The sequence below is a fragment of the Oncorhynchus mykiss genome, chromosome 4, assembly GCF_057628025.1.
Source record: "Oncorhynchus mykiss isolate SJ-2025 chromosome 4, ASM5762802v1, whole genome shotgun sequence".
In the NCBI taxonomy this organism is placed as follows: domain Eukaryota; kingdom Metazoa; phylum Chordata; class Actinopteri; order Salmoniformes; family Salmonidae; genus Oncorhynchus; species Oncorhynchus mykiss.
Window position 1 is genome coordinate 75,908,021 of NC_143025.1, and position 144,179 is coordinate 76,052,199.

At 43.8% G+C, this 144,179-nt stretch overlaps 3 protein-coding genes and 1 long non-coding RNA gene across 14 annotated transcripts; 2 read left to right on the forward strand and 2 right to left on the reverse strand.

Moving 5' to 3' along the window:
• The first annotated feature begins 747 nt into the window (after positions 1-747).
• On the forward strand, positions 748-17,071 carry LOC110522366 (sialomucin core protein 24). 3 transcript variants are annotated; one of them, XM_021600709.3, is made up of 6 exons: positions 748-986; positions 1,862-1,930; positions 10,311-10,412; positions 11,122-11,226; positions 11,360-11,437; positions 11,596-17,071. In XM_021600709.3, exons 1-6 carry the CDS (start codon positions 917-919, stop codon positions 11,760-11,762), a joined length of 591 nt encoding a protein of 196 aa, XP_021456384.1. In that variant the 5' UTR covers positions 748-916; the 3' UTR covers positions 11,763-17,071. The 3 variants fall into 3 exon arrangements, with proteins under 3 accessions (XP_021456384.1, XP_021456386.1, XP_021456385.1); XM_021600711.3 differs by lacking the exon at positions 11,122-11,226 and having other exon boundaries at positions 763-986; XM_021600710.3 differs by lacking the exons at positions 748-986; positions 1,862-1,930 and adding an exon at positions 9,512-9,715.
• A 13,119-nt stretch (positions 17,072-30,190) lies between these two features.
• Positions 30,191-35,469, reverse strand: cep57l1 (centrosomal protein 57, like 1). 7 transcript variants are annotated; one of them, XM_021600708.3, is made up of 11 exons: positions 34,990-35,469; positions 33,959-34,133; positions 33,666-33,830; positions 33,079-33,200; positions 32,371-32,466; positions 32,196-32,273; positions 31,908-31,997; positions 31,739-31,816; positions 31,398-31,642; positions 31,099-31,243; positions 30,191-30,948 (listed from the first exon to the last, which is right to left on the reverse strand). In XM_021600708.3, exons 1-11 carry the CDS (start codon positions 34,990-34,992, stop codon positions 30,727-30,729), a joined length of 1,419 nt encoding a protein of 472 aa, XP_021456383.2. In that variant the 5' UTR covers positions 34,993-35,469; the 3' UTR covers positions 30,191-30,726. The 7 variants fall into 7 exon arrangements, with proteins under 7 accessions (XP_021456383.2, XP_090089171.1, XP_090089170.1 ...); XM_090233045.1 differs by having other exon boundaries at positions 32,371-32,454; positions 34,990-35,184; XM_090233044.1 differs by having other exon boundaries at positions 33,666-33,827; positions 34,990-35,113.
• Positions 35,470-36,676: 1,207 nt separating this feature from the next.
• sesn1 (sestrin 1) lies at positions 36,677-106,039 on the forward strand. Of its 3 annotated transcripts, XM_021600703.3 has the most exons (10): positions 99,026-99,294; positions 100,057-100,167; positions 100,288-100,353; positions 100,528-100,728; positions 100,901-101,083; positions 101,410-101,646; positions 101,819-102,079; positions 102,309-102,499; positions 102,679-102,823; positions 102,989-106,039. In XM_021600703.3, exons 1-10 carry the CDS (start codon positions 99,193-99,195, stop codon positions 103,073-103,075), a joined length of 1,584 nt encoding a protein of 527 aa, XP_021456378.3. In that variant the 5' UTR covers positions 99,026-99,192; the 3' UTR covers positions 103,076-106,039. The 3 variants fall into 3 exon arrangements, with proteins under 3 accessions (XP_021456377.1, XP_021456378.3, XP_021456379.1); XM_021600702.3 differs by lacking the exons at positions 99,026-99,294; positions 100,057-100,167 and adding an exon at positions 36,677-36,988; XM_021600704.3 differs by lacking the exon at positions 100,057-100,167.
• LOC110522364 (uncharacterized) lies at positions 106,027-110,058 on the reverse strand. Its single transcript, XR_016495436.1, has 3 exons — positions 109,494-110,058; positions 106,791-106,948; positions 106,027-106,573 (listed from the first exon to the last, which is right to left on the reverse strand). It is a non-coding gene; the product is annotated as an uncharacterized LOC110522364 (long non-coding RNA).
• Between the last annotated feature and the right edge of the window lie 34,121 nt (positions 110,059-144,179).

The window sequence follows — 144,179 nt, forward strand, 5'->3', positions numbered from 1 at the left end:
CTGTAAACAATTGTTAGTTGTGACATGCAGAAAGTAGATATCCTAACCGACTTACCAAAACTATAGTTTGTTAACAAGAAATTTGTGGAGTGGTTGAAAAACTACTTTTAATGACTCCAACCTAAGTGTATGTAAACTTAAGACTTCAACTGTAGCTTTTTTCGCACCAGAAATGAAAGCTAGATAGATGTAGTGTACCCTGTATATGTGAAACAATCATTCCCCCCTAAAAATGACTTGTTTGTTGATTCAATCCCTCCTCTTGAGTAAATCAAAGCAGACTAGTCAAAACAAAAGACTTGTGGCATTTCTAGTCCTCTAGATATGTGATTTTGTGGTGGTGGACTATACAGGAAATGGTATCTTGACCTAAGAGGCCACAAAAACAGTAGGCCTGCTGTCCAAATTCCTGCACTGTAGTGTACAGTCAGAACAGAATTAAATACATAAAAATAGTTATAACAAGGGGCTGTGAGTTGGTAGGCATGTATTATCTGTTTGTTTCATCAACAATTTGCAAGTGATTCTATATCAGCAGATGATACGCAATAATTAAATCTGGTTATTTCAATTGTGATTCATGACAGGTGTGAGTTTTTTTCAGAAGAAAACATGTTGCCACTTACCCGAGACAAGTTATTATAACTGTGCCACTTTGCAGTGAATATAAACAGGAGGTCCGTGTTTTTAAGAACAGTAGGCCTAGGCCATACTGTGAAATAAAGTCAGTACTGGACGTCTCACTTCACGACACATCTCTTTACCCCTCCCTGCAAGTAAGCAATAAAAAGTGCCACATGACCTGTGTAGAAGGAAGTAGCAAGTTAGCAACAAGCCCCGTATCCAGCAGATATCCAGATCTCTCGCGACTAAAATTCGGGTAGAACAAATTGAGGAAAAATAGAAATTAAACAACATGTTTTTAAAACTTGTGTACGTTACATTGGTACTCGCATTGGTGAGTGCAACAACAACTGCAGACGTAGGTAAGTTTGCGACCTACAAAGCACAGCACAACCTGTTCTTGCGCTTTCTGCATTGGAAAGCCAGCGGGCGAGCTAACGTTAGCTAGCTAACTAAGGAGAGGTAACTGCGCGAGACGTTTGAGTGCATATTTATGTCACATGTCTATCTAGTTCCCCCGAATGTGACTGCAAACAGTTTGTTTAAATTATTTGTGCGAATTCCACGTGTTGTCAAATCATGTCAAGCTAGTTGGTTTTTCTAAGGATGTGTGCGGAGTGTAGCCAGCTAGCTGCGCGCGCGCGACATATCAAGCAGTACACGTTATCGTCCTCCAACTAGCTTTTAGAATAAACAAATACTAACGCTAGCCAGCAACCCTGAACTTACAGGCAAATGTGTCGCTTTTAATTTACCCTTTCACAACAACTTTCGAAAATGGATGGTTAGTGAATCGGCCAGATATTCTCTCATTGCCCATGACCAGCTGGCTGTTATCATATGCAACAACAAGCCTGTCAGTCTTGCGTCACATTAGAGTTATGTTGCGTTATGAAGCTCTAGTTAGTTAGCTATGAAGCCACACAAGTCACACGAACAGAGGGACAATGTTAAAGTCCCTCATTGACACAGGTATTTTAAATGTAATGCACTTGATGTTGACATGACCTTTCTCATCTCGTAACGTTAGACTGATTTAATGTACAAGGAATCGTTGAGTAACTTTACCACTCCCTGTGACTAACGATTTAACGTTGCATACATTTGACGAGTAATGTTTTGCCTAGTAAATATCTCCCTGGCAGGTCCAATTAGGTCTATAGCCGTCAAAGTTGGGCAAATTACATCTAACCTTAGTTATACACTTGTAATTACTTATGTTAATTGATGTTTCCAGTTTCAGTTGACTGTGATGCACTTGATTGTGAAGCATGTGTTGGTGACTGTCAATGGATGAACTGCACATGTAAGTACCTACTTTTCCTGCTCCTGCATGCATGATATTGTGGTGAAGAGTCATACATTTTGGCATGTAAGCTTAAGCCTACAATTTCCTGAGCCATACTGAACTTTTAAGTTAGGAACATTAAACTACCAGACAGTATCGTTATCTTTCAGGTACCTTGTAAGCCAGTTGATTCTGTTTTTTGACAATGTCATTCCAAAGGATCAAGAGGTAGCCATTTTGAGATGCAAGTCAAAAAAGACTGGGACAATGGGCAGTTTGGGCAAGGCAGTTATCAGAGAAATGTGTGTCCTTAGTAAAAGTGTCTGCTTATGTAGTTTAGGAAGCTACTAGGACATTTAGCCTCATCTCTTCCACACCATCAATTTTAGAGAGTAGAGATATATCTGCTGGTCCTTGGACAAGAACACTTTGCTACACAATTATCTAATTACGGTAATGGCAATACCTGGTCAGACTCATGATAAATGTCTTGATATTGTGGTCTCAATCTCCAGTGGGGATGTTTGTTCGTTTTTAGGTGTGATATACTAAGCTCCTAGATGCCTGAGTCATACACTATAATTAAACAATAAGGCACGAGGGGGTGTGGTATATGGCCAGTATACCACGCCTAAGGATTGTTCTTAGGCACGACATCGCAGAGTGCCATATACCACAAACCCTCAAGCTGCATTATTGCTATTATTAACTGGTTATCAATGTAATTAGAGCAGTAAAAAATGTTTTGTCATACCCGTGGTTTAAGGTCTGGCTGACAGACATGGTATATCAATCAGCATTCAGGGCTCTAACCACCTAGTTTATAAGTGTTTATATAGCCAGCCTGCTGCTCTGACTGCCGCATCGTAACTCTGTTTGCCTGTAGATGTTATCAGCCCAGTGAATTGAGGTTACAGGTTGTTTTAATTGGGTTTTTAAGCCAAGCCCAGATCATTGCCCATGACACACTGCTGAGTAATAAAGCTGAACAGGTGCGTCATTCCCAGGTATGTGCGTGCCTGTATGTGTGTGTGATGCTGAGAAAAAGCAGAGCAAATCCGATTGTGTGTTTTAGGTGCCATTTAAGCTACGTAGGGTCGTAGAAGAGAGCCTGTGTGTCTGTCATCATGATTTGCATAATTTACTTCAGCAAACTATATAGACAGTATTATAGGACTATCTGAATTGTGGGTGTGGTAAGTTGGAACCTTCTATTCAGGCACATTATCCTCCATGATTATGTGGACTGAGCTGAGTGTAGGCCCTCAGTTTTGGCAGTTGCCACTAAAAAGAGGATGATCCCAGCTGCTACTGTATTTATTTCTCAGCTGCACTATAAAACCGGAGTAGCCTACCCGGCATGATTTGAAAAATTATCTGCGGGACAGCAGCTTCCATTCGCTATTTGAGTGCATATGGACATCTTTTTTTTTGGTTATCCTGCTCCTGCCCATTTGTTAATAGGCCCTTCTAAATCGAAACATGTTGCATATTAGGATGAAATATGATCACTTGAAAAGAGACCAGCGTGTGCAGCCTGAGGCAAGGAACGGAGCGTAAGCGGGCCAAATTAGGCCCGTGGGCCGCCAATTGGGCAATCTGGCCTATGGCATGGCGTATAGCCAGATAACATACTCCTATCCTGTTTTACTAAAATACAGTTGAAGTCGGAAGTTTACATACACTTAGGTCGGAGTCATTAAAACTCGTTTTTCAACCAATCAACACATTTCTTCTTAACAAACTATAGTTTTGGCAAGTCGGTTAGGGCATCTACTTTGTGCATGACAAGTCATTTTTCCAACAATTGTTTACAGACAGATATATTTTACTTATAAACTGACTGTATCACAATTCTAGTGGGTCAGAAGTTTACATAACTTCTTATGGCTAGGGGTTCCTCGACAATATTCCGCTGAAAAGGCAGAGCGCGAAATTCAAAAATATTTTTGGGAAATATGTATCTTTCATAAATTCAAGTTAAAGTGCAAGTTAAAAAAGTTATATTACAGTTCGTAGAAACATGTCAAACGATGTATAGAATCAATCTTTAGGAAGTTTTTAAGATATATCTTCAATAATGTTCCAACCGGAGAATTCCTTTGTCTTTAGAATTGCAATGGAACGCAAGCTAACTCTCACTCTCACGGAATCAGCTCATGGCACTCTGGCAGGCCTCTGGTTGATTCAGCTCTCATTCGCCCCCACTTCACAGTAGAAGCCTCAAACAAGGTTCTAAAGACTGACATCTAGTGGAAGCCGTAGGAAGTGCAATATGACCCCATAGACACTGAATATTCGATAGGCAATGAGTTGGAAAAACTACAAACCTCAGATTTCCCACTTCATGGTTGGATTTCCTGGTTGGATTTTCTCAGGTTTTCACCTGCCATATGAGTTCTGTTATACTCACAGACATCATTCAAACAGTTTTAGAAACTTCAGCCTGTTTTCTACCCAATACTACTAATAATATGCATATATTAGCTTCTGGGCCAGAGTAGCAGGAAGTTTACTCTGGGCACGCTTTTCATCCGAACGTGAAAATGCTGCCCCCTATCCCAAACAGGATAAACTAAGTTGACTGTGCCTTTAAACAGCTTGGAAAATTCCAGAAAATAGGCTTATTGACATCATTTGAGTGAATCGGAGGTGTACCTGTGGATGTATTTCAAGGCCTACCTTCAAACTCAGTGCCTCTTTGCTTGACATCATGGGAAAATCAAAAGAACTCAAAAAAAAATTGTAGACCTCCACAAGTCTGGTTCATCCTTGGGAGCAATTTCCAAATGCCTGAAGGTGCCACGTTCATCTGTACAAACAATAGTAGGCAAGTATAAACACCATGGTACCACACAGCTGTCATACCACTCAGGAATGAGACGCGGTCTTACTTCTAGAGATGAACGTACTTTGGTGCGAAAAATGCAAATCAATCCCAGAACAACAGCAAAGGACCTTATGAAGATGCTGGAGGAAATAGGTACAAAAGTATCTATATCCACAGCAAAACGAGTCCTATATCGACATAACCTGAAAGGCCGCTCAGCAAGGAAGAAGCCAGTGCTACAAACCCGCCATAAAAAAAGACTAGACTACGGTTTGCAACTGCACATGGGGACAAAAATATATAGAACTGTTTGGCCATAATGACCATCGTTATGTTTGGAGGGAAAAGGGGGATGCTTGCAAGCCGAAGGACACCATCCCAACCGTGAAGCACGGGGGTGATAGCATCATGTTGTGGGGGTGCTTTGCTGCAGGAGGGACTGGTGCACTTCACAAAATAGATGTCATCATGAGGCATGAAAGTTATGTGGATATATTGAAGCAACATCTTTAGACATCAGTCAGGAAGTTAAAGCTTGGTCTCAAATGGGTCTTCCAAATGGATAATAACCCCAAGCATACTTCCAAAGTTGTGGCAAAATGGCTTAAGGACAACAAAGTCAAGGTATTGGAGTGGCCATCATAAAGCCCTGACCTCAATCCTGTAGAAAATGAGGCAAGGAGGCCTACAAACCTGACAGTTACACCAGCTCTGTCAGGAGGATTGGGCCAAAATTCATACAAAGCTCTCCCTCACCCTCCATTTGGCAAATCTGACCATAATTCTATCCTCCTTATTCCTGCTTACAAGCAAAAATGAAGGCAGGAAGTACCAGTGACTAGATCCATTTTTTAAAAATGGTCAGATGAAGCAGATGCTAAGCTACAGGACTGTTTTGCTAGCACAGACTAGAATATGTTCCGGGATTCCTCCGATGGCATTGAGGAGTACACCACATCAGTCATTGGCTTCATCAATATGTGCATCGACGACGTCGTCTCCACAGTGACCATACGCATGCCCCAACCAGAAGGATTACAGGCAACATCCGCACTGAGGGTGCAGGGCTTGCAAACCATTGCAGACTACAAAGGGAAGCACAGTCGAGATGCCCAGTGACACAAGCCTACCAGACGAGCTAAACTACTTCTGTGCTCGCTTTGAGGCAAATGGAACTGAAACATGCATGAGAACATCAGTTGTTCTTTAAGACTGTGATCACGCTCTCCGCAGCCGACGTGAATAAGCCCTTAAAACAGGTTAACATTCACAAGGCCGCAGGGGCAGACGGATTACCAGGACAGGTACTGACCAATTTTCAAGTGTCTTCACTGACATTTTCAACCTCTCTCTGTCCGAGTCTGTAATACCTACATGTTTCAAACAGATCACCATAGTGCCTGTGCCCATGAACACTAAGGTAACCTGCCTAAATGACCACCGACCTGTAGCACTCACGTCTGTAGCCATGAAGTGCTTTGAAAGGGTGGTCATGGCTCACATCAACACCATTATCCCAGAAACCCTAGACCCACTCCAATTTTGTATACCACTCGTAACAGATCCACAGATTACGCAGTCTCTATTGCACTCCACACTGCCCTTTCCCACCTGGACGAAAGGAACACCTATCGAACACCTACGTGACTACAGCTTAGTGTTCAACACCATAGTGCCCTCAAAGCTCATCACTAAGCTAAGGACCCCGGGACTGAACACCTCCCTCTGCAACTGGATCCTGGACTTCCTGACAGGCCGCACCCAGATGGTAAGGGTAGGTAACAACACATCCACCATGCTGATCCTCAACACAGGGGCCCCCCAGTCCCCTCCTGTACTCCCTGTTCACTCATGACTGCACGGCCAAGCACGACTCCAACACCAAGTTTGCCGATGACACAATAGTGGTAGGCCTGATCACCGACAATGTTAAGACATCCTATAGAGAGGTCAGACACCTGGCCGTGTGGTGCCAGGACAACAACCTATCCCTCAACGTGATCAAGACAAAGGAGATGATTGTGGACTAGAGGAAAAGGAGGACCAAGCACGCCCCCATTCTCATCAACAGGGCTGCAGTGGAACAGATTGAGAGCTTCAAATTCCTTGGTGTCCACATCACCAACAAACTAACTTGGTCCAAGCACACCAAGACAGCCGTGAGGAGGGCACGACAAAGCCTATTCCCACACAGGAGACTGAAATTTTGACATGGGACCTCAGATCCTCAAAAGGTTCTACAGCTGCACCATCGAGAGCATCCTGACTGGTTGCATCACTGCCTGGTATGGCAACTGCTTGGCCTCCGACCGCAAGGTGCAGAGGGTAGTGCGTACGGCCCAGTACATCACTGGGGCCAAGCTTCCTGCCATCCAGGACCTCCTATACCAGGCGGTGTCAGAGGAAGGCCCTAAAAATTGTCAAAGACTCCAGCCACCCTAGTCATAGACTGTTCTCTCTGCTACCGCACGGCAAGCGGTACTGGAGCGCCATGTCTAGGTCCAAGAGACTTCTAAACAGTTTCTAGCCCCAAGACTAAAGACTCTTAAGATCTAATCAAATGGCCTCCCAGACTATTTGCATTGCCCCCCCTTTACACCACTGCTACTCTGTTATCATCTAAGCATAGTCACTTTTAATAACTCTACCTACATGTACATACTACCTCAACCGGTGCCCCCGCACATTGACTCTGTACCGGTACCCCCCTGTATATAGTCTCGCTATTGTTATATTTTACTGTTTACTTTTATTTCTTATCTGTATCTTTTTATTTATTTTTTAACTACATTGTTGGTTATGGGCTTGTAATTAAGCATTTCACTGTAAGGTCTGTTGTATTTGGCACATGTGACTAATACGATTTGATATCAATATTTGCACATAAAGGTGTTTCCACCTCCATTTTTCCCGTAATTCATTTTACAAGACAAAGATCCCACCATGTCGAACAAACTAGTTCTGTCGTGTGTGTGGGTGTGTGTGTGTGTGTGTGTATATATATATATATATATATATATATATATATAATTATTTGTACCTTAATTACTTGTTTCCATCACAGCTGTCGTGAATTATATATTTTTTAGTAAGGTATGACTTTATTCTGATAAATCTGTGGATGGAAACCTGGTTAATGACTGACAGACACAATCCTCACAGTGCTGTCACACACCAGAAATAATAACTCGGCAGTCTCTCTCTCACACCAGAACTAACCGTCTCTCACCACACAGTAGGTCGGAGGTCTGAACTAATGCTTTTCACAAGCCCTACAACAGGATCACCAATTAGATATTAACTAAATCTGGAAGTTCACACAGACTGACCGTGGAGAGGGACATTCTAAAGTTGGCTACAATACAGACCCAGCTCACTTAGACCTAGGTAATGACCCAGCTCATTGTGGTGAGTTACTGCAAGCCCCACTGTTATTACCAGATTTACCATTGGTTTAGGGATTTCATGTAAACACATAGGCGTCAGAGGGGCTCCATTTTTGTTCTGAAGGCTGTAGTTTAATCCCACTGAGCGACATGTGTCAGCTGGTTTAGCTCAAAGTGTACTGGTCTGGATGTAGGAAACAAAGTGTTATGCAGCGCTTGGCTCTTTAAGGATTTCCCCTGTGACAATCCTCTTCCCTCCGATCTCTCACTGGATGCCCCTTGCAGTGGGTTCGGCTCACACTGATGTCAAGATCCTTCTGGAATGTGTGTTAGTGAGCTCCACCTTTCATAGCTGCCTGTGAGGTAACAGCCACCTCTACCCCCTCCACCAATGGAAAAGTCTGCCTTACACACACACACTGATAGTGGGGTCACACACGGATGATCTTAATTGCATGCTCCTCGTGTCCTCTCGTCTCCTTCTCAAAACCCCACTGGATGAGAGAACCAGAGGTCCCTCCCCTCTGACCTGCTCCTCCAGTGGGGTTTTGAGAAGGAGAGAACGCGAGGAGTATGCAATTAAGATTCTCAACTTCAAGACAAGGTTAGTGGCAGTGCTCAAAGTTTCAGAACAGTACAAGCATGAGATAAATCACCTGTAGGTTTAAAACAAATAAAAAATCTACACAATACCCCATCACAAAGCGAAAATGGGTTTCATGACGTTTTTGCAAATTGATTATAAAAAACATACCTTATAAGTGTTCAGACGCTTTGCTATGAGACTGGAAATTGAGCTTAGGTGCATCCTGTTTCCATTGATCATCCTTGATGTTTCTACAACTTGATTGGAGCACAACAGTTTGCTAACTATGCTAACATAATTACAAAAGGGTTTTCTAATGATCAATTAGCCTTTTAAAGTGATACTTGGATTAGCTAACACAACGTGCCATTGGAACACAGGATGGTTGCTGATAATGGGTCTCTAGATATCACATGTAAAATCCAGTTTCCAGCAACAATAGTCATTTACAACATTAACAATGTATACACTGTATTTCTGATCAATTTGATGTTATTTTAATGGACAAAAAATGTGATTTTCTTTAAAAAACAAGGACATTTCTAAGTGACCCCAAACTTTTGAAAAGGTAGTGTATCTATCCACCCCCTTGGATTAATCAGTAATGGGAAAGATCATGCAGTGGAGGAGGGGGCTGGCTATGATTTCTGACTTTCCAGGAAGGAGAATGACTGAACTCGCACTAGACTCCTGAGCTGACAAGCCCATCCCATTTGACTGAAAACAAGATAATACTTGGCTGTGGTTCAAACTCTTAAAAGACACACCCTCGTCCACTTAACCTCGCCTTGTGCCCTTGGGGGAATCGCTGTCACCATCTTGGAGGGCTGTCCAAATGATTCGCCAAGCAAGGCGAGTTTTAAAATGTAAGCCCTTCTGCCCTCGTTTTTAGTGTACAATTATGTTCACTTTGGGGACTGAAACTCTCCATATTTCAATTTGCGACGATTGTCCCTCCGCTAAGAAACGTCTGCCAAAAGGGAAAACGTCAACATTAAAGTGTAAGTAAAAACAAATGTAAATAAGTTATAAATTGTGCTACTAATGCACATGACGGCATTGTAAATGTAATGATGTTTTTTGGAAAATTTAGAAATAAAAAATTTTCCTTCTTAAGAAGTTCCAGCTAGGCAGGCTAACCATTAGTTAGCTAATTAATTTGCTAGCTATCATAGTAGGCATATATTAATAATTTATACAGTTAATTTTAAGTAGACGTGTAATTGACTGTAGCATATGTAAAGCACCCACAAGCTACCGGTGGCTGAAAACACAATCATCGCGGGATCAATGAGTGACGAATTTCTGTGCAAAGGCAGTCCATTTTAAAAATCATTCCTTCCTTACCCTGCAAGTGTATACTCATCAGAAGTGTCCACTTAATTTGAGGGCTGAGAGGATAGGGTGTGTCTTAAGTGTTTAGAATGCAGCCCTTGTGTTCTTAAATGGCTCATGTTCCCTATGGTGTCAGGATTAATATACTTTTCCTAAAGATTCCCGATCACCTGAACACATTTTCTTGTCTTTGTGTTAGTGCTCTACTGGAAAACTGTCTTTCATTGGTGCTTGTTTGTTCCTTTTATCCCCTCTGTTCAGTTACAGCAACTCCAGATGTCTCCAATGTCTCCTGTGTCAACGTCACCTCCATAAACAGTCCGAACATGACCATAGGCGCCTGCTCCAATGAAACCTGCTCAGGTAAAGTCCAATACCATCACCTGGTTCAGTTAAAGGCTTCTCCAGAGAGATTACATGTGCTTTGTTATTCCAGTCACTGTCACTTATTTAACATGACACAGGACTGGCCTTCAACAGAAAGTGACTGATCTAGGCATATGGAGACATTCTATATCTCTGTTATGTGGTGTCAGTTGCTTTCTCTCAATAGTCTGAAATGCTTCCCTCCTTTCCTAATTGCTTTGTCGCTGCCTTCCTCCTCCCTTGTCATTCCACCAGTCCAAAAGGATTAGATGTGTGAAAGCTAATTGTATGAATTCACGCTATTACATTCACCTACCAAATCCTGTCAGATCAAAATGGAAGGCAGGAGGGGAATGCAGGAGGCATTTTGGGACTATCCAGATGTAGCCTGTCTCTTTCTTCCCTGCTTTATACTAGGCCCGGCATGATACCAGTATCGCGATACTCATTAGTATTATGGCAAGGAAACAAAACGCAAAGTGGATTTAACTTCTTTCGATTAACAGCCCTAATGTTGGAAACGAACGGTTCTCATCCAGAGTCACGTTTATTTTCCAAGCAATGGCGCACAATATTTTACGTACAGCAGGACCGTAGTGTTAGGTCTGCTTTGTGTTTTCATTTTTGCCTTGGAAAAAATATTGCAATACTGAAATCGTCACAGCCCTGCTTTATACTCTGTCTCTCTTTGTGTCGGTTTCTTCAGTGCAGCCTTTTACTTCAAGTTCAGCCAAACCTCCTACCCCCACCATGTCTGCTATCCCTACGGTCATCAATGTCACTAACAGCTCCACCACTGAGTCCACCACAGGTAACCAGCAAAAACCAGCCTATCAGCTGCTCCCTTCTAATCAGTGTGTGTCTACTGGGTGGCCGGATGGTTGTAATGTCAAACCTAAATATGGTGAAATGGTATTAAACTGATATCTTACCGCTGTGTCCAGCTAACCTGACTACTGCAGTACCAACCGCCCTGCCCACTAATGGCACCGTCCCAGTCTCTGACACAACAACTGCTTCAAGTAAGTTCCCATGCCAGCCCAGTCTGAAATCAAATAATATTACTGAATCAAAAGTCAATTCTGCCAGTGGATGATCAATATGTTTGTGGTTCTACATGGCCCTAAAGGCTAGTGGTGATACAGTGGTATGACTTGGCTCTCACTCCCACCCTGTGCAGACAGCACTGCGTCACCAGTGGGGCCCTCTCCTGCACCTCATAAGAATGCAACGTTTGACGCAGCGAGCTTCATTGGGGGCATCGTGCTTGTCCTGGGCCTGCAGGCTGTGCTCTTCTTCCTCTACAAGTTCTGCAAGTCCAAGGACCGCAACTACCACACCCTCTGAAGGACCCACACCAACAACTACTCTGGCCCCCCCACCCCTCCCGGGCCAACTGGAACCTCCTAATATCAACCCCCTAACCCCTGGCCATTGTGATTCTCTCAAACAGTGTTTCTCCCACAATCCCCACTCCTCATTGCATTGTGCTAGCAACTTGTGGTTTAGGCCTGTGGTTTAGGCCTATACACACAACAGAAGGCTGCTGAGGAGAAGACGGCTCATAGTAATGGCTGCAACGGAGCAAACGGAATGGCATCAAACACATGGGAACCATGCGTTGGATGTATTGGATACCATTCCGCTCTAGCCATTAGCACGAGCCCGTCCTCCCCAATTAAGGTGCCACCAACCTCCTGTGGTACACACCCACACTTGCGCCACATCTTTTACTGGATGTGTACACTACGCATTTTTCACACCCTGGTGCAGCCTTCAGCACAGAATTACATCACTGTGTTTCCCCTCTCCTACTCCCCTCTCTCCCCCTCTCCTCATTCAGTTAGTCATTGTGACTGGAGAAAAATCAGCCTAATTTACTGCTCCTCTCTCCTGGCCCTTCATAATGTTTTACCTGCCTGGCCTGGTAAAAACGAGCCAACGGTCATTTATGTAAAAGACTTCCTGTTCTGTTGGAATATAGTGGGGCTGCCATGGCATTAGCTTGTGGCCTTCATGCACCTTGGTAACGCTTCAGAAACACCGAGGTCCCCTCCCCTGTTATTTTTCAGAATTTGATGACTGGATGATGCAGCATAGCTTTTATTCTTGTTTGTCGTGGGACAGATCTGGGCAGAGTTTTTCACACCTATATAAAGGGGTTATAATCAAATGATGGTAGAAAGTCCAAACAAAAGGAGAACTAGAAGCAGTACTCCATTCTTTAAGTTTATATTCTGTATGAAGATGCCTCCATCTGAAGCGGAGGAAGAGTCAGACCCTTGGTGTTAAGACACAGCACACACCACACGCTGCCAAGAGAGCAGCTCAATGCAATACACCCAAATCAATCCCCCTTTCTATAACCCCCTCTGTCTTTATCGGCTTCAGCCAAACGGATCACAGTGAAGAGTCCAGTCAGTAGACTTGAGATATTCCCTTGACAGGAAGGAAATCTCAATGAGTCAAGTCTTTGGGACATGGTCGAAAGGTTATACAGATAAAATATTGTAGTAAATATATGAGAATGATTAAATAAGTCTAATTATGAATTCAAGTGTTGAACGGAAAGAGATGAAGATAAGACAGTCTGCACCTTATTGATGCGTACAGTGATAGCAGTAAAGTGCCTTTAATGTTAAATGTGACTTAAAGAGGGGATGAGTGAGAATTATGATGTTGCTCCTCTTCCTCCTAGCTGAGGCCTGAGTGTCGTTGTTGTAAAGTAAAAGCAGTCTGGTGACAGGCACGGGAACGCGGTGCTGATATTGGTTATGAGCAGAGAGAACAGAACCAGGGTGGTTCTCAATCCCATTTTAATTCACTCAAACCAAGTAGTTACCTGAAATTCCAAAATGTTCCTCATAGAAGATTGGGAATGATTTCAATTTCAGTTGACTTCCTGAACTGGCTGAATAATTGCAATGAATTGGGCCTGAACAGCAGAACCCTAGTATCCCAGCTGGACTGAATAGCCTTTTATTATTGAAGAGTAGACCGATACGTTAGTTCCTCATCTTGGTCTTTGATGGTTGAAGACCTATTACAGTATCAATTGATTATATTGGCATTGGTTGAGATGTCACCTATGCAGGCAGAAGTTTTGAATGTTCCCCACAGCGCCCTAGTGCTAGTTCCCCCTCATATTGTACAGGCACATCCTTATAGCTTGTGTTTTGAAAATTAACAGTGAAGAATCATTTTTGGCTTAGTTCTTAATAAATTAGTTTTTCCTGGAGTCATGCATACATTGAACTGATAGTTATTTGATCATTTCAAAACTAACTAATACCTGGTCCCTGAACTTAAAATGGACGCAATGTTGAGATGTCGTCCTTTTCATTTTGGGAGTTTTCTTTTCTCCCAGTGAGCTCTGTTTTTTTTTAAGTGCAGTGCCAAGGAGAGGAGTTCCTTCAGAAAGTATTGACACCCCTTGACTTTTTCCACATTGTGTTGTTACAGCCTAAAATGGATTACATTTAGATTTTGTATCACTGATCTGCACACAATACCCAGAATGTTGAAGTAGAATTATGTTTTTAGAAATGTTTACAAATTAATTAAAAATGAAAAGCTGAAATGTCTTGAGTCAATACGTATCCAACCCCTTTGTTATGGCAAGCCTAAATAAGTTCAGGGGTAAAAATGTGCTTAACGAGTCATGTAAATTACATGGACTCACTCTGTCCACAATAATAGTGTTTAACATGATTTTTAAATGACTACTCCATCTCTAAAACCCCACACGTACAATTATCTAAGGTCCCTCGGTCAAACAGTTATTTCAAGCACAGAATCAACCAGAAAGACCAGAGGTTTTCCAATGTTTTACAAAGAAGGGCACCTATTGGAAGATGGGTAAAAAATAAAAAAGCAGACATTTGAATATTCCTTTGAGCATGGTGGTTATTAATTACACTTTGGCTGGTTTGTCAGTACAGCCAGTCACTACAAAGATGCAGGCGTCTTTCCTAACTCAGTTGCTGGAGAGGAAGAAAAACCGCTCAGGGATTTCACCATGAGGCCAATGGTGACTCTCTAAAACAGTTAGAGTTTAATGATTGATGGGAGAAAACAGGATCAATCAACAACATTCTAGTTGCTCCTCAATACTAACCTAATTGACAGTGAAAATAAGGAAATCTGTACAGGAACAAAAAATATTCCAAAACATGAATCCTGTTTGCAATAAGGCACTAAAATATTGAATGTGGCAAAATAAATTTGACACTTTGTTCTGAATACAAAGCATTATGTTTGGGAAACTCCCAACACATCACTGAGTACCACTCTTCATATTTCCAAGCATGGTGGTGACTACATCATGCTATGGGTATGCTTGTCTTCGGCAAGGACTAAGGAGTTTTTTTAGGATAAGAATAAACGGAATAGAGCTAAGCACAAGTAAAATCATAGCGGGAAACCTGGTTGTCTGCTTTCAAACAGACACTGGGAGACAAATTCACCTTTCAGCAGGACAATTCCTAAAACACAATGCCAAATATACACTGGAGTTTCTACCAAGACAACTTTGAATGTTCCTGGGTGGCCTGGTTGGGCTTTTACTTAAATCTGCTCATAAATCTATGGCAAGACTTGAAAAAAATGGCTGTCTAGTAATGATCAACAACCAACTAGACAGCTTGAATAATGTGCAAGTATTGCACAATCCAGGTGTGCAAAACTCCTACAAGTTTTTGGGGGATTTTTCTTCTGCTTTGACGTTAGTATTTTGTCTAGATCGTTGGCAAAAAAAATACAATGAAATCAATTTTACACCCACTTTGTAACACAACAAATTGTAGAAAAAGTCCAGAGGTTTGAATACTTTCTCAAGGCACTGTAGGTTTCCCAAATGTAGTGCTCGTAAAGTATGTCTAGTTCTTTGATTAGCTTGCTGCTAACAGTGTGATGTCCACCTTGTACATAGAGCTGTCATGTCCTTCAGTTGATCTACTTTCAAGCTTTACACAATCGTGTAAAGGCAAGATGATGGATCTTTTTTTAGTGTTTTATCAATAGCTTTCGCTTGCAGTGGCTTGTCAATGTCAAGACTCGGTTGTGTTTTTGTTTGTCATTTTTTTGCATGTCCAATGCTTGGAATTGTAATATTTTATTTTGAATTAGGCTCTTGGGGCTTCAGACACTTAAAATAACCACTTGATGAATTTGTCAAACAGTATGCTAGTGGAGAGTATGCCTAAAACATGTGCATTTAAAGCGAAAGTCCTCAGTCTTGGCATGGAAAATGGAGCGTTGCACTGACGAAGCTTTGCTTTGTAGTTTTTGCCTTATCGTTTTTGTATTGCTTCCAAAAATGTATGAATGGTTGTGAGAACTCTTAACTCAATATTTTCCTTATGATGGAAAAAAATAATAACTTGGTTGTTTTGTATGAGCACACTCAATGTCATTTAAATGTGCGCATACGTCTTTCCTTGGCCTTCATTGTCCCTGATTTTATGTTTTTTTTCTTGATCGCTTTAAGCATGCCTTTTACAATATTAATCTACAGTCACCCAACGGCATTAGGCTACGTCCCAAAGACCCCCGAACTATGGCAAGTCAGAAGTATAAATCTAGTTTTGCCTTGACTGCATTCACGGCTTCACAGTATGCTGTGGCAACTGATAAGCATTTGTGAATCAATCCAGCATTCTGGACTGTTACTTCCCTGTTATATCTCCTTTTGCCATAGTCCTAAGGACACAATGTTTGTTTTTGAAACTGATTTAAAATGACTGCCTACCGTAGAAAGGCACCATCTTGCAGTGAGATAGTATTTTCTTTCAGTAGATGTCACAGGACATCACCAGTACCCACAGCAACTGATACAAATATTCTGATTGTTGCCAATTTTTTCCAGTGCCCGTAGACTGTCACACAGTTCCTCTCCCTGCACCTTTTCAAGAAAAGTGCCTTACTCAGTTGAACATAAATGAAGGTTTTTATTTTTGTCGTAACGCGATAGTACACCCAATAGATATCTCCGCACTTTCAGACCCCTTGTAAAGATGAAATCAAAGATGCTTTGTGTTGTAAGAGCATCTTTAAATGTTGTCTTCGTTTTCTCAATCACACTTTGCTTTGGGAGCCTAAACCAGACACAGAAGAATGGGTCAGCTGGCCAGAGCCACAGACATGCATAGTATGGCAAATTGTCCTAAATATTGTCACCAAGCATTCCATGACTTGCCTACATTCCAACCTAAAATGGAATTTACATTCTTGACCCTAGAATGCAGCGTTCTCTGGAACAACGGTGTACGTTAGTATTGTACCCAGTTGGCTGACCTTTACATGTCTCTGGCTCTGGAGGCAGCTGTCATTATTAGTGTGACGTTCTGGGGCTGTTGTTGCTTTTTAACAATGTCCACATGCCACCTTGATCTAAGTCCTGTTGAATAAAAAGTCATAGGTCTTATGGAATGATTCCTCAGATTTCCTCTCTCTCTCTCGCTCTCTTACACACACAGACACACAGGTTAATGTGTTGACAGACACTTGCTGTTGCATATAGTCAGGATGCCTACTACTCTAATGGTTTATGCTTGTTTGATGTGTCCTTTTTGCCTGTAATCTTGTTTTCTTCTTTTATAGTTTTGCCATTAGATTCAAGATGTTAAAATCAATAAAGTTTGAATATTGTTAAACAATTTCTTTGTCTTTGTATTTACTGTAAATTCTCTCACGTTTCTGAGCAGGACAGTCTTATGGCAGAATGCAGTGGAACATACAGTAAACCACAAATCAAGACCGCTACAATGGAGCTGTATATTTGTGAAACAGTTTGGAAACCAGGACTTGGATCTTTAACCTCTTGTCTATGAAACAATGTGGCAGGTTGCCTCAGCAACAGAAGGTACAGAGTTCAGAAAGAATGATCTCCAGCAGATTTAGAATTAGGACACGGGAGAGAGAAGTAAGTAGGGAAGACACTAGAATACCTGCCGTTGAAACCTCACAGAATTCGGAAGAACTAAACAGGCAAAGATGCTGGACCAAGATAAAGAAGTAGCGCTGCTGACTACATTCTAGGGCCCCTAGTGAAGGTGTGGATGTCAGCGACAGTCAAACACATCTCTGTCGGTGATCTAGCCACGTGCTGGAAGGGTCACGTTGCCCACAACGCCTGTAGAGGTGCAACCGGTTATTACAGCTTTACTCTGCAGCACCTCCTCTTAAAAACATCAATCAATCAAACGTATTTATAAAGCCCTTTTTACATCAGCCGACGTCACACAGTGCTGTACAGAAACCCAGCCTAAACCTCAAACAGCAAGCAATGCTGATGTAGAAGCACGGTGGCTTGGAAAAACTCACTAGAAGGCAGGAACCTAGGAAGAAACCTAGAGAGGAACCAGGCTCTGAGGGGTGGCCAGTCCTCTTCTGGCTGTGCCAGGTTGAGATGATAACAAAACATGACCAAGATGTTCAAACATTTATAGATGACCAGCAGGGTCAAATAATAATAGTAATCACAGTGGTTGTAGAGGGTGCAACAGGTCAGCACCTCAGGATTAAATGTCAGTTGGCTTTTCATAGCCGAGCATTCAAAGTTAGAGACAGCAGGTGCGAGAGATAGTCGAAAACAGCAGGTCCTGAACAAGGTAGTACATCCGGGGAACAGGTCAGGGTTTCATAGCCGCAGGCAGAACAGTTGAAACTGGAGCAGCAGCACGACCAGGTGGACTGGGGACAGCAAGGAGTCATCAGGCCAGGTAGTCCTGAGGCATGGTCCCGGGGCTCAGGTCCTCTGGGAGTGGAGGGAGAGAGAGAGAGAGAATTAGAGGGAGCATACTTAAATTCACACAGGACACCGGATAAGACAGGAGAAATACTCCAGACATAACAGACTGACCCTAGCACCCCGACACAAACTATTGCAGCATAAATACTGGAGGCTGCGACAGAAGGGAACCCGAGGGGGGCGCCAAACGGGAAGATAACGTCAGTGACTCAACCCACTCAAGTGACGCACCCCTCCTAGGGACGTGATGGAAGAGAACCAGTTAGCCAGTGACTCAGCCTCCGTAATAGGGTTAGAGGCAGAGAATCCCGGGGGAGAGAGGGGAACCGGCCAGGCAGAGACAGCAAGGGTGGTTCGTTGCTCCAGTGCCTTTCCGTTCACCTTCACACTCCTGGGCCAGACTACACTCAATAATAGGACCTACTGAAGAGATGAGTCTTCAATAAAGACTTAAAGGTCGAGACCGAGTCTGCGTCTCTCACATGGATAGGCAGACCATTCCATAAAAATGGAGCTCTATAGGAGAAAGCCCTGCCTCCAGCTGTTTGCTTAGAAATTCTAGGGACAATTAGGAGGCCTGTGTCTTGTGACCGTAGCGTATGTGTAGGTATGTTTTTTATTTAAAAATTTTATTTAACCTTTATTTAACTAGGCAAGTCAGTTAAGAACAAATTCTTATTTACAATGACTGTCTACCAAAAGGCAAACACACATCATGACAAGAGAGACTACACTACATAATGAGAGACCTAAGACAACAACATAGCAAGGCAGCAACACATGACAACACAGCATGGCAGCAACACATGACAACACAGCATGGCAGCAACACAACATGACAACAACATGGTAGCAACACAACGTGGTAGCAGCACAAAACATGGTACAAACATTATTGGGCAGAGACAAGAGTACAAAGGGCAAGAAGGTAGAGACAACAATACATCACGCGAAGCAGCCACAACTGTCAGTAAGAGTGTCCATGATTGAGTCTTTGAATTAAGAGATTGAGATAAAACTGTCCAGTTTGAGTGTTTGTTGCAGCTCGTTCCAGTCTCTAGCTGCAGCGAACTGAAAAGCAGAGCGACCCAGGGATGTGCGTGCTTTGGGGACCTTGAATGTGACTAGCAGAACATCTAGCTGCTCGAGAGCACCCTTACCTCCCGATATATAAATGATGTCTCCGTACTCTAGCATGAGTAGGATGGTCATCTGAATCAGGGTTAGTCTGGCAGCTGGGGTGAAAGAGGAGTGATTACGACAGAGGAAACCAAGTCTAGATTTAACTTCAGCCTGCAGCTTTGATATGTGGTGAGAGAAGGACAACATATCGTCTAGCCATACTCCCAAGTACTTTTATGAGGTGACTTCCTCAAGCTCTAAACCCTCAGAGGTAGTAATCATACCTGTGGGAAGAGGGGCAATTCTTCTTACCAAACCACATGACCTTTGCTTTGGAGTTGTTCAGAACAAGGTTACAGGCAGAGATAGCTTGTTGGACACTACAAAAGCTTTGTTGTAGAGCATTTAACACAAAATCCGCGGAGGGACCAATTGAGTATAAGACTGTATCGTCTACATATAAATGAATGAGAGAGCTTCCTAATGCCTGAGCTATTTATTTTATTTTATTTTTTTTATTTTACCTTTATTTAACCAGGCAAGTCAGTTAAGAACAAATTCTTATTTTCAATGACGGCCTGGGAACAGTGGGTTAACTGCCTGTTCAGGGGCAGAACGACAGATTTGTACCTTGTCAGCTCGGGGGTTTGAACTCACAACCTTCCGGTTACTAGTCCAACGCTCTAACCACTAGGCTACCCTGCCGCCCCTATGTTGTTGATGTAAATCCCTTGGTGACAGGCAGTGGCTGAGACAGCAGGTTTTCTGACTTTTCACACTGCACTCTTTGAGAGAGGTAGTTAGCAAACAAGGCCAAAGACCCCTCAGAGACACCAATACTCCTTAGCTGGCCCACAAGAATGGAATAGTCTACCGTATCAAAAGCTTTGGCCAAGTCAATAAAAATAGCAGCACAACGTTGCTTAGAATCAAGGGCAATGGTGACATAATTGAGGACCTTTAAGGTTACAGTGACACATCCATAACCTGAGCGGAAACCAAATAAACAGGTCAAAATAGAAACAGGCCTATAACAGTTAGGATCAGCTTGATCTCCCCCTTTAAATAAAGGATGAACCGTGGCTGCCTTCCAAGCAATGAGAACCTCCCCAGAAAGGAGACACAGGTTAAAAAAGGTCAGAGATAGGCTTGGATGATAGGGGCAGCAACCTTAAAGAAGAAAAGGTATAAACCATCTGACCCAGATGGTTTTTGGGGGTCAAGTTTCAGGAACTCCTTTAGCACCTCAGACTCAGTGACTGCCTGCAGGGAGAAACTTTGTAGCGGGGCAGGGGGAAAAGAGGGAGGAGCGTGTGGGAAAGTCGCATTAGAAGGGGTGGGAGATGAGGAAATGTTGGACGGGCAAGGAGGCATGACTGAGTCAAATAGCAATCCTGACTTAATGAAGTGGTGATTAAAGAGCTCAGCCATGTGCTGAGGGACATAGACAGCTGTAAGGTTTATTCTCCAGATCTTTAACAGTTTTCCAGAACTTCTTGTGAGAGAGAGATCTGCTCCCTAAAGTAACTAACTTTGGCCTTCCGGATAGCCTGAGTGCACGTATTTCTAATTTTTCTGAACGAGAGCGTCAGCCTGAGTATGCGTGTGCCGAGCCTTTTGCCAAATGCAATTATTGAGGTGGAGTAATTCTGCAAGATCACGGTCGAACCAGGGGCTGAACCTGTTTTTAATTCTCCTTTTCTTTATGGGGGTCGTGTTTGTTAACAACACCATTGAACACATCAAAAAAGAAGGTTCAAGCTGATTCAATCCCATTTTACATTTTTGCTCATTAAGGTTTTTTGGCAAGCGTCTATAACAATTCAGGACAGGTCGTTTCACTGAGCAGCCATTACGAACACAGGCTGTAAAACAGTGATCACTAAGGTCATTACAGAAAACACCAGACTGATCAGGATTAGTTGGGAGGATAACATTAAGAACAGTAGCCTTTTCTGGGTGTTTGGAGTCATACCTTGTGGGATTGGTAATAATCTGAGAAAGAGTTAGGGAGTCTCATTGCTTTAGGACTTGGTCCAGTGGTTTAAGCATGTCCCAGTTTTGGTCACCTAGCAGGATAAATTCAGACTTAGTGTAAGGGGCCAGGAGAGAGCTTAGGTAGGGTACAGACCGGTGCTGATGGAATACGATAACACCCAGCAACAGTCGACAAAGAGCTATTTGAAAGTTAAATGCTTAAAACCAGCAAATCAAATTGTTTGGGGACAGACTTGGTGGAGACAACCGAGCACTGAAGCTGATCCTTGGTAAAGATTGCCACTCCCCCACCTTTGGAAGATCTGTCTTGCCAAAAAAGGTTATAACCAGAAAGGTTAACATCAGTTCTCAAACACTCTTCCCTCCAGGTCTTAGTAATGACCAACACATCTGGATTGGAGCTGTGAACCCACACTTTCAATTGATCTATTTTAGGTAATAAGCTTCTATTGTTAACGTGCAGAAGACCCAGGCTTTTACGAGAGCAGAAATCAGTGCAGCAGATATCAGAGCACAAGTCAGAATTGGGGCTAGCAACAGTAGATGGGCCAGGGTGTACATGCACATTTCCAGATATCATCAACAGTAATACAATGTATGGCAGGACCAAATCGCAGAGATAGGTAGAAGCAAGCCTGTGTAGTGCTTTGTAGGTTAGCAGTAAAACCTTGAAATCAGCCCTAGCCTTTACAGGAAGCCAGTGTAGAGAGGCTAGCACTGGAGTAATATGATCACATTTTGGGGTTCTAGTCAAGATTCTAGCAGCCATGTTTAGCCCTAACTGAGGTTTATTTTGTGCTTTATCCAGGTAGCCGGAAAGTAGAGCATTGCAGTAGTCTAATCTAGAAGTGACAAAAGCATGGATTAATTTTCTGCATCATTTTTGGACAGAAAGTTTCAGATTTTTGCATTGTTACAAAGATGGAAAAAACTGTCCTTGAAATAGGCTTGATGTGTTCTTCAAAAGAGAGATCAGGGTCCAGAGTAATGCTGAGGTCCTTCACAGTTTTATTTGAAACGTCTGTACAACCATCAAGATTAATTGTCAGATCCAACAGAAGATCTCTTTGTTTCTTGGGACCTAGAACTAGCATCTCTGTTTTTATCTGAGTTTAAAAGTAAAACATTTGCTGCCATCTACTTCCTTATGTCTGAAACACAGGCTTCCAGGGATGGCAATTTCGGGGCTTCACCATGTTTCATCGAAACGTACAGCTGTGTATCGTCCGCATAGCATTGAAAGTTAACATTATGTTTCCGAATGACATCATCAAGAGGTAAACTATATAGTGAAAACAATAGTGCTCCAAAAACGGAACCTTGAGGAACACCGAAACTTACAATTGATTTGTTAAAGGACAAACTGATATCTTTCCGACAGATAAGATCTAAACCAAGCCAGAACTTTTCCGTGTAGACCAATTTGGGTTTCCAATCTCTCCAAAAGAATGGAGAGATACCTGTCTTGTGCCTAACCAGAGTGTTCTGTAGTCGGGCAAATCCTGTCCAGAAAAATTGTGTTTTCTCTCTTTTACTCTCCACCCCCTTCCCTCCCTGTCTCTCTCTATCTCTCTCTGTCTCTCACCTCTGCTTAGTGCTAACTCACACATAACAGGATATTAAAGAGGAAACTGGCACAGGAACTCTTACCCCTGGCTTCATATGCAAACAGTGACCTTGATATTACTGACTTAATTAACACCAGCAGAAGTTAAGTCCATAACCCATTAAGAAACCAAACTGATCAATTATACTGGACCAGAGTTCTCTCTCTCTCTCTCTCTCTCTCTCTCTCTCTCTCTCTCTATCTCTGTCTTTCACATACACACATTACTTTTTTTTGTCAAACACTCAGTCCAGTGTCCATTGTATCCTACTCTCTCAAACTAACAGGATGCGTGGCCAGTTCCCAGGGCCTGCTTACTTTGCAGAAAATGCCAGTGCGAGAGAAAGTGTGTGTATTTGTGAATGTGTACATATGTATTCTTCTTTGAGGGTGTATATGTGTGTTTGGAGAGCATGTTTTATGTGTGACTGGGCAAATGTTATTATTCTTCCCTCTGATCAGAAGCGGCACTCGAGGCTGCAGTTGTTTTCCTTCAACCAGAGAGCGAGGTTACGGGAAAGGCCAGGCATTTTGGACTCTGAGTACTAGGTCCTTTCCATCTTTCCATCCAAAACAATCTAACGCCCTGCACTTAGTGTGCAGTGGACATGGATGGTCGATGAGCCACATGGATGTTCTATTTCAGTCCATCTCTTATTTATGACCCCAGATGCCCTTTAAGGAAGAGGGGGAATCTCCCAGTCAGTCGATGACTAAGCTCATCCACCTGCTGAATCTCTATTCGAGCCTGGGGACGAGGTTACTTGATGACAAATCAACTCACTGTGAACACTATTTGTTGTAGACCAAGGAATCATCAACTAGATTCAGCTGCGGGCAGATTCTATCTTGAGCTGACGGTCAGGGGGCCGGAACATAATTACAAATAATTTGTGGACTGCAAACTGACCGTAAGAAGCCCAAACAGATATCATGTTTGACTGAAACATAATCATTTCAAACCTTGTTTACATTTGTATACCATCACATACATTGAGTATACAAAACATTATGAACACCTGCTCTTTCCATGACCAAGTGAATCCAAGTAAAAGGTAGGATCCCTTATTGATGTCATGTGTTAAATCCACTTCAATCACTGTAGATGAAGGGGAGGAGACAGGTTAAATAAGTATTTTTAAGCCTTGAGAAAATTGAGACATGAATTGTGTGTGTACCATTCAGAGGGTGAATGGGCAAGACAAAAGATTTAAGCGCCTTTGAGTATGGTAGTAGGTGCCAGGCGCACCGGTTCGTGTCAAGAACTGCAACGCTGCTGGACTTTTCACGCTCAACAGTTTCCTGTGTGTATCAAGAATGGTCCACCATCAAAAGGACATCCAGACAACTTGACACAACTGTCGGAAGCATTGGCGTCAGCATGAGCCAACATCCCTGTGGAACGCTTTCGACACCTTGTAGAGTCCATGCCCCAAATAATTGAGGCTGTTCTGAGGGCAAGGGTTCCTAATGGGGGGGGTCCTAATGTTTAATATACTCAGTCTATTATCTCTATATCTTGTGTGAGAATACTTTGGGAAGGATTTCCTAAATTGGAATCACTTGGAGCTGGTGTTTTTACAGTCTCTTATGTCCAACAATGGGCCGACAGTTGGGGAACACTGTTGTAGACTGACAGGGAATTTGTCTTGTGAAATCATTCAAGCTGGAGTGCTTCACATTATTTGCTCTGTAGATATTGTCAGTGATTTAAACAGACAGATATATATACAGTGAGGGAAAAAAGTATTTGATCCCCTGCTGATTTTGTACGTTTGTCCACTGACAAAGAAATGATCAGTCTATAATTTTAATGGTAGGTTTATTTGAACAGTGAGAGACAGAATAACAACAAAACAATCCAGAAAAACGCATGTCAAAAATGTTATAAATTGATTTGCATTTTAATGAGGGAAATAAGTATTTGACCCCCCCCCCCCCCAATCAGAAAGATTTCTGGCTCCCAGGTGTCTTTTATACAGGTAACGAGCTGAGATTAGGAGCACACTCTTCAAGGGAGTGCTCCTAATCTCAGTTTGTTACCTGAATAAAAGACACCTGCCCACAGAAGCAATCAATCAATCCGATTCCAAACTCTCCAACATGGCCAAGACCAAAGAGCTCTCCAAGGATGTCAGGGACAAGATTGTAGACCTACACAAGGCTGGAATGGGCTACAAGACCATCACTAAGCAGCTTGGTGAGAAGGTGACAACAGTTGGTGCGATTATTCGCAAATGGAAGAAACACAAAGGAACTGTCAATCTCCCTCGGCTTGGGACTCCATGCAAGATCTCACCTCGTGGAGTTGCAATGATCATGAGAACGGTGAGGAATCAGCCCAGAACTACACGGGAGGATCCTGTCAATGACCTCAAGGCAGCTGGGACCATAGTCACCAAGAAAACAATTGGTAACACACTACGCCGTGAAGGGCTGAAATCCCACGCCCGCAAGTTCCCCCCTGCTCAAGAAAGCACAAATACATGCCCGTCTGAAGTTTGCCAATGAACATCTGAATGAATCAGAGGACAACTGGGTGAAAGTGTTGTGGTCAGATGAGACCAAAATGGAGCTCTTTGGCATCAACTTACCTCGCCGTGTTTGGAGAAGGAGGAATGCTGCCTATGACCCCAAGAACACCATCCCCACCGTCAAACATGGAGGTGGAAAAATTATGCTTTGGGGGCATTTTTCTGCTAAGGGGACAGGACAACTTCACCGCATCAAAGGGACAATGGACAGGGCCATGTACTGTAAAATCTTGGGTGAGAACCTCCTTCCCTCAGCCAGGGCATTGAAAATGGGTCGTGGATGGGTATTCCAGCATGACAATGACCCAAAACACATGACCAAGGCAACAAAGGAGTGGCTCAAGAAGAAGCACATTAAGGTCCTGGAGTGGCCTAGCCAGTCTCCAGACCTTAATCCCATAGAACATCTGTGGAGGGAGCTGGAAGTTCGAGTTGCCAAACGTCAGCCTCGAAACCTTATTAATGACTTAGAGAACATCTGCAAAGAGGAGTGGGACAAAATCCCTCCTGAGATGTGTGCAAACCTGGTGGCCAACTACAAGAAACGTCTGACCTCTGTGATTGCCAACAAGGGTTTTGTCACCAAGTACTAAGTCATGTTTTGCAGAGGGGTCAAATACTTATTTCCCTCATTAAAATGCAAATCAATTTATAACATTTTTGACATGCGTTTTTCTGGATTGTTTGTTGTTATTCTGTCTCTCACTGTTCAAATAAACCTACGATTTAAATTATAGACTGATAATTTCTTTGTCAGTGGGCAAATGTACAAAATCAGCAGGGGATCAAATACTTTTTTCCCTCACTGTATATATACATATACTGAACAAAAATATAAACACAACATGCAACAATTTCAAAGATTGTACTGAGTTACAGTTCATATAAGGAAATCAGTCAATTGAAATAAATTCATTAGGCCCTAATCTATGGATTTCACATGACTGGGCAGGGGAGCAGCCATGAGTGGGCCTGGTAGGGCATAGGCCCACCCAACTGGGAGCCAGGCCAACCGACTGGGAAGCCAGGCCCACCCAATCAGAATGAGATTTTCCCCACAAAAGGGCTTAATTACAGACATAAATACTCCTCCAGCATTTTGCTTTTATATTCTTGTTCAGTGTATATATATTTTTACTGTCCATTTATATATATATATATATATATATATATATATATATACATATATATAAATGTTTAAGCCTTACTGTAGGTTGAAAGACGGCTGCCAACAGTCCAGCGACTGTGTTTTGGGACTTTCACACACCCACAGCAACATACCTGGCCCTGGCAGAATACAGACATTACTCTGGCCTCCCACTCTGGCTGCTACCGACACCACTCTGCTTTGTCCACTGGTCAGGAGATTGAGCAGGAGGGGGAGGGAGAGAAAGAAAGTAATAGAGGGAGGTGAGAGAATGGAAAGGGATATGGAGTAAGGGAGTTGAGAGAGTGAAAACGGGGAGAAAATAAGAGAATGTATGGGAGTGGGTGAGTCTGGTGGGGGAGAGAGATTAAATGATTGTGAGATGGGAGGGAAAGATAGACAAAGGCCAGGGCTCATCTGAGCTAACTTGATTTCTGCTCCCAGTGCTATTCGATAATCTAATAAAACAGTATGAGACAAACCACTGGATTCAGTACTGCTCTCTCTGACCCGCTCTCTGTGCGGTGAGATGCAGTGAGCTCCAAATCACAGAGAAAATACCAGAACCCAGTGATGGCAGATGTATAGAAGTGAATCAAATGGACGGTAAAAACAATGAGTGCCAGCTGAACTCATCTCCCATGACTCAGGGCCCTGTACAGCCAGTTCAGGTCGGGGTGGAGACCAAGCCGGCCACGTCTGCCTTTTTAACTTTTACAATTTAGGTTTTAATTTCAATTGAACCCTGGGAAAGCAGACCACCGCCCTAGGGATACAAATTTGACCACACACACACCTGCAGCTTAAGGACCATAGTTGGGGTCGATTAATGGTTGGACCACAGAGTGTTTTGGTGTCTGGGGAGTGGCTAAGGACTGAGGTCATTACATGGGTAATGTCTGAGACTGAGACAAAGCCTCCCTGTGTGTCTGTTTGCTGGGTATAACGACAATGACACAAAACCATGGTCAAATGTTAAGATGAGGCTCTCTCCCTGGGATAACTAATCATTCTGAACTTGAGATGATTCTGTAAAAGTGTTTTTTATAGCTCAAATTGTAGTCACAGTATGAAGACACACACCCTGCTGATTTGCTGGCACTCGATTAGGCACAGCTCTTGGCTTCTCCAGCCCCTATGGGCAGAGCCCAGCCCATAACATAGCAGGTGATTACTGTATAGAAATCCCCAGTCAGTCTAGGATAACTCCTAACGAATGTCTGTCGTCATCATCATCCGTCCCATCAGTGATGGGCAATGCTTTTCCACCATTTTATCTTGTGTCGATAGAGAATGAGAGAAGGAGCACTGTGTGTGTGTGCGCGTGTGTATAAGTCAATGGTGTGTATACAGACATGTGAAAAAGTAAGTACGCCCCCTGGAAAGTTGTCTTTTTTTGTAAATATTTGGACAGATGGATATGTAGTCTTCACTTCAACACTATTGACAGATAAAGGGAACCTAATTTAACCAATGAAACATTATACTTTGCAATCATTTATTCATCAAAAGAAATTAACAGAAATGCAATTCCATAGTGGAAAAAATAAGTACACCCCTAGCTTCCATAGCTGGTGTTGCCCCCTTTGGCTGAAATAACTTAATGTAGCCGTTTCTTGTAACTGTCTATCAGTCTCTTATATCGACTGAGAAATGTTTCCCCATTCTACTGTGTCAACCGTGTCATGTTCGAGGGATGTCTTGCATGCAAGGCCCACTTCAAGTTCCCCCACAGCATTTGGACAGGATTGAGATCTTGGCTTTGACTCAGCCATTCCATAAACCTCCATTTCTTCTTTTTGAGCCATTCGGTTGTAGCTTTACTTTTGTGTGTTTTGGATCATCATGGTTGACTAAATGATGGCAAGTTGGCCAGGCCATCAGGCAGCAAAGCAGCCATAAACCATAATGCCACCGCCTCCATGTTTTAGGGTTGGTTTGAGGTTCTTCTGTTCAAAGGCAGTGTTTTGTTTTTGTCAAAGATGGTGTCTGGCATTGCAGGCAAACAACTCCACCTTTGACTCATCTGTCCAGAGCACAATGTTACAGTAGTTTTGGTCTTTACCCAGGTGTTGTCTGGCAAATGTCAGTCTTGACATTCTTTTTTGAGAGCAGAGGCTTCTTCCTTCCTGACCTCCCATGTTGGCCAAGTTTGTGCAGTCTCTTTCTGACAGTTGACTCATGCACTTCGACACTGATTATGGCAAGAGGTCTGTAGATCCCTTAATGTTACCCTGGGGTTCTTAGAGACTTCTATGGGCATCTTTTGTCAGAATTTGGTGGGACGATCTGTCCTAGGTAGATTGCCAGTGGTCTGGAGTTTTCTCCATTTGTAGAAAATCCATCGGACAGTGGAATGATGTACTTTGATTGCTTGGAAATGGATTTGTAACCCTTCCCAGACTCACTGGCATCAATAATGTTTCTTCTGAGGGCCTTGGAGGTGTTTTCATCTTGGCGTGATGTGTTACCACACAGCAATACGGTTAAAACCAAACCAGACCAAGTTTCTAATCTTTATGGAAGGCTGAGCCCAAGGTGCTCTAATGAATTCCTAATAATTTGCATCTGTTTTGGTGCACCTGATTCTAATTCTAGCCTTTTTAGGTGATGGTAAAGCTAGGGGTGTTCACATTTTTTCTGCTTAAGAAACTTGTATTTTGTTTATTTTAATTGCATTAACATTTTCAAAGTAATTTTTTTTGGTGTTATTTGTTAAATTGGGTTACCTTTATCAATAAATGTGTTTGGAATTTAGCCCAAATATCCATGTGTCCAAATATGTTTAAAAAAAACACTTTCTAAAGGGAGTACTCTTTTTCACAAGACTGTATATACTGTTAACAGAGTGTACAGTTTTGTGTGTGCTTGTTTTGGAGGATAGACTTGGTTCACTCGACCTCCCTCTATGGGGGTTCTAAGTCCTCTTGCATATTGCATATCTGGTGTCCCCTGAGCTTTGAGGCCACTGTGAATGGAAACAAAGACTGAAAGCTCATCTCAAGTCTCACTTAGTCTACATTTCCAACTCCAGCCTGTCTCACATTCAGAGTCAGTCTGTGTGCTAGTCTGTTTCTGCTATTTCCAACCTCCACCTTATGGAGAAGGACTTGTACCCAAGCTAACTGTACTGCACCACCTCAGTATTCCTGTGGTCAGAAAGACATAGATGCTCCTTCGTGCTGCTGTTGCTGTTGACATAAGCTTTCTCAAACAGAACAAACCGCATGGGTTGACTTTCAGATAAGGAAGTCAGCCGTATGATGCTTATATTGGGTATTATGAAGCTGGTCATACCCTACGCAGTAGGCCTTATGGTAAGTGTCAATAGGTTTCATAATACCTTGTCTAGGCAAGGTTTGATACTGGAGAACAATAGGGGAATGTCAGTTGTCTATTAATGTATTGTAAAGAAATACTGTAGTCTATGTCCCTAAATTAAATAAGTCATAATTTCACAAGCTGAAATAAATGACTAACTGTAGTAGGGCTGGAGGCCCTAAAACTACAAAAACATAAATGGTGGCCTCTTCTTACCTCTAGTTTCCTATCCAGGAGAAACATCACCATCTAGTGGATATGGACTGTATGTGACCATTAGGGCACAAAACATTGAACTGAAGTAGTCTGGCCAAATCTGGCTTTAATAGATGAATGAAAATCACACAAAAGGTTGAGGTAAAACAAAAGTCTAGTCTAACACTGTTATATTAAGTGTTAATTAGACAAAAACATAACTATTTTTGTACATGTACAATGTGTATAACAAAACAAACATGCATAACAAATACAAGAAATAAAAAGTAACTTCAAATGCAATAATATAATTGAAATAAAATATGCCCCAACGCATCACGTCAAAGCTCGCAAGAGAGAAAACTGGATATAAAATGTTTATTCTTCAAGGTGAGACATTCATTGGTCATAAATATCTGTTTAGAAAACATCTGACAATGCAGAAGCTGAAAACCACAATGGGGGATCCACAATGCTTTGCTTCTGTGGCTCCCGAAGTCAGTCCTGAAGGACCCCTATGTATGCAGGCTTTCATCTCCATCGCCCATTGGTCATAATTTGTATATAATCCAGTATGGTTTGAGATTAACCTGTACAGAGCGGTCCTTCAGATCCAGCTCTGATACATGCTGCCCTAGCTATGACTCCCAGGTGATGTCATCTTTCTTTAGGCTAGTGCAGAGTCTCTGGGTCTCTCTGAGCAGCTGGAGGTTCTCCTCCTGACCCACCCCAGTTCTCTTACCCCCCCGTGAGGTGGTCTTAACTGGAGAGGGGGGCAAGGATCTCACCCCACTCCCCCCCTTAGCCCTGCCATCCTCACTTGTCGCCCGCCGACGAGGTTTCTGTGTAAGTTTGTCCACCTGAGTAGGGAGGAAACACAGGGAGAGGTCATACAGTATTATTAGACATGTCAAAAAGAAAGTCCTTCCCCAGTAATCCTCCTCCCTACCCCTCCTGCAGAATATCCCCTCATTCCTCCCAACTCCATCTCTGCAGTATTATGTACGTACAGTCTGCTGGTGTTTGCGGAGCTTGGTGATCTGAGATCCCTTCTCCTCCATCCTCTTGACCAGCAGCTCTAGCTCCCTCTCCAGGTCCTCCCTGGTGTCCCGACGCCGCGTCTCATCCATTTGACAAACCAGCTCTTGGTGCTCACTGAATTACACAGACAGAAATATTAAACACACTCAGTAATGTGTGTTTAATAATTAATGTTAACACACTATCAGCCCCCTCAAAAATCAGTCACAAACCTGCATACACATTGTCCACAAACGCACACACACTCTTAGCTAGTGGTAGTACTCACAAGCTCATCTGTCCCAGTTCGTCCTGCAGTGCCAGCAGTAGCTCAGACAGAGAGCCCAGAGCAGGATCTGCCGGTCCAGGGGGAGAGGTGGAGGTGGATGGGGCCCTATGGAGGGCTCTCCTGGCCCCAGCGGAGCCAGACCTGCGCAGGGAACGCACCCGCTCACACAGGTGGGGCTGGTGGTGCTTCATCATGTGGAGGACACTCTGCATGTTAGCATGCACTGAGTGGCTGGGGCTTGTCGACTAAGAGAGAGAAAGATAGGGAGAGATGTAGAGCTCAGTCAGAGGGATTCTCTCAACAAACCCAATAAATTCTTGCAAAGTAAAATGCAGACGTACTGTTCCAGCTACGAAGGGCAGTTTATTTTTGGGGAAACATGGTGGTGCTGGGGCCTCTTGCCGCACCAAACTCGTTTTCTGAAGAGGAAATGTTCAGACATTGTTATGTAGCACAAAATAAAGTTAATTGCAGTGCACGTCATTAAGTTCTGGTGATTGAATGTAGTACCTTGAAGGCATTCTTGGACTTCTTCTTTGGTTTAACCTCATCCGGGACTGCAGGACACAGGCGGAGGTTAGTCTCCAGCTCCCTCTGCAGCTGTTAAAGGATATTTGGGCTTGATAAAAGTGGAACCTTGTGTGTCCGATCATCGGTCATGATGAAAAAAGTAACGTTCCCTATACTTTCAATGTATTTTTCCGCAAAAGGCTGGTAACCGCTATCGCAAAATAAAATAAAGTTAAAACTGTTTAGCCTCCACTATACCACTGCTTGTGTATGTGTTATTACACTAACCTCATCTGCTTTCTCCTGCACAAGTTTCCGCTCGTGTTCCTCTTCCAGGAGTTTCTGTTCCAGCAGCTCAATTTTCCTCTGAGGACAACAGAGAAAAGATGAGAGATTAACTTTTGATTTACCATCACAGACTATGGTTAGTTATGCCTCATTCAACCAAAGCACCATTGGTTACCTCAGCCACAGACTGTGTCTTGGACAGTTTCAGACAGTCCCTCTCCAGTTTCTCCAGCTTCTCCAGCGGAGTGTGGGCATGCTTCTGAAGGGACAACTCCAATGGATAAACAGACACGTGTTAATCTAGTCTGATGCAGCAAAAATAACATGCAACATGTCTGCCTAGATGATGAGGAACTGGTGAACAGAGGCCAGCAGATTCACATTCAGCTATATCTATGGACAGCTGTGCTCTGGGTGTACGTAAATTCAGAGCGTTGTCAGATTGTCCATTCATAAATTCAGAGCGTTTTGCTCTCGGAGCGTTCAGAGCCACACTGGACACTCTGGCCGAGGAGTAGGTTTGATCCGAGCAACGGCAGTCAAGCACCCAAGCTATCTGGCTTCATTTGGCTAGTTTGCTAGCTATTTCTAGACACAAATGAGAGGACAACACAGTCTGACCATTGTACTCACCCTAGCTAACACAGCTGGTTAGGCTGTTTTCATGTTATCTAGAGTGTTGGTGTCTGTAACTGTGCTCCTGACAACAATTGAATTACGTTTTTTTTGCTGACATTGACTGACACCGGCCATACTCAGCAAGTGTTGCGAGTTTGTAAAATTCATAAGTTATTCTGCGCTCTGACACACTCATATGAAAGTGCTCTGAAATCAGAGTCGATAGCCAGAGTGAGTTTATGAACACACCCTTAGTGGCATGTACCTGTTTCTCAGTCAGAGTGTTCTTGTCCTTCTCTGCATTCTCCACCATCTTCCTCATGTAGTCCAGCTGCTTCTCAAGGAGCTGACAGCGAGCTTCCGCAGACTGAAGCGGAGTGACCCGCTCTTAACACAGACAAAAAACAGGAGTGAGAGATTAGACAGTTCCTTATCACCATAAGCATCATTCTGAGTACAGAGCAACAAGAGGCACAGACATGGCAAATAGAAATCAAACCAGATGGACATCAGCAATAGATGGGAGAGGTTGAGGAAGAACTGGTGTAAAAACAAACTATTGTAAAATAGACTGTGTCCATAAAATGTATATAGTATGTATAAGCTGTAAGTAGAGGCCTAAGCGTTGTTGTTCACTAGTTTACTCCAATTAGGGGAGGGGTGGTAGGGTTAGAAAGTAATAAAGGAATACGTATGGGGGATTGGAAGTGATGCAGACAATTACATTGATGGAAGATACAATCTATCTGCAATATTAAAGCTGATCTACCCCCCTTAAAAAAACAAAAAAAAAACCAAGAGGAACAGAGAGTGAGTTGCGGATATACAGTATATAGTCTCAAAGTCAAGTACCTTTCTTCCTGGAGCCATCTGTTTCTGTAGTGTTGCATGGAGTGATGGAGCACTCATATCCATGGGCTGCCTGGGAGAACTGTTTGACGTTCTTCTCAGCCTGCTTCCTTTCCAGCTCCAGACGACGGATCTTCTCCTGGAGGGTCTTGAGAGCAGCAATGACTGCTACCGGGGAGAAAAACACCTACCGTTAGTAACCAAGCTACAACCATATGCATAATAGTTAGACCAAGGACCTAGAACAGCAGACAGTCCCAGAAGTAAAGGCATTTCATTGTCTACATTGTGCCTACCTTTGCTGCCAGCATCAGGCGTAGTCCGATACACCTGCGGAGTGATGTTCTGCAAGTTCATGACCGTCTTGGTAAGGGGTGCAGGGGCTTCCCAGACATATGAAGGAGGTGACAGCCTATCTGGAGGCTGGTAGTAGCTCCCTATGTAACTATTTTTGGAAGGGGAGTCCAGCAACTAGATAGAAAAGCAGCATGGTTGAATGACTTAGCAAAGACACCAGCATGAAGACCACCCACAAGAGTGCTAAACGTGCCCAGTCTTAGCAAGGTGGCAACGCAGCTGTTTTCAAAAAGACAAACAAACTCTCCTGGAAACACATCGAACGTTCCATTGTTCCTTTTAGCAAGCTAGTCTCAGTAGCTAGCGTGACAACCATGACCCAAACAAAGATAACCGGCTGCAAACAGCAGCACTTGCATCGCTAGCTAGCTAACGTTAGTTACGAGGAAGGATAGCTTGCCAGCTAGCTATGTGTTGACTAACTAACGTTAGCTAACACGAAGCATGTCTAGAGTTATTTTGCTAACTTAGCTATGAAATTGTCTCACCTGATCTTGATAAGCCTCCATATGTAATGGTAGAAAAAATACCCTCGAAATAAAATACAAATATATGACATGTATTATTTATCTGGTTCCGATTTGTTGACTTTGGATGGCTAAACTTCCAAACGATGACAGCAGGCAGTTCTTACAATGAACATTTCCCTCCTACACTCTTCCTTTTACCGCTCTCTGGTTCAGCCTGCGCAGTGGGTTCTCTGCGCACAGTTTATTCTAGGCACTATCCACTCAAAAGATTGTCTGCTACAACAGATGTAGGGATAAAATAATACTGTAATGCAGACCCAGTATAATATATTAATCAAATGCGCTTGGAACCGGAGCATAACTTAAATGTATGAATTTATCAGTCTAACAAGATTTAAAAGTCTGAACCAATGATTCAATTGATTGAAGTGGCCCTTCAACCAAATTATGCAAAATATTTGGTCATGGAGAATATTAGTCGGAAAATTATATTTTCATACCATCAGAAAGCTGTCAAAGCTGAGAGGCAGGCAGCCTGTTTGCAGATGATGATGATGACGATGATGAGATGCAGATGAATGCGCAGATTTCTTCACATGCACACGTATGGGTTTTCAGAGCTTTGTGGTACGTTTATAAAGGAACGGAATAGCATGTGCCTGTCTGGCACTAGCCACCTGGTGACAGTCTTGAATGAGACAGCAGTTTTCCCACGTCCCACTGTGGTAATCTCCCCATCACAGACACCCTGGCTGGATGTTTAGTCCAAATTATGGCAAAAACCTCAAACGATGATGGCATTCTCTCCTTACTCTTGTGAATGGCACTATATTTTCATATATAAAAATACACATTTCTATATTCAAAGAGTTGTAATGGTGGCACTGTTGCAAATAGTATTTAAATGTCTGTGTCACCTGAGGTTTTGAATTGCTTGTCTGTGTAAAAGCAAAGTGGGGGATGTGTTCACTTCTAAAAATGTTGTTAATTTACGTTTATGATAAACAAGGGGAAGGGGGGGCTCTGCGCAACAACAATCACTATGTCTGCTGGGAAGTGTATTTTTTAATACCTGTTCATTCCCGTTTTTTATGTGGGTCAGATTGCAAAAATAATCAAACTCCCATGTTTCCCCTGTCGTGGTTATGGGCACGCCGTACACCATACCTATTGGTGAAGATCTGCATAGATCCTCCTTCTTTGTATTATGCAGTAGACCATTGGACATGAGTCTTTCCAATCAACTGTCAACTCAAGTTGCTGCTCTGTATAATGAAATCTGCCTCCGTATTTCAGTGCAGACTCAAGACTTCCTACGGCTGCAAGATCTGTGCAAAATAATGTGAATCAAGTAAGTATTTGTGAATGACACCCTTCGTTTGTAAAATGTACTGAAAAATGAGGGTATATAACTGCCGTTGTGCTATAGATATTTGTACAATATTCCTGTTTTGTAACCAGCTAGCTACTGTTAAAAGGCTTAAGACAGAGAGGGCGAGAAAAGATTGAATGGGCATTTTGGCTAGCTAACCAAACCTGCCTTGTAAACCAGATACCACACATCTATAACTAGATAATGAGACTACAAAAACAAAGTGCAATGGATGTGGATACTGTCAGATCAGTGCCAAACATTTTGGAAGTACATAGGAAACATGTTTTTATTTTTGCATGTTGAACAACATTACTAGCTGCCAACGGACTGCAAAACGGCTAACTAGCGTTGTAGCTACAGCTAGCTTGTTGTTCTCAGCAGCAGTACTGTACAACTAGGCTTTCTTTGTTGGCAGTAACTTTCTGGTAAACAAACGACTGGTTTTCTCAGTGTTCTCCGTACAGGTTGGAAGGGAAGAAAAGTTGTCTGCATTGTCCATTGATACGCCCGCATGTTTTTTTGTCCGTTCCCTTTCACTGGTCACACACACACACACAGAAGCATCTTGGCAATACATACAATGTCCTTTTTATCCAGTCAAATTATTTTGTTTCTCATTTGCATTATCAATGTCAACTCTCTAGCTGCATTGTTGAAGTTGACTGACATTGTTTTAGAATTTTCATAAATATTTGTAGTTGTACGGTCTATTGAATGCATTTGGGGGATGCTAACGTAGGGTGTATATAAAGATTTTAGCATCTGAGTATTTGACAGCAAACGGTTGGTATTTCATGCACTTCATATTATAGCCTGCCACGAGAAATCAAGATAATCAGAATAAGATGGACATCCAGGATCAGGATGCCACAGCCAGATGGGAGGCTCTGGGCAGCCGTGACCCGAGATCCAGAGGCACAGCAATGGAGCACATCAGCCAGGAGGTGATGCAGAGAGTGGAGAGTATAGGGCCGATACCAGCCACCGTCCCCTCGCCTGTAGCTACTGCAGGGCACCCCACCAGCGACCTGAACGACATCCTGGCCCGTCTACTCATGCTGTCCAAGCGGTGCCCTTTCGATGACGTCAGAGAGCGATGTGTTTGGCTGCTGCAGAACGTTCAGGTAGGAGAACACGCATCGCGAGGTCGACAGATGTGGTGCTGTCTGATATTATACGGCAGTGGCTGTACCACTAACACAGAGTTTCTAATCCCAGAGGTACAACATTGCGAGCAGGGCTGGTCCTTGCTGTTCTGCCACCCTAGGCAGGACCCCAAAAAATGCAGAACTAGAATAGCCCCAGTAAGCTAAAATACATATTTTCCAGTAGTTGAAGTTAGGTTCAATTTAGGTTCTGTATGAAAGTTGAAAATACAGAATTTATAGATGTCTATGTTTTGGCTGAATAAAGGCTGGTCCAGACCGGACAAAATCAGAACCAAATTTAGACGTCTATGGTTGGTTCAGATTTGGTCTGGACAAAAAAAATCGATGACTGTGGAGGTGGAAATCAAGGCCGGTCCGGACTGCGCCATAAAAAGACTTCCAAAAGGTGTCGGCTTCGATCCGTGCTTACTGAGGTGCCTACAGTGTTGCCTGAAATATAATTTTATGAATGTCCATCTGTGTGGTAAGCCTACCGTTTGTAAAACACAAAAAATAAGTCCGGACAGGACCAAAAAGACATCCAAAAGACGTCAGCCACGTAGGCTGTGTACTTTTATCAATGCCCGTCCATGTGGTAGGCCCACCATTTGTAAAACATTGGCTTTATTAATCCTGATTTCTGTGACTAATCTATTTATCTATTTAAGCTCTGAATATCAACTACCCAACTTTGTCAGCGGGTATCGTGAGCCTATTTGTAATGTGTTTACACAGTGGGAAATGCACAAGTATTATATTTTTTCCCGCTATGATCAGCTTGTGAAAAATTGACGGAAACAAACTTGAAACCACTAATAATGACAATGGGGTGAAACTCCTCAGTTGTGATTGTCCATTTTACTTTGACCTGTCCTGTTTTTAGGATGTGTTATTTTTAACATGACAGCACGTTCTTTTTATTTGACTGGGTGCCATTTAGGTTTGGCTATTTGATCAGTGAAACCTGCATGATGTAAAAAGTCTCATTACGTTGTCATACATTTGATCTCCACCCTGTGGGCTACAGAAAAGGCCACATACTCTTTCTACCATATCCTATATCTGCTACCTGATTTATATTAGATTGTATTTTTGACTGAATGTTGGTGGAGTGCCGCAGCGATGTGTAGAGTTACACGGAGTGGCGTGCTGGGAATGGACAAGCAAAATATTTGGTGCCTCTTTGACAAAGTGGGCACTGCTTATCACAGGGCAGCATCAGTGCTCACCTAAAAAGACCATATGCAAGTGGGTGAGAGAAAATGTTTGTTGTTGGAGATGCGTCTTAGTCAGTTTAGCTCAGAAAATACCGCCTAATCCTGCCTAATGAGTGGGCCGGCCATAATCAAAAGACTTCCTGGAATGCTTGCAAGCAACCAAGCAGGCCGGGGTTTGGAGTAGTGAGAAATTCTAACTTTTTTTAGTTTTTAATTTTGTCCAAATCTAAAGGCACAACCTAGATTGGAGCCATTATCTTAAATAGTTGAATATGTTACTCCAACCTTGTGAAAGTTACAAACTGACACATTTAAATTTTTAGTCAAACAGCTTTATATTGAAGGAGTGCCTTTGTTTTGACGGCCTGCACATGCGCAGTTTGTGGCGAGACTACCGTCAAAGATGTTTATAACTAACCCAAGATAGACCACAGCCTGCCTCATGCCATCATGTAGCTAGGCCATTACAAGTGATCTCTTTTTGTTATTGTTGTCTGGTTATTAACCCCTGTGCGTGAATACTTCAGAACCCAATGGCTCATCATTGACAGGTATGAGGATGGGCTACAGTGTCAATGGATGGAGATTACTGTATGCTATTATAATGCAGAAGGCTCTCCTGGCTGTAACCGGATTAGAAACTGTATTATTGACGACTGAACACGGTATAAAACGATGTAACCGCAAGGCACCAAGGGAAAGTAATGATAAGCTAACCTCTGATCTTGACCCTGTCTGTCTCCTGTACATTTTTTGTTTAAAAATGACCCAAAGCTACAAACAAAATTGGGTCAGGGCGTAGGGGAACTTTGCCTTGTTAATCATCCTAAGGGTGTCTGACTACATGAATATTGTAATGTGTTGTATGCATGGGGAAATGGGCTGAACACTGCACTTTATAGAATAGGCCGTAAATTATTAGTCATTTAACCTGAGCTGGTGTACACAGCCTGTATCCTCTCCAGCTAAAAACATATGTCTATAACAAACAAACAATTAGAAAAGCTCATGAGGATATGGCTCAGGATGTTATTCATAGAAAAAACCCTGTTAGGTTCCGGGTATAATTCATGTTTGTGTGTAGAAGTGTATATCTGGATGATAGAGTGAGTAAAAGCACGAGGGACACAGCATAGAGAAAGCGGCTTTGCGGTTTAGCAGTGCCGCCGAGGGTACGCACCACCGTCTGGTATTTCCAAATTATCTTAAGCTGCAATTGTTGAGGTCTTGCCAAAGGTTGCGTTTATGAGTCCTGCACGTCTGCGGCTCCCTTAGCCTCCATGTGTTCTGGTCGCCCATCCCCACACATATCCCCGTTTAAGATGGGGGGGGCTTTTCTAATTCGGCTGATATGAGAGAGTCTTGGAGAGCACAGGGCAGGCAGGCAGGTCAGTCTAATCATACAGGCAGTCCCCTTCCAACAATAGTCTCAAATGTGAGGATTTCCTGCTTGGTGAGAAGAATGCTTCTATAATACCCCTGTACTTAATCCAGGGATTATATCAGTGATGTATAGTTTACATGCTCTCACAGTAAGTTACTGTAGGTAGACTGTTCTGAAGGGTCTTTTTTAAACATTTTATTATGTAGCATCCTTTCAAGAATAAAGTATTGACACCTGAGAGATTAATGTGTTTGTAAATGTAGGTTGTGTTTTTATATAGAAATAGTCTAATTTACAGTGCATTTGGGAAGTATTAAGACCCCTCGACTTTTTCCACATTTTGTTGTTACAGCTTTCTAAAATGGATTAAATAAATATTTGTCCTAATCAATCTACACACTCCCATAATAACAGCAATGTTTTTTATTTATTTATGCAAATGTATTAAAAATAAACATAAATACTTTATCTACATTGTTTTCAGTCCCTTTGCTTTGAGACTTGAAATTGCGCTCCGGTGCATCCGGTTTCCATTGATCATCCTTAAATTGTTTCTACAACTTGATTGGAGTTCACCTGTGGTAAATTCAATTGATTGGACATGATTTGCAAAGGCACACACCTGTCTATATAAGGTCCCAGAGTTGACAGTGCATGTCAGATTGAAAACCAAGCCATGATTTCGAAGGAATTGTCCGTAGAGCTCTGAGACAGGATTGTGTCGATGCACAGATCTGGGGAAGCCTACCAAAACATTTATACAGCATTGAAGGTCTCTAAAAACACAATGGCCTCCATCATTCTTAAATGGAAGAAGTTTGGAACCACCAAGACTCTTCCTAGAGCTGGACGCCCGGCCAAACTGAGGAATCGGAGGGAAAAGAGCCTTTGTCAGGGACGTGACCCTGAACTCGATGGTCACTCTGACAGAGCTCCAGAGTTCCTCTGTGAAGATGGTTGTCCTTCTGGAATGCTCTCCCATCTCTGCAGCACTCCACCAATCAGGCCTTTATGGTAGAGTGGCCAGACGGAAGCCACTCCTCAATAAAAGGCACATGACGGCCCATTTGGAGTTTCCCAAAAGGCACCTAAAGACTCTCAGACCATGATAAACAAGATTCTCTGATCTGATGAAACCAAGATTGAACCCTTTGGCCTGAATGCCAAGTCTGGAGGAAATGTGGCACCATCTCTACAGTGAAGCATGGTGTTGGCAGCATCATGCTGTGGGGATGTTTTTCAGTGGCAGGGACTGGGAGACTAGTCAGGATCGAGGGAAAGATGAACGGAGCGCTGAGCACCTCTGGCTGTGGTGAAGGTTCACTTTCCAATAGAACAACAACCATTTAAGCACACAGCCAAGACAACGCAGGAGTGGCTTTGGGACAAGTCTCAATGTCATTGAGTGGCCTGGACTTGAACCCGATTGAACATCTCCGGAGAGACCTAAAAATAGCTTTGCAGCGATGCTCCCCATCCAGCCTGACTGAGCTAGAGAGGATCTGCAGAGAAGAATGGGAGAAACTCCCCAAATACAGGTGTGCCAAGCTTCTAGCGTCATACCCAAGAAGACTTGATGGTGGAATGTTGCCAAAGATGCTTCAACAAATGGGTCTAAATACTTAAGTAAATATATTTGCTAACATTTTCTAAACAGTTTCTGTTTTGTCATAGGGTAGTGTGTGTGTTTTGTGTAGATCCATTTTAGAATAAGGCTGTAACGTTACAAAATGTGGAAAATGTCAACGGGTCTGAATACATTCCAAATGCACTGTGTATGCAGCCTAACATACTATCTGCCAGTTGCAGAATTGCCTTCAACCTAAAACAAGCAGCTGTCATGTGCTATGTTTTCCAAGGAGGCAGCCTTTGTGAATTTGTAGGACAGTGTGTTGACAGTTGCAGGGAAGGGAGCGGTCTGTGGTTTTTCTGGTGTTGTCTTCCTCCAGTACTGGAGACTGCTGGGGGTGAAGGGTTAGGAGAGCATGTTGCGGGGGAGTAGGGGTGGGCAGGAGGGTCGAGTTCTCACAAGCTGGCTCTGTATAAGGGGTTCAGAGAGGTCAACACTCGGAGGTCAGAACAGCTTACCCAGGCAGTTCAGTAGACATGGTCAACGTAAGCAACATTGGTCAGAAGGTCATGCTGGTCTTGTTAAAGCGTTGTGCTTTCATTGGTGGTTTAGTCAATGCATGTAGGAGCACAGCTTCTTTACACACACAGAGAGAAAATACAAAGTATATGAAAGGTACGGTTAGACTGATCAGCTCAGTGTGGTCACTGTGTTCCTTAGTCTAAGAACTGCATTTCATCCACTATCTACATTTGAGTTATTTAGCAGATGCTCTTATCCAGAGCGACTTACAGTAGTGAGAGCATACATTTTCATACTTTTCTTATTGTTAGACAACAGACGCGGTCTCTCTGAGTTATGCTATGAAGCATTTGTTACCCGCTAACCCCCAACCTGAAATGGCGTTGCACATTTTGGGGAATATTCAGAGGTGGAAACTTTCCGTGGGAATTAAGGTGAATATATGCAAATTAATATGAATACCATTTAAATGTAGATGTTTTTGCATTGGATATATTTACCATATCAAATGGAGACAAAAACCTTTTACCTCATCATAAGTAGACATAATTGCAAATTATTAAATCCTTCCAATAGAAAAAAACAACAATTTAGTTACGAATTGAACTTTAATTCAATGAGTTGAGTCGTCACATGGGATGATTTCACTGAACAACAAAAGAAAGGGAATATTGAACACCCATCGCATCTGACAAAAGTCCCTCTACTTCTTTTCAAGAGTTTGCTTGTTGTGAGCTCTGAGGGAACTTTATGCACTTGGCCAGATGATTCTGCATCTTTGTTGCATTTTTCACTTATGATTTGGCACAGTATTTGCAAATGTACACAGCTTTTCCTTCTACGTTAGCTGCAGTGAAATGTCTCCACACATTAGATAGTGCCTGTGGCATTTTCCTGTAAAGATTTATATATATATATATATATATATATATATATATATATATATATATATATATATATATATATATATATATATATATATATATATATATATATATATATATATATATATATATATATATATATATATATATATATCCAAAAGACATCCTACCTATAAAAAAAAATACAATTCCATGTACAGATAAGTAGTTAAGCAGTTAGATTAAACAACTCCTTTGTAAGGTTTTTTAAAAAAAAATGAAACATGTATGGAAACAGGTGAATTAACACTCCTCAGTTAGCAGGCTCAAGCAAGCTAAAACCCACATGGTAGCAAAAACGAACTAGCAGAAATTGTTAACAAGTTAGAAATGATTTAAACACACTGCTGTAGGCCACTATTTACTAGTTAACAAAAAAATCATGTGTCTCATATTAAATATATTCACCCCACCCAGTATTGTAATCAAAACTGACCAGACAGCATGTAGTCATTGGCTCAGACAGTGTAGTAGTGTGGGCTCAATATCATCTCATTCGTGTGCAAGATCTTGAGAATCAGCTGTACATGTGATGGAAGAGTGCACTGTGCGTGCAGAGGTTTGCAATTTTATTGAATTAGGGATAGTTGCCTTCTGTATAGAATTGCCTTCTGTATTCCACAAAAAAAGGTTCACTGTTATAAGCAAACTTTTCTTGATGACTTAAACCCGGGAATTTGCTGAATTTTGCTTAACTTCCCATGAAACATTTCTGGAAATTTACCGGAAAGTTTCCGACCCTTTGCAATCCTAACCTGACTGAGAAACAACTACTGAAAGACCGATTTATCTTTGTTCCTATTTTACCATGTTCCTGGTATCTGCTTGAGCTTCTTAACAAACAGCTGGTACACATTTTGGATTTGATTTAAAAAAAAGCCAGACCTGTTGACACGAGGTTGTAAAAATGACATTAATTCACAGTGTCCTGTCCTCTGTCCCACCATGCTAGTAGGAAAAGCCTCACCAGTGTTTTAACCGATGCCTTCTAGGCAATAGCACAGGTTGTTGCCAGTTAAGGGAGGAAGTGTTAGCTGTGATGCTTTACATTTTTTTTAAAACACATTATTTAGCCAATTCTGTTTCTTTAGCATGGCTCAGCAGCCGTGGTAATAAACACAAACCTGTGATTAAATAATGATATGGCCTGGCCTAGTCTGCTGTGCTCTGTCTGGCGTCCCTCCACCCAGGAATAGAACCACAGTCAGGCGCTCAGGCAGTTAGGCCCGGCCTCTCTCCTTTCACATGAAAGGCCAAGGAGGCCCTACAGGCAGAAGACGATTACAACTTGTTTCCCCTTTTGTTCTTGTTTTTCCTTTTTAAAGGTTAGTGGATTTTTAGGCTGATGCATTGTCTTTTTGTATGCTTTGAAAAGGGGGTAGGGGGAAGCTACTGCTATATACGACTGTTGCCTTTTTGAGGAGTCCTGCTGCTTTGAAAAGGGGGTAGGGGGAAGCTACTGCTATATACGACTGTTGCCTTTTTGAGGAGTCCTGCTGCTTTGAAAAGGGGTAGGGGGAAGCTACTGCTATATACGACTGTTGCCTTTTTGAGGAGTCCTGCTGCTTTGAAAAGGGGGTAGGGGGAAGCTACTGCTATATACGACTGTTGCCTTTTTGAGGAGTCCTGCTGCTTTGAAAAGGGGGTAGGGGGAAGCTACTGCTATATACGACTGTTGCCTGATGAGTTTTGTTTGGCATGACATGGTGAGATTATTTCAGAGAATTGTTATGTGTTTTTAGTGTACCGTCATGGTGGTAGGACGTCCTCTCCTGTGTGTGTGTGTGTGTGTGTGTGTGTCATCCTGTATTTGCTTACTGTATCAATGGAGAGAAAAGAGAGGCCGGTGGTCTGGGACTCTGGGCAGATCTCCCGCAGGTTTCTATACTAACTTTTTATACTGGTGCTACTAGCTTTTTATGCTGGTGGGACTGGTGCTACTAGCTTTTTATGCTGGTGGGACTGGTGCTACTAGCTTTTTATGCTGGTGGGACTGGTGCTACTAGCTTTTTCAGTTGACAGCATCATCACATGATTTGGTCGCACCAATTTTTCTCCTCTGTGCGGTGATAATGACCTGATCTACACTGAGTGTACAAAACATTAGGAACACCTGCTCTTTCTGTAACAGACTCGCTAGGTGAATACAGGTGAAAACTATAGGCGCTTATTGATGTGTAGATGAAGGGGAGGAGACTGCTTAAAGAAGGATTTTTTTTTTTTTGCGTTGAGACATGGATTGTGTAAGACAAAAGATTTAAGTGCGTTTTGAATGTGGTATGGTGTGTCAAGAACTGCAACACTGCTGGGTTTTTCACGCTCAACAGTTTCCTGTGTGTATCAAGAATGGTCCGCCACCCAAAAGACATCCTACCAACTTGAAACAACTGTGGGAAGTATTGGAGTAAATATGGGCCAACATCCCTAATGGAATGCTTTCTCCACCTTGTAGAGTCCATGCCCCGACGAATTGAGGCTGTTCTAAAGGCAAAAGGGGGTGCAACGCAATATTAAATTAGTATGCCCTTGTAGGGCTTGACATTCAGATAAATTTGTCAAAGGCCTGAATGAATGAATACTGGCCCGGGATGCTCACATTTTATATGTTATATTTACTTTGTGGGCTGAGCAAGTAGCTTATAGCCTATAATGACCTTTCCTTTAAACACACACAATTACATTTTAACTTGACAATATCATATTTACATTGACTCTTTGGAGGAAAAAAATAAAACTTAGAAAAGCGTGTTATTGGTAGTGATTTTTGAACAGTCATTCTATAGTTGTAGGGCCCTATAAAATCAGTTTGATCTTTTTAGTTTTTTGTCAGGTTTTCACTCTCAAAATCACAAGTCTGGCAACAATAAATAAAATAAAGGTGCAGTTACCCTTTTAAATCAATTGTCCACCTAGCAAGAGACAGTTGTTTGGCTAGCTTTGTGTTTGTACTGTAGGTTTTATAGCTAGTCTCATGCTATTTTGTACAATTTGTCAAGAGGCTGAGAGAAAATGTTCCAGTTTAAAAGTAATTTCCTTTAATAAAAAAAAATGAATGACATGTTGATATGTTATCTGGGGGGCCCGACCTCCAGGGGGCTGTGAGGGTGTGCTATGCCAGTGGCTACCATATACAGTGTAGGCGACATGTGAGTTTGATGAACAAATGCCCCGCGATTGATACAAATCATTCTGATATCATTCTGTCAGGTAGCCCTACTTTGCAGTCAACATTTAATTGGGAAGATTTTTGGGGAAAGCCTTTAGAAATTATAATTCAATCGTGCGTGATGACTGAAATGCGCATCGCGAAGATTTAACCAAGACTTCGGACTAAACTTTTTGAATACCTGGTTTCGTACCCATCACTGTTTGAGTAAATCTTGTTAATGAAACGTTTAACATTGTGAACCCAAAACTAACTTGACCGGCTACATTAAAAGTTGTGGTCGCACTGCCAAGTCAAAGGGTCACAAATGCAAGTGTTCTGGTCGCAGTTCTGAGCCCTGTCTTGGATTATGGGAGATTGACCTCGTTTTTGAGCAGACAAATTGCATGGTGGGGGGAGAGAAAGCGAGAGGCTGCAGGCAGCAGCGACCTTTGGCACAGTAACCACACAGAGATGCTCTCTCCCTTCCTCCGTTTCTCTGTATGTAGAATGGGGTAGAGATATCTAAAACCCTGTATTTACAGCTGGCTGCCTGCTGGGCCTGCCTCGTAGCGGTACTGAGGGGTTTGGGTTGCCTGGTAGCGGGACTGAGGGGGTTGGGCTGCCTCGTAGCGGGACTGAGGGGTTTGGGCTGCCTGGTAGCGGGACTGAGGGGGTTGGGCTGCCTGGTAGCGGGACTGAGGGGGTTGGGCTGCCTGGTAGCGGGACTGAGGGGGTTGGGCTGTCTGGTAGCGGGACTGAGGGGGTTGGGCTGCCTGGGAGCTGGAATGCTTGGCCTGTGGGAGATGGGGCTGTTTCTCAGGATGCCAGACCAGTAGACTAAGCGGGTTGTCATCAGATCATCTGGCAGATGTACTGACAGATGTAGGCTGCTGAACCTGCATGTAGAACGCTTTTTTGTATGCTGAAATGTGTTCACGTTTCATGTTAATTAACCATAATCTAATAAGTGGGTTTTTCACATCCAATGCTCCTGTCTCCATGCCTTGATCTATATTCTGAACGTGCGTAACATAGCAATGTCATCAAAAGGGCACCGCCACACACACAAAATCCAACCACCGAAGACATACCCCCTTCCTGAGTCCCACAATGCATCCCACCTTTGCTGTGCCCGTGCAGACTACGGAGAGGGTAAGAGTGGAGGTAGAGAGAGAGGCATGAGAATGGGGGAGGGGGTGTGTGCTAAGTGTGGAACTAGGTCATTAAGCCAATGGGATTGACTGAAAATAATAAACGCTCTTCTTATCCACTACATACCAGCACAGTTTACTATAATATTAAAGACCTGAGTATATGTATTTCTGATTGCTGGACTGTTTTGTGTTCTCCTTCTCTATTCCTCTCTTAATGGTTAGCCATAGTGCTTTTAATACTGGTGCGGGGGGAGGGAGGCTGAGGTGGGTGAATGGGGTGTTACAGAGAGCGGGCAGTCACCATGGCACCAGTGGTATGAGGGACATGATAGGGTGGCCAGTTGGCACTGTTACCAAGAGGCTGGCCTGGGCTTATTTCTGGCAGAAGAGCGGGGGATAGAAAGAGGAAGAATTAAAAGGAGAGAGCAAAATAAGAGAATGTATAGATAAAGGAGAGTGAGAAGAGGGATAGAGAAGGGTTAACAGCACTGAACTAAATGTCTCTCTGTATTCAGTCAACTACCTCCAGTGGAAAACTACCAGAACCCCTCAACTGCACTGCAGTGCAGTGCACACCCCTCTCTCACCCACACACAGAGAAAGCGATGGAAGGGGAATGAGAGAGAGATCGAGGGATACAGAAAGGCATGGAGAAAGAGACACACACCATCCTGCAGAATAAAATTGTAGTCATTGCAGCAAGGGTACACACAGCTACCCACACTGCAATGTTTTTAGTCCCAAACTGTTTGACAAAGATCAGATTGCAGCCCACCTGTTGTCGATTTAATTTGATTGAATGCATGAATGAACAATTGTAGGATCTTAGGAGCAAACATCCCCTGTGTCTCTTTCTCTCTCCTCTCTCTGGGTATGTGTACGGTATCTTTGTCTATCTTGTAAGACATGCATGCTTGAGAGGCATCTAAGGATCAGGTGGCAAAGCATGAATAGGTCAATGGCTGGTCTCCAGACCCCATTCTGATGTAGACTGTATTGGTTAGCAACTCCAATGCACCATGGATTTAAAATAAAAATAGATTTCCACTTTTTACTGGATTTCAAACTCCACATTGTATTCTTTAGACATAGCCAAACCATTATAATATTTAGGCTTACACCACTACAATAATGTGTAGCATAGTATATCTGTGCACTAGAGGGCGCCAGACATCCACTCTTCACCCCTATGCTCTGGCAAGACCTGGAATTTTCCATGCACTGAACTGAATGCAAGCAATGCCTGTTTTTTTTATTTTTTTATTAAAAAAATAAATAATTATCCTTACTGCCCTGGCCAAGGAACAAACATCCCCTGTGTCTTTCTCTCTCATCTTCTCCCCTCTTCTCTCTGGGTATGTGTACAGTATCTTTGTCTATCTTGTAAGACATGCATGCTTGAGAGGCACCTAAGGATCAGGTGGCAAAGCATGAATAGGTCAATGGCTGGTCTCCAGACCCCATTCTGATGTAGACTGTATTGGTTAACAACTCCAAGGCCTCTGACTGGGATTTAGCCTAGTTCTTGTTCAGGAGTCAGGAGCTGATGGGCTTGGTGTGTTGATTACATCCTGCATATATTGGATGGTCTGAAGCTTGATAGTAAATCTAGTGCCTGGTTTATTATTTAGGGCCTAGGCTGGGTGTTATTTGGTGATCTCTTTTCTTTGGCCCTTTTGTAGGTCTAGTTCAAGTATGCACACAGTCATATTACTTTCTTTCTACCTTCCAAAAAGACCTCATATTTTGTGATAACCAAAGGGTCCTCTCCTTCAGTGTTGAAGCATGTAACTGTGTTGACAGTCATTGATGTACAAGTCATTTTTCATTCCGCACAACCCTAGGGAAATCAGTAGCCTAGTCAAACTGCGCACTGTGCCCAGCTTCTCACGCTGACCAACGCCAGGTAGGCAGCCTGTTCCTGATCTTGCACATCTGCACGGCACCTTCAGCATTCAAATGTTAAAATGGCCTGCGCAATATTAGGCTTTATTTGTTGAGTGACAACCTATGTCATTTGCTAGGTGGTTGTTCTTATCTGTGTGCTGTTGAAAATGATGTTTTGGCGGAATAAACATAACCTACTGGAGACTCCCATCTGGCTATACCTGCTGAACAGGGCTTACAATAGATTGTATTCTGATTGTTCAGGTTTACCATCAGCAGTTGGTAGTTTTGCTTTAAACGTCAGTGTATATGGTCATGTTTCGATATACAGGGTGAAGTTGATCATTTTAATGATGAGGAATCCTGTTTGTGCGGCACACTGCAAGCCCAAAGTGAGAGGAGAAAAGAAGCCAACTAATCTTCAGAAAGGTCATAGCCATTTGATTGGGAGTGAAATCCAAAATTGTGCTATATTTTCATTGGCTATGTCGGAACTAATTTGTAAACTATAACTATTGATGCATTACTAACTCAAACACTTAACCTGCAAAAAGTGAATTAGTGGGTGATGGTGATTTCAGAACCAAAGTGGGGGACTAAAAACAGGCTACGTTGTCCGTAATCTGATAGTGGTAGATCTCTAATCCTGTAGTGGGGTGGTAGATGTCTAGTCTCCCTTATGGCTCTAATCTGATAGTGGTAGTGGGGTTGTAGATGTCTAGCCTCCCTTATGGCTCAGATCAGGTGCCTACATAGTATACATCATTTACACACACGTCAGCTCAGAGAGGCCCAGCTCAGAGAGGCCCTGCTCATGAGCTCCATCTTCAGCAGATTTTAATTTAGAAATCAAAATAAATGTGTGTTTGCAACAAATGTTAGTGCATCGAATCGTATAGCACTGAATCACATCGATTAGTTCTCTAATCAAACCGAATCTCACTGGATCGTTTCAAACTAAAACATATATCGGAGCCCATGCCAAGAGTGTGCAAAGCTGTCATCAAGGCGGCTACTTTGAAGAATCTCAAATATAAAATCTATTTAGATTTAACACATTTTTTGGGTTACTACATGATTCCATATGTGTTATTTCATAGTTTGTCTAAACTATTATTCTACAATGTAGTAAAAATAAAGGACAACCCTTGAATGAGTAGGTGTTCTAAAACTTTTGACTGGTAGTGTACAGAGGGCTGGTTTCCCAGAATCTTCTTAGTTCAATACTAGGCTTAATCTGTGACTGGGAAACAGCCCTGTGTGTGTGAGTGAGAAGGGGAGAACTACTCATTCAGACAATACGACTTGCTAAATTTCAAGTTCACGGTCTCTTAGATTGATCCTTGTGTTTGTCTACTGTCTAAGGCTTGGTCTCTAAGACCTTGAAGGGATTGTACTTTGCACAGTGACGTGCTCTCACCTTTCTGTAGGCCTAAGCCTTGAAACACTGTAAAGACTTTGCCTTAATATGGATGTTGTTGTTCTGTATTTTTCCTCCAGTCTTTCTCAGTGTTTGTTGTGTGAGTGGAGCGTGGAACATCTGACACTGTACCAAAATGGTCAGTGCTATCCTTGATCCTTGGGACCTCCCTACCCTACACTAGACTGGGTGGTGGCACACGTGAGTGTTGTCTCTTTATGACATGTGCCCAAGTAGACAGAACCCACACGTGTTTCTTTTTGAAAGAGGAAATATGAGTGTTCCTCTTTTCTAAAGTCAGCGGTTATTAAAAATGTGAAGACGAGAGGGGGGGATTATGGAAACCACGTCTCAGCGGTATGAAACACGTGTGTACGTATTTGAGGATCTGTTGATTGCCTATTCTTTCACATCCACTCATGCTAGTTGTTTATTTTGTGTGTGTGTGTACCACTAGCACTGATGTCCTAGCAGTAGGGGGTCTGTTTTAAACATAGCAAGCAGGAAGTCTGACTCGGGTCTCTCTATCCCTCATTCTAACTGATGATGATGATGATGAACCGGACAGCCATTACTGAGGTAACATAACGTCCTGTTCATCATGTTCTTTCTCACTCTGTGTTTGAGTCCCGGGTCCCTCACAACACGACACGCCCCCGGTTCCACCAGTCAACCACTCAAGTAATGCACAGATTACCTCACACCACTGTCGGCACGACGACTGACCTACTCTTAGCTACAGTACATACTGTTACTGCACAGTCATCAGGATAGCATGTCTTATCATTTTTGTCTGAGAGAGTGAGGCCGGTAGTTATCTAGAGAACATTGTGTGAATACACATAGGTTTTAAAGTCTTAGCTGGTGGTTAAACAGGGTTTCATCTTAAACCAAACCCTCTTTGTCCTATCCTAACCATGACCTCTTGCCACACTAGAGAAATCCCTTCAGTTTGTCCTTATATTTGTCCACAGATGGCCTGGATTTTAGCTGAGCTGGTAGAGGTGGTGGACATGTGTAGAATTTGTGACACCACCACTGATCATGATCGATGTTACATCAAGCACTTGAAAGTACAGACTAGTGTAGTGAGTTTCCCCATGGATAGTCTACAGTTTGTATGGATCAGCCCTATATCCTACAATTGATGACAAGTTCAGGAATGGAATATGATGGGCATCCATCCTCAAAGAAGATGAGAGAGACTGCATCCAACCCACGTCATCATGGATTGATTAGGTGGTGCTGGTTCTAATGCTGAGGTGGTGAACAGTGGAGCTTTGTAAGAGCTTTATAGTGGGTGTGAAGGCTTACTGCGGGCTTATGTAACTGGTGTTCACAACAGAGCATCAGAACTAGGCCGGGTTCAAAATTCCATTTCAGATCTCGGAGGACAAAGTTTACATTAGGCTGAAAATGTTTGGAAACAATGCTGTTTGTCGTGTAATGATGGCACATGGAGAGGAGAAGGAGGAGCATGGAGGCCGATGAGAGGAAAGCAGAGGGAGAGGGGCAAGTGAGATACAGACGGCAAAAGAGGAAGTGGAATGAAAAGTTGAGAGGATATAACCGAGTAGAGGGAGGGAAATAAAAAATCTAGTTGGGCAGAAAGATCTCGGGAGAGGCACAGAAAAGGAGATGAAAGGAGAGGGAGGAAAATAGTTTCTGAGGATAGCTCGGCCAGGGCAGGCTGAGACCTATAGAGAGAAGGAAAAACAACTTTTCCTACTCTAATCTATCATTTGTTGACAGCGTGCCACACCTTGTCTGTGTTTCTCAGTTGTTGTTGCAGTCAACACACACGGAACTGAACCCCTTATGAAACCAGAGGGGTATCCTATGACGCAAGTTAGATCTATTCGATTTATAAAGCTAACCAGCTTCAGTACTGCGTACAGTGTATTCGGACACTGACCTTTTCCACATTTTGTTACGTTACAGCCTTACTCTAAAATGGATCAAATCGTTTTTTAATAAACTGAAATATAACATTTTACGTACGAATACAGACCCTTTACTCAGTACTTTCTTGGCAACGATTACAGCCTTGAGTCTTCTTGGGTATGACGCAACAAGCTTGGCACACCTGTTTCTCTCATTCTTCTCTGCAGATCCTCTCAAGCTCTGTCAGGTTGGATGAGAAGTGTCGCTGCAGAGCTATTTTCAGGTCCCTCCAGAAATGTTAGATCTGGTTCAAGTCCGGGCTCTGGCTGGGCCACTCAAGGACATTGAGGCTTGTCCCGAAGCCACTCCTGTGCTGTGTGCTTAGGGTTGTTGTCCTGTTGGAAGGTGAACCTTTGCCCCAGTATGAGGCCCTGAACACTCTGGAGCAGGTTTTCATCAAGGATCTCTCTGTACTTTGCTCTGGTCATCTTTCCCACGATCCTGACTAGTCTCCCAGTCCTTGCCTCTGAACCACTTCCCCACAGCATGATGCTGTTGCCACCATGCTTCACCATAGGGATGGTGCCAGGTTTCCTCCAGACATTACGCTTGGCATTCAGGCCAAAGGGTTCCATCTTGGTTTCATCAGACCAAAGAATCTTGTTTATCTTGGTCTGAGAGTCCTTTCCTTTAGGTGCCTTTTGGCTAACTCCAAGTGGGCTGTCATGTGCCATTCACTGAGGCGTGCCTTCCGTCTGGCCACCAACGTAAAGGAATGATTTGGTGGAGTGCTGCAGAGATGGTTGTCCTTCTGGATGGTTCTCCCATCTCCACATAGGAACTCTGGAGCTCTGTCAGAGTGACCATTAGGTCCTTGGTCAGTGAGGTGACCAAGGCCCTTCTCCCCTGATTTGCTCAGTTTGGCCGGGCGTCCAGCTCTAGGAGTCTCAGTGGTTCCGAACTTCTTCTATTTTAAGAATGATAGGTTGAGGAACAATTTTGATTTTATCAATTTTAGAATAAGGCTGTAATGGAAAAAGTCAAGTGGTCTGAATACTTTCCGAATGCACTGCATGTGTGTTTCTGTGTACAGGTGGCCATCTGAGAAACATGCTGTCATCACCCATTCTTTCCTCACTAATATTTCTCCTCTCGTCAGTTCTCTCAGCAAATGCAAACACACACATGACAGAACAACTGAGTCTTTTTGGTTTCGCCTGTAGCAATCTAGTTGTCATATTGGATAATTTATGTTGTCATTTAATAACATCTGTGGAATTAAGGTTTGTTATGCTCATGAGAATACTTTTTTGGAACAGATTTGGGGTCAGTTTCAAGAAACACTCAAATATTTTGAGGGCTCTTCCTGTAATGACTTTCTATTACATAAATCAACTGCGGAGAGGGACGAGGGAAGTAACTGCTGAGAGAGGGATGTTTGTTATTTTGTGTGTGTGTTAAGGTGTTTTATGTGGGATGTACAGTGTCCTTTTCTGAGGTGGTTGTCGAGCTGGTGATGCCTCATCATGGCAGTGTGCTGAACACATCTGTTATGAGCCCTCCACACCCTGACATCAGCTTACTCAGTAACTCTGGACACTGTGTGTGTTAAGAGAGGATTTGTGTGTGTGTGTGTGTGTCTGAGTCTCCTCCCTTCTGCAGGCATGCATCCAGTTCCTATTAATACTAGGTTCTGACCTCTCCTTTATTCTCTCCATCCATCATGCTGAAGACTTGCAGAAAACAGTGAGAGAACAGAGAGAGCAGCAAAACAACAAGCTCGCTCCTCCCCCTCAGCCGCTCCCATTGGCTCAGACACACAGCCTGATCTGGCTGTCATTGGCCAGATGCAGACACACCTCTAGAATCTGTTTGTGTTCTGCAAGAAACATAACTAACAGTCAAGGGAGGGGTGAGATATAGGAGGGTGTGGGAGGGGGGGTGTAGATTGGATATGGGATTCTCGAAAACATCCATTGAACCATTTTCAAAAACTTCTAGGAAATGTGTGTGTGTGTGTGTGTGTGTGAGAGAGAAACCAGGCCAACCTTATTTAGTCAGCAGTATTTATGGGCCCCTGTGCTCAACTGGGGGCGTGTTGTTTCCCCTTTTAAAAAGGTTGGCCAACAACTTGGACTTAAATAACTCCGTACACACACAGTAGATCTTTGTTTAGATAGAAAAAGCAACATCTTCATAGCTGCAATAATGCTAACGATGTTGACTTGTTTTTGTGGTTGAAAAGCCCAACTGTGTAACCAACAGACATGAATCACCGCCTGCTATTCAAGTGTCAATCTGTCAACTTACAGTGCCTTCAGAAAGTATTCACACATTGTGTTGTTACAATGTGAATTTAAAATGGATTACATTTAGATTTTGTGTCATTGATCTACACACCATACCCCGTAATGTCACAGTGGAATTTTGTTTTTATAAATGTTTACAAATTAATTACAAAAGAAAAGTCTTGACCCTTTTGTTATGGCAAGCATACATGAGTACAAATGTTGCTTAACAAGTCACATAGGTTCCATTTACTCACTCAGTGTGCAATAATAGTGGTTCATTTGATATTTGAATGACTACCTGATCTCTGTACCTCACACACAGTTATCTTTAAGGTCCCTCAGTTGAGCAGTGAATTTCAAACAGATTCAACCAGGGAGGTAAAACAAAAATCAGACATTGAAAATCACTGAGTATGGTAAAGTTATTAATAACACTATGGACGGTGTATCAATACACCCAGTTACTATAAAGATTCAGGTCTCCTTCCTAAAAGAAAATGGCTGTGATAGAACTAAGGATGGATCAACAACATTCTAGTTACTCCACAATACTAACCTAATTGACAGAGTGTAATAAAGAAGCCTGTATAGAAGAAAAGTATTCCTAAACATGTATCCTGTTTTGTGAAGACTAGGGAGTTTTTTTTTTTTAGGATTGAAGGAACTGAATGGCGCTACGCACAGGCAAAATCCTAGAGGAAAACCTGGTTCACTCCACTTTCCAACAGACACTGGGAAACAAATTCACCTTTCAGCAGGAAAATAACCTAAAACTCAAGCCCAAGTATACACCAGAGTTGCTTACCAAGACAACATTGAATGTTCCTGAGTGGCCTAGTTACAGTTTTGACTTAAGTCAGCTTGAGAATCCACTTAAAAATTGCTGTCTAGCAATGATCAACAACCAACTTGACAGAGCTTGGAGAATTCTGAACATAATAATGGGAAAATATTGTACAGTCCAGGTGTGCAAAGCTCTTACCCAATAAGACTAACAGCTGTAATCATTGCAAAGGTGATTCTAATAATAGTATGTCTTGACTCAGGTTGAATACTTATCAAGATACTGTATAATAGTGTTTAATTTTCCATACACTTTTTAAATAAATCTTAAGAATAGTGGCCTAGAAGGTTTGGTGGGGTCTGGTACAGTAGGTCTGTGGAGGGGGAACAGAGACTGTGAGAGGACCTGCTTTCTGGTTATCTATTGCTGGTGTTCATAGACTCGGGTGATGGTGGGGTTAAGGCCTGTTCAGGTCTTATTTTGAAATCGGAGTGAGATATAGGGAGATTTTGGCCTTGTTCCAATATCTAGGAAATTCATCCGTCTTTCTTTAAGAACAGACTGCTCTGAGAGGGACTGGATTGGTTAGTCCTGGGTCATAGGCAGCTGAGCGGTTCTGGTCTCTATACTCCAGAATAGGTTTGCCACTATGTATCATTGTGTATGTGCTTGCTCATATGTGCATATTATTGCATACCTTTGTTCTCTGTCGTGTGTGTGTTGTTCACATAAACCAGGTCAAGGGCGGGGGATGTGTGCCACTAGTGTTATGAAAGTGGAGAGCACCGTGTCAACCCATCCTTGTTTACCACTTACCAAGTGTGTGTGTGAGAGAGTGGTATGTGTTATTGATAGCTATTAAAGACCCTTTGGATCACATGCAGGGGTGTGTCAAGGGTGTGTGTGCGCATGTTTCTGTGCGCATATTTTTCACAGAGCACTTCTTGCCAATGTGACCAAGGCTAAAGGTGGAGCCAGGAGACCATAACTCTCATAATCTGAGCTGCTATTCACAATGTCCCCACTGTGGGGGTAAAACACACCTCCATTTTCCATGTTGCTTATAGGGCTGAGAATTTCCAGGGACATCACAATACGATATTATCACAATACTTTAGTGACGATACGATATGTTTTGCGATTCTCAATTCTATATGTATTGCAATTCGAAACGGATTTTATTGTAAGTCGATGTTCCAAACATATTTCTCACCATATGTCTGCTGCAGAGGAACAAGAGAAGCCATGAGAACGTTTTGTTCAGTCATGGAAATGAAAGTGCAGAAAACAAATTGGCTTCCTAATTAAGGTGAACAAGCTATGAAGGTGTGCAGGTACAGCCAACTAGCACCAAAATAACATTGTCGATATGATATCGTCAAAAAGAATATCCTGTACTGTATGGATAATTCCCCCCCCCCCCCCCCGATCATTATTTGTTTATGGGTGCATTTCACACACGTTTTGCATTCTAATTGGTTTGTAAGGCTGATATGAATGTCCTGCATTATACTTAAGAATCACTTAAACTTTTAAAATGCTCTTTGGCTAGCTTTGCTACCAGCCTATGTCAATGAGCGTTAGCATTCTTGCTAATAACTGATCTGTCCAAAGTAGGTGTTTTTGCAACCATCACAATTAAATATAATCTAAACGACTGTTCAAGCAATAATCAAAACAACATTGTAAGCCTAAAAATGTCTGTTGAATGGGCGCAGATGGCGAATGGAAGTTTTCTCCCAAGGTGGTTGTGGTTTAGAGCAGGCATTCCCAAACTTCTTCACCCTTCCAACATTGGGGAACATCCTGTGCCCTGTCGATTTCTGTGGGCACAAGCACTGTTCATGACACAAACCCTCACAACCCTCTTGTTAGTGGAGATAATTTAGCAGGGTTGAAGCTTATTTCCTTCAATTCTACACATTTTGTCATGGGGTGCAAAGAACATTTCCTTCAATTCTATACATTTTGCCATGTCATGTGTTCATGTGACATTTGAGTGACAAAAACATTACAACTATCTATGGGGGAAAAAACAAACAAGTCGTTAGGTGACATTGGCTAGTTGATCTGGACATTTCTAACAAGTTATAAATAGACTCCTGCCAACCCCTCGTGTGCCCCACAGTTTGGGAACCACTGGTTTAGGGGACTATTTAGTGACTCTGAGTATTCTTATGTCACTTAACCAGCCACCTTACTGTATGTAACACAACCCCCCCCCCCCCCCCCCCCCATCCTTATGTCACTTAACCAGCCACCTTACTGTATGTAACACAACCCCCCCCCCCCCCCCCCCCCCATCCTTATGTCACTTAACCAGCCACCTTACTGTATGCAACACAGCATGGTCAAATAATAAAAATCACAGTAGTTGTCGAGGGTGCAGCAAGTCAGAACCTCAGGAGTAAATGTCAGTTGGCTTTTCATAGCCGATCATTAGGAGTATCTCTACCGCCCCTGCTGTCTCTAGAGAGTTGAAAACAGCAGGTCTGGGACAGGTAGCACGTCCGGTGAATAGGTCAGGGTTCCATAGCCGCAGGCAGAACAGTTGAAACTGGAGCAGCAGCATGGCCAGGTGGACTGGGGACAGCAAGGAGTCATCAGGCCAGGTAGTCCTGAGGCATGGTCCTACGGCTCAGGTCCTCCGAAAGAGAGAATTAGAGAGGGCATACTAAAATTTACACAAGACACCGGATAAGACAAGAGAAGTACTCCAGATATAATAAACTGACCCTAGCCCCGCCGACACAAACTACTGCAGCATAAATACTGGAGGCCGAGACGGGAGGGGTCAGGAAACACTGTGGCCCCATCCAATGATACCCCCCGGACAGGGCCAAACAGGAAGGATATAACCCCACCCACTTTGCCAAAGCACATCCCCCACACCACGAGAGGGATATCTTCAACCACCAACTTACCATCCTGAGACAAGGCCGAGTATAGCCCACAAAGATCTCCGCCACGGCACAACCCAAGGGGGGGCGCCAACTCAGACAGGAAGATCACGTCAGTGACTCAACCCACTCAAGTGACGCACCCCTCCCAGGGACGGCATGAGAGAGCACCAGTAAGCCAGGGACTCAGCCCCTGTAATAGGGTTCGAGGCAGAGAATCCCAGTGGAGAGAGGGGAACCGGCCAGGCAGAGACAGCAAGGGCGGTTCGTTGCTCCAGTGCCTTTCTGTTCAGCCACCATACAGTATGCAACACAACCCCCCCCCCCCCCCATCCTTATGTCACTTAACCAGCCACCTTACTGTATGCAACACAACCCCCCCCTGTCCTTATGTCACTTAACCAGCCACCATACAGTATGCAACACAACCCCCCCCCATCCTTATGTCACTTAACCAGCCACCTTACTGTATGCAACACAACCCCCCCCCCCCCCCCCCGTCCTTATGTCACTTAACCAGCCACCATACAGTATGCAACACACACCCCCCCCCCCGTCCTTATGTCACTTAACCAGCCACCATACAGTATGCAACACGACCCCCCCCCCGTCCTTATGTCACTTAACCAGCCACCATACAGTATGCAACACGACCCCCCCCCATCCTTATGTCACTTAACCAGCCACCATACTGTATGCAACACCACCCCCCCGTCCTTATGTCACTTAACCAGCCACCATACAGTATGCAACACCACCCCCCGTCCTTATGTCACTTAACCAGCCACCTTACTGTATGCAACACGACCCCCCCCCCCCCCCGTCCTTATGTCACTTAACCAGCCACCTTACTGTATGCAACACAACCCCCCCCCCCCCGTCCTTATGTCACTTAACCAGCCACCATACAGTATGCAACACACACACCCCCCCCCCCCGTCCTTATGTCACTTAACCAGCCACCATACAGTATGCAACACGACCCCCCCCCCCCGTCCTTATGTCACTTAACCAGCCACCATACAGTATGCAACACGACCCCCCCCCATCCTTATGTCACTTAACCAGCCACCATACTGTATGCAACACCACCCCCCCGTCCTTATGTCACTTAACCAGCCACCATACAGTATGCAACACCACCCCCCGTCCTTATGTCACTTAACCAGCCACCTTACTGTATGCAACACGACCCCCCCCCCCCCGTCCTTATGTCACTTAACCAGCCACCATACAGTATGCAAAACACACCCCCCCCCCGTCCTTATGTCACTTAACCAGCCACCATACAGTATGCAACACGACCCCCCCCCCCCCCACCCTTGTGTCACTTAACCAGCCACCATACTGTATGCAACACCACCCCCCGTCCTTATGTCACTTAACCAGCCACCTTACTGTATGCAACACAACCCCCCCCCGTCCTTATGTCACTTAACCAGCCACCATACAGTATGCAACACAACCCCCCCCATCCTTATGTCACTTAACCAGCCACCATACAGTATGCAACACGACCCCCCCCCCCCGTCCTTATGTCACTTAACCAGCCACCATACAGTATGCAACACGACCCCCCCCCCATCCTTATGTCACTTAACCAGCCACCATACTGTATGCAACACCACCCCCCCCCGTCCTTATGTCACTTAACCAGCCACCATACAGTATGCAACACCACCCCCCGTCCTTATGTCACTTAACCAGCCACCTTACTGTATGCAACACAACCCCCCCCCCCCCCGTCCTTATGTCACTTAACCAGCCACCATACAGTATGCAACACAACCCCCCCCATCCTTATGTCACTTAACCAGCCACCATACAGTATGCAACACGACCCCCCCCCCCGTCCTTATGTCACTTAACCAGCCACCATACAGTATGCAACACGACCCCCCCCCCCCATCCTTATGTCACTTAACCAGCCACCATACTGTATGCAACACCACCCCCCCCCGTCCTTATGTCACTTAACCAGCCACCATACAGTATGCAACACCCCCCCCCCCCGTCCTTATGTCACTTAACCAGCCACCATACAGTATGCAACACAACCCCCCCCCATCCTTATGTCACTTAACCAGCCACCATACAGTATGCAACACGACCCCCCCCCCCCCCCGTCCTTATGTCACTTAACCAGCCACCATACAGTATGCAACACGACCCCCCCCCCATCCTTATGTCACTTAACCAGCCACCATACTGTATGCAACACCACCCCCCCCGTCCTTATGTCACTTAACCAGCCACCATACAGTATGCAACACCACCCCCCGTCCTTATGTCACTTAACCAGCCACCTTACTGTATGCAACACAACCCCCCCCCCCCCCGTCCTTATGTCACTTAACCAGCCACCATACAGTATGCAACACGACCCCCCCCCCCCCCGTCCTTATGTCACTTAACCAGCCACCATACAGTATGCAACACGACCCCCCCCCCCCATCCTTATGTCACTTAACCAGCCACCATACTGTATGCAACACCACCCCCCCCCCCCGTCCTTATGTCACTTAACCAGCCACCATACAGTATGCAACACCCCCCCCCCCCCCGTCCTTATGTCACTTAACCAGCCACCATACAGTATGCAACACAACCCCCCCATCCTTATGTCACTTAACCAGCCACCATACAGTATGCAACACCCCCCCCCCCCCCCCCCCCGTCCTTATGTCACTTAACCAGCCACCATACAGTATGCAACACGACCCCCCCCCCCCCCCCCATCCTTATGTCACTTAACCAGCCACCATACTGTATGCAACACCACCCCCCGTCCTTATGTCACTATCCCTCCATGTTGTCAGCCCCCTCCTGTGTTGTGTTTGTGAGAATAGCTGTTGTTCACTCTTGTCTCTGCATGCTGGCTTGTAGAGCTGTTGATTCCATCCCCACCAGATTGCTGTCAGTTGTTTACGTTGTGTGTGACATGCTTGGGCATGTTTGTCTCAAACCTCTATCAGTATGGCTGTATAGTAGGCCAACATGTCCTGTTCCCCTCACTGTTAGTCAGTGCAGGCCTGTTTCACTACGCATTCTATTCTCTCATTCTGGATGTCTACAAGTTCAACTTTAACCTTTACAGAAACTTTTCACATATAGACATTTTCTTAGTGTTCCATGTTCAGTTACATATACAGTACCAGTTGAAAGTTTGGACACCTACTCATTCCAGGGTTTTTCTTTTTATGTTTATTACAATGTTCTACGTTGTAGAATAATAGTGAAGACATCCAAACTATGAAATAACACATGGAATCATGTAGTAACCAAAAAAGTGTTAAACAAATCCAAATACATTTGAGATTATTCAAAGTAGCCACCCTTTGCCTTGATGAGAGCTTTGCACACTCTTGGCATTCTCTCAACCAGCTTCAAGAGATGGTCACTTGCTTAATGCGTTTGAGCCAATCAGTTGTGTTGTGACAAGGTAGGGGTGGTATACAGAAGATAAGACTATTTGGTAAAAGACCAAGTCCATTTTATGGCAAGAACAGCTCAAATAAGCAAAGAGAAATGACAGTCCATAATTACTTTAAGACATGAAGGTCAGTCAATTCGGAAAATTAAGAACTTTCTACGTTTCTTCAAGTGCAGTCGCAAAAACCATCAAGCGCTATGATGAAACTGGCTCTCATGAGGTCGAATTTCATGGTCGAATTGCTGCAAAGAAACCACTACTAAAGGACACCACTAAGAAGAAGGGACTTGCTTGGGCCAAGAAACACGTGCAATGGACATTAGACCGGTGAAATCTATCCTTTGGTCTAATGAGTCCAAATGTGAGACTTTTGGTTCCAACTGCCAAAATTTGAGAGACGCAGAGTAGGTTGAACGCAGAGTAGGATGATCTCCGCATGTGTGGTTCCCACCGTGAAGCATGGAGGAGGTGGTGTGGGGGATGCTTTGCTGGTGTCACTCAGTGATTTATTTCAAATTCAAGCACACTTAACAAGGATGGCTACCACAGCATTCTGCAGTGATAAGCCATCTCATCTGGTTTGCGCTTAGTCCCACTATCATTCGTTTTTCAACAGGACAATGACGCAACACACCTCCAGTGTAAGATGACCTGGTCTCCGCTAACACCCGACCTCAACCCAATTGAGATGGTTTGGGATGAGTTGGACCACGGACTGAAGGAAAAACAGCCAACAAGTGCTCAGCATATGTGGGAACTCCAAGACTGTTGAAAAAGCATTCCAGGTGAAGCTTGTTGAGAGAATGCCAAGAGTGCAAAGCTCATCAAGGCAAAGGGTGGCTATATTGAAGAATCTCCAATATAAAATAGTTAGATTTGTTTTAATGCTTTTTTGGTTACTACATGATTCCATGTGTGTTATTTCATAGTTTTTATGTCTAAACTATAATTCTATAATGTAGGAAATAGGCCAAATAAAAACATTTTTTGAATGAGTAGGTGTGTCTGAACTTTTGACTGGTACTGTATATGTCTGTCTACATTGCCTGCATAAATCCTCATACATAGGTACAGTAGGCTACCACTTTTTTTTCTGTGTACCTCTTTTGTGCGGAGTGGATTTGGGTACAGTGTCCACACCTTATATGAAGATGTGTTGGTCATTCCTCAGAGGAGAGAGATCCTGTCAGGCGAAGCTTCTACAGCACACACACAGCCACAGAGCAGAACATACCGAAAACTCACTGGGTCGTTCCATCTCAAAAAGCACAAGAAAGTGGATTGACACCCACTATCTCAGATTTTTCGGAAATCGCTTCTGTAGTTCAAGCAGACATTATTTTGTTGAAATATAGTTGGATATCTGAGAAATGTAAGATAATTGATCGGGGGGGGGGGGGGCAAATGCAAATATTCTGGGTAGCCATTTTGATTAGATGTTTAACATGTTGGTATTACAGACTAGGACAGGGAGAAGTTGAAAATGTCAGTGAAGACACTTTCCAGTTGGTCAGCGCATGCTCGCAGTGCACGTTCTGGTAATACATCTGGCCCTGCGGCCTTGTGAATGTTGACCTGTTTAAAGGTCTTACTCACATCAGCTGCGGAGAGCGTGATCACACAGTCTTCCGGAACAGCTGGTGCACTCATGCATGTTTCAGTGTTAATTGCCTCGAAGCGAGCATAGAAGTAGTTTGGCTTGTCTGGTAGGCTCGTTTCACTGGGCAGCTCTCGGCTGTGCTTCCCTTTGTAGTATTTAATGGTCTGCAAGCCCTGCCACATCTGACGAGCGTTCGAGCCGGTGTAGTACGATTCGATCTTAATCCTGTATTGATGCTTTGCCTGTTTGATGGTTCGTCGGAGGGCATAGCGGGATTTCTTATAAACTTCCGGGTTAGAGTCCCACTCCTTGAAAAAGCGGCAGATCTAACCTTTAGCTCTGTGCAGATGTTGCCTGTAATCCATGGCTTCTGGTTGGGGTATGTATGTACAGTTACTGTGGGGACGATATCATCGATGCACTTATTGATGAAGCCAATGACTGATGTGGTGTGCTCCTTAATGCCATCGGAGGAATCCCGGAACATATTCTTGTCTGTGCTAGCAAAACAGTCCTGTAGCTTAGCATCTGCTTCATCTGACCAATTTTTTTTATTGATCTAGTCACTGGTGCTTCCTGCTTAATTTTGCTTGTAAGCAGGAATCAGGAGGATAGTTAATGTCCCCGGCCACTAGGCTGGCACTAAGACTGCACTCAATGAGCTATATTCTGCCATAAGCAAACAGGAAAACGCCGCCTGTGGGTGAGCGTTTTCTTGTTTGCTTATGGCGGAATATAGCTCATTCAATGCTGTCTTAGTGCCAGCCTCTGACTGTGGTGGTATGTAGACAGCTACAAAAATACGGGATCGAGTCCTGTTACGCTTGCTCTGACGCTATCAAGGTTTTCAAAAGGAAACCCAACCGCAAGATGCCCAGTGACGCGAGCCTACCAGACGAGCTAAATGCCTTCTTGCTCTCTTCGAGGCAAGCAACATTTTAACCATGCATGGGAGCACCAGCTGTTCTGGACGACTGTGTGATCACGTTCTCCATAGCCGATGTGAGGAAGATCTTTAAACAGGTTAACATTCACAAGGCCACAGGGCCAGACGGATTACCAGGATGCGTACTCCGAGCATGCGCTGACCAGCTGGCAAATGTCTTCACTGACATTTTCAACCTCTCCGTGACCCAGTCTGTAATACCTACATGTTTCAAGCAGACCACCATATTGTTTTAGATCGAACCTTCCCCCCAGGCCTGGCCTGGCCCAGCCCAAACCAACACCCCAACTATTTCCTATTGCTCCTGACCTACAGTGCCTTCAGAAAGATTTCACACCCCTTGACTTTAACATTTTTTTCCCCCTTGTTACAGACTGAATTAATTGATTAAATATAGATGTTTTGTCACTGGCCTACACCCAATACCCCATAATGTCAAAAATGAAATGATGTTTTTTGAAATGTTTACTACTTAATTAAATGAAAAGCTGAAATGTCTTGAGTCAATAAGTATTCAACCCCTTTGTTATGGCAAGCCTAAATACGTTCACACTCTGTGCAATAATAGTGGTTCGCATTATTTTTGAATGTCTACCTCATCTCTGTACCTTGACACATACCATTAGCTGTAAGGTCCCTCAGTTGAGCAATGCATTTAGAACATAGATTCAACCACAACGATCAGGGAGGTAAAAATAAAAAAGCAGACATTGAATATCTCTGAGTATGGTGAAGTTATTAATAACACTTTAATACTATCAATACACCCAGTCAAGACAAAGATACACGTCTTCTTCCTAACTCAGTTGCCAGAGGAGAAGGAAACTGGTCCAGGGATTTCACCAATCGTGTGTGTGTGGTGGGGGGGGGGGGGGCTGATGTAGTTTGTGTTCATTAGACATGAGCCCCCCTAGTCCCTGCTGGTTTAAACTAGTTCCTCTGTCATTGTGGGATATAGCGCGGTGGCTTGACTACACAAAGCAGTTAGTAATAACAGAGGCCTTCCCTCTGCACAGGATAGGGACATGACGGGGGGTGGGGGAGACATGGCAGGACTGAAGTGGGGTGGGTGGTGGCAGGGTAGAACTGGGGTGGGGTGATCGGTGGGGAGGGTGGGAGGGGAGGTGTACATTGTTGGACTTTGGGGGCGGGGGGGCAGAGTAGGACTAGGACCGCACAGCATTATTCACATCAGAGGGTTACCTACCTAGCAGCCATGGTACTGCTGCACTACAGCATTGGGTGGTGTTCTATGATAGTTTTAGGCTCCATGCTCTCATGTGTTTCATGTGTTGCTGCCATGCTATGTTGTAGTCTAATGTCTCTCTTTATGTAGTGTTGTGTTTATGTAGTGTTGTGGTGTCTCTTGTTGTGATGTGGGTTTTGTCCTATATTTGTATTTTATTTTTAATCCCAGCAGGAGGCCTTTTGGTAGGTCGTCATTGTAAATAAGAATTTGTTCTTAACTGACCTGCCTAGTTAAATTAAGGTTATATACATAAATAAAAAACGTGTAGTGTGTTCCAAATCAAAGTTTATTTGTCACGTGTACAGAATACAACACCTTGCAGTGACATGCTTACTTCCAGGCTCTAACCAATCGTGCAAAAAAGGTAGTAGGTGAACAATGGGTAAGTAAAAAAAAACAAAAAACAGTAGCTAGCTATATACAGGCACCGGTTAGTCGGGCTGATTGAGGTAGTATGTAGATATGGTTAAAGTGACTGCATATATGATAAACAGAGTAGCAGTAGGGTAAAAGAGGGGTTGGTGTATGGTGGGACACAATGCAGATAGCCCGGTTAGCCTATGTACGGGGGCACTGATTGGTCGGGCCAATTGAGGTAGTATGTACATGAATGTATAGTTAAAGTGACTATGCATATATGATAAACAGAGTAGCAGCAGTGTAAAAGAGGGCTTGGGGGGGGCACACAATGCAAATAGTCTGGGTAGCCATTTGGTTACCTGTTCAGGAGTCTTATGGCTTGGGGGTAAAAACTGTTGAAGCTTTTTTGTCCTAGACATGATGCTCCGGTACAGGGTGCAGAACTTTTTGAGGATCTCAGGACCCATGCCACATCTTTTTAGTTTCCTGAGGGGGAATAGGCTTTGTCGTGCCCTCTACACGACTGTCTTGGTGTGTTTGGGCCATTCTAGTTTGTTGGTGATGTGGACACCAAGGAACTTGAAGCTCTCAACCTGCCACACTACAGCCCCGTCGATGAGAATGGGGGCGTGCTCGGTCCTCCTTTTCCTGTAGTCCACAATCATCTACTTTGTCTTGGTTACATTGAGGGATCGGTTGTTATTCTGGCACCACCCGGCCAGGTTTCTGACCTCCTCCCTATAGGCGGTCTCATCGGTGATCGGACAACAGTCGTGTCGTCTGCAAACTTAATGACGGTGTTAGAGTTATGCCTGACCATGCAGTCGTGGGTGAACAGGGAGTACAGGAAGGGACTGAGCATGCACCCCTGAGGGGCTCCTGTGTTGCGGATCAGCGTGGCAGATGTGTTGCTTCCTACCCTCACCTCCTGGGGGCGGCCCGTCAGGAAGTCCAGGATCCAGTTGCAGAGGGAGGTGTTTAGTCCCAGGATCCTTAGCTTAGTGATGAGCTTTGAGGGTACTATGGTGTTGAAAGCTGAGCTGTTGTCATTGAATAGCATTCTCATGTAGGTGTTCCTTTTGTCCAGGTGGGAAAGTGCAGTGTGGAGTGCAATAGAGTGCATCATCTGTGGATCTGTTGGGGCGAATTGGAGTGGGTCTAGGGTTTCTGGGATAATGGTGTTGATGTGAGCCATGGCCAGCCTTTCAAAGCACTTCATGGCTACGGACGTGAGTGCTACGGGTTTGTAGTCATTTAGGCAGATTGCCTTCGTATTCTTGGGCACAGGGACTATGTTGGTCTGCTTGAAACATGTTGGTATTACAGACTCAATCAGGGACATGTTGAAAATGCCAGTGAAGACACCTGCCAGTTGGTCAGCACATGACCGGAGTAAACGTCCTGGTAATCCGACTGTCCCCGCAGCCTTGTGAATGTTGACCTGTTTAAAGTTCAACATGTAGGTATGGTCAGTGTTCCAGTGTAGTAGATGGAGAAGTGGTGATGAAAGACAGAGAGGGAGTGAATGAGAGAACGGGAGTGTGTGGGGAAGAGATGAAGACATGAAAGTATTGATCGAGAGAAATAGAAAGCTGTAATGTGAGAGAAGTAGAGAAAGTGTGTGCTGTTTGGTTCCAGAGGAAGTGGTGTGTGTGTTACCCTGACAGGATGACAAAGTAGATAGAGTGGGTTAGAGGTGGTCTCCGCCTGGAGGGGAAGTCCCTTCTCTCAGCAGCCAGCTGTGTACTTGTCTGTGTGACATACTGTATACACACACGCACATACGTGCACAGAATGTGTGTTCTGGATGATGTACAGTGGGGCAAAAAAGTATTTAGTGAGCCACCAATTGTGCAAGTTCTCCCACTTAAAAAGATGAGAGGCCTGTAATTTTCATCATAGGTACACTTCAACTATGACAGACAAAATGAGAAAAAAAATCCAGAAAATCACATTGTAGGATTTTTTATGAATTTATTTGCAAATTATGGTGGAAAATAAGTATTTGGTCACCTACAAACAAGCAAGATTTCTGGCTCTCACAGACCTGTAACTTCTTCTTTAAGAGGCTCCTTTGTCCTCCACTTGTTACCTGTATTAATGGCACCTGTTTGAACTTGTTATCAGTATAAAAGACACCTGTCCACAACCTCAAACAGTCACACTCCAAACTCCACTATGGCCAAGACCAAAGAGCTGTCAAAGGACACCAGAAACAAAATTGTAGACCTGCACCAGGCTGTGAAGACTGAATCTGCAATAGGTAAGCAGCTTGGTTTGAAGAAATCAACTGTGGGAGCAATTATTAGGAAATGGAAGACATACAAGACCACTGATAATCTCCCTCGATCTGGGGCTCCACGCAAGATCTCACCCCGTGGGGTCAAAATGATCACAAGAACGGTGAGCAAAAATCCCAGAACCACACGAGGGGACCTAGTGAATGACCTGCAGAGAGCTGGGACCGAAGTAACAAAGCCTACCATCAGTAACACACTACGCCGCCAGGGACTCAAATCCTGCAGTGCCAGACGTGTCCCTCTGCTTAAGCCAATACATGTCCAGGCCCGTCTGAAGTTTGCTAGAGAGCATTTGGATGATCCAGAAGAAGATTGGGAGAATGTCATATGGTCAGATGAAACCAAAATTTAACTTTTTAGTAAAACTCAATATGTCGTGTTTGGAGGACAGAGAATGCAGAGTTGCATCCAAATAACACCATACCTACTGTGAAGCATGGGGGTGGAAACATTATGCTTTGGGGCTGTTTTTCTGCAAAGGGACCAGGACGACTGATCCGTGTAAAGGAAAGAATGAATGGGGCCATGTATCGTGAGATTTTGAGTGAAAACCTCCTTCCATCAGCAAGGGCATTGAAGATGAAACGTGGCTGGGTCTTTCAGCATGACAATGATCCCAAACACACCGCCCGGGCAACGAAGGAGTGGCTTCGTAAGAAGCATTTCAAGGTCCTGGAGTGGCCTAGCCAGTCTCCAGATCTCAACCCCATAGAAAATCTTTGAAGGGAGTTGAAAGTCCGTGTTGCCCAGCAACAGCCCCAAAACATCACTGCTCTAGAGGAGATCTGCATGGATATATATATATTTTTTAAAATACACACACACACTGCCTGCCTTTCTCTGTAGCTGTGGCAAAAGTCTGGCTGTTATTGTAGGCAGCTGGTGGTGGGCTTTCCTGTCTAAACAGCCCCAACCGCTGAGGTGGCAGAGCTGTGGAAATAGAGGAAGAGAGAAAAAGGGGGAGGGAGAGAGAGTGGGTGAGACAGGGCTCCAGACTAAACATTTTCCCTAGTTTTTCAGTTGGTGGCACCAGCCAATGATATGTTCTCACCCAATTTATCTGCGGCATCATGCAATAGAAAACATGTATCATCATATGAAGTTATTCACAGTGCTTTATTAAAATGTGTAATAGGTTACTGAGAAATAAGTTCATCTTTTCATGTTGGGATTCAGAATAGGTGCATGTGCAACCAAATAGTGATTGTCATGCATTTCTTTGGTTCAATAGAAATAAATGTATGTGTACTAATATCAAAGATGGTGAATTAGCCCCAAATCGGGCTAATTCACCACCGGAGTAATTGGAAACTCAAAACACATTATCTAGATCGCTTACTCTAAATATAATAGCCACTGCTAGTAGTCATGTACTAATCTAACAGTAAATGTAACATCCAAAACAGCTGCCCGATGAGGCCTTTGCAATTGCAAAGCACATAATAATTTAGCATGCTCCATATCCCAAACCCATTTCATACAAATTATACCTACAGAAAGCTGAGAACCGCATCTCTTCAACGGTGACAACATGATAGCTGTGTTTTGCCAGCAATATGATTTTTCTTTTTCAAGCATTTCTTACCCCAGGAAAGGAGAGACGAAGTGGCTAGCTTGACACAGCAGCTAGCACCAGGGAAAGGGATACAGGGGCAGGCAGACACCAATACAGGAATCATGAGGATAATGTACTTCTACTGTTCGACCAAATCATGGTTTATCCTCCTATGAGGGTACCATAGGATGTACCGATGTGACCAGTTCAAATTGAAACTGGCACAATCAAGTCAAAGGGTTGCAAAATGCGATCAATGTTCGCAGTCTGTGGCCCTGGAGTAGAGCGGCAGGTTCAGTGGGGTGACCACTAAGCCTGAGAGAGGGAGGATGGGATCCATACTGGGCCAAAGCAAGGGCAGGGGAGACGGGTGAGGGCCAATGAGGTCTTCCTCTTGTCCCTGACAGAGGATACACACACGGACGCTCCCCAGCTCATGTGAAACCATGTAACCCCCTCCAGCCACCCACTGAGGTTATGAGAGGCAACTGAGGCGCCCCACGGCCCTGTCCTCTCGCCTCCTTCCTCTTTACGTGGTTTACACTCGCTTCCCTTGTCCCAACACTGGGGTCTCCATTCATTCGGACTCACATTACATTATTTACACAGTAGCCTAGGTCCTATAAACACACTTTCCCCCTCCAAGTAAAATCACAGAATGGGTTTATGGTACTGTACGAACACCCCCCTGCCCTCACACTCATTGAATGGACACTGCTAGGCAGTAGTAGTAGGCTATGTAAACAAGATGTTGCATAAACTAAGTCCTGGCTGACTGAGTCAGGCCTGGGGCCCAAAGGTCACACTCACATAACCTGTAATGAAGCACTGAAGACTACATCTGTAGTGGAAGTTAGAGAGGAACTGGGGACTGGGTGTTTGTGTTCACTCTTATTGCTTGGTCTGTGTTTTCCACTGTAGATTGTTTTGGTTGATCTTCATATTGTCATCAGTACCACTGTCAGTGTTCCAAGTGGGGGAATCGGCCAGCCCCATCCCTCAGCGAGCCTACTTACAAAAACAAGTGGCAGGTTTACCATTTTTGTAGTTTTTCAAAGAAGTGAAATAAGGTGATTGCATTGAAGAGAGTAAGTGAATAAGGGAGATTCTACATAAAGATAAAGCATAGAGAAATAAAGGCAGAAGGAGAAAGGGAAAACCGAGGGAGGCCAGAGAGTTAGCAGGCGTGGTTGTGTTGGCAGGTAGCCTGCGCAGCTGCTTCATACAAGGCCCCTACACAGCAGGAAGGGGATGGTGCGTGCATGAACACACACCCATATAACTCTCTAGGCTGGAGAACTGAGCCTCCCTTCATTGTGTTTTGGTTGTGCTCTAGTCCTTCACCTCTGTGTGTGTGTGTGTGTGTGTGTGTCTCCTTATGGAGGTGTATGTACTGTGTTATCAGAATGCTGTGTAACTTATTCAGAAGCAGGACTCATTGTCCCAGCCTCTCTTCTGATAGTGTTGTTCGCACACAGAACCTCCATGCCACTCTAGACTTTTTTCTGTTAAAGGTAGGGCCAAGCGTTCTGCGGAAGAGTTTGGGGAACGGAATTCTGAGAAGCCCTGTCCTACTGGTGATGCCATGGTCCAAAGACTGGTGATGAAGACACGGGACACTTGAATGATGATGTGAAATGCTCTCTGTCTGTGTGTGTGCAGGGAATGCAGGGACCGCAGGGAATGAAGGTCTCAGTGGCAAACCAAGGGGGGTTCAAATGGAACTTGATTTGGTAGGGCATTTTTAAATCTGGGTGTGTTTCGCTCACAAACAAACAAACACACCCTCTCTTCATGGAACACTATTCTGCTGACCCAGCAGGACAGCACAGAGGAACGTTGGGAGCCTTCATCATGGTGACAGGTCCCCAATTCTGACTCTGGGTCCTTTATTAAAAGCCATCCTTCTCTGTGCTTCCCTTCTCAGAACCATAGGTCTGCCCCTAACGAAGGGGGTGGGGACCCTTTCAACTGAAGTAAACTTAAAAGAAAGCCTCCATAAGTAGCATAACACCTAGCGTTAACATGAATGCTAACCCCATTAGCCTTGGAAACTATGACACGGCATGCTCTTTAGCATTAGCCTAGCTTAGCCTCATCACAGCTAGACAAACTAATGGAAATAGTGAATGGGGAGAGAAATGGCATTGCTATAAGGTCACACGCTGGCATTCCAGCAGGGGTTCTTTGTAGAACCGCCAATGTTCCATTCACTAGCCATGTAAACCCTGGTGATGGAGTGCTGATGTCATGATGTCGGCTTGCTGGTGTTCTGTTAGCGTCCTGTGAGCGTTTTTGTGAGGCCTCGTTTCCTCACTGCTTCCTGTTCGGAAAGCAGTAGGGGTGTGTTCCTCTTCCTTCCTGACCCCTGAACTCTTTATCTCAGTCACTCTTACCTCAACTTTACCAACAGTTGCACTGTACTGTGGGTTTGTGGGTGCCACTTTACTGTGGGTGTGTGGGTGCCACTTTACTGTGGGTGTGTGCGTGCCACTTTACTGTGGGTGTGTGCGTGCCACTTTACTGTGGGTGTGTGCGTGCCACTTTACTGTGGGTGTGTGCGTGCCACTGTACTGTGGGTGTGTGCGTGCCACTGTACTGTGGGTGTGTGCGTGCCACTGTACTGTGTGTGCGTGCCGCTTTACTGTGGGTGTGTGTGCCGTTGTGCATGTTTGCAGCTAATGTCTACAAAATAAGTTATGTGACTCACAGAGAATGAAACTTCTGAGAAAGAGCCAGATGAACGAAAAATATAAGAAAGGAGCGATGTCACAGCCCGTGAAAAAGTTTGTTACGTCAACAGGATATAGCCGGTGTAAGCAGTACAGTGAAATGCTTACTTGCCTGCTCTTTCCCAACAATGGCAGCATTCAATATCAAAGGTCAAAATAAGATGAAATAAAAACGTGTGCGTTTTATACAGGGTCAGAAGCAGTACCGTATCAATGTGCAGGGATACTTGTACATATCTCCCTGTAACATCAAACAGCTGCCGCCATGGCTCAGCTTGGTGGGTCAAGGCCTCTGGTCTGTTACCACTGACGCACAGTGCCTCCAGACCAGATTAAGTCACCTCCAGTGAACAGTGGTGTGTGTGACATCAGTGATACCCTAGCATGAGGTCATAAGTCAACACAGAAGGATATATGAACCTGGGCCCAGATAAACATTTGTTTTAGCTTGCTTGGTGCGCCAGTAGGGATTTTACTTTAGGATCAATGGAAAGGTTATTTTTTTTTTTTTTTACCCCCCTTTCTCCCCAATTTCGTGGTATCCAATTGTTTTTAGTAGCTACTATCTTGTCTCATCGCCACAACTCCCGTGCGGGCTCGGGAGAGACGAAGGTTGAAAGTCATGCGTCCTCCGATACCCAACCAAGCCGCACTGCTTCTTAACACAGCGCGCATCCAACCCGGAAGCCAGCCGCACCAATGTGTCGGAGGAAACACTGTGCATCTGGCAACCTTGGTTAGCGTGCACTGCGCCCGGCCCGCCACAGGAGTCGCTGGTGCACGATGAGACAAGGATATCCCTACCGGCCAAGCCCTCCCTCATGCTAGGCCAATTGTGCGTCGTCCCACGGACCTCCCGGTCTCGGCCGGTTGCGACAGAGCCTGGGCGCAAACCCAGGGTCTCTGGTGGCACAGCTGGTGCTGCAGTACAGCGCCCTTAACCACTGCGCCACCCGGGAGGCCCGGAAAGGTCTTTTAATGTGTAAACTCGCTGCCACGGTCAAGCTAAATGACTGCACCTAGAGACAGAGAGGTAAGAGAGAGAGAGCGAGGGGGATGATTTGGGGACAGAGGGGCATGTGGTTGGGGTCATCAGTGGATTGTGGGACTGATGGGCAGTCTCCAATCTAGGCCTTCTGGAACATTCTCTGGCTGTGGCCGTAGACATCTGTCATCGCTGTGGGGACCATGTTTTTGTGTACTGCTGTTGGCACCGTGGCAACCAGAGGTGTCTGACAGGACCTGTCTCTCACCCTTAGTTAGAATTCAGTCCTGTAGACCTGTCAGGCAAGCTCTGGATACGTGACACACACTTAGTGAATGTATGTGCACTGATGTTCCTCTGCCAATGTACCCATAGAACCCATGTACCCGTTGTGGAGCCTCATGAAAAACCACTTCTACTCTATTTATCTGAAGTTCTCTTCATGTGTCCACGTGCTGTTATTCATAGTAAGAATCCGCTCCTTCCATGTCTGTCAGTCACCCCTCTGGCCTGCTCAGAGCAGACGGAGGACCTCTCTATCTCTGGCTAGAGAGAAGAGCGCGAGAGGGCAGAAGGGGGAGAGGGAGAAAATAGAGATGTGCGAAGAGAATGATGGAGAAAAACGAGTAATGGAGACAACCACAGTCTGAGAGACTGATAGAGAGAAAGAAAGGGAGAATGGGAAAGAGGGCTAAAGATGTGGTCTCACCAACCCTCTCCTAAAAAAAAAACATTTTCTCTGAAAAGCTGAACTTGCTGTTTGTCCCCAAACACCCTTCTGCTCAGCCCACAAACAGGCTCCTTTTCCTAAACACAAACTGCACAACACTACCTCAGAGCAAACAACATTCTCCTGCACAACCCACTAAACAAAAACAGACCCAACACTGAAAATACAATTCCTGGTCGCCAGAGTATAAAATGCTTTTCAAGAAGTGTTTTCGTGTTTGCTGATTGGTGAAATGTTTGGAAAACACTTTTCTTATTTTGTACACTTGTTTCTATATTGAGCCAACTGTACAATTACTTAGTTGTAGGAGTGTCGGTGGGTGGGTAGTTCTTGACATCACAATTTGGTTTTGTCTAGATAAAGATATTTAGAAGCAAAGTTAGAACTAAATAACGACCCAGAATAGCCACAAACGTGAGCTTAAATGCATTTCTTTTGTCTCTAGTTTGACCAGGGGGAGATGTGACCTGGTCCAGCTGGGGTAGAGGAACTAGTTTCTCAGACGAGGCCTACTCTGGCTGGTTTTGGGGTGGGGGGGTGGATAGCAGGGTTGAAGTGGGGTTTTCATGTCTGGTGTCCAGGCAGTATCCAGATAGTGTTGTGTTCCCTGCTGTAGGCAGTATGTGTGACAGCAGTGGAGGCTGATGAATTTGCTGGTATTTGAGCCTGAGCATCTGGTTCTTTTGAGTAGGCCTGCTATTCATCAAACTGAAGCAAAGTCTGCAGGGAGGGGAAAAAACACTATGCTATGTAGGTTAACTCCCCTTAACTCTCTCTCTTCCCTTTCTAGCTCTCTCTTGGTCCCTCACTCTGTTATTCAAAGTCCTGTTTGTTCAGGGAGTTGTACAGCGCCCTAAAGGGGAGAGAGAGGGAGAAGAGGTGGGATGGTAGAATGTACAGCCCAGTTGCGTCTCTGGTGTGTCAAATAAAAAAAAAATGGTTCTGGTATTTTGTTGCACAATCAGAGAAGCACCTGTTGTTGTTCTCCATTTTAAGAACAAGTCTACTCATTGTAATGTAGATCATTAAGCTTTTCAGGGAATCTGTTTTTCTTAGAAAGACTTGGAAGATAAAGGGTCTGTTGACACAAGCTAGCTCACTCAAGTTGAATGGTTGGATATTTCCCAGTGCAATGGTGTCGAGTTGATAAACACTCTTTGTTTTATAAACATTTTTGAAAGGTGGTGGCCGGAAGAAATATCAAATTTACATAAGTATTCACACCCCTGAGTCAATACTTTGTAGAAGCACCTTTGGCAGCTATTACAGCTGAGTCTTTCTGGGTACGTCTCAGCTTTCTACACCTGGACTGTGCAACATTTGACCATTTATTATTTTCATAATTCTTCAAGCTCTGTTAAGTTGGTTGTTGATCATTGCCAGACAACCATTTTCAGGTCTTGCCATAGCTTTTCAAGTAGATTTAAGTCATCTGTAACTTGGCCACTCAGGAACATTCACTGTCTTGGTAAGCAACTCCAGTGTATATTTGGCCTTGTGTTTTAGGATATTGTCCTGCTGAAAGGTGAGTTAATCTCCCAGTGTCTGGTGGAAAGCAGACTGAACCAGGTTTTCCTCTAGGATTTTGCCTGTGCTTAGTTCCATTCTGTTTATTTTTTATCCTGAAAAACTCCCCAATCCTTAACTATTACAAGCATACCTATAAGATGATGCAGCCACCACTATGCTTGAAAATATGGTGAGTAGTACTCTGTTGTTTTGGATTTGCCCCAAACATAACACTTTGTATTCAGGACAAAAAGTTCATTGCTCTGCCAAATGTTTTGCATTATTACTTCAGTGCCTTATTGAAAACAGGATGCAAGTTTTGGAATAGTTTTGTTCTTTACAGGCTTCCTTCTTTCACTCTAAGTTAGTATTGTGGAGTAGCTACAATGTTGTTGATCCATCCTCATTTTCTCCTATCACAACCATTAAACTATGTAACTGTTTTAAAGTCACCATAGGCCTCATGGTGAAATCCCTGTGCAGTTTCCTTCCTCTCCGGAAACTGAGTTAGGAAGGACACCTGTATCTTTGTCGTGACTGGGTGGTTGATACATCATCCAAAGTGTAATTAATAACCACCATGCTCAAGGAATATTCAAGTGTCTTTTTTTTTTTTTTTTTACTTTTATGTATCTACCAATTTATAAGTGCTCTTCTTTGCATGGCATTGAATCTGTGTTTGAAATTCTCTGCCAGACTGAGGGACCGTATGTGTGGGGTACAGAGATGAGGTACTCATTCAAAAATCATGTTAAACACTATGATTGAACACAGAGGGAGTCCATGCAACTTATGTGACTTGTTAAGCACATTTTTACTCCTGAACATATTTAGGCTTGGCATAACAAAGGGGTTGAATAATTTCAAAAAACAGAATTCCACTTTGACAATGTGGGATGTTGTGTGTAGACCAGTGACCACAAAAATCTCAATTTAATCAATGCAGAAAGGCACTGTACATGCATATTTGAGTATTTGTTATTTAAATGCTCAGAAAATAATTATTTTCAAATAATGTGTCCAAAATCAAGTACTTATATTGGAAGTATTTGAAAGTATTTTCAAACAACCTCCTATTAATAGCCTACTGTTTTAAAGTATTTTCAAATACCTGGGTTACATGTATGGGAGTGTATCAGATACATCCAAATGTCTTTGAAAGTAATGAAATGCCCTAAAAAGTATTTGAACCCGGGTCTGGTTCATTCCACCAGCAGTCTCATTGGCAAAAACAACGATCAGCGAGAACGCTCCGAGGCAGTCAAGGGCAAGTAAGAAATGAATGTACCAGAAGAAGAGAAAGACCGACAAGCGAGGGTGACGGAAGAGGGATGGGAGATAAGGGTGTGAGGAAAGAAATTGATTGACAGAAAAGACTGAAAACAACTTGAAGTTAGTCTTTCCAGGTACTGGTAGAACATATTGTTTTAGATTGAACCTCCCTCCCTGACCCAGTCTGTAATACCTACTGCCCCTCCCAGGCCTGGTCTAGCCCAAACCAACACCCCAACTATTTCCTAAAAGTTTTCACACCCCTTGACTTTTTCCACATTTTGTTGTTACCGCCTGAATTTAAAATGGATTAAACTGAGATTTTTGTGGTCACTGGCCTAGACACAATACACCATAATGTCAAAGCAGAATTATGTTTTTGGACATTTTTACAAATGTAATAAAAAATGAAAAGCTGTAATGTCTTGAATCTAATTATTCAACCCCTTGTTATGGCATGCTTAAAATAGGTTCAGAAGTAATAATGTGGTTATGTCACATAAGTTGCATAGACTCACTCTGTGTGCAATAATAGTGTTTAACATGATTTTTCAATGACTACCTCAAGGACGAGGATGTTTATGATAAAAAGAAAAGAAAAAGAGCTAAGCACAGGAAAAATCCTTGAGGAAGACCTGGTTCAGTCTGCCTTCCAACAGACACTGAAAACAAATTCACCTTTCAGCACGACAATAACCTAAAACACAAGGCCAAATCCAGTTTACACTGGAGTTGCTTACCAAGACGACATTTAATGTTCCTGAGGGGCCTAGTTATTATTTTGACTTAAATCATCTTGAAAATCTATTGCAATACTTGAAAATGGCTATCTAGCAATGATCAACAACCAACTTGACAGAGCTTGAAGAATTTTTTTAAAGAATGTGAAAATATTGTACAATCCAGATGTGCAAAGCTCTTAGACTTACCAAGAAAGACTCACAGCTGTAATCACTGCCAATGGTGATTCTAACATCTATTGACTCAGGTGTGTGAACACTTATGTAAATTAGATACTGTATTTCATTTTCAACACATTTTCAACGTTTCTAAAAACATGTTTTCACTTTGTCATTATGGGTTATTGTATGTAGATGGGTGAGAAAACAAATATATTTAATCCATTTTGAATTCATGCTGTTAACACAACAAAATGTGGAATAAGTCAAGGGGTATGAATACTTTCTGAAGGCACGGTTTTTCTCTCCCTTGCTCTCTATTTATTTAATTTTCTATCTATCCCTCAGATGATTTGTACCTCTCACTTTATGCTCCTCTGTTCCATACCTCCACTGTGATGTAACACACTGTGCTAAACATGTTTTCCTGAATGCAACACACATAGATACCCCAATCATTTGCTGCAGCATTGTTTTTCAATGCACTTCTCTATGACACAGAATAGTTCACATTTCTCTGCCCCATCTGTCAATATGGCCTTTATTTCAGTAAGATGACTCTTGTTATGAGTTAGCACTCCAAACATGCTTAATGATATGCTAAAAAACGTGCACATACGCTCTTTCTCGCACACACACACACACACACACACACACACACACACACACACACACACACACACACACACACACACACATAATCCTGCAGCAACAGGGAATGTGAAATATTGTGTGGATTATAATGAATGGACATTTGTGTAGGGTTGATGCATTTTTTTATGGCAAGTCAAATCTGACATTTTAAAGTGTAAATTACAAACTTTAGAAGCCTTTTTAAACCTCTAATACTCTATAAGTTTGCATTTTTTTGCTGTGCAGGAACATTTTTGCAACAACCGGCTGATCTAAGTCTGCATGGTGGCGAGTAGGCTATATTCTCCAATCTTTATTTTCACAGTGCTCGGGCTGTGCTTCTTTATTTTGGAGCTGACCTTTCCCCTACTTCATTTTATGTGCAGTTTTTCCCAGTAACTGTCTCTCTCATACACTGTCTCATTATACCCAGAACATTCTCACTATGCTCCCTACTGTCTCGGTTTTTCACTAAGGCCTGTTAAGGGTCTCTCCTGTTCAATCTGCTGCATTAGAACTGCACAACAGGGATTTGTAGATCAGAGATGGTCTGTTGTAGATGTTTCTGCTATCCGTTTTAGACATGTCTATGGTAAATCAAAGTAAACCCAATGGGGTAAAGTTGCACCATTGTGCTGCAGTGCAAGACTGGTGTCTGAGTCTCCCTTCCCATCCTCTCCTCTCTCCCTACTGTACTACAGTTGCTCCATTGTACTACAGTGCATGATAGTCTCTCCCCTTGTCTCCCCTCCCCCAGACTAGCTGGTGTGGTGTTAGTGGAAGGGAAGATGACCATCTGCTGCCCCAGTTTCCCAGTGACTGGACAACCGCCTTACAGCCTTCCCTTATGGCACCGTTCCACTTGCCATTGTCTGTCTGTCTGTGTGTGTGTGTGTGTGCGCGCGAGAGAGAGAGAGAGAGAGAGAGAGAGAAACTGAGTGTGTTTTGTGTCTGTGCACACTGTGTCTACCTGGAGGAGGTCCTTGGCTGTATTGTGTTAGTGTTTCCTGTGGGACTCCCATAACGAACCCACCCATGAACAGTGCTGCTGTCTTCACACTGAGCCAGGGGGCCTGTAGACCTGGCCTTCAGGAAAGGTAAACAAAGGGTCTCTGCTTTTTTTACTTAGTTTTAGTGCAGTAAATGAACACGATTCTTCAAGGCCCAGCACCATCCAGGTTAGGGGAGGGTTTAGCAGGGGACTTTCCTTGGCTCTTCGTGCTCTAGCGACTCCTTGTGGCGGGGTCGGGCGCCTGCAAGCTGACAAGGCTGTCAGTCGAACGGTGTTTCCTCCTACACATTGATACGGCTGACAGCCAAGTTATCGAGCGGTGTGTTTAGAAGCAGCACAGCTTCGCGGGTCATGTTTCGGAGGACGCACGTCTCAACCTTCGCTTATCCTGAGCCTGTTGGGAAGTTGCAGTGATGAGACAAGGTCGTAACTACCAATTGGGAAGAAAATGGGGTAAAATTACGAGAATCATAAGAGAATACGATTCTACACCGTGGTCACCAACCTTTTCTGAGTCGAGATCACTTACTGAGTCAAAATACAAGCTGAGATCTGACGCTCTGACTTTTTTCCAAATGTTACTTAAGCCTATGCAACATGAACTCATTTCTGTAGCAACAAGGTTTGTGCTATAGTCCTAATACATTATCACTGGCTATGCTTGAATTGCCCTGCTAATATTGTTCTTCTCAGACCATTTTGAAATGACCAGTGATCACACTGGTAATAGATAATTTATTGTATTACCTGTAAGGCACTGCTGAGCTTAATGATGATCATCTTTTAGTTTTTACTGGACTGATGGTCTGCATTTGAAGGTCAGTCTGAGGGGAGGGGGGGGGGGCAGCGGTGAGGCTGCTTCTCACCTGACTCACTTCCCTCCCCTGAGTAGGGGGGAAGGGGCAGTCTTCCAGCTGATGGTGAAACTCAAGTCACTGCATTATTTCTGCCTCATGCACCAATTCATGTTGTTACTTCTATGACCAGAGAGTGAAATATTTCTCTATTATTAAACAATACACAAGCCCAGGGACTCCCGAGTGGCGCAGCAGTCTAAGGCACTGCATCGCAGTGCTTGAGGTGTCACTACAGACCCGGGTTCGATCCCAGACAGTGTCACAACCTGCCATCACCAGGAGTCACATAGGCTGGTGCACAATTGGCCCAGCGTCGTCCGAGTTAGGGGAGGGTTTGGCCAGGGGGCTTTACTTACTTCATCATGCTCTAGCAACTCCTTGTGGCGGAACAGGCGCCTGCAGGCTGACCTCAGTCATCAGTTAAATGGTGTTTACTCCGACACATTGGTGCGGGCTGGCTTCTGGGTGAAGAAGCGCGGTTTGGTGGGTCATGTTTCACATTACTCGACCTTCGCCTCTCCCGAGTCCTTTGGCGAGTTGCAGCGATGAGACGATCTTAATTGCTTCACAGGGGGTAAAAAAATAGACACACCGCTAATAATAACGCAAGTTTATCACACTTTACTATACTCATTCATTACAGCTGCAGTGCTGGTTGTACTCATTCATTACAGCTGCAGTGCTGGTTGTACTCATTCATTACAGCTGCAGTGCTGGTTGTACTCATTCATTACAGCTGCAGTGCCGGTTGTACTCATTCATTACAGATGCAGTGCTGGTTGTACTCATTCATTACAGATGCAGTGCCGGTTGTACTCATTCATTACAGATGCAGTGCCGGTTGTACTCATTCATTACAGCTGCAGTGCCGGTTGTACTCATTCATTACAGATGCAGTGCCGGTTGTACTCATTCATTACAGCTGCAGTGCCGGTTGTACTCATTCATTACAGCTGCAGTGCTGGTTGTACTCATTCATTACAGATGCAGTGCCGGTTGTACTCATTCATTACAGCTGCAGTGCTGGTTGTACTCATTCATTACAGATGCAGTGCTGGTTGTACTCATTCATTTCAGCTGCAGTGCTGGTTGTACTCATTCATTACAGCTGCAGTGCCGGTTGTTTTCATTCATTACAGCTGCAGTGCTGGTTGTTTTCATTCATTACAGCTGCAGTGCCGGTTGTACTCATTCATTACAGCTGCAGTGCCGGTTGTTTTCATTCATTACAGCTGCAGTGCTGGTTGTTTTCATTCATTACAGCTGCAGTGCCGGTTGTACTCATTCATTACAGCTGCAGTGCTGGTTGTTTTCATTCATTACAGCTGCAGTGCTGGTTGTACTCATTCATTACAGCTGCAGTGCCGGTTGTACTCATTCATTACAGCTGCAGTGCCGGTTGTACTCATTCTGTACAGCTGCAGTGCCGGTTGTTTTCATTCATTACAGCTGCAGTGCCGGTTGTACTCATTCTGTACAGCTGCAGTGCCGGTTGTTTTCATTCATTACAGCTGCAGTGCCGGTTGTACTCATTCTGTACAGCTGCAGTGCCGGTTGTACTCATTCATTACAGCTGCAGTGCCGGTTGTTTTCATTCATTACAGCTGCAGTGCCGGTTGTACTCATTCATTACAGCTGCAGTGCCGGTTGTACTCATTCATTACAGCTGCAGTGCCGGTTGTTTTCATTCATTACAGCTGCAGTGCCGGTTGTACTCATTCATTACAGCTGCAGTGCCGGTTGTACTCATTCATTACAGCTGCAGTGCCGGTTGTTTTCATTCATTACAGCTGCAGTGCCGGTTGTACTCATTCATTACAGCTGCAGTGCCGGTTGTACTCATTCATTACAGATGCAGTGCCGGTTGTTTTCATTCATTACAGCTGCAGTGCCGGTTGTTTTCATTCATTACAGCTGCAGTGCCGGTTGTACTCATTCATTACAGCTGCAGTGCCGGTTGTACTCATTCATTACAGATGCAGTGCCGGTTGTTTTCATTCATTACAGATGCAGTGCCGGTTGTACTCATTCATTACAGCTGCAGTGCCGGTTGTACTCATTCATTACAGATGCAGTGCCGGTTGTTTTCATTCATTACAGCTGCAGTGCCGGTTGTACTCATTCATTACAGATGCAGTGCCGGTTGTTTTCATTCATTACAGCTGCAGTGCCGGTTGTTTTCATTCATTACAGCTGCAGTGCCGGTTGTACTCATTCATTACAGCTGCAGTGCCGGTTGTACTCATTCATTACAGCTGCAGTGCCGGTTGTACTCATTCATTACAGCTGCAGTGCCGGTTGTACTCATTCATTACAGATGCAGTGCCGGTTGTTTTCATTCATTACAGCTGCAGTGCCGGTTGTTTTCATTCATTACAGCTGCAGTGCCGGTTGTACTCATTCATTACAGCTGCAGTGCCGGTTGTACTCATTCATTACAGCTGCAGTGCCGGTTGTACTCATTCATTACAGATGCAGTGCCGGTTGTACTCATTCATTACAGATGCAGTGCCGGTTGTTTTCATTCATTACAGCTGCAGTGCCGGTTGTTTTCATTCATTACAGCTGCAGTGCCGGTTGTACTCATTCATTACAGCTGCAGTGCCGGTTGTACTCATTCATTACAGCTGCAGTGCCGGTTGTACTCATTCATTACAGATGCAGTGCTGGTTGTACTCATTCTGTACAGCTGCAGTGCCGGTTGTACTCATTCATTACAGCTGCAGTGCCGGTTGTTTTCATTCATTACAGCTGCAGTGCTGGTTGTACTCATTCTGTACAGCTGCAGTGCCGGTTGTACTCATTCATTACAGCTGCAGTGCCGGTTGTTTTCATTCATTACAGCTGCAGTGCCGGTTGTACTCATTCTGTACAGCTGCAGTGCCGGTTGTTTTCATTCATTACAGCTGCAGTGCCGGTTGTACTCATTCATTACAGCTGCAGTGCCGGTTGTACTCATTCATTACAGATGCAGTGCTGGTTGTACTCATTCTGTACAGCTGCAGTGCCGGTTGTACTCATTCATTACAGCTGCAGTGCCGGTTGTACTCATTCATTACAGCTGCAGTGCCGGTTGTTTTCATTCATTACAGCTGCAGTGCCGGTTGTTTTCATTCATTACAGCTGCAGTGCCGGTTGTACTCATTCATTACAGCTGCAGTGCCGGTTGTACTCATTCATTACAGCTGCAGTGCCGGTTGTACTCATTCTGTACAGCTGCAGTGCCGGTTGTACTCATTCTGTACAGCTGCAGTGCCGGTTGTAGCGTGAGTGGAAGTAGGGAGAACTCACATTTTACGGCTTATATAAAAGTGTTTAACAAAGTGTTGACAGTGTTGAATAACAATTTAAATGTGAACTTACTTATAAAAACAGCAGCTGTATTCATTGAGTGCCTCAAGTCATGTTTTGAAATCTCACAGTATCAACTTTGCTGTGCGTTCAAGTCTTCTTTTTACAGTCTATGGCTCAAGGAAACTGTGCAGACACGGTGATCTGAGCTATCTGATTGGCCAGCGGTAGGCCTATAAGGGCACTTGATTTGCTGTCTGGGCCTGCCTGGTAGGCGGAGACACATTAAATGGTTAAAAATGGGAGCACTTTGCCCTCCTGGTGATAGGGCTACTGAATCAAGGACACCTACTGCCAACAGCATGAAACAAATTAAATACAAATTGGAGCACAAGGCTTTATCATTGTTTTGTTTTTTACATAAATGTTTGATGATCGACTAGGAATGCCTTCGAGATCAGTTGGTGACCACTGCTCTACACATACATGGACACACACACACCAATGATAACATGGATCATTGGATTTTCAAATCAACCTTTCCTCTGAGTCTGCGTTCAGAGGCAGTAGCTATCTGCTGACACGTTTTAGTGGTCATTGTTAAAGTCTAGTCAGATGGGCCCACCAAACATTCTCAGGGTTATAAATACTGGCAGGCACATACATACATACATACATGCATACATGCATACATACATACATACATACATACATACATACATACATACATACATACATACATACATACATACATACATACATACATACATACATACATGCATACATGCATACTGAGGGCTGTAGACATTTGGTGTCTGTGTGCCATATGTGCCTCTACAAGAGATGGACAGACACCTCAGTATGTGAATACAGACAGATCATACCCCTGTAGCTGATCCAGACTTAGCTGGGCTGGTGAAGAATAGAGAATATTCCCCGCTAGCCCACACAGTTCTATTCAAGTCCAATGTCTACATAAAGACAGACAGCAATAGGGCTTACAGTATGTTGTTGGCAACAACAAGAAAATGCCTATGTTAGAAACTACAATAAAATATATCTACGGTATGTGATGATGAGAGACATGCAAGGGGTTGTGTAAAACACACCCAAATACAAATAGATCTCACACAGCAACCCCCAGGTATTCTGTTCACATCTCTGCTTAGCCGCTGCCTCATATTTGTTTTTCTTGGTTACCAGTTGTTTTTTTTCTTCCCCTCTATTCTGTTCTGTAACTTGTTATTGAGATAGCGACGTTGCACCCCCCCCAAAATTGGCTTTATTGGCTTGGGAAACATATGTTTACATTGCCAAAGCAAGTGAAATAGATAATTTTAAAAAGTGAGGTAAACAATCAGAAATGAACAGTTAAACTCCCAACAGTTTCAAAAGAATGGAGACATTTCTAAATAAATAGACAGATAAATATAGGTTGTATTTACAATGGTGTTTGTTCTCCACTGGTTTCCCTTTTCTCATTGCAGCAAGACTCACATCTTGCTGCTGTGATGGCACACTGTGATATTTCACCCAATAGATATGGGAGTTTATCAAAATTTGATGCTTTTTCAAATTCTTTGTTGGTCTGTGTAATCTGAGGGAAATATGTGTCTCTATAATATGGTCATACATTTGGCAGGAGGTTAGGATGTGCAGCTCAGTTTCCACCTCCATTTTGTGGGCGGTGGGCTCATAGAGCCGGGTCTGTCTACGTTTCTCGCTTTCTCTCGCTCTGTCGGTGAGAAGGTGAATGCGTGGCTGGTTTGAGATATAGGGCTCAGTTGCTCATTATGTTGACAACAGCCTTGTCCGTCTGATTGCTCTCCTGTTAGTGATGAAACCTCTGACAACCTTCTGTTAGCTCTTTGTCTTGGCACTGGAGAGGGGTGATCTGAGGGTATTGGATTTCATATATGAACTTTGTAACTTTAAGCAGTTTCCCCAATATGCATTTAGCAGCATCGCACCGCCGCTGGTAAATTGTGGCCGCTGCTGCCCAAAAAAAGTTTTTCGGGATCCGAAAACATTTACAGTGGAAACTTAAACCAGATATAAAGTATGTAGAACAGATAATGGATCTCTATATATTTTTAAATCACTGAGGTCATGTGCATTTGCCTGTATATGATATATGCGGGCTCATAATTTTAGTTGCCAAGTGCAATTGAATCCTAATCTTCAGTCAAGGACAGGTTATGGGGCGGAAGGTAGCCTAGTGGTTAGAGCGTTGGGCCAGTAACCGAAAGGTTGCTGGATCGAATCCCCGAGCTGATCCCCGAATGCCCCTGAACAAGGGGCACTGTTCCCCTGTAGGCCGTCATTGTAAATAAGAATTTGTTCTTAACTGACTTGCCTAGTTAAATAAAGGTTTTAAAGTTGTTGTTTTTTAATGTAAGATGGGAGCCTCAGACTGCATGCATGACTGACAAAACTGGTGAAAGATTGTTCCATTGTGCTGAGGTTGTATTGAATGACAGCATGGCAAATAGTTTGTACTTCTGCTGGGCCATCTGTGCTTGTGAGTGTGTGTCTTCTATTTTATTACCTGTGGCTTATCTTTCAGCCTGTCACATGACTTCATGGCATGACCATTTTATTAGTGGTTTCTCCTTTCAGTACCGCAACATAATAACATGCTGGGGACAGAGAGAGGGGGTGAAAAGAGGATGTTGTGGAGGAGGGATAATGGAGTCTGGGAGATTTAGGGAGTGGGAGAGATGGGGTGAGGGGGAGGACAGGATGATTGTGATTTGTCGGGGAGGGATTGGGGAAGGCTGAAACCTGAGAGGGAAATCTGTTTGAGCCTTCAATCAGTAACTCTGACTGGAGTTTCTCCTCAAATTGGCTGCCTATTCACTGAAGAGATCTTAATCCTAGCTGAGAATTTGTGTGTGCATGTAAATGTGTGTCTTTTCTATGTTACAAGTTTGTGCTCCTCCAGGTGTGTGGGTGCACAGTAATCGATTTTCAAATTGGAAGTGGCTAGTTATTGATTCTCTGGGACAATGATGTCACTCCAGACTGATGATACACAGTGTTTGCTTACCCGTGAGGTTCTCTCTCCCATTTCTCACTCGCACTGTGTCGGAAAAACCCTTCTCCGCCTTCTCTCTCTCTCCATCCTTGTTATGGTCATGGAGGTAAGTCTAAAGTCCCGTGAGCCGTATGGAAGATTTTCTTCTCCTCTCCTGCTTGTATGGTCCTGTTGTTGATTAACCACAGGGCAAACATCTCAACCGCAGCCCACGCCATCAGAGGACTGCTCAACCGACCACACACACACATCACAGAGTGAGGGAGATGTTTCACCAGCCAGTCCCTTATTCTCTAAATCTCCTGTCCTGAGAGTCCAAGTATTACAGTAGTTTTTGTTAGATAGACATGGGAGACTGTCATCCATGAGACAACATGTCAGTTGCACTAAACCTTACATGGTCAACATGTTTGTCTGAAGAAATCAGTTTTTCCAAAATTCGTCAGACTTCAGATTTACCAAAAATGTACCTTGAATTCCCTTTTGGACTAGCATTTCTGTCTAGCGTGTATGTAAGCCTACTCTTGTTCATTCTGTGCTTTTTTGTGTGTGTGTTCTTGGCAAACGTATGTTCAGGTTAAGCAGTAGGGCTGGTAATTGCCAGGGACCATACGATATCCCGATACTAGAGGTCGACCGATTTATTGGAGGACCATAAAAGCCGATACCGATTAATCAGCCGATTTTTTTTATTTTTTTTTTTATTATTTAAAAAAATGTATTTGTAATAATGACAATTACAACACTTATTTTAACTTAATATAATACATCAATAAAATCAATTTAGCCTCAAGTAGATAATGAAACATGTTAAATTTGGTTTAAATAATGCAAAAACAAAGTGTTGGAGAAGAACGTAAAAGTGCAATATGTGCCATGTAACGTTTCAGTTCCTTGCTCAGAACATGAGAACATATGAAAGCTGGTGGTTCCTTTTAACATGAGTATTCAATATTCCCAGGTAAGAAGTTATAGTTATTATAGGACTATTTTGCTCTATACCATTTGTATTTCATTAACCTTTGGATGTTCTTATAGGCACTTTAGTATTGCCAGTGTAACAGTATAGCTTCCGTCCCTCTCCTCGCTCCTCCCTGGGTTCGAACCAGGAACACAACGACAACAGCCACCACATCGAAGCAGCGTTACCCATGCAGAGCAAGGGAAACAACCACCCCAAGGCTCAGAGCGAGTGAAGTTTGAAACACTATTAGCGCGCGCTAACTAGCCAGCCATTTCACTTCTGTCACACCAGCCTCATCTCGGGAGTTGATAGGTTTGAAGTTATAAACAGCGCAATGCTTGACGCACAACGAAGAGCTGCTGGCAAAACGCCCGAAAGTGCTGTTTGAATGAATGTTTACGCGCCTGCTTCTGCCTACCACTGCTCAGTCAGATACTTAGATACTTGTATGAAGATATAAAGATATCCATAAAAAGTGTTGTTTAAAGTTTGCCACAAGCCACCTGGGAGACACACCAAACATGTGGAAGAAGGTGCTCTGGTCAGATGAAACCAAAATTGAACTTTTTGGCAACAATGCAAAACGTCATGTTTGGCGTAAAAGCAACACAGCTGAACACACCATCCCTACTGTCAAACATGGTGGTGGCAGCATCATGGTTTGGGCCTGCTTTTCTTCAGCAGGGACAGGGGAGATGGTTAAAATTGATGGGGAGATGGATGGAGCCAAATACAGGACCATTCTGGAAGAAAACCTGATGGAGTCTGCAAAAGACCTGAGACTGGGACGGAGATTTGTCTTCCAACAAGACAATGATCCAAAACATAAAGCAAAATCTACAATGGAATGGTTCAAAAATAAACATATCCAGGTGTTAGAATGGCAAAGTCAAAGTCCAGACCTGAATCCAATCGAGAATCTGTGGAAAGAACTGAAAACTCTTGTTCACAAATGCTCTCCATCCAACCTCACTGAGCTCGAGCTGTTTTGCAAGGAGGAATGGGAAAAAATTTCAGTCTCTCGATGTGCAAAACTGATAGAGACATACCCCAAGCGACTTACAGCTGTAATCGCAGCAAAAGGTGGCGCTACAAAGTATTAACTTAAGGGGGCTGAATAATTTTGCACGCCCAATATTTCAGTTTTTGATTTGTTAAAAAAGTTTGAAATATCCAATAAATGTCGTTCCACTTCATGATTGTGTCCCACTTGTTGTTGATTCTTCACAAAAAAATACAGTTTTATATCTTTATGTTTGAAGCCTGAAATGTGGCAAAAGGTCGCAAAGTTCAAGGGGGCCGAATACTTTCGCAAGGCACTGTATATGTATGCCCGCGGGCCTCTTGCCTAAACACTCCCAAGGTGCCTTCCCCTTTCCCCCTGGGAACAAATGAAACAGAATATTAAACAATTTCACAAACAAACTAAGAAACAAAGGACATCAAATAAGCTCTACCTGAGCAACAAACTTACAGAACATACCAACTCTCAGCAATGAACTCCCAGCAGAATCAACCTCTAGCAAAATCAACCTCTAGCAAAATCCCTATGCAATGACCCCCCAGAAAATCTCTCTAGCAAATCTATCACAATCAATCGCTCTGCAATGACCTCCCAGAAAATCTCTCTAGCAAAATCTCTGCAATGACCTCCCAGCAAATCTCTCTGCAACAATATCTCTTTCCTGAACAGAACACTGGCTTTTATATAGCTTCAGAATGAATGTGTAATTGGAGACAGCTGTGTCTTGACGAGGGGGCGGGGTCAGCTCTCCAATTAGCCCTGGAGTCGACCAATCAGCTGCTTGAGGGATTTCAGGAAGCCATTTCCTGAAATAAACACATGCAAATACACAAACTACAACACATAAACTGGGGAACGTAACAATAAGTTGCTAGCTAGCATTAAACTTACCTTGGCTTATTGCATTCGCGTAACAGGCAGTCTCCTTGTGGAGTGCAACGAGAGAGAGGCAGGTCGTTATTGCGTTGGACTAGTTAACTGTAAGGTTGCAAAATTGGATCCCCCGAGCTGACAAGGTGAAAATCTGTCTTTCTGCCCCTGAACGAGGCAGAAAAAATACCAATTTCCGATTGTTATGAAAACTTGAAATCGGCCCTAATTAATCCGCCATTCCGATTAATCGGTCGACCTCTACCCGATACTTAAGTGCCGATATGATATGCAATTCTCACAATTCTATATGTATTGTGATTCGATGTTCCAAACATATTGCTCACCATATATCTGCTGCAGAGGGACAAGAGAGAGCATGAGAACTAGTTTTTGTCATTCATGGAAATAAAAGTGCTGTAAAATGAATTGACTTCCTATTTAAAAAGAAGATTGAAAAAGCTAAGAAGGAAAAATACTGGATTTTTGGTGCAGATACAGCCAACTAGTGGAACAGATAATATTGCGACATTGTCAAAATGATTTGGTATATTGTCAAAAATAATATCCCAATATGTAATCATTGATTTCCCCTGTTCGCTATTGAACATACATTGTCATGTAATGGGAAGTAAATGCATGGCTGACTGTCATTCCGACATTACTCAATCTAATATTTATATATTTCTTAACTTTTAGATGTGTATTGTTGTGAACTGTTTGATACTACTGCACTGTTGGAGCTAGGAACTCAAGCATTTTGCTACACTCGCAATAACATTGCTAAATATGTGTATGTGACCAATAACGTTTGATTTGAGATGGTGTCCATGCACTTTGTGTTTTTGGTTCTTATTCCCCTGGAAAAAGTGAGGCAGAACATTCAGTGTATGCTCGTTATACTGTAAATACCACTGTTGACTAATCTCTACCACTATAGAACATTTAAAGACGAAATCGAGGGAGAGGAAGCTAGTCACAGTGAGAGATGGCGACCCTAAAGAAGGGAAGGAGGGAAAGATGAGGAGAGACCAGAAGACCTGAGAAGGGAAAATGGATGGATGCAGGGCCTCAGCTGGTTACAGCCACTACATTCTCCTCCCTCCATATTTGAGAGAGAGAGAGATGTTCTGCTCGACCAAATAGGCATTTCAGAAACAATCAAATATTAACAGGTCCGTTCTGGCTGTGGTGGGCCGTTCTAACAGGGCTCTGCCAGTGGTTTGTTCAGCCGGCCGGTGCCGGAGCTCATCGTCTAGTTATGAGGTAACGGGACCTGGGGAAAAAGGTAGCGCCACAGCGATTAGGCAATATCACATCCTCTCTGCTTCATAGTGAAGCTGGATACTCATGACACACAGGAAACAAAATGGAAAAAATACCACTGCCGGGCAGGAGGGAGAGCATCAAAATGATCACAAGAACGGTGAGCAAAAATTCCAGAACCACACGGGGGGGACCTAGTGAATGACCTGCAGAGAGCTGGGACGAAAGTAACAAAGCCTACCATCAGTAACACACTACGCCGCCAGGGACTCAAATCCTGCAGTGCCAGACGTGTCCCCCTGCTTAAGCCAGTACATGTCCAGGCCCGTCTGAAGTTTGCTAGAGAACATTTGGATGATCCAGAAGAAAATTGGGAGAATGTCATATGGTCAGATGAAACCAAAATATAACTTTTTGGTAAAAACTCTGTCGTGTTTGGAGGACAAAGAATGCTGAGTTGCATCCAAAGAACACCATACCTACTGTGAAGCATGGGGGTGGAAACATTATGCTTTGGGGCTGTTTTTCTGCAAAGGGACCAGGACGACTGATCTGTGTAAAGGAAAGAATGAATGGGGCCATGTATCGTGAGATTTTGAGTGAAAACCTCCTTCCATCAGGGCATTGAAGATGAAACGTGGCTGGGTCTTTCAGCATGACAATGATCCCAAACACACCGCCCGGGCAACGAAGGAGTGGCTTCGTAAGAAGCATTTCAAGGTCCTGGAGTGGCCTAGCCAGTCTCCAGATCTCAACCCCATAGAAAATCTTTGGAGGGAGTTGAAAGTCCGTGTTGCCCAGCAACAGCCCCAAAACATCACTGCTCTAGAGGAGATCAGCATGGAGGAATAGGCCAAAATACCAGCAACAGTGTGTGAAAACCATGTGAAGACTTACAGAAAACGTTTGACCTCTGTCATTGCCAACAAAGGGTATATAACAAAGTATTGAGAAACTTTTGTTATTGACCAAATAGTTATTTTCCACCATAATTTGCAAATTCATTAAAAATCCTTCAATGTGATTTTCTGGATTTTTTTTCTTCTCATTTTGTCTGTCATAGTTGAAGTGTACTTATGATGATTACAGGCCTCTCATCTTTTTAAGTGGGAGAACTTGCACAATTGGTGGCTGACTAAATACTTTTTTGCCCCACTATATATTACACACAGTTATTGAGAGGGAGAATGCACTTGTCATATCTCGGATGTTTGCCATTATGTCTGTGACATGTTACATCGGACTGTCTGTCCGCTGCCCGGTATGTCAGTCATTCATAATCGGTGGACAGGATCAGACTTGGACATCCCTCTCATATCTGCACTCTTTCACACTTCCATAATGTGCTATAGTAAGACCTGTCCAACCTTGAAGTTGACCCCCCCCCATGCCTGCTCTTCTCTCAGTCCCGCTCTTTCATACAAAGAGTTAATTTACACTTTCATTGTTTTTCTTTCCTTTAACCGTATGAGCAATCAGATGAGACTGATAACGCCCTATGTAGCGGCTGGCAGAGCAGAGAGGTTCATGGAGTTTTATAGAAGTTATGAGGTGTTGTTACCTATGATTTAGTGACACTACTCACATTAGTGTTGGAACATTGGCCAATGGTGAGCGTTTTTTTTAAATGTTTTTTTTTTGTTTTTTTACTGTTTGTGGAGATGGAGAGTTAGGGGAGTGCATCATTGTCCATCAGGTGAGGGGTTGGATCTGTTGTGAATGCTTATTAAGGGTTATTATAATCTGATCAGGGATGTGTTGGACAGAGTCCCGGATGTGAGCTGAGTCTGGTTCTCACAAACCAAAAACCACAGCTGGTACTGACTGCCATGAGACCCACAGCTCACCACTGGATAGTTTGGAGCTGCATGTTGCATCTCACTGATCTAAGGTCAGATTTGTCTTCCCCCCCAATGGTAAAGGTTCTAGTTTTGGGATGGTTAACTGACCCCAGATCTTTGTGTATGCTTCTTTACCATGCACACCCTCTTCCTCTTAAACCTCTCTGGGCCCTAATCTTTACCCTTTGAACTCTTTCCTGCACCCCTCTGCAGTGAAAAAAAAACGTGGTATCTTCCACAGTTCCCAGAGGTGAACCCTGTGAGGCACCGAACTCCGGAAGAGGAGATCAGGGAGAGTTAGAGGGGGGTTGGGGTTACTGTATGTTAGCACAAATCATAAAGAGGAGGAAAGTGTTTTGGATGTTTTTTTCTCTCTTTTGTTTTAGATTCCTCCCTCCTCTCTACCCTCACTGCAATCTATTACATTGTTGTGCTCTTTGCTCCATGGAGTTCCGCTCCACTTCATGGAATCCAGGGAAAGCGGTTTCCTCCTGGTGTGCGTTTGTCCTGGGCCGGGCCCGTTGCTCTCAACCGCGCCTCTCGGCTCAGGAAAGCCGGCGTTTGGCGAGGCTGCTGCACTCTGATAGCATGCCAGAATAAACACACATCAGAGAGGGGAGGGGGAGTAGAGAAAATGAGAGGGAAATAGAGAGGGGAGGGGGAGTAGAGGGAGGAATTAGAGGATTTAAACTCTGGTTTATATAATGTCAGTGGTTCCCAGGTTCTCACCTGTTGCTCTTCGAGTTTGACTTTCTGAAAAATGCATGAATCAATTCTCACCGGTTACTATTGTTGTTAGGCTATGTAGAGGACCACTGATCGACAGCAACATACAGGTAACTGCCAAAATAAAAACCGTCATTTAGCAGACGCTCTTATCCAGAGCGACTTACAGGAGCAATTAGGGTTAAGTGCCTTGCGCAAGGGCACATCGACATATATTTTTCACCTAGTCGGCTCAGGGGTTTGAACCTGCAACCTTTTGGTTACTGGCCCAACGCATTTAACCACTAGGCTACCTAATGCCCCAGCATAGTGTCTTTTTCTTATCTATAATTTTTTTGTATTTCACCCCCTTTTTCTCCCCAATTTTGTGATATCCAATTACGATCTTCTCTCATCGCTGCAACTCCCCAACAGGCTCGGGAGAGGTGAAGGTCGAGTCATGCGTCCTCCGAAACATGACCCACCTTAACCCGGAAGCCAGCCGCACCAATGTGTTGGAGAAAACACCATTCAACTGACGACCAGTGTCAGCTTGCAGGTGCCCGGCCCGCCACAAAGAGTCGCTAGAGCGTAAAGAGCCAAGTAAAGCCGTCCCAGCCAAACTTTCCCTTCACCTGTACGTCGCTGGTCCAATTGTGCACCGCCCTATGGGTCTCCCGGTCACGGCCGGTTGTAACATAGCCTGGGATCGAACCCGGGTCTGTAGTGACCCGGATTGGAGCTTGGTTTGGTTCAGCCAGGCTCTTAAACAGACCACTGAGCCACTTGGGAGGCCCCCAACATAGTGTCTTAAACCTCTTAGGGATCACTTACGGCTAGAATCCAGTTACCTGGATCGATTTGACAACATCCGTTAAATTGCAGAGTGCGAAATTTAAAAATACTAAATTTGTAATATTAAACATTCATGAAGATACAAGTGTCTTACATCATTTAAAAGCTTAACTTCTTGTCAATCCAGCCACTTTGTCAGATTTCAAAAAGGCTTTACGGCGAAAGCACACCATGCAATTATCTGAGGACAGCGCCCCACATACAAAAACAAGAAAAACATTTTCCAACCAAGCAGATGCATCACGAAAGTCAGAAATAGCGATAAAATAAAACGCTTACCTTTGAAGATCTTCATCTTTTTTCAATCACAAGGTCTGTTACACAATGAATAGTCGTTTATAGTCCTTTATATCCCAAACATTTCCGTTTTATTTGGCGCGTTTAATTCAGAAATACACCTGTTCCAACTCACCCAACATACCTACAAAGGATCTAATAAGTTACCTGTAAACTTGGTCCAAACATTTCAAACAACTTTTCTAATCCAACCTCCGGTACCCTAATATGTAAATAATCGATAAAATTTAAGACGTAATAAACTGTTTTCAATACCGGAGGAAAACGAGCAGCGCAGTCTCATTCACGCCCACCAAAACACTAGAGTCCACCTGAGTGACACTTAGAAAGAATATGAATACTTCATTTTTAGAAGAAAAAAAAAACATCAAACTATTTCTAAAGACTGTTGACATATAGTGGAAGTCATAGGAACTGCAATCTGTCCTCTGGGTTTCGCCTGCCAAATCAGTTCTGTTGTACTCAGACATTATTTTAACAGTTTTAGAAACTTTTGTGTTTTTTATCCAATACTACCATGCATATCCTAGCTTCTGGGCCTGAGTAACAGGCAGTTTACTTGGGCACCTCAGTCATCCAAACTTCTGAATACTGCCCCCTAGCCTTAAGAAGTTTTAATAGGGTGTTGGGCCACCACGTGCCTTAACCGCTTCAATGCACCTTGGCAAGTGTATTTACCTCTATCGGAGGAATGCAACTTCAATCTTCCACAAGAAATTCCATAATTTTGTGTTTTGTTGATGGTGGTGTAAAACGCTGTTTCAGGCGCCGCTCCAGAATCTTCAGAAAGTGTTCAGTTTGGTTGTGATCTGTTGGCTGAGATGGCCATGGCATGTGTTTTCATGCTCATTAAACCATTCAGGGACCACTCTTGCCGTGGGGATGGGGGCATTGCCATCCTATAAGGGCATAGCCACGGTAGCCAAAATAATGGCCTGCCCAGCATTTTTATGCATGACCGTAAGTAATGATGGGATGTTAATTGCTTAATTAACTCAAGAACCACACCTGTGTGGAAGCACTTGCTTTCAATATGCTTTGTATCCCTCATTTACTCATGTGTTTCCATTATTTTGGCAGTTACATGTATAACTCAAGGCTCACCATCTCCAGGTATACAATTATAGCTATGCAGCTGCAGAAACAAAGAAAAGCAAGCAATTTAGGTACAATTTTGAACAATGTGACGTGTGACATTGTTTGACATGTGAATGAAGAAAATTCCAACTGTCCTTAACTTCAAAGTGGACATGGATGGGGACGTGAGGGTTAACTGTGCAGTGTTATGCCAAGTCTTAGCCGTTATGTTAACTGCTTAGTGATGGAATGGACTGGCTCGAACCAAGAGCGTTGTTTGAAGAGTGGGAGAGCGACAGAGGGAGGGTGAAAGAGGGGGGAAAGGGGAAAATACCTACTTTTCACTCTTTGCAAATGAACAAGAGTCAACTGTAGTGTATTTGTATGTATATTTTGTGTTGATTTATCTCCTGTCCATTAAGTTTAAACAGACGTTACCAACAACTGGAGAGCCTCAACTGTAAACGGCATGAAAAGACAGAGAGAAATAAAGTGACATAAGGAATATGCATGCATGCTGCATACAGTACACTGTTGATGTGGGCTGCTCTTGTGAAACTGCTCTGGGTTAAGCTGCGGATAGAGGTCTACCTGTTACTCCCCCCACGCACACACCAACACTGACTTGTATACATTCTCGCACTCAAAACAGCTCTTAAAACTTGCTGGGAGATTTAGTTAGCAGAGTGAAAAGTTAGTCAAACTCTCTCTCCCAGCTCTAGCAAAACCTTCTTTTTTTTTTTAAACCAGAGGAACAAGAGGGGGAGAGCGAGAGAAACGATTGGACCCTGTAAATGTTGTTCTGGCCTGTGATTGGGGAAAGCCTGTTGCTAGGCTTATGTCATTGTATGAGAGGGAGTTTTTTGCTTCCTCTCTGCTAAGCGAAAGGTCAGGTTTGAACTGGTTAGGAGGACTTCTACCACTTGTTGAACTTCCCCACGGTTTTGTGATTTGGTCTCTCCGCTCTCTTGTATTTTCATCGCATGTTAAAAACACTGCAGACACTTTTGGGGCACATAATGTGTACAGCTTTAGTTTTGGCTTCCTTTCTCTTTCTCTTTTAATTCCTTTGACTTGTATCCTCTTTTTATTGGCAAAAGCAGCTAAAAAGTTTGCATTTACAATTGCCATCTTCTAAACTTTTTTCAAACTTTTTTCCTAATTGCCCAAGTGTTTAAATGCTACTCTTTGAATAATTTATTTTTACAGGCTCTCTTAAAATGAAAATATAAATAGTTATAGAGTAGGTACAAAATCACACAATATCATGTGTTACATATTTGCATGTATTATACATGTTAATTACTTTTGTCAAAGTTAAGGGAGTGACACTGAAATTCCTCTCTACATTCTCTTATGGAGTTGTCCTTTCATGTTGGTTGAATTTCAAGTTGAGAGGGATCAATGTTTTGGAATTCGAACCGGAGCTTGAACTTGTGACTGGTCTGATGTTTGCTGTTTGTTTATTCAGGGCCCATTCTAATCTTAATTACTTTTATCCTGTCCATCAAATGTTATAAAAATCACAAACCAGTTGCATGGATGTGATAGAGACCTGTTAGTAAACTATTAACTAACTTACTCCTCTCGAACCCCAGCCACCACACCCAAGTATGTAATATTTCTATGTCTACCATTGTTTGTCTTATCTGTAGCTTAGAATGTATTCCCAGTCAGTTGTAACAGTAGGATATTAACTAATGTGTGACAATGCTCTCCACGAGTCCTGTGTGTGCGTGTTTTGAGAGAACTGCTATGACATAATGTTAGACGCCACCAGATATCACAGCAATGAGTTAATGATGTCAAACCCTCTACACCGGTCAGTTAGACTGCTCATTCAGACTCAGTGAAGAGAGGACCACGTCCAATCCCTCTGTCCCTTCTTCTCAGAGGCTCACTATCTGCACTGTGAGAACCAGCTTGAGAAGGATCCCTGCAGGCTCTCTACCAGCCTCCCACGGCAGTCTAACAAATCATCATGATGTTATAGTAACCGCCGCCCCCACTACGCCCCTGGCTGGAGTGGGTACAGTAAAGCCCCCGAGTAGGTGGTGGTGTGGTAGGGCTGTGTACGCCCCTGAAAATAGTGTTTGGCCCTGTCCCTTGTCCGGGGGGCTGGGGGCCAGTCGGGGCCCTAGCCTAGGCTAACTCTTTTATGTGAAAAGGGCATGTCGTAAGCTGAACGCTGACCAGGCCTCTTCTGCTCTGCAACTTTGCTGAGCCATGGGGCTCACACACTGTGCTCGCTCTGCTGCTGGGAAACTGTAGAGTGCTGACTCCAGCCCCAGGGCATGTTTACCCCAACCCTCGCCCCTCCCTAGGGGTAACAGGAGTGTGTGGGGGGGGGGGTGGTATCGTCACACAATGAGTCTGCCAAATGGCGTGCTATGTATCTAGCCAGGCCCATATCAACCAGGCAGCCAGGCTCTTAACCAAAGTGTTAGATTGGAGCTTGGTTCAGATCAGCTTGGTGATAAACAACAATCTGGGCTCCCTCACACCACCACTCCTAATATAACTTGTTTTAGCAGGTTTTTATTTGGTTCTTCCACCCCTGCCTTGAATGTATTATTAGATAATATTAATATGATCAGCCTTCCAGTGGCGTTGTGCTTCTAATGAGGTTGTTGTTGGTATCTCTGCCATGGAACACTTGACCTGGCTAGATGTGCTGCAGTAATAAGCAATTATCACAATTATGCAGCTGCTATTTACCACCACTAATTTATAATACAATTGTCAGATACTCAGATTTCATGCCACTGCAGTACCTTTTTTTGAGTAGTCATATCTAGACCAAAGCTCTTTTTCATGCTACAACCATCTGACAAAACAGCATTATAAAATGACTCATAAATGACTTCAGAGTACAGTACAAAACACTAACACCAGTGACTGGTGACATCATCCGCTCCAGGCGGTGTCTATACTGACAGGCTCTATGATAGACCCAGAAAGAGAACCGTTTCCTGTCTTTATCGAGACTTCCTGGTAGGTTTGTCTGAGGTGCTATACAGCCCTGTTTGATTTGATTTAAGGCTGCTTTATCTGAACTGCTAGTCTAAGTGGAAAGCTGGAATTGATTTGCTGTTTGTTGACCTGTACTGTCCAGGTATCTTACTGTGCCATTATAAGATCTGCCGCCATATTTACAGTTGTGATGCTCCCCATCCTGTTTATAACACACAGAGTAAAGGACTTGCAGTTCTTGTCTCTGTTGTTTTCAATGTACATGACATAAGATAGCAGGTGCCTGCAAACGTCCATGTAGTACTGGGTCAGCTGTGGGTGGAAGGGGTGAAAAATGATATGTATCATGTAATAAAGCCATAATAAGCAGGCAAGTTGGTCGAAGTGACCATTTCACGCCATATTGTGCGCTGCAGAGTGATGGTCTGTCGATATCCATTGCCAATAAATGGCAGCAGCAAGGAACAAAATTAAAGACGATTGATGATGTTTTCGTGGGGGCTCGCTCTGTACTCAAGTTAAGACGCTCACCTCTCTACACATTTCACTCCTCCTCTCTCCGTCCCCTTATATCTCATTGGATGAATGGAGGTTGTTTTCGCCATGGGATTGGCTTTTGCGCACGTCAGTCAACCAAGGCTCCGTTTATTTACGGACTGTATCCGCAGAGAGAGAACGGTATTCTGCTGTAGGACAGCACCGGCTGACAACTGAGCACTTTATTAACCAGTCCCCCAAGAAACAAAGCGAGAAAGGAAACGGCCATCGAAGTAGATCTTTATATTTGAATACCTGAAAACATAAGATCGCGCCGAGAACACATTATGAAGCACGCAACTGCAGCAACAGAAACCATTGAAAATGATTCATTTACAGTGACAGACGTATTTAAAATATGCACTCGGTGTGAACGGCTAAGCAAAAAGGTAAGAATAAAATAAAGGGGAAATTATTTTGACAGTGAATGCATGTTTTGGAAAGCCCGTGCTTTCGTTTTGGAATTTAGATTATTAATTTGTGACAAGACAATTTCATGTCATTTTAGCCACTTGTTTTCTGTGGCTTCGAGCGAAGGAACTGCAGTGCAGTCTTTTCTTTTGTGTCCAACCTTGTTTACGCGTTTGAGGAGTTTGCGCTGCTTGTCAACCCTACTTTCTTTCCAGTTCTTTGTCATCCTACTGCCAACTCTATAGACCGTTCGGTATAAGGTTCTACTTTTTTCGGTTGGTGTATTTCAATGCAAGACAGTATTGTCGCTTTCGAGTAATCTTCGGCGGGCAGTTCTAGGTCATTCATTCCGCCAGCTCTGCGCCGCGCAGAGGGACAGAAACGGAGCAGACAGTCAGCCCTAGCCTGTAGGACATGTCGCAATCAGCGACTTTTCAAGTTGACAGTTGGCTGTTTTTATGTTGAGTGAGATGTCAATCATATTTTGAATTCGTTTATTTAACTATTTTAGTATGCGAGCCTCTCTGATCAATAACATTGTGTCAAATATTGTATCAAGGGTATTACTTGTATCAAGGGTGTATCAAACTGCAAATGGTTACATAGCCACTGTAGGCATGATACATTGTATCTATCAAGCCTTCTTTTTGTGTATTTTGGTAGTTTTGTAACATTTATAGAGACTGCTGTTATGGCTTGCTGCAGCTAAATGTTGAACAAAGAGATTTATTTCTGCACAGGCTGCGGTTGCAGTGCGCCAACCCGACTATAGAGCGAACATGGGGGTGAGAGATACGATATCCCACAGAAGGATGTACAATATTACACGGTCAGGGCTCGCAGCCAAAATGGTACGAAAAATCGCAATTAGAGTTTTCCCCCTGTGCCTTTAGCTTTTGACGCCAATGAGCACTGTTGCATTTGGATCTTGCATAACTATAATGTGTCTTCTGTATTATTTTGTCTTGCAGGACTTTGGAGTTCGAATCCCAAGACCCCTGGGAAATGGACCAAGTAGATTTATCCCTGAAAAAGAGGTATGGAGAACAAAAACTTTTTTTTACCACAAGTTTTCTTTGGACTTCAAAACATTTTACTTGTTACTTATCTATGCAAAGTATCAATAACTTTGACATTTTATTACATATATTTAGTTAGCATCTTATACCAATAAGTGAATTACATTAAATTCACTGTCTCTATTGCATCAGATCCTTCAAGTCAGTAAAGTAGACCCCAGGACACAATCGATATTTGAGGACGCATTCGCAGCACTGGGTCGCCTTGACAACATCTCCTTGGTGATGGGCTTCCACCCACAGTACCTGGAGAGCTTTCTGAGGACACAGCACTACCTGCTGCAGATGGACGGGCCCTTATCCCTGCACTACCGCCACTACATAGGCATCATGGTGAGATCCCTAACCCCCTCTCCAACCTCTACACTACCACAGTATAGCCACTCACTACAAGCCCTGTATATCTCTCTGCCTACAGAGAGTACGTTTTGAATTCTTGGACACTCGCCTATAGACTGTACATTTTAGAGTTCTTGGGCAGTCTGGTAATTGTTTCCCCTCCCAGGCTGCAGCCAGACACCAGTGCTCCTACCTGGTCAACCTGCACGTCAACGACTTCCTCCAGGTGGGAGGGGACTCCAAGTGGCTGAATGGCCTGGACGGAGCCCCACAGAAGCTGCAGGCCCTCGGGGAGCTCAACAAGATCCTGGCCCACCGGCCCTGGCTCCTCACCAAGGCACACATCGAGGTACGCGCGGGTGGGGTGGGGGGGGGGACTGTGACACAAACCCCCAGGACTGGACAGAGGGACAGGTTAGGGTTATGTAACAGATACCGAAATGATGGGATGAGGCCTGGCCTGAGTTACACAGCTGCTGACTTTGCAGAGTTAGTTATATAACTTTTTGAAAGGGGGATCTGTATAGAAGGAAGAGGGGAAGGGATGGGTAGAGAGAATAAAACAATTGGAAAGCGATGGATGGATAGAATGTGAGACAGGAAAAGAAAAGATTCCACCCAAAGGAAATTACTGATTGACTGACGTATCAGCTCTCCCCTTCACCCCCACTCCAGCACCTGCTGAAGGCTGAAGAACACAGCTGGTCCCTGGCTGAGCTGATCCATGCTGTGGTGCTCCTCACACACTACCACTCCCTGGCCTCCTTTACCTTCGGCTGTGGCATCACCCCCGAGATCCACAGTGACGGGGGACACACCTTCAGACCCCCCTCCCTCAGCCAGTACTGTGTCTGCGACATCGCCAATGGCAACGGTCACGGCCACCTGGAGGAGAGGAGAGGCAATCACCAGGTGAGCGGGAGGAGGAGAGTCAGGACTGTGTGTGGGTGAGCGAGGGAGAGAAGCTGTAGGTTTGTTAGTCACTCGGCTTTGACACCCGTGTGGTTGTGAGCGCAGTGATTCTTGTGGTTGTGGTTGCCCTTTGAATGACCAGTGCCCTGAACCAGAATGTGTGTGTGTTTAGGTGTCAGAGGTGTCTGGTGAGGTGGAGGTGCTGATGGAGAGGATGAAGCAGCTGCAGGAGTGTCGTGATGAAGAGGAAGCCAGTCAGGAGGAGATGGCCACACGCTTTGAGAGGGAGAAGACCGAGAGCATGCTTGTGGCCACGGCAGAGGATGAGGAGTGTGTGCCATCCAGAGACGTATCCAGGCACTTTGAAGACCCCAGCTACGGCTACAAGGACTTCTCCAGGAGAGGAGAACATGTACCCACCTTCAGAGTGCAGGTATATAATACACGTGTGTACACACACACACCCGTTCAGGGAGAGCCAGAAAGAAAGAAAAGGAGAGAGAAAGTGAAGAGGTTTTTTTTTTCTCAATAACTTCAAGATTACATTTTCTAAATGTTACCATGTTACCAACATTTTCTAAATGTTACCATATGGACTATCTATCTGATTGATCAATTGATATCCAGACATTCTGATTAACTCCTTGCTTTCCTCTCTTCAGGACTACAGTTGGGAGGACCACGGCTACTCCCTGGTGAACCGTCTGTACCCTGACGTTGGTCAGCTGCTGGATGAGAAGTTCCAGATGGCCTACAACCTGACCTACAACACCATGGCCATGCACAAAGACGTGGACACCACCATGCTGCGCAGGGCTATCTGGAACTACATCCACTGCATGTTCGGCATCAGGTACGTCACTCACTGGCTCTATACAAACACAAATCTACTCATGTAAATGTACATATTTCATGATGTAATATGCTAGATTCAGTCAAAAGAAGAATGTTATCACGTGTTTAATACATTGACAAAGTGCAGTAATTTCGTACAGTAATGTAGTTATTAGTAAAGAAATATCTATGTCTCAGGTATGATGACTATGACTACGGGGAGATTAACCAGCTGTTGGACCGCAGCTTTAAGGTCTACATTAAGACCATGGTGTGCAGCCCGGAGAAAACCACCAAACGAATGTATGAGAGCTTCTGGAGACAGTTCCAGCACTCCGAGAAGGTGAGGGGACAACTTTCTATTTTATTTCTTATTCCATGGGTTTCTGTTAGCATTTAACATTTCTATATAGTTTCCTCTCCTAGTTGTTGATCTGTGTGACTGGAGTAATGTTGTGGAGCAGTTTTGTAATGCGTTCTACTCTCTCTTTCTCCCTCACTCTTCCAGGTCCATGTCAATCTGCTTCTTATGGAAGCGCGCATGCAGGCAGAACTGCTCTACGCTCTGAGAGCGATCACCCGCTACATGACATGAAATGCTTTTGGCGTTTATCATTGTTTTTTGCTGTCATTGTCTTTGCTCTCGTGGGACACTTCAGAAGAAATAAACCAAGGGGTGAAAACAGAAAATGAAAAAGATGAAAGGTAACCCTGTCTGTCGTGACGAAGCTCGTCCTCGTGATGTGGAAAGAAAAATGAACAGAACAAAAAAAAAGCAAATGAAAGAATGAAAAAAAAGAACTGCAAAAAGAAAAGTCATCTCAACCTACTTGTGGAAAGATAAGCTGTCCTCTTTACCTGCAGTGCCAAAACTCACCATGAGGGGGCAGCCTGGAGCAGACACTCTGCTGGGCCAGAGGAAAAGAAACAGATGACACAGGCCACCCTTCCAGTATTCTAATACACCTCAGTGGATGATGTCAATAGAATCTCCATATAGTGTGAAAACCCACAGCAAATCTCCAGAGAGCAAAGCAGTTCATCAGTCTGCACTTGATAATGTAGCCACTGTTTTTTGCTTTAGTCTTTTTGTATTAAGAGAAGTTGTTATCATCATGTGGTTGTTGTTGCGGTAACTGGAGATGATGGAAGCATTATTTGGCCTGTGTGTTGGTGTGCCTGGTTATGTCATACACCACAGTATAGTGTGTAGAGGTGCTGCCTGATACTGCTGCTCATGTAAGCAAGGGGTCATATTGACCCCCCCCCCCAATCCTCCCTCCCACCCCTAAGAACCCTATCCATCATAAACCCACAGCATTACCCCCCCCCCCCCCCTTCCCCATACCCCCCACCCTGAAACTGTTTGTGTAAGCTAACCCAAGAAGTGTGTGAAAGCGGAGAGGTGTTGGAAAAACTAAAAAATAACACTGTCTGAGCCCTATTTAGTTTGACTGTACGTATGATGAACCCATTCTGTATGAGAGACTGATGTCAGTGACAAATATCATGTGTGGATGTGTGTGTAACTCCATGTGTTTTACAGAAAATATAAAGGAAAAAAGTGTGTTGAAATTTCAAGCAACAAAAAACCAGGAAGAAAGCGAGGTCATTTGAAGTGTGAAACTTCTTGCCTCTGCTGTAGCTCTTTCCATGTGGTGACTGTTACAGTGTTTTGTTTCTGGTAAAAAGCTTTGTCCTGTAAGAAAAAGAACATGAAAGCTAAAACAAAATGGTCTTCCAAGGGGATTGGCTTCCGGTTGTCATAACAATGACCTCACCTGTCTGTCTTCCGCTCACCCTCGACCTTTGACCCTGGCCTGGGCATCCTAACACTTTCAAAGCTTTGGGTATTGTGAATTGTACCAGTAAATAAATACCTCTTCTGTTTTCTTTTCTATCACATTAAGAAGTGCTCTTTGGCGAGCAGAATGACTCTTTATCATTCTGGGTCGCTTGGCTTTCATTCGTAGGGAGCCCAGTTGGTCCTCATTGGACCGACTGTGATCGATACGGTCCGACTGCAGTCGGTCATAGATGTGCTTGTTCCCTCTGTGGGAGCCTAACCAGTGCAAACACAGTTTTTTTTAAACGAGGGGTAGACTCCACCCTTTTATTTTTGTTGACTAATAACAGTAAAGTATTGCATTCTACTGAGGGTGGATTGATACAGTTGGACAGTTGAATGATTGTTTCACGTTAAGAGGAGGAGGAAGATGAGGATGATTATGGAATGGTACATTATTTGGGGGTGGTTGTGAGAGGAAGTGTAGAGGTTTTATCAAACTTCTGACTGTCAGATACTGAAACTTTTTATATAAAAAAAAAATGGAATATGTTATTGAATCATTGTATTTTTCTGTTTTCTCCATAGAACTGTTGCTGCTGCATCAACATAATCATATCATTATTACATATAAATAATCTATACATTGAATCATTCATGAAACAAGCCCACCGAGTTGTAGTCACAGCACACATGCATGTATTATCTCCAACCTGAACAATACACTTCTGATCTCCATCAATGACAATTTACAATATGTCTTCAGTAATGATGTAGGAAACATTTGGCTATTACAGATGCATTTTGCACAGTTAATGCAAATGAGTCCCACACATCAATAAATGTTTTGTACAACCACATGTGTTGAGTGTGGGCCCACTGGTTCAATGTCTAGTTTTGATTTAGATTTGGTTGACTTGTCGACTAACATGAAGAAAAGTCACCATCTCATTGGATTTAGGTGAAGAAATACTAAATTGTCTTGTTTTGATTGCTTTTTTCCTCGTCCATTCAACGTCAACCCATTTAATTTTTTGTTGTTGAAATCATGTCAAAATGTTGATTCAACTTGTTTTTGTCCAGTGGGGAGTCAGTCCTCCCATTTTATACTACACTGAACTCTGTGGTTCAATGTTTGCTTGTGTTGACGAGTCCAAGGTTGAACGTTACTCCCACACCTGTTGTGCTAGAACACTTGGACCTGTCTAATGTGCAGTGAGATGAGGGAAAATTCCTTCTAGGATCACCTTTGACCTCTACTCTGCTCACCTTCCTGTCCTGTTCCGTTCTCCCTGCGGAAACTCCCTGGCATCCTTGTGGATGACTGGCTGTAGACTGAATTCTCTGGATGTTCAGGGACTTTTCTATTAAGGGCAAACAGAGGGTGACTTGGTCCATATCTCTACTGATACTGAACTGCCTCATTTCCCTACGACAATCTGAACAGGATGAGACTATTATAAACAATAGATGCACTTAATACCTCCACAATTACCCAACTAACTAGCTTTATCAACCCAGACGGACAGGTGTGTATCATGTAGAGAACCATGTGTGTCATTAACTATGGCTGATGAAATGCTATTGGGTTGTGGTCACTGTAAGGCGTTATTATTGCAGGATAGGTTTACTTTATCTTGACAGAAGTGCTGTTTTTGTACTTATTTGATGTGATTTAAAAAGCGCTGTTCTTTGCTAACTTTGCAGCAGTACTGCCTGGCCTGGTCCATATCTGTAACAATAAAGGCTTTGAGAAGGAGAACGTTTACCACACTTTGTGTTGTGGTTTATTACTTACAGCAGTTCACAGATTAACAATGTCTGAACTTTTTATCACCACAGAAGCAGTTTACAATTATTGCGATGTAAGAGTAGCTTATGATAATAATATTACATTAACAGGTTATAATATGGTACAACAAAAACAGTTTGTCATACAGGTCAGAGGCTCAAAATATGCCATAGCTAGGGCCAAGAAGGTTTCCTGACTTGGAAAACACTCAACCCAAGCAGCCTATAACTAAGTCCCAGAGTTGTGCCTGGTCAGGACCTTACTAATGGAATTAGAGAGCGTGGTAGAACCAGAAGGTAAAGTGTGTTGAGTACAGACACACTGGATGCAGGGCACAGCAAGAAGAAAGGCAAGGACATCACACTTTAGGGAGGGAGACTGTGTAGATGGCAGACAGTTTGAGTCTGGATCCTGTCCCTCAGCCTCTGAGCCACAGGACGGAACTCTGACTCCCAGAATGCTCGGTGGAAGTCCCTCGTAATCACCAGAGGTCCACTGCAGCGCTTCCTCCTCGTCTAAGGGAAAGGGGGATACCTAGTCAGTTGTATAACCAAATGCATTAAACTGAAACGTGTCTTCCGTATTTAACCCAACCCCTCTGAATCAGAGCTTCCTCAAAATGATACAACATAAAAATAAAGTATGTTTACAGCAGTAGACCAAAACATATAACTATAAAATGTTATTCCTAAAACTTCCAGTAAAATAACCTCTTCTAAATCATTTCCATACCCAGGTACAGTGTATGGACCTCAAGCAGTGCCTCTCTCTCCTGGTTGTCCAGTGTGGCTGGGGAGTCTGTCCCCCCCCCCCCCCTTCTCAGTGAGGTTCCACAGGGTCTGACACACCAGGCCAGCCAGCTGGCCCAAAGTCCCTCACTGTCTGCCAGCCTGCACACACACATCACATGACGGGAGAGAGGGGTTTAAGTCACATATGATTCACACACTGCCTTACATTAGCTCTCCCTGAGTGCATCTGCTGCTAACGGTGGGCTGATAAAACTCTGGACAGTTCTGCCCCCCCCCTCCTCATTAGAGAGGAGCAGCTTCAACAGCATGAGACAGAGAGAGAAGGAAAATATAGCTTGTTTGGTCGTATTATATCAAAGATATTGCGGTCGTACTGTCAACCGGTGCCTGCGTCATAGTGTGTGTTTCGTTTCTGGGTCTGACTGGAAAGGCCCTTTGGTGTGGTGGAGAAGTTCTCCTCTCCCTCTCTCTGTCTCTAATGTAAAGCAGCATGCATGGCCTGTCAAACTGTGATCAAAACAGGATATTAAGCTGCCTGATTTGGTTCCACAGCCAGTGCTGAGGAGAAATAAAAAACGTCTGTTTCAGTTTCATTCATTCAGTTTTATTTGTCACATTCACCAGTAGAGTGAGATTCTTAACCTGCTAGCTCTACCCAACAGACACTAATAACTAAAAACTAAGAAATAATAGAAGAACCTATATACAGGGTCAGTGCCAATACCACATTTACAATGTGCAGGGATACTGGAGTAATGAGGTAGATATGTACATCCAGGCATGGATTAGGAGAAAGTGACGTAGCAGGATTAATAATAATAAACAGTATGGCAGCAGCGTAAGTGATGGGTGGATGTGTGTGTGTGTGCAAAAGTGTCAGTGTAGGTAGGCGTGATACACTGAGTGTACATAAACATTTTACACCCATGAGATAGACTGACCAGGTGAAAGCTATGACCCCTTATTGAAATCAACTTCAATCACTTTGGATGAAGGGGAGGAGACAGATTAAAGAAGGATTTTTAAGCCTTGAGACCATTAAAACATGGATTGTGTGTGTACCATTCAGAAGGTGAATGGGCAAGACAAAAGATTTAAGTGATTTGAACAGGGTATGGTAGTAGGTGCCATGTGTACCAGTTTCCCATGTGTATCAAAAATGGTCCACCACCCAAAGGACATCCAGGCAACTTGACATAACTGTAGGAAGTATTTGAGTCTATACGAGCCAGCATCCCTGTGGAATGCTTTCTCCACCTTGTAGAGTCCACGCCCTGATGAACTGAGTCTGTTCTGAGGGCAAAAAGGGGTGCAACTCGGGCCTCCCGGGTGGCGCAGGGGTCTAAGGCACTGCATCGCAGTGCTAACTGTGCCACCAGCCGGCCGCGATCGGGAGGTCCGTGGGGCGACACACAATTGGCCTAGCGTCGTCCGGCTTAGGGAGGGTTTGACCGGTAGGGATATCCTTGTCTCATCTCGCTCTAGCGACTCCTGTGGCGGGCCGGGCGCAGTGCACGCTAACCAGTTCGATAGGTGTACGGTGTTTTCTCCAACACATTGGTGTCATTGGACTGGCTTCCAGGTTGGATGTGTGCTGTGTTAAGAAGCAGTGCGGCTTGGTTGGGTTGTGTTTCAGAGGACGCATGTCTATCGACCTTCGTCTCTCCCGAGCCCGTACGTAGCGATGAGACAAGACAGTAACTACTAACAATTGGATACCACGAAATTGGGGAGAAAAAGGGGGTTAAAAATATATATTTTTTAAAAAGGGGTACAACTCAATATTAGGAAGGTGTTCTTAATGTTTTGTACACTCAGTGTACATGTAAACAGGGCTGAAATGTGACTGGTAGCAGGAATATCTAAATACTGTTAATATACGAATAGTAATATATAGTACTGAAAACATGAGTAATAGTGACCAGCAGCAGGATAATTAGATAGATACTAATGGTGTCAATAATCAATGAACAGCAGCGTATGGGGGGGGGGGGGGGGAGTAGTAGTCTGTCTGTCTCTGTGTCTGCCTCTCTCCTCTCTCTCTCTCTCTCTCTCTCTCTCTCAGTAACACTGCACTACAGTGTGTGGGAGGGAGGCGGAAGGGAAGAGCGCACAGCTAAAGCTGAGAAACTGAGAATTTCACACCCGCCTGAACATGGCCTGTACCAGTCAGTCCTGAAACCATCATTCCAACCACCTAGAAGTTTCACAAGAAACCAACCAGGCTCTAAAGAGCACAGAACATCCTGTTCTCTCTTTGGCTCTTTCAGACTGCAAAAGGACCTAAATCGAAAAAGGATGTGCAACAAAAAAAAACACAAAGAAGAAAGAAAGAAATTGAAGAAGAAATATGTGTTAGATGTTTGGCACCTGTCTCCAGCAGACAGGAAACTGGTACCAAACAAGGAGTGACTGTATAGAGTTTTACAGTTAAGGGTTTGTACAGTGTGATTCTTGTATTGACGGGATATACAAACAGGCGTACGTTTCAGAGTAAATCACCTTCATTAGGAGCCTTGGCTGGCCTTGGTATGTCCGTCCTGTCAATACATTTATCAGATGTTTGGGTTCACCTTTTTTCAGATGTTCTGAGAACATTATTGGGACGTTATTAGAACATTTTGGGAACATTATAGGGATGTTATGAGAACATTATGGGACCATAATTTCACTCTTACATTACCCTAAAAACGCTGAAACTCCCTCAGTGTGTCCAGCAGGTTGTGTACTAGGTGTTTGTTAGCTGCCAGGGTAGGTCCCACTGCAGGGTGGATGAACAGCACCCTAACCAGCTTCACCAGAATGTTCTCCTTCTCCCGCCCCCACACGGGAGAAGTACAGAGTGTACGGGCGTCCCTGGCTGGAGGTGTGTGGGTGTGTATGGTAGGGGGGGTCTCCCCTCATAGGTGTTGTAGAGCCCCAGCAGCACGGACACACACCCATCAACTGTGAAGAGGTGCTCTCTGGCCTCACTGCTCTGAGACGTTAGGTTACCCAGAGGGAAGAGCAGACGCACCCCCAGGTCCTGTGTGGAGGAGAGACAGAGGATTAGGTTGAATGTGTGTGTGTGTTATCCACATAAACAAATACCTTGGTGATTATAGAGAGTAATACATTTCTCCTATCAGATATGACCTGGCATTCATCACATTCACCGTTTCTCCCCCACCACAACAACAAGGATTGAAACCTGTATACCACGTTTGTTTTTCAATCGCACTCTGCCCATCCCCTAAAGTGTGTGTCACAAACACAGAAACACACACAGTTACCCAGATCCTGGCTGGGCTGACTGGCCAGTGTGGCTGATATGAACTGGGCTGTAACGTACTGTACTGACAAATTTATGGGGACAGGCTGTCCTGTCAAATAGCTATCCAGGACACAATGTGATCAACCGTGCGTCTATGTATAATAACAGGAGGATATCTGTGTGTCTCCTGTGTGTGTGTGTGTGTGTGTGTGTGTGTTTATTTCCTGGCTGATTAAGTCCTCTCTGATTGCCAGAGCCTCCCTCCCCACCCCATCTCCCTAAGGGCAGGATGACTTCCTCAGTTACTCCTGTGATGATGATTAAAGTCAAAACGCGCGCGCACACTGCTGTAACTATACTGGGACTTGGAGTACATAAACAACTTCCTGAAGATAAATAGGCTTAGTCAATGTGCAGTATAAACACTGGGAGTAAATGGGCTCATCTGCTTCCCATACCACACACACACACACACACACACACATACACACACACACACACACACACACACACACACACACAGGGGGCCTGCTCACCTGTTCCCGCTGGCGTTTACTCATCAGTTCTATAAATAGTGTGTAGCAGCCATGGGTCTGGGCCAGAGTAGGAGGACAACAAATAACATTGACCAGATAGGCTCTCACTGGACTGCTATTGTCACAAAAAAAGGATTGGCTTTACTGGCATTACTTGTGGAAATAGGGAGTGCTACATGCTTTTAGAATCATATACTGTCAGATAGTGAACTGTTGATTCTTGTAAGGTTGTATGAGAAGAAAAACTCATTTTTGTACACACTTAAAAGTAATGCGCAAGGTCAAGAAGTGTTGTAAATGGTCTGAGGTCTATACTGTCCCACTTTCAATTAAACAGTTAAATGTAAGGTTTTCTGAGGTGAGATGTTTTAGGTGTACAGTGTGTATGTGTGTGTTTGTGTGGTACAGGTACCTGGCGATGTTGATATCTTGTTCTCCGTGGTGATGGTGCAGCGCCTGGCACAGTTTGGTCAGGGCACAGTGGGAGATGAAGAGGGGGCGGGATTCTGGGTGGTCAGCCAGATGAAAGGGGATTCATCAGAGAAAATGACTTTACCCCAGTCCTCAGCAGTCCAATCCCTGTACATTTTGCAGAATATCAGTCTGTCCCTGATGTTTTTCCTGGAGAGAAGTGGCTTCTTTGCTGCCCTTCTTGACACCAGGCCATCCTCCAAAAGTCTTCACCTCACTGTGCGTGCAGATGCACTCACACCTGCCTGCTGCCATTCCTGAGCAAGCTCTGTACTGGTGGTGCCCCGATCCTACAGCTGAATCAACTTTAGGAGACGGTCATGGCGCTTGCTGGACTTTCTTGAGCGCCCTGAAGCCTTCTTCACAACAATTGAACCGCTCTCCTTGAAGTTCTTGATGATCCAATAAATGGTTGATTTAGGTGCAATCTTACTGGCAGCAATATCCTTGCCTGTGAAGCCCTTTTTGTGCAAAGCAATGATGACGGCACGTGTTTCCATAGTTGACAGAGAAAGAACAATGATTCCAAGCACCACCCTCCTTTTGAAGCTTCCAGTCTGTTATTCGGAACTCAATCAGCATGACAGAGTGATCTCCAGCCTTGTCCTCGTCAACACTCACACCTTTGTTAATGAGAGAATCACTGACATGAATGTTTGTTCACATACATAGGTTGACCCAAACATCTTCTGAGAATGACTCCTAATCTTTGGAAAGTTTTGTTCATTGAGAGAGGCATATAACCTCGTCAGTGATATTGTTTTGAATAGTTCTCCAATCACTGCATCAGACTGAAGATCGATAAACTCAAGTTGCAGGTCAGTGGGAGCATCATCCACATTTAAGGTGAAAGGAGAGGAAACCAACAGCATGTAATTTTCCAACAAATTGAAATCCTCAAAACAATGAGAAAACTCACCCTCCAAAGCTCGCAGCAGCGATACTTCTCCCGCTTTTCATCTGATAGGGAACAGACTAGTTGTGTCGGAAGGTGGGTAAGATTGTTGGCTTCTACTTGGCAGGTCAGGAGGAGTAATTTTCCCTTGAAGGCTTTGACAAGGCTGTACGTCTGATGTGCAAAAAGGCCCTTCCCTTGTATTTTGGAATTCAGTTCATTCATGAGGGCCATGATGTCCAAGGTGAAGGCAAAATCAGTCAACCATTCTTTATCTTGCGGGTTGAGGGAAATCCACATATTATCCTTTAATTTGCAAAAACTCTGCAATCTCCGACTACAGGTCCCACATCCCTTTAAGCACCTTTCCCACGTTTGTGGTAGGGGAGATCTGCCTGACCCAACTATGTCTCTTCCAACAGCAAGACAAACTGCCTGTGGTTTAAAGGTTTTGCTCTTATGAAGTTTAACACTTTAGTGACTGTATCCAAAACATCTCATTTTCAGAACACATTTACAGAGCACCTCCTGATGAATAATGCAATACAGAGATATCATTTTCTCATCTGGGTTCAGCTCAGCTCCTTGATCTTGTATCCTTTATAAAAGGCCCACTTTTTTTCCTGTCAACTTTGGGCACCCATCAGTGGTCACACTGGATCACTTTTCAAAACTTTGCCGCACACTTATTAACCTCCTCCAATAAATATTTAGCTGTGTGTGCTCTTCATTGACTGCGCTGAAGAAAACTCCTCTGTAATTTCAAGGTCTGGGGTTATGCCTCGTGACAGGCTGACCACACCGCTCGCGTTGCATGCCTAGCGTTTGATGGTTTTCTAAGTCCTGTCGTCTCCTCCCTTTGCCCGGTCTCCCTACGGCCTTACAAACTGCAGAGGCCCTGTTTACACACGTTTTCCGGCACTATGGGGTGCCTGAGGATATAGTGTCTGATCGGGGTCCCCAGTTCACATCAAGGGTCTGGAAGGCGTTCATGGAGCGTCTGGGGATCTCGGTTAGTCTTACCTCAGGTTTTCACCCCGAGAGTAATGGGCAGGTGGAGAGAGTTAACCAGGATGTGGGTAGGTTTCTGCGGTCTTATTGCCAGGATCGGCAGGGGGAGTGGGCGAAGTTCGTGCCCTGGGCAGAGATGGCTCAGAACTCGTTACGTCACTCCTCCACTAACCTTACTCCCTTTCAATGTGTATTAGGGTATCAGCCGGTTCTGGCTCCTTGGCATCAGAGCCAGACCGAGGCCCCTGCGATGGACAATTGGTTTCGGCACGCTGAGGAGACCTGGGAGGCAGCCCACGTCCACCTTCAGCGTGCCATAAGGCGCCAGAAAATTGGCGCAGACCGTCGCCGCAGTGAGGCCCCAGTGTTCTCACCAGGGGACAGGGTCTGGCTCTCGACCCGAAACCTGCCCCTTCGCCTGCTCTGCCGGAAGCTGGGTCCGCGGTTTGTGGGGACGTTTAAAGTCCTGAGGAGAGTGAACAAGGTATGTTATAGGTTACAACTACCCACTCATTACCGTATTAACCCCTCGTTCCATGTGTCTCTCCTCAGGCCGATGGTGGCTGGCCCGCTCCAGGAGGCTGAAGTGCGTAATGTTCCTCCGCCTCCTCTAGACATCGAGGGGTTTCCGGCGTACTCTGTTCGATCCATTTTGGATTCGAGACGTCGGGCGAGGGGCCTTCAGTACCTCGTGGACTGGGAGGGGTACGGTCCAGAGGAGAGATGCTGGGTTCCGGTGGAGGACGTGTTAGATCCTTCCATGTTATCAGAATTCCCATGTCTCCATCCGGATCGCCCTGCACCTCGCCTTCCGGGTCGTCCCCGAGGCCGGTGTCGACGCGCAGCTGGAGCCGCGGGGGGGGACTTCTGCCGAAGTCGTTGCCTCTCCTTGTTCGGACGGTGCTCGGCGTTCGACGTCACCGGTCTTCTAGCCATCATTGATCCTTTTTTCATTTTCCATTGGTTTTGTCTTGTCTTCCCACACACCTGTTTTCAATCTCATTCATTACCTGTTGTGTATTTAACCCTCTGTTTCCCCTCATGTTTTATTGTCAGTGTAGTGTGATTGTTGTATAGGTGCGCGTCGGGTCCTCGTACCCATGTTTGTGTGTTTATGTACATTTAGTGTTATGGAGCATACTCTGTGGACTTTATTAAAAGACTCCATTTTACACTCCATTTGACTCTCCTGCGCCTGACTTCCCTGCCACCTATTACACCTACGCATGACAACACAACACTTTGTTTATTTTTTGATGGTTAAAATGGCTCTGTGTTTATTTGTTTTATTTGTGTGCGTGTGTTTTTCTACCAAAATCTATTTCCAACCTTACATATTAGCATGATAATGAAATCAGTTGAATAGCATATGAGAAACTTTGTTTTCACAATATTTCCCCAGTTCCCCAAAATTAATACAATTATTTGTCCATTTATGAAAGAGGTGCTTTTTGTACAGAACCTAGATGGATTAGGGAACGAATTGCAATTCAACACCGTCCAGTCATCAGTGTCCTAATATTGAGAATAACATCTGTTTGCACTTTCTTTTGGAGTCCGTTTCATAGCAAACAGAACATTTCCTGCAGCGATGGACTCCAGCTCTTGCAAAAGAGAGACAATCTTAACTCTCCACACCTGTCACGATCTTCTTGGTCGGCAAACTCAGACCAACATGCAGCGTGCTTAGGGTTCCACATTTTATTAAAGTGAAACAACCAACAAAAACAATAAAGAAACGAGCGACCGTGTTGTACAATTGAAGTGCTCTCATGCAACAACAAAAAAACAAGATCCCACAACCAACAGGTGGGAAAAGGCTGCCTAAGTATGATCCCCAATCAGAGACAACGATAGACAGCTAGCTGCCTCTGATTGGGAACCATACCAGGCCAACATAGAAATACAAAAACTAGAATACACACCCTAGTCACACCCCGACCTAACCAAATTAGAGAATAAAAGGCTCTCTAAGGTCAGGGCGTGACTGATTCCTCTTCAGCCTCCTGGCTGGCTGATTTTTATTTATTTTACCTTTATTTAACTAGGCAAGTCAGTTAAGAACAACTTATTATTTTCATTGACAGCCTAGGAACAGTGGGTTAACTGCCTGTTCAGGGGCAGAACGACAGATTTGTACCTTGTCAGCTCGGGGATTTGAACTTGCAACCTTCCGGTTACTAATCCAACGCTCTAACCACGATCTGTCTCTATTGCCTAACTCTTTTCCCAACGCTGTTCCTAACTTTGTTCCTAACGCTGTTCCTAACTCCGTTCCTAACTCCGTTCCTAACTCTGTTCCTAACTTCGTTCCTAACTCTGTTCCTAACTCTGTTCCTAACTCCGTCCCTAACTCTGTTCCTAACTCTGTTCCTAACTCCGTTCCTAACTCTGTTCCTAACTCTGTTCCTAACTCTGTTCCTAACTCTGTTCCTAACTCTGTTCCTAACTCTGTTCCTAATGCTGTTCCTAACTCTGTTCCTAACTCTGTTCCTAGCTCCATTTCTAAATCCGTTCCTAACTCTGTTCCTAACTCCGTTCCTAACTCTGTTCCTAACTCTGTTCCTAATGCTGTTCCTAACTCTGTTCCTAACTCTGTTCCTAACTCTGTTCCTAACTCTGTTCCTAACTCTGTTCCTAACTCTGTTCCTAACTCTGTTCCTAACTCTGTTCCTAACTCTGTTCCTAACTCCGTTCCTAACTCCGTTCCTAACTCTGTTCCTAATGCTGTTCCTAACTCTGTTCCTAACGCTGTTCCTAACTCTGTTCCTAACTCTGTTCCTAACTCCGTTCCTAACTCTGTTCCTAATGCTGTTCCTAACTCTGTTCCTAACTCTGTTCCTAACTCTGTTCCTAGCTCCATTTCTAAATCCGTTCCTAACTCCGTTCCTAACTCCGTTCCTAACTCCGTTCCTAACTCTGTTCCTAACTCTGTTCCTAATGCTGTTCCTAACTCTGTTCCTAACTCTGTTCCTAATGCTGTTCCTAACTCTGTTCCTAACTCTGTTCCTAACTCTGTTCCTAACTCCGTCCCTAACTCTGTTCCTAACTCTGTTCCTAGCTCCGTTCCTAACTCTGTTCCTAACTCTGTTCCTAACTCTGTTCCTAACTCTGTTCCTAACTCCGTTCCTAACTCCGTTCCTAACTCTGTTCCTAACTCTGTTCCTAACTCTGTTCCTAACTCTGTTCCTAACTCTGTTCCTAACTCCGTTCCTAACTCCGTTCCTAACACTGTTCCTAGCTCCATTTCTAAATCCGTTCCTAACTCTGTTCCTAACGCTGTTCCTAGCTCCATTTCTAAATCCGTTCCTAATGCTGTTCCTAACTCCGTTCCTAATGCTGTTCCTAACTCTGTTCCTAATGCTGTTCCTAACTCCGTTCCTAACTCTGTTCCTAATGCTGTTCCTAATGCTGTTCCTAACGCCTTTCCTAACTCCTTTCCTAACTCTGTTCCTAATGCTGTTCCTAACTCCGTTCCTAATGCTGTTCCTAACTCTGTTCCTAATGCTGTTCCTAACTCCGTTCCTAACTCTGTTCCTAATGCTGTTCCTAATGCTGTTCCTAACGCCTTTCCTAACTCCTTTCCTAACTCTGTTCCTAATGCTGTTCCTAACTCCGTTCCTAATGCTGTTCCTAACTCTGTTCCTAATGCTGTTCCTAACTCCGTTCCTAACTCTGTTCCTAATGCTGTTCCTAATGCTGTTCCTAGCTCCATTTCTAAATCCGTTCCTAATGCTGTTCCTAACTCCGTTCCTAACTCTGTTCCTAACTCTGTTCCTAATGCTGTTCCTAACTCTGTTCCTAACTCTGTTCCTAACTCTGTTCCTAGCTCCATTTCTAAATCCGTTCCTAACTCCGTTCCTAACTCTGTTCCTAATGCTGTTCCTAACTCTGTTCCTAACTCTGTTCCTAATGCTGTTCCTAACTCTGTTCCTAACTCTGTTCCTAGCTCCATTTCTAAATCCGTTCCTAACTCTGTTCCTAACTCCGTTCCTAACGCTGTTCCTAACTCTGTTCCTAACTCCGTTCCTAACGCTGTTCCTAACTCTGTTCCTAACTCTGTTCCTAATGCTGTTCCTAACTCTGTTCCTAACTCTGTTCCTAACTCTGTTCCTAACTCTGTTCCTAACTCTGTTCCTAACTCCGTTCCTAACTCCGTTCCTAACTCTGTTCCTAATGCTGTTCCTAACTCTGTTCCTAACGCTGTTCCTAACTCTGTTCCTAACTCTGTTCCTAACTCCGTTCCTAACTCTGTTCCTAACTCTGTTCCTAATGCTGTTCCTAACTCTGTTCCTAACTCTGTTCCTAACTCTGTTCCTAGCTCCATTTCTAAATCCGTTCCTAACTCCGTTCCTAACTCCGTTCCTAACTCCGTTCCTAACTCCGTTCCTAACTCTGTTCCTAATGCTGTTCCTAACTCTGTTCCTAACTCTGTTCCTAATGCTGTTCCTAACTCTGTTCCTAACTCTGTTCCTAACTCTGTTCCTAACTCCGTCCCTAACTCTGTTCCTAACTCTGTTCCTAGCTCCGTTCCTAACTCTGTTCCTAACTCTGTTCCTAACTCTGTTCCTAACTCTGTTCCTAACTCCGTTCCTGACTCCGTTCCTAACTCTGTTCCTAACTCTGTTCCTAACTCTGTTCCTAACTCTGTTCCTAACTCTGTTCCTAACTCTGTTCCTAACTCTGTTCCTAACTCCGTTCCTAACTCCGTTCCTAACACTGTTCCTAGCTCCATTTCTAAATCCGTTCCTAACTCTGTTCCTAACGCTGTTCCTAGCTCCATTTCTAAATCCGTTCCTAATGCTGTTCCTAACTCCGTTCCTAATGCTGTTCCTAACTCTGTTCCTAATGCTGTTCCTAACTCCGTTCCTAACTCTGTTCCTAATGCTGTTCCTAATGCTGTTCCTAACGCCTTTCCTAACTCCTTTCCTAACTCTGTTCCTAATGCTGTTCCTAACTCCGTTCCTAATGCTGTTCCTAACTCTGTTCCTAATGCTGTTCCTAACTCCGTTCCTAACTCTGTTCCTAATGCTGTTCCTAATGCTGTTCCTAACGCCTTTCCTAACTCCTTTCCTAACTCTGTTCCTAATGCTGTTCCTAACTCCGTTCCTAATGCTGTTCCTAACTCTGTTCCTAATGCTGTTCCTAACTCCGTTCCTAACTCTGTTCCTAATGCTGTTCCTAATGCTGTTCCTAACTCCTTTCCTAACTCCTTTCCTAACTCTGTTCCTAATGCTGTTCCTAACTCCGTTCCTAACTCTGTTCCTAACGCTGTTCCTAGCTCCATTTCTAAATCCGTTCCTAATGCTGTTCCTAACTCCGTTCCTAACTCTGTTCCTAACTCTGTTCCTAATGCTGTTCCTAACTCTGTTCCTAACTCTGTTCCTAACTCTGTTCCTAGCTCCATTTCTAAATCCGTTCCTAACTCCGTTCCTAACTCTGTTCCTAACTCCGTTCCTAACTCTGTTCCTAACTCTGTTCCTAATGCTGTTCCTAACTCTGTTCCTAACTCTGTTCCTAATGCTGTTCCTAACTCTGTTCCTAACTCTGTTCCTAACTCTGTTCCTAACTCTGTTCCTAACTCTGTTCCTAGCTCCGTTCCTAACTCTGTTCCTAACTCTGTTCCTAACTCTGTTCCTAACTCTGTGCCTAACTCTGTTCCTAACTCCGTTCCTGACTCTGTTCCTAACTCTGTTCCTAACTCTGTTCCTACCTCTGTTCCTAACTCTGTTCCTAACTCCGTTCCTAACTCCGTTCCTAACACTGTTCCTAGCTCCATTTCTAAATCCGTTCCTAACTCTGTTCCTAACGCTGTTCCTAGCTCCATTTCTAAATCCGTTCCTAATGCTGTTCCTAACACCGTTCCTAATGCTGTTCCTAACTCTGTTCCTAATGCTGTTCCTAACTCCGTTCCTAACTCTGTTCCTAATGCTGTTCCTAATGCTGTTCCTAACGCCTTTCCTAACTCCTTTCCTAACTCTGTTCCTAATGCTGTTCCTAACTCCGTTCCTAATGCTGTTCCTAACTCTGTTCCTAATGCTGTTCCTAACTCCGTTCCTAACTCTGTTCCTAATGCTGTTCCTAATGCTGTTCCTAACTCCTTTCCTAACTCCTTTCCTAACTCCTTTCCTAACTCTGTTCCTAATGCTGTTCCTAACTCCGTTCCTAATGCTGTTCCTAACTCTGTTCCTAATGCTGTTCCTAACTCCGTTCCTAACTCTGTTCCTAATGCTGTTCCTAATGCTGTTCCTAACTCCTTTCCTAACTCCTTTCCTAACTCTGTTCCTAATGCTGTTCCTAACTCCGTTCCTAACTCTGTTCCTAATGCTGTTCCTAATGCTGTTCCTAACTCCTTTCCTAACTCCTTTCCTAACTCTGTTCCTAATGCTGTTCCTAACTCCGTTCCTAACTCTGTTCCTAACGCTGTTCCTAGCTCCATTTCTAAATCCGTTCCTAATGCTGTTCCTATCTCCGTTCCTAACTCTGTTCCTAACTCTGTTCCTAATGCTGTTCCTAACTCTGTTCCTAACTCTGATCCTAACTCTGTTCCTAGCTCCATTTCTAAATCCGTTCCTAACTCCGTTCCTAACTCTGTTCCTAACTCCGTTCCTAACTCTGTTCCTAACTCTGTTCCTAATGCTGTTCCTAACTCTGTTCCTAACTCTGTTCCTAATGCTGTTCCTAACTCTGTTCCTAACTCTTTTCCTAACTCTGTTCCTAACTCCGTCCCTAACTCTGTTCCTAGCTCCGTTCCTAACTCCGTTCCTAACTCTGTTCCTAACTCTGTTCCTAACTCTGTTCCTAACTCTGTTCCTAACTCTGTTCCTAACTCTGTTCCTAACTCCGTTCCTGACTCTGTTCCTAACTCTGTTCCTAACTCTGTTCCTAACTCTGTTCCTAACTCTGTTCCTAACTCCGTTCCTAACTCCGTTCCTAACACTGTTCCTAGCTCCATTTCTAAATCCGTTCCTAACTCTGTTCCTAACGCTGTTCCTAGCTCCATTTCTAAATCCGTTCCTAATGCTGTTCCTAACTCCGTTCCTAATGCTGTTCCTAACTCTGTTCCTAATGCTGTTCCTAACTCCGTTCCTAACTCTGTTCCTAATGCTGTTCCTAATGCTGTTCCTAACGCCTTTCCTAACTCCTTTCCTAACTCTGTTCCTAATGCTGTTCCTAACTCCGTTCCTAATGCTGTTCCTAACTCTGTTCCTAATGCTGTTCCTAACTCCGTTCCTAACTCTGTTCCTAATGCTGTTCCTAATGCTGTTCCTAACTCCTTTCCTAACTCCTTTCCTAACTCTGTTCCTAATGCTGTTCCTAACTCCGTTCCTAACTCTGTTCCTAATGCTGTTCCTAATGCTGTTCCTAACTCCTTTCCTAACTCCTTTCCTAACTCTGTTCCTAATGCTGTTCCTAACTCCGTTCCTAACTCTGTTCCTAACGCTGTTCCTAGCTCCATTTCTAAATCCGTTCCTAATGCTGTTCCTAACTCCGTTCCTAATGCTGTTCCTAACTCCGTTCCTAATGCTGTTCCTAACTCCGTTCCTAACGCTGTTCCTAATGCTGTTCCTAACTCCTTTCCTAACTCTGTTCCTAATGCTGTTCCTAACTCCTTTTCTAAATCCGTTCCTAATGCTGTTCCTAACTCCGTTCCTAACTCCGTTCCTAACTCCGTTCCTAATGCTGTTCCTAACTCCGTTTCTAACTCCGTTCCTAATGCTATTCCTAACTCCGTTCCTATCTCCGTTCCTAATGCTGTTCCATTACCCTGTTCCTAACTCCGTTCCTAATGCTGTTCCTAACTCCTTTCCTAACTCTGTTCCTAATGCTGTTCCTAACTCTGTTCCTAATGCTGTTCCTAACTCCTTTCCTAACTCTGTTCCTAATGCTGTTCCTAACTCCATTCCTAACTCTGTTCCTAATGCTGTTCCTAACTCCGTTCCGAACTCTGTTCCTAATGCTGTTCCTAACTCCGTTCCTAACTCCGGTCCTAACTCCGTTCCTAACGCTGTTCCATTACCCTGTTCCTAACTCCGTTCCTAACTCCGTTCCTAACTCCGTTCCTAATGCTGTTCCTAACTCCGTTCCTAACGCTGTTCCATTACCCTGTTCCTAACTCTGTTCCTAACTCTGTTCACAGAAACAAGGAGACGAAAAGGGAAGAACATAAAACACAGTTAGACAAGGCTGCCGCCTCAAACCCCAACATGGTGCTAGAGGGCTGAATATGGTTCACAAGTTCAGCGTCTTAAAATAAATCGCTCTGCGGGAAGTTTGATGCAACGAAAGGTCACCGTTCTCATCTGAACTTCCTCTGATTTGTGTGTGTGTGTTTGTGTGTGTGTGTCTGTGTGTGTGTTTGTGTGTGTCTGTGTGTGTGTTTGTGTTTGTATGTGTGTCTATGTGTGTGTCTGTGTGTGTGTGTCTATGTGTGTGTGTCTGTGTGTTTTCTATCTCACATCCTGACACCTCTTTACTGAACATTTGCATATTATCTGTGTGCCTGGCTGCCTGGTGCAGGAAGCGGTGGTTATAGACCAACAGCTCTGACAGCCATTGGCTGCTGCTTACAGAAGGTGGGAGTGAGGCCCTTAGCAACAACACTCTGCCTGATCAGTGTGACACACTGCTAAGCTCTCATAGTCAAGAGGAAAGAAAGGTGTTTATCATGGAGATTAGATGAACATTCTTCATTCTTTTCATTTAGCAGCTTACTGTGTCCTCCACCAGTCAATATGTAAACATCAAACCAACTCTGACTTTAAGCTCAAATAAAAAAACTCCTTCAAAGTCGGGGTAACAAAGGTAGAAGTAAATCAAAATCGATATTCAAAGAAACTTGTCACAAACTTGTTATAAGACCTAAAGGTTTTGACACATCTACCCACCTACAGGGTACCAAACATCTATGTGTGTTAGGTTTAACACTTGTCCTGGTGTAGGCTACCCTCTCTGTTGGTCACTGCTGTACATAGTTACCCTTTGTTGATCCTAACGTACAGCTAGAACTGTATGGTTCAGTAAACTATTGAACTATGGTTGCAAAGCAACTCTAATTTACCAAAGTTACCGGAATCTTCGGCAGGTGTCCTAACGGTTAAGAGCTTTGGGCCAATAATCAAAAGGTTGCTGGTTCAAATCCCGAGCCGATTAAGTGATATGACTGCTGATGTGCCATTGAGCAAGGCATTTAACCCTAATTGCTGCTGTAAGTCGCTCTGGTTAAGATCATCTGCTAAAATATATTTTTGGTTTACATTTTTGGTTTATTTCGGTAATTAACAGGTAATCTATAGTAATTGAGGTAATTTATACTAGAATAACTTAAAAAATGTATTCATGTCTAGTATAAATGTTTTATTGTGTCCATATTTTTATTTATTTTTTTTACCCCTTTTTCTCCCCAATTTCGTGGTATCCAATTGTTGTAGTAGCTACTATCTTGTCTCATCGCTACAACTCCCGTACGGGCTCGGGAGAGACGAAGGTTGGAAGTCATGCGTCCTCCGATACACAACCCAACCAGAAAACCAACATGAAAAGAGAAAATATCTTGAGTCAATAAGTATTCAAACCCTTTGTTATTGCAAGTCTAAATAAGTTCAGGAGTAGAAACTTGCTTTAACAAGTCACATAATTAGTTGCAATAGTGTTTAACATGATTTCTGAATGACTACCTCATCTCTGTACCTCACACACAATTATCTGTAATGTTCTGCAGTTGAGCAGTGCATTTCAACACAGATTCAACGACAAAGACCACAGAGGTTTTCCAATGCCTCGCAAAGAAGGACACTATTGGTAGATAGGTAAAAAAGCAGACATTAAATATCCCTTTGAGCATGGTGAGTTATTAATTACACTTTGATGGTGTATCAGTCACTACAAAGATACAGGCGTCCTTCCTAACTCAGTTGTCGGAGAGGAAGGAAACCGCTCAGGGCTTTCAAAATGAGGCCAATAGTGACTACACAGTTCCAGAGGGCCTCCCGAGTGGCACAAGCGGTCTAAGGCACTGCATCGCAGGGTTAGAGGAGTCAGTACAGGTCCTCAGCTGGCCGTGACCGGGAGACCCATGAGGGGGCGCAAAATGACCCAGCATCGTCCGGGTTAGGGGAGGGTTTGGCCGGGATGTCCTTGTCCCATCGCGCTCTAGCGACTACTGTGGCAGGCCGGGGACATGCACGTTGACACGGTCACCAGTTGGACAGTGTTTCCTCTGACACATAGGTGCGGCTGGCTTCCGGGTTAAGTGAGCAGTGTGGCTTGGCAGGGTCATGTTTCGGTGGATGCATGGCTCTCGACCTTCGCCTCTCTTGAGTCTGTATGGGAGTTGAAGCGATGGGACACGACTAAACTACCAATTGGATATCATGAAATTGGGGAGAAAAAGGGGTAAAAAGTACGAAAATAATACAGTTCCAGAGTTTAATTGCTGTGACAGGAGAAAACTGAGGATGGATCCACAACAAATAAATAAATAAATAAATACAATTTTATTTGTCACATACACATGGTTAGCAGATGTTAATGCGAGTGTAGCGAAATGCTTGTGCTTCTAGTTCCGACAATGCAGTAATAACCAACAAGTAATCTAACTAACAATTCCAAAACTACTGTCTTGTACACAGTGTAAGGGGATAAAGAATATGTACATAAGGATATATGAATGAGTGATGGTACAGAGCAGCATAGGCAAGATACAGTAGATGGTATCGAGTACAGTATATACATATGAGATGAGTATGTAAACAAAGTGGCATAGTTAAAGTGGCTAGTGATACATGTATTACATAAGGATACAGTCGATGATATAGAGTACAGTATATACGTATGCATATGAGATGAATAATGTAGGGTAAGTAACATTATATAAGGTAGCATTGTTTAAAGTGGCTAGTGATATATTTACATCATTTCCCATCAATTCCCATTATTAAAGTGGCTGGAGTTGAGTCAGTGTCAGTGTGTTGGCAGCAGCCACTCAATGTTAGTGGTGGCTGTTTAACAGTCTGATGGCCTTGAGATAGAAGCTGTTTTTCAGTCTCTCGGTCCCAGCTTTGATGCACCTGTACTGACCTCGCCTTCTGGATGATAGCGGGGTGAACAGGCAGTGGCTCGGGTGGTTGATGTCCTTGATGATCTTTATGGCCTTCCTGTGACATCGGGTGGTGTAGGTGTCCTGGAGGGCAGGTAGTGCTTTTGGTGACAAGCCAAATTTCTTCAGCCTCCTGAGGTTGAAGAGGCGCTGCTGCGCCTTCTTCACAATGCTGTCTGTGTGTGTGGACCAATTCAGTTTGTCTGTGATGTGTATGCCGAGGAACTTAAAACTTGCTACCCTCTCCACTACTGTTCCATCGATGTGGATAGGGGGGTGTTCCCTCTGCTGTTTCCTGAAGTCCACAATCATCTCCTTAGTTTTGTTGACGTTGAGTGTGAGGTTATTTTCCTCACACCACACTCCGAGGGCCCTCACCTCCTCCCTGTAGGCCGTCTCGTCGTTGTTGGTAATCAAGCCTACCACTGTCGTGTCGTCCGCAAACTTGATGATTGAGTTGGAGGCGTGCGTGGCCACGCAGTCGTGGGTGAACAGGGAGTACAGGAGAGGGCTCAGAACGCACCCTTGTGGGGCCCCAGTGTTGAGGATCAGCGGGGAGGAGATGTTGTTGCCTACCCTCACCACCTGGGGGCGGCCCGTCAGGAAGTCCAGTACCCAGTTGCACAGGGCGGGGTCGAGACCCAGGGTCTCGAGCTTGATGACGAGCTTGGAGGGTACTATGGTGTTGAATGCCGAGCTGTAGTCAATGAACAGCATTCTCACATAGGTATTCCTCTTGTCCAGATGGGTTAGGGCGGTGTGCAGTGTGGTTGAGATTGCATCGTCTGTGGACCTATTTGGGCGGTAAGCAAATTGGAGTGGGTCTAGGGTGTCAGGTAGGGTGGAGGTGATATGGTCCTTGACTAGTCTCTCAAAGCACTTCATGATGACGGAAGTGAGTGCTACGGGGCGGTAGTCGTTTAGCTCAGTTACCTTAGCTTTCTTGGGAACAGGAACAATGGTGGCCCTCTTGAAGCATGTGGGAACAGCAGACTGGTATAGGGATTGATTGAATATGTCCGTAAACACACCGGCCAGCTGGTCTGCGCATGCTCTGAGGGCGCGGCTGGGGATGCCGTCTGGGCCTGCAGCCTTGCGAGGGTTAACACGTTTAAATGTCTTACTCACCTCGGCTGCAGTGAAGGAGAGACCGCATGTTTTCGTTGCAGGCCGTGTCAGTGGCACTGTATTGTCCTCAAAGCGGGCAAAAAAGTTATTTAGTCTGCCTGGGAGCAGGACATCCTGGTCCGTGACTGGGCTGGATTTCTTCCTGTAGTCCGTGATTGACTGTAGACCCTGCCACATGCCTCTTGTGTCTGAGTCGTTGAATTGAGATTCTACTTTGTCTCTGTACTGACGCTTAGCTTGTTTGATAGCCTTGCGGAGGGAATAGCTGCACTGTTTGTATTCGGTCATGTTACCAGACACCTTGCCCTGATTAAAAGCAGTGGTTCGCGCTTTCAGTTTCACGCGAATGCTGCCATCAATCCACGGTTTCTGGTTAGGGAATGTTTTAATCGTTGCTATGGGAACGACATCTTCAACGTATGTTCTAATGAACTCACACACCGAATCAGCGTATTCGTCAATGTTGTTGTCTGACGCAATACGAAACATGTCCCAGTCCGCGTGGTGGAAGCAGTCTTGGAGTGTGGAGTCAGCTTGGTCGGACCAGCGTTGGACAGACCTCAGCGTGGGAGCCTCTTGTTTTAGTTTCTGTCTGTAGGCAGGGATCAACAAAATGGAGTCGTGGTCAGCTTTTCCGAAAGGGGGGCGGGGCAGGGCCTTATATGCGTCGCGGAAGTTAGAGTAACAATGATCCAAGGTCTTTCCACCCCTGGTTGCGCAATCGATATGCTGATAAAATTTAGGGAGTCTTGTTTTCAGATTAGCCTTGTTAAAATCCCCAGCTACAATGAATGCAGCCTCCGGATGAATGGTTTCCAGTTTGCAAAGAGTTAAATAAAGTTTGTTCAGAGCCATCGATGTGTCTGCTTGGGGGGGGGGATATATACGGCTGTGATTATAATCGAAGAGAATTCTCTTGGTAGATAATGCGGTCTACATTTGATTGTGAGGAATTCTAAATCAGGTGAACAGAAGGATTTGAGTTCCTGTGTGTTTCTTTCATCACACCATGTCGCGTTAGTCATAAGGCATACGCCCCCGCCCCCAACAATGTATTTACTCCACAATACTATTGTTTGCAATAAGGCACTAAAGTAAAACTGCACAGAAATGGCTAAGAAATTAACTTTATGTCCCGAAATCATTATGTTTGGGGCAAATCCAACACAACACATCACTGAGTACCACTCTTCACATGTTCAAGCATGGTGGTGGCTGCACCATGTTGTGGGTATGCTTGTCATCAACAAGGACTGGGGAGTTTTTTTAGGATAAAAATAAATGGAATAGAGCTAAGCGAAGGCAAAATCCTAGAGGAAAACCTGGTTCAGTCTGCTTTCCAACAGACATTGGGAGACAAATTCACCTTTCAGCAGGAAAGGCCAAATATACACTGGAGTTGCTTACCAAGACAACATTGAATGTTCCTGAGTGGCCTAGTTACAGTGTTGACTTAAGTCGGCTTGAAAATCTATTGCAATACTTGAAAATGGCTGTCCAGCATCAACAACCAGCTTGACAGAGCTTGAAGATTTAAAAAAAAGAATAATGTGCAGATATTGTACAATCCAGGTGTGCAAAGCTCTTAGAGACTTACCCAGAAAGAATTACAGCTGTCATCGCTGCCAAATATGATTCTAACATGTACTGACTCAGGGAGGTGAATTAAAAAAAAATATTTCTGAAATTAATTTTCAATAAATTTGCAAAAATGTCTAAAACATGTTTTCACTTTGTCATTAGGTGTAGGTGATGTGTAGACATTGCACCTATTATACAGTCTTGTTTAGGGTTAGGCACCTACTGTACAGTCTTGTATAGGGTTAGGGTTAGGGTTAGGGTTAGGGTTAGGGTTAGGGTTAGGCACCTACTGTCACCTACATTGCACCTACTGTACAGTCTTGGTTAGGGTTAGGCACCTACTATACAGTCTTGGTTAGGGTTAGGCACCTACTATACAGTCTTGGTTAGGGTTAGGGTTAGGCACCTACTATACAGTCTTGGTTAGGGTTAGGGTTAGGCACCTACTATACAGTCTTGGTTAGGGTTAGGGTTAGGGTTAGGGTTAGGCACCTACTGTCACCTACATTGCACCTACTGTACAGTCTTGGTTAGGGTTAGGCACCTACTATACAGTCTTGGTTAGGGTTAGGCACCTACTATACAGTCTTGGTTAGGGTTAGGGTTAGGCACCTACTATACAGTCTTGGTTAGGGTTAGGGTTAGGCACCTACTATACAGTCTTGGTTAGGGTTAGGGTTAGGGTTAGGGTTAGGCACCTACTATACAGTCTTGGTTAGGGTTAGGCACCTACTATACAGTCTTGGTTAGGGTTAGGCACCTACTTACTATACAGTCTTGGTTAGGGTTAGACACCTACTATACAGTCTTGGTTAGGGTTAGGGTTAGGGCTAGGCACCTACTATACAGTCTTGGTTAGGGTTAGGCACCTACTATACAGTCTTGGTTAGGGTTAGGGTTAGGCACCTACTATACAGTCTTGGTTAGGCACCTACTATACACTCTTGGTTAGGGTTAGGGTTAGGCACCGGTGGATGCTTGGTTAGGGTTAGGCACCTACTATACAGTGATGTGTAGACATTGCACCTACTATACATTCTTGAGTAATTCATTTTAACAACGCCATTATCATATGCAACTTTAATATATATATATATATGTATTTAATCCATTTTGAACTTAGACTGTAACACAACAACATGTGGAATAAGAAAAGGTGAATGTGTACTTTCTGAAGGCACTGTATATCACTGTATGTGACCAGTTACTTCAGTTAACACCAGGTGTCCCCATTACAACAGAGGTTGCAGTAACTGAAGCTCCTCTTCCTGATACTCTATTGTATATAGCCTGTGTTGCTGTCTGCTCCTGTGTGTGTGTGTGCCTGAGCTTGTGTCAGTCGCATACAAAGAGACCTGCAACAGACAGGAACTGAGACCACAGCTTTGTGGGTTAACCCTGGTTAAAGCCGTTCATGCTTTGTCACTGTGACTTTACTCAACAGTTATTTGCAGTTACAGAACCGACAGCAACACCGATAACTTGCTGTTTTACACTGTTTTGTTCACTGTCTTTTTGTTGTCATTGATGATCAAATGAATCCTGACAGTGCTTTAATATCCCTACCGGGCTAAAGCAGATATTGGATGACTTACTAACATAACTGAGGCTGGTACACAGGGAATAGACTAGAGCAGAGAGCACAAGCAGAGATGATTGTTATTCTAAATGTCAGAGAGAGAGAGAGAGAGAGAGAGAAAGAGAGAGAGAGAGAGAGAGAGGAAAAGAGGGAGAGAGACAAACACACACAGACATACTGTAGACAGAGAGAGAGAGAGAGAGAGAGAGAGAGAGAGAGAGAGAGAGAAAGAGAGAGAGAGAGAGAGAGAGAGAGAAAGAAAGAGAGAGAGAGAGAGAGAGAGAGAGAGAGAGAGAGAGAGAGAGAGAGAGAGAGAGAGAGAGGAAAAGAGGGAGAGAGACAAACACACACAGACATACTGTAGACAGAGAGAGAGAGAGAGAGAAAGAAAGAGCATGCAGTCTGTGTGATGGGATCAGGGCCTGGTAATAGGGCCTCTGTGTGTGATAGTGCCTTCTACGAGACATGATCTCATCTGTGTCTTGGGCCTGGGCAGTGCCTGGCCGGTGGACAGTAGTCAGTCAGTTAGTCACTCCCAGCAGAGACGCTGCTACGCGGCTTCTAGCCGTGCCCAGATGGGCACACAAATCTAATAGACAGCCATTTTGAGCTTTTAAGCCCAGGCTTATTGGAGAAAAAGAAGCAGCCAATGTCTAATCTCTCTTTTTATTTCTCACTCTCTTTCTCCATTTCTCAAGCGTGCACGGCACACTCCAACTTTAAATCTCTGTTATTTTCTCTCTCTCTTTCTCTCACCCCTGGCTCAACCTCTCGCTCTCGTTCCACTTTCTCTAAGATGGCTTGGTCCCAATAGGAAAGTTCTAAACAAGGAGAATGACTGGAGTTTGGGGGTACAGACATGTAAACCTTAAACACTGAACTTGAACTGTGAAAAAAAAGGATATGAGTTTGCAAGACAAAGAGTGAATGGCTTTCAGATCATGTCCATGAAAATCTGAAGATGGTGATCTCACATATATTGTGTAACTAGATCAGTGGGGTGAGAGTTGGGGGTCTGCCTTCGAATCTATTATAGGTTCTCAGTAAAATTGTGTGTGTGTGTGGGGGGGGGGGGGGGGGGATCTTGGTTCTCAGTGAAAGTGTTTTATTGTTGTGCCCCCGTCACAGCTTCAGCAGCTCCAGCTGCTCCAGCAGCTCCAGCAGCCCCAGCAGCCCCAGCAGCTCCAGCAGCTCCAGCAGACCCAGCAGCCCCAGCAGCTCCAGCAGCTCCAGCAGCCCCAGCAGCTCCAGCAGCCCCAGCAGACCCATCAGCTCCAGCAGCTCCAGCAGCTCAGCAACTCCAGCAGCTCCAGCAGCTCCAGCAGCCCCAGCAGCTCCAGCAGCTCCAGCAGCCCCAGCAGCTCCAGCAGCCCCAGCAGCTCCAGCAGCTCCAGCAGCCCCAGCAGCTCCAAGAAGCCCCAGCAGCTCCCTCAGCTCCAGCAGCTCCAGCAGCTCCAGCATCCCCAGCATCCCCAGCATCCCCAGCATCCCCAGCAGCTCCAGCATCCCCAGCAGCCCCAGCATCCCCAGTATCCTCAGCAGCCCCAGCAGCTCCAAGCATCCCCAGCAGCTCCAGCAGCCCCAGCAGCTCCAGCAGCTCCAGCAGCTCCAGCATCTCCAGCAGCCCCAGCAGCCCCGGCAGCTCCAAGCAGCCCCAGCAGCTCCAGCAGCTCCAGCAGCCCCAGCAACTCCAAGCAGCCCCAGCAGCTCCAGCAGCTCCAAGAAGCCCCAGCAGCTCCCTCAGCTCCAGCAGCTCCAGCAGCTCCAGCATCCCCAGCATCCCCAGCATCCCCAGCAGCTCCAGCATCCCCAGCATCCCCAGCAGCCCCAGCAGCCCCAGCATCCTCAGCAGCCCCAGCAGCTCTAAGCAGCCCCAGCAGCTCCAGCAGCCCCAGCAGCTCCAGCAGTTCTAGCCAAACAATGTGAGGATGGATTTTAACGACAGGCCCCGTCCTCATGCCTGGAGTTATATATCTCTATAACTGACACACTCCTGATGAGGTAGACAGAAACTGTTCGAGCCTCTCCTGAAGACTGACCGGTCAGTGATGGTGATGTTGATAACAGATAGATAGGTCTATTGTATTGGGAAGGTCTTGGCTGAGAAGGTAGTTTTGGAAACTAGGATCCATTTAGACAAGTACCTGACCTGAAGACCAGTGGTGGAAAAAGTATTCAATTGTCATACTTAAGACATTAATAGTACCTGACCTGACCTGAAGACATTAATAGATTAATACATTAAGTAAAATTGAAAGTCACCCATTAAAATACTACTTGAGTAGAAGTCTAAAGTTATTTGGTTTTAAATGTAAGTATCAAAAGTAAATGGAACTTCTAAAATGTACTTAAGTATCAAAAGTAAAAGCATTTCAAATTCTGTATATTAAGCAAACCAGACAAGACAATTATTATTTATTTTTTATTGACGGACAGCCAAGGGCACACTCCAAAACTCAGACATCATTTACAGATAGCCATGGGGCACACTCCAACACTCAGACATCATTTACAGATAGCCAAGGGCACACTCCAACACTCAGACATCATTTACAGATAGCCATGGGGCACACTCCAACACTCAGACATCATTTACATATAGCCATGGGGCACACTCCAACACTCAGACATCATTTACAGATAGCCATGGGGCACACTCCAACACTCAGACATCATTTACAGATAGCCATGGGGCACACTCCAACACTCAGACATCATTTACATATAGCCATGGGGCACACTCCAACACTCAGACATCATTTACAGATAGCCATGGGGCATACTCCAACACTCAGACATCATTTACAGATAGCCATGGGGCACACTCCAACACTCAGACATCATTTACAGATAGCCATGGGGCATACTCCAACACTCAGACATCATTTACAGATAGCCATGGGGCACACTCCAACACTCAGACATCATTTACAGATAGCCATGGGGCACACTCCAACACTCAGACATCATTTACAGACAGCCATGGGGCACACTCCAACACTCAGACATCATTTACAGATAGCCATGGGGCACACTCCAACACTCAGACATCATTTACAGATAGCCATGGGGCACACTCCAACACTCAGACATCATTTACAGATAGCCATGGGGCACACTCCAACACTCAGACATCATTTACAGATAGCCATGGGGCACACTCCAACACTCAGACATCATTTACAGATAGCCATGGGGCATACTCCAACACTCAGACATCATTTACAGATAGCCAGGGGGCACACTCCAACACTCAGACATCATTTACAGATAGCCATGGGGCACACTCCAACACTCAGACATCATTTTACAGATAGCCATGGGGCACACTCCAACACTCAGACATAATTTACATATAGCCATGGGGCACACTCCAACACTCAGACATCATTTACATATAGCCATGGGGCACACTCCAACACTCAGACATCATTTACAGATAGCCATGGGGCACACTCCAACACTCAGACATCATTTACAGATAGCCATGGGGCACACTCCAACACTCAGACATCATTTACAGATAGCCAAGGGCACACTCCAACACTCAGACATCATTTACATATAGCCATGGGGCACACTCCAACACTCAGACATCATTTACAGATAGCCATGGGACACACTCCAACACTCAGACATCATTTACAGATAGCCAAGGGCACACTCCAACACTCAGGCATCATTTACATATAGCCATGGGGCACACTCCAACACTCAGACATCATTTACATATAGCCATGGGGCACACTCCAACACTCAGACATCATTTACAGATAGCCATGGGGCACACTCCAACACTCAGACATAATTTACATATAGCCATGGGGCACACTCCAACACTCAGACATCATTTACATATAGCCATGGGGCACACTCCAACACTCAGACATCATTTACAGATAGCCATGGGGCACACTCCAACACTCAGACATCATTTACATATAGCCATGGGGCACACTCCAACACTCAGACATCATTTACAGATAGCCAGGGGCACACTCCAACACTCAGACATCATTTACAGATAGCCAGGGGCACACTCCAACACAGACATAATTTACAGATAGCCATGGAGCACACTCCAACACTCAGACATCATTTACAGATAGCCAGGGGCACACTCCAACACTCAGACATCATTTACAGATAGCCAGGGGCACACTCCAACACAGACATAATTTACAGATAGCCATGGAGCACACTCCAACACTCAGACATCATTTACAGATAGCCATGGGGCACACTCCAACACTCAGACATCATTTACAGATAGCCATGGGGCACACTCCAACACTCAGACATCATTTACAGATAGCCATGGGGCACACTCCAACACTCAGACATCATTTACAGATAGCCATGGGGCATACTCCAACACTCAGACATCATTTACAGATAGCCAGGGGGCACACTCCAACACTCAGACATCATTTACAGATAGCCATGGGGCACACTCCAACACTCAGACATCATTTTACAGATAGCCATGGGGCACACTCCAACACTCAGACATAATTTACATATAGCCATGGGGCACACTCCAACACTCAGACATCATTTACATATAGCCATGGGGCACACTCCAACACTCAGACATCATTTACAGATAGCCATGGGGCACACTCCAACACTCAGACATCATTTACAGATAGCCATGGGGCACACTCCAACACTCAGACATCATTTACAGATAGCCAAGGGCACACTCCAACACTCAGACATCATTTACATATAGCCATGGGGCACACTCCAACACTCAGACATCATTTACAGATAGCCATGGGACACACTCCAACACTCAGACATCATTTACAGATAGCCAAGGGCACACTCCAACACTCAGGCATCATTTACATATAGCCATGGGGCACACTCCAACACTCAGACATCATTTACATATAGCCATGGGGCACACTCCAACACTCAGACATCATTTACAGATAGCCATGGGGCACACTCCAACACTCAGACATAATTTACATATAGCCATGGGGCACACTCCAACACTCAGACATCATTTACATATAGCCATGGGGCACACTCCAACACTCAGACATCATTTACAGATAGCCATGGGGCACACTCCAACACTCAGACATCATTTACATATAGCCATGGGGCACACTCCAACACTCAGACATCATTTACAGATAGCCAGGGGCACACTCCAACACTCAGACATCATTTACAGATAGCCAGGGGCACACTCCAACACAGACATAATTTACAGATAGCCATGGAGCACACTCCAACACTCAGACATCATTTACAGATAGCCAGGGGCACACTCCAACACTCAGACATCATTTACAGATAGCCAGGGGCACACTCCAACACAGACATAATTTACAGATAGCCATGGAGCACACTCCAACACTCAGACATCATTTACAGATAGCCAGGGGGCACACTCCAACACTCAGACATCATTTACAGATAGCCATGGGGCACACTCCAACACTCAGACATCATTTACAGATAGCCATGGGGCACACTCCAACACTCAGACATCATTTACAGATAGCCATGGGGCACACTCCAACACTCAGACATCATTTACAGATAGCCATGGGGCACACTCCAACACTCAGACATCATTTACAGATAGCCATGGGGCACACTCCAACACTCAGACATCATTTACAGATAGCCATGGGGCACACTCCAACACTCAGACATCATTTACAGATAGCCATGGGGCATACTCCAACACTCAGACATCATTTACAGATAGCCAGGGGGGCACACTCCAACACTCAGACATCATTTACAGATAGCCATGGGGCACACTCCAACACTCAGACATCATTTACAGATAGCCATGGGGCACACTCCAACACCCAGACATCATTTACAGATAGCCAAGGGCACACTCCAACACTCAGACATCATTTACATATAGCCATGGGGCACACTCCAACACTCAGACATCATTTACAGATAGCCATGGGACACACTCCAAAACTCAGACATCATTTACAGATAGCCAAGGGCACACTCCAACACTCAGACATCATTTACAGATAGCCATGGGGCACACTCCAACACTCAGACATCATTTACATATAGCCATGGGGCACACTCCAACACTCAGACATCATTTACAGATAGCCATGGGGCACACTCCAACACTCAGACATCATTTACAGATAGCCATGGGGCACACTCCAACACTCAGACATTATTTACATATAGCCATGGGGCACACTCCAACACTCAGACATCATTTACAGACAGCCATGGGGCACACTCCAACACTCAGACATCATTTACAGATAGCCATGGGGCACACTCCAACACTCAGACATCATTTACAGATAGCCATGGGGCACACTCCAACACTCAGACATCATTTACAGATAGCCATGGGGCACACTCCAACACTCAGACATCATTTACAGATAGCCATGGGGCACACTCCAACACTCAGACATAATTTACATATAGCCATGGGGCACACTCCAACACTCAGACATCATTTACATATAGCCATGGGGCACACTCCAACACTCAGACATCATTTACAGATAGCCATGGGGCACACTCCAACACTCAGACATCATTTACAGATAGCCATGGGGCACACTCCAACACTCAGACATAATTTACAGATAGCCAAGGGCACACTCCAACACTCAGACATCATTTACATATAGCCATGGGGCACACTCCAACACTCAGACATCATTTACAGATAGCCATGGGACACACTCCAACACTCAGACATCATTTACATACCTTAAGGGAACATTTCGGCATTTCGTGTATGATCAGTGAGAAAGTCCATATTGCAAATGTACGGTCCCTTACCCGACGTCCGAAATCGTTTGTAAAATTCGCGGTCGGCGTCGGGCCGTGCGGTAGGGCCAGACCTACCGGGAAGTCATCGAATGAACTTTGTCGGACTTTCGGTTCCCGTTTAAAAAAAAAAACAAGTTTCGGACCGTTTTTCCGCCGTCCCGGACACTCCCACCAGATGGCATACGGAATCATATGGCAATTTGGCAAAACATCACGAATCGCGACGGGGCCTTATCTCAAAAACTGAAAATATTTCGAAGCCGAAACTTGGCGAGCGTAGGTTTGGCTCAAGGGGCAGTTGGCCCCGAACGGGATGGCGTCTAGGCCTCGACGGTTTTTGAGCTACGGCCATTTTTCTGGGATTAAAGGCTTAAAATGGAAGTAGAGAAATTATTTTTCCACTTCGGGTCAAAGCCAAGGAGCCTCCGGTGTCAATAAAAAAAGAACCAGCCATTTATCTATCGTCATTTAAGAGAAACGGAACAATGACAAATTGGTGATGGTCACAAATAGGCATTTTTTTTTTTCAACGGTTACAGATCCAGTTGCAGGGTGTTCATACGAATCTTTTTAAAGTGTGCTGCGGAGCTCTGCGACATTTCTGTGATTTTCTATGATTTTCTGAAATAACACAATAACCGACCATTAGAATAGTAGGCCCAAAATGAAGCCTGCCCCACAATGTCATTTGCTTTTGAGTGACAGTGAGAGAACCGTTAGGGTGAGAAGAAAAATTCCACCACATGAATGTTCCTAAGGTCCTCCCGATCTCAACAAGCCTAACCTTGACCGTGTGGCATTAACCCTTCACAGTAAAACAGGGTTTTTTGATCTCACAGATTACAGTTTCATCTCTCCCCATAGGAATACATTGCCTGCACCCCTAATTTCAACCTGAGGCCTATGTGGGTTATGAATGCCGTATGAACCTGTCTTCGGTACCAGTCCATCGGGCCACTATGAGGTCTACCTGTGTCGATTCTAAGCTTCCTGGACCAACCGGAAGTGGTTCAAATGCCCCTAAAAGTGTTTACCCATACACTGCATGCAGTTTGATAGACATAGTGCATTCAACCCTGTGTAGATCAGTCAATTCTTAACGTAAGGACTTAAAACTCAGGATTCTGTAACAGCATACCCCAATGAGGATATGTGGTGACTTATAGCTTCCTGTGCCAACCGGAAGTGCCATAATTGGTGTCTCAGGGGCTGTTTCGAAGGGTTAAAAAAATTCAGATCTGTCCAAAACTTCATATATGTGATTAGGCAACCCCCATGAACTGTAAATCAGTCATTTTTCCCAAAAAAAATCAAAGGAAAAAAAAATTGCACTAAAACACAACTTGGATGGAGGGACGTATTGGGGTGCGTAGAGACAGACAGTGGCCGCAATAGTTAGCTTTGTTCGAGCTAAAAAAGAACGGTCGGACCTAGAGTTCCGAAACTTTAGAAACCTGTTCTAGACCTCCGGGCCATGGTGCGTGGCGAGTTACGTGGCTCTAGATGGTTCTCGGACCGAGAAACAGCCTCGTACATTCGCAATAACTTCAATTCATTTTTGCATCACGAAAATGACGACGTTTAGAAAAGTCTCAGAGACGCAAGGCTAGGTGCGTTGAAACCGGCTCGGCCCATAGAGACGGACCCCAAAGTTTCTGTCCGATAGCTCGTTCAAGGACCCCGTAGCAAGTCATGGAAAATAGTGGATTTTCAGCACCAATTAGGGTTTTTCTCGGACACCAAATGACCTATCGAGCCGAAACTCGGGATTCGGGGTCGCCTCACATAGGACTTCACATAATGTCCGAACTGGACCCGCAGCTAGAACGTAACTATGTGTTTTACCTTTTTATTATGTTTTAAACTAGAGGCGCTGTGAATTATGGGACTGCTCTGACATATATGATAGTTGGCATCTAAATGAGTAGGAAACAGTGGGTTTGGTGTCATAATGACATCTAATTGACTGATGGACACTGACTTGCTAGTTGACTTTTGTACATTTGCAATATGTTTAAACAGAGAGGGACCATCACCAAAATGGCATTCTGAAATCAACACAAAAAATGGCATCACCATAGTCTCCAGACTGTGCTGAGTTCAACGAGCTATCCCGCTTGACCGTAGCTCGCTCGGTCTAGGCGCAGCAACCATTAGAATATTAGGCCCAAAATGAAGCCTGCCCCACAATGTCATTTGCTTTTGAGTGACAGTGAGAGAACCGTTAGGGTGAGAAGAAAAATTCCACCATAGGAATGTTCCTAAGGTCCTCCCGATCTGAACAAGCCTAACCTTGACCGTGTGGCATTAACCCTTCACAGTAAAACAGTGTTTTTTGATCTCACAGATTACAGTGTCATCTCTCCCCATAGGAATACATAGCCTGCACCACAAAATTCAACCTGAGGCCTATGTGGGTTATGAATGCCGTATGAACCTGTCTTCGGTACCAGTCCATCAGGCCACTATGAGGTCTACCTGTGTTGATTCTAAGCTTCCTGGACCAACCGGAAGTGGTTCAAATCACCCTAAAAGTGTTTACCCATACATTGCATGCAGTTTGATAGACATAGTGCATTCAACCCTGTGTAGATCAGTCAATTCTTAACGTAAAGACTTAAAACTCTTGATTCTGTAAGTGGCCATGTCAATCAAGACATGTGGTGATTTATAGCTTCCTGTGCCAACCGGAAGTGCCATAATTGGTGTCTCAGGGGCTGTTTCGAAGGGTTAAAAAAGTCAGATCTGTCCAAAACTTCATATATGTGATTAGGCAACCCCCATGAACTGTAAATCAGTCATTTTTCCCCAAAAAAATCAAAGGAAAAAAAAATTGCACTAAAACACAACTTGGATAGAGGGACGTATTGGGGTGCGTAGAGACAGACAGTGGCCGCAATAGTTAGCTTTGTTGGAGCTAAAAAACAACGGTCGGACCTAGAGTTCCGAAACTTTAGAAACCTGTTCTAGACCTCCGGGCCATGGTGCGTGGCGAGTTACGTGGCTCTAGACGGTTCTCGGACCGAGAAACAGCCTCGTACATTTGGAATAACTTCAATTCATTTTTGCATCACGAAAATGACGACGTTTAGAAAAGTCTCAGAGACGCAAGGCTAGGTGCGTTGAAACCGGCTCGGCCCATAGAGACGGACCCCAAAGTTTCTGTCCGATAGCTCATTCAAGGACCCCGTAGCAAGTCATGGAAAATAGTGGATTTTCAGCACCAATTAGGGTTTTTCTCGGACACCAAATGACCTATCGAGCCGAAACTCGGGATTCGGGGTCGCCTCACATAGGACTTCACATAATGTCCGAACTGGACCCGCAGCTAGAACGTAACTATGTGTTTTACCTTTTTATTATGTTTTCAACTAGAGGCGCTGTGAATTATGGGCCTGCTCTGACATATGTGATAGTTGGCTACTAAATGAGTAGGAAAAAGTGGGTTTGGTGTCAATTGATATCCATTTGGTGTCATAATGACATCTAATTGACTGATGGACACTGACTTGCTAGTTGACTTTTGTACATTTGCAATATGTTTAAACGGAGAGGGACCATCACCAAAATGGCATTCTGAAATCAACACAAAAAATGGCATCACCATAGTCTCCAGACTGTTCTGAGTTCAACGAGCTATCCCGCTTGACCGTAGCTCGCTCGGTCTAGGCGCAGCAACCATTAGAATAGAAGGCCCAAAATGAAGCCTGCACCACAATGTCATTTGCTTTTGAGTGACAGTGAGAGAACCGTTAGGGTGAGAAGAAAAATTCCACCACTTGAATGTTCCTAAGGTCCTCCCGATCTGAACAAGCCTAACCTTGACCGTGTGGCATTAACCCTTCACAGTAAAACAGTGTTTTTTGATCTCACAGATTACAGTGTCATCTCTCCCCATAGGAATACATTGCCTGCACCCCTAATTTCAACCTGAGGCCTATGTGGGTTATGAATGCCGTATGAACCTGTCTTCGGTACCAGTCCATCAGGCCACTATGAGGTCTACCTGTGTTGATTCTAAGCTTCCTGGACCAACCGGAAGTGGTTAAAATGCCCCTAAAAGTGTTTACCCATACAATGCATGCAGTTTGATAGACATAGTGCATTCAACCCTGTGTAGATCAGTCAATTCTTAACGTAAGGACTTAAAACTCAGGATTCTGTAACAGCATACCCCAATGATGATATGTGTTGATTTATAACTTCCTGTGCCAACCGGAAGTGCCATAATTGGTGTCTCAGGGGCTGTTTCGAAGGGTTAAAGAAGTCTGATCTTTCCAAAACTTCATATGTGTGATTAGGCAACCCCCATGAACTGTAAATCAGTCATTTTTCCCAAAAAAAATCAAAGGAAAAAAAATTGCACTAAAACACAACTTGGATGGAGGGACGTATTGGGGTGCGTAGAGACAGACAGTGGCTCCAATAGTTAGCTTTGTTGGAGCTAAAAAAGAACGGTCGGACCTAGAGTTCCGAAACTTTAGAAACCTGTTCTAGACCTCCGGGCCATGGTGCGTGGCGAGTTACGTGGCTCTAGACGGTTCTCGGACCGAGAAACAGCCTCGTACATTTGAAATAACTTCAATTCATTTTTGCATCACGAAAATGACGACATTTAGAAATGTCCCAGAGTCGCAAGACTAGGTGCATTGCGAACGTCTCGGCCCATATAGACAGACCCCAACGTTTCTGTCCGATATCTCATTCAAGGACCCCGTAGCAAGTCATGGAAAATAGTGGATTTTCAGCACCAATTAGGGTTTTTCTCGGACACCAAATGACCTATCGAGCCGAAACTTGGGATTCGGGGTCGCCTCAGCTAGGCCAACACATAACATAAGAAATGGACCCGCAGCTAGAACGTAACTACGTGTTTTATGGTTTTTTTATGGTTTGTACCGAAGGCGTTGTGAATTTTGGGCCAGCTCTGAAGTATGTAATAGTTGGCTACTAAACGAGTTGGAAAAAGTGGGTTTGGTGTCAGTTTGTATCAGTTTGGTGGTCAGAATGATATCTAATTGACTGATGGACTCTTGTCCACTTGACTCTTGTACATTTGCAATATGATTCTATAGTGAAAAAACATCACCAAAAGCGACATTCTGAAATCAACCCAAACGAGCGATTGAGATGACCCAGAATCACTGCAAAGCCATCCCGAGTTCATCGGGCCAGTCAATTTCACATTCCTGCAGGATTTTTATAGCATGACAAATTCGTGATGGTACCTGCCCATTAAAACATATTGCAAATGCACAGTGACTTTGAAAAAGTAAGAAACAAAAAAAAATACATCTAAAATTTTTTGAGCATGACAAATTCGTGATGGTACCTGCCCATTGAAACATATTCCAAATGCACAGTGACTTTGAAAAAGTAAGGAAACAAAAAAAAATACATCTAAAATTTTTTGAGCATGACAAATTCGTGATGGTACCTGCCCATTGAAACATATTGCAAATGCACAGTGACTTTGAAAAAGTAAGGAAACATAAACAAATTCGATAAACAAATTCGTGATGGTACCTGCCCATTGAAACATATTGCAAATGCACAGTGACTTTGAAAAAGTAAGGAAACATAAACAAATTCGATAAACAAATTCGTGATGGTACCTGCCCATTGAAACATATTGCAAATGCACAGTGACTTTGAAAAAGTAAGGAAACATAAACAAATTCGATAAACAAATTCGTGATGGTACCTGCCCATTAAAACATATTCCAAATGCACAGTGACTTTGAAAAAGTAAGAAACAAAAAAAAATACATCTAAAAAATTTTGAGCATGACAAATTCGTGATGGTACCTGCCCATTGAAACATATTGCAAATGCACAGTGACTTTGAAAAAGTAAGGAAACATAAACAAATTCGATAAACAAATTCGTGATGGTACCTGCCCATTGAAACATATTGCAAATGCACAGTGACTTTGAAAAAGTAAGGAAACATAAACAAATTCGATAAACAAATTCGTGATGGTACCTGCCCATTGAAACATATTGCAAATGCACAGTGACTTTGAAAAAGTAAGGAAACATAAACAAATTCGATAAACAAATTCGTGATGGTACCTGCCCATTAAAACATATTCCAAATGCACAGTGACTTTGAAAAAGTAAGAAACAAAAAAAAATACATCTAAAAAATTTTGAGCATGACAAATTCGTGATGGTACCTGCCCATTGAAACATATTGCAAATGCACAGTGACTTTGAAAAAGTAAGGAAACATAAACAAATTCGATAAACAAATTCGTGATGGTACCTGCCCATTGAAACATATTGCAAATGCACAGTGACTTTGAAAAAGTAAGGAAACATAAACAAATTCGATAAACAAATTCGTGATGGTACCTGCCCATTAAAACATATTCCAAATGCACAGTGACTTTGAAAAAGTAAGGAAACAAAAAAAAATACATCTAAAAAATTTTGAGCATGACAAATTCGTGATGGTACCTGCCCATTGAAACATATTGCAAATGCACAGTGACTTTGAAAAAGTAAGGAAACATAAACAAATTCGATAAACAAATTCGTGATGGTACCTGCCCATTAAAACATATTCCAAATGCACAGTGACTTTGAAAAAGTAAGAAACAAAAAAAAATACATCTAAAATTTTTTGAGCATGACAAATTCGTGATGGTACCTGCCCATTGAAACATATTGCAAATGCACAGTGACTTTGAAAAAGTAAGGAAACATAAACAAATTCGATAAACAAATTCGTGATGGTACCTGCCCATTAAAACATATTCCAAATGCACAGTGACTTTGAAAAAGTAAGGAAACAAAAAAAAATACATCTAAAAAATTTTGAGCATGACAAATTCGTGATGGTACCTGCCCATTGAAACATATTGCAAATGCACAGTGACTTTGAAAAAGTAAGGAAACATAAACAAATTCGATAAACAAATTCGTGATGGTACCTGCCCATTAAAACATATTCCAAATGCACAGTGACTTTGAAAAAGTAAGAAACAAAAAAAAATACATCTAAAAAATGTTGAGCATGACAAATTCGTGATGGTACCTGCCCATTGAAACATATTGCAAATGCACAGTGACTTTGAAAAAGTAAGGAAACATAAACAAATTCGATAAACAAATTCGTGATGGTACCTGCCCATTGAAACATATTGCAAATGCACAGTGACTTTGAAAAAGTAAGGAAACATAAACAAATTCGATAAACAAATTCGTGATGGTACCTGCCCATTAAAACATATTCCAAATGCACAGTGACTTTGAAAAAGTAAGGAAACAAAAAAAAATACATCTAAAAAATTTTGAGCATGACAAATTCGTGATGGTACCTGCCCATTGAAACATATTGCAAATGCACAGTGACTTTGAAAAAGTAAGGAAACATAAACAAATTCGATAAACAAATTCGTGATGGTACCTGCCCATTGAAACATATTGCAAATGCACAGTGACTTTGAAAAAGTAAGGAAACATAAACAAATTCGATAAACAAATTCGTGATGGTACCTGCCCATTGAAACATATTGCAAATGCACAGTGACTTTGAAAAAGTAAGGAAACATAAACAAATTCGATAAACAAATTCGTGATGGTACCTGCCCATTAAAACATATTCCAAATGCACAGTGACTTTGAAAAAGTAAGAAACAAAAAAAAATACATCTAAAAAATTTTGAGCATGACAAATTCGTGATGGTACCTGCCCATTGAAACATATTGCAAATGCACAGTGACTTTGAAAAAGTAAGGAAACATAAACAAATTCGATAAACAAATTCGTGATGGTACCTGCCCATTGAAACATATTGCAAATGCACAGTGACTTTGAAAAAGTAAGGAAACATAAACAAATTCGATAAACAAATTCGTGATGGTACCTGCCCATTAAAACATATTCCAAATGCACAGTGACTTTGAAAAAGTAAGGAAACAAAAAAAAATACATCTAAAAAATTTTGAGCATGACAAATTCGTGATGGTACCTGCCCATTGAAACATATTGCAAATGCACAGTGACTTTGAAAAAGTAAGGAAACATAAACAAATTCGATAAACAAATTCGTGATGGTACCTGCCCATTAAAACATATTCCAAATGCACAGTGACTTTGAAAAAGTAAGAAACAAAAAAAAATACATCTAAAATTTTTTGAGCATGACAAATTCGTGATGGTACCTGCCCATTGAAACATATTGCAAATGCACAGTGACTTTGAAAAAGTAAGGAAACATAAACAAATTCGATAAACAAATTCGTGATGGTACCTGCCCATTAAAACATATTCCAAATGCACAGTGACTTTGAAAAAGTAAGGAAACAAAAAAAAATACATCTAAAAAATTTTGAGCATGACAAATTCGTGATGGTACCTGCCCATTGAAACATATTGCAAATGCACAGTGACTTTGAAAAAGTAAGGAAACATAAACAAATTCGATAAACAAATTCGTGATGGTACCTGCCCATTAAAACATATTCCAAATGCACAGTGACTTTGAAAAAGTAAGAAACAAAAAAAAATACATCTAAAAAATGTTGAGCATGACAAATTCGTGATGGTACCTGCCCATTGAAACATATTGCAAATGCACAGTGACTTTGAAAAAGTAAGGAAACATAAACAAATTCGATAAACAAATTCGTGATGGTACCTGCCCATTGAAACATATTGCAAATGCACAGTGACTTTGAAAAAGTAAGGAAACATAAACAAATTCGATAAACAAATTCGTGATGGTACCTGCCCATTAAAACATATTCCAAATGCACAGTGACTTTGAAAAAGTAAGGAAACAAAAAAAAATACATCTAAAAAATTTTGAGCATGACAAATTCGTGATGGTACCTGCCCATTGAAACATATTGCAAATGCACAGTGACTTTGAAAAAGTAAGGAAACATAAACAAATTCGATAAACAAATTTGTGATGGTACCTGCCCATTAAAACATATTCCAAATGCACAGTGACTTTGAAAAAGTAAGAAACAAAAAAAAATACATCTAAAATTTTTTGAGCAT

What these genes read in the sequence shown, in the direction of transcription:
- LOC110522366 (XM_021600709.3), top strand. Translation starts at nt 917, where the DNA reads ATGTTTTTAAAACTTGTGTACGTTACATTGGTACTCGCATTGGTGAGT. An exon ending in AACAACAACTGCAGACGTAG is followed by an intron (nt 987 to 1,861) that starts GTAAGTTTGCGA and finishes TGATGTTTCCAG; the next exon opens with TTTCAGTTGACTGTGATGCA. An exon ending in CTCCAATGAAACCTGCTCAG is followed by an intron (nt 10,413 to 11,121) that starts GTAAAGTCCAAT and finishes CGGTTTCTTCAG; the next exon opens with TGCAGCCTTTTACTTCAAGT.
- cep57l1 (XM_021600705.3), bottom strand. Translation starts at nt 34,528, where the DNA reads ATGGAGGCTTATCAAGATCAG. An exon ending in ACACTCTGACTGAGAAACAG is followed by an intron (nt 32,467 to 33,078) that starts GTACATGCCACT and finishes TATCCATTGGAG; the next exon opens with TTGTCCCTTCAGAAGCATGC. An exon ending in TGCCCTTCGTAGCTGGAACA is followed by an intron (nt 31,643 to 31,738) that starts GTACGTCTGCAT and finishes TCTCTCTCTTAG; the next exon opens with TCGACAAGCCCCAGCCACTC.
- sesn1 (XM_021600702.3), top strand. Translation starts at nt 36,710, where the DNA reads ATGGACATCCAGGATCAGGATGCCACAGCCAGATGGGAGGCTCTGGGC. An exon ending in GATTTATCCCTGAAAAAGAG is followed by an intron (nt 100,354 to 100,527) that starts GTATGGAGAACA and finishes CTATTGCATCAG; the next exon opens with ATCCTTCAAGTCAGTAAAGT. An exon ending in AGTTCCAGCACTCCGAGAAG is followed by an intron (nt 102,824 to 102,988) that starts GTGAGGGGACAA and finishes TCACTCTTCCAG; the next exon opens with GTCCATGTCAATCTGCTTCT.